The sequence below is a fragment of the Eschrichtius robustus genome, chromosome X (genome assembly GCF_028021215.1).
Source record: "Eschrichtius robustus isolate mEscRob2 chromosome X, mEscRob2.pri, whole genome shotgun sequence".
Classification (NCBI taxonomy): domain Eukaryota; kingdom Metazoa; phylum Chordata; class Mammalia; order Artiodactyla; family Eschrichtiidae; genus Eschrichtius; species Eschrichtius robustus.
Genome location: NC_090845.1, coordinates 102,032,350 through 102,146,013, shown reverse-complemented (window position 1 = coordinate 102,146,013; position 113,664 = coordinate 102,032,350). Strand labels below are relative to the sequence as shown.

Sequence of the window (113,664 nt, the reverse complement as noted above, 5' to 3'; positions counted from 1 at the left end):
GGTACTTGCCCAAGGCCACATAATTGTTAAGTGGTAGAGGGGTGGAAGCAGAAAAGCCAGTTAGGAGGCTACTGTAGTAGTCCAGAGAAAATAGTGACTTGAATTAAGGTTATGGCAGTGGAGACGATGCTAGTAGTCAAACAGTACGGTGTGTTTATATCTTTGGTTTTGCCAACTTATCAAAAGTCTATTGCCTATGACCAGTAGGAGAAGTCATAGCCAGCTAAGGAAATTTTAAAGTCCTCTGGAGCTTTATGTATATGTCCTGGAAAAAAAGGATTTCTTCTAAGTAGAGGTACGTATTTAAGATGAAGATTTTATTAAGGAGTGTTTAAGAAATACAAAATGGGAGAAGTGGATGAAGTTATCAAGGATAACCTAATTGTTTACTAATTAGTACCTTAGAATTATCTACTCCATTATTTAATGACTATGGTTAGCTGTTTTAATAAAGAGACTTTTAAAACCACAAAAGAGTGGCAAAGTATGTTAGTTTCCTACGTTAATACGCCTGTTAATTCCTGGAAGTGTGAAACATGAGGTCATCTCAACCAATATATTTTCTCCTACTTTGTGGAATCATACCATAATTGTAGACAAAGTGCTTTAGCAGATGTAAATATCTTCTTGAGGGTCAGCATTGCCAACCTAAACTTATAATGTAAGTGGATGTTGAAATTTCTGACTGCCTCACCAAAGCAAAACACATCTAAAATATCCTGCAATATTTGATCACACTCTCTTGTTTAGGGAACAGAGCTTTGACCCTTCCTTCTGACAACTCACAAATAGGCTAACTGGGGTCACGATCATGACCATGGTTAAGAAGATATAGTCTTGTTGCCACACAGAGAGAAGCATTGGATTTTAGGGTCACATGTGATCCAGTTATCACTTGAGAGCTTCAGGTTTACAGATTCAGTCTTTAAAAGAAATTTCATCATCAATCAAAAAAAGCCTTATAATCTGGGTACACTGCCACCAGGCTCAGAGTCATTTCAATCACAGTCCCACAGAGATTTATGTCATACGTTTATTTGATTGAGAGAAACAAAAAACCATAAACCTGTAACAACCACACTTTACCATGTATAGTGATGAAGATTTGAAGCAAAATTGAAGCAAAAATTAAGGTAAACAAATATAGACTTTGGTAGATGCCCAACTTGATTCTTTATCATTTCATTCCAACCTTCGTTTTAGACACAGATTTTGGTCCAAATGTTTCTATATTATTCTGTTTAAGGAAATACAGAATCTAAACCGTTTTGGAATTTATCTTTTCTCCTGGGGTTTTAATCTATCTTGATACTGTAATTCCTTTAACAGGCTTTACTGAAATGCCATTAACATTGTTTTGTTTTGTTTTTTTCTCTCTCACAGGTATAGCCTGCTTAGAGGTAACGCGATAGTTGCCTAGGTTTTCCTTTTAGGAATTTGGATTTTGCTTGAAAAGGCCCTATTTCATCATTTTCTCTCACATACTGCAAGAAGAGGAAAATAATTATTGTAAGACAAGCTTGCCCAAAAGGCGTATGGCATGTTTCCATGTTTACCTATAAAGAGGAGACTTTCCAATGTAATACTAAAGAAGACTAAAAACTCTTCCTCAACCTTATATTTTCTAACTGGACATAACAGGTTTAATAATTTTATGTGATGTTTTATTTACTTTCCTTTGGCCAAGGTAAACTAAGCAAAATTCAGCAATCTGTATCTTTTACATACTACTCTAATAAAAACTCTTCAGGACTTTTAACAGACCTGTGTTGCTTACACAAAGCAAAACATCTAAGATACATTCTTTAAGAAGGATTTGGAACAGATATTTAAATGGATTTCATGATATCAGGTAAACATACTAGAAACACAGAGGTCAAAAGCTGGGATTGCATTAGAGACAGTAAGCAAGAATTGGAATCAAGTTACTGGATCATATAGTGAAAACGCAAGAGTTAGGAGAGGCAGAAACATGGGTTGAGTCGATAAGGATGTAACTTCAAGAGCAGCACAGAGGAAAATGTTTATTAGTGCTGGTAGCATGATAGTACAGAGGAATTTAAGAACTGCTATGCTGATAATTCATGGTTCACTCAGCTCAGTGTTCTATTGGTAAAGTGAACCTAGAAAAAAAAAAACTGTTATAATATACTATGTGTTTTATGTAAATATCTCACGCGATCCTCACTACAATCTTATGCGATAGCTAATAATGTTATGGTCCCTTGTATATAGATGAGAAATCTGAGAATTTGAGGGCTTAAACGACTTGTCTATCTTGCATCTTGTAAGTATCATAGCAGGGATTCTAACCAAGATAGAACATAATAGTGCTTATTGTCACCAACATTGAAGATTAGGTATGTAATAGCTTCTTTTAAGTAATAGTGATCATTCATACATTTGTCCAAATCCCTCTTGAGTTAATAAATATTAACTTTGGGATTAATGAGTTTGTTAGGATTGGTTAAAGCAGTGCAAAGGGGGAATTCCCTGGTGGTCCAATAGTTAGGACTCCATGCTTCCACTGCCGGGGTCTGGGTTTGATCACTGGGTGTGGCCTAAAAAAAGAAAAAAGAAAAAAAAAGACAGGGGAAGGAGGATCAGGGATGTCATATATAGTGTGCTATAAATTATGCTAAAATAAGTTAATATATACTACTCTGAAGGTTCCATGCCAGCACAGGGATTTTGGAAGGGACTGAAGATCAAGTTACCAGAGAGATGAAGGCCAAGTAAATTTCTCCTTCCCTCATTTCTCTAATCATTTTAGGTGTACTTCTTAGGGCTTTCTCTAATTCAGGACTTGTGCTGAGAGTGCAGTGAGCAGAACTTCACATCACATTCCAGCAGCAGCTGTGGAACAGTTCAGTAAGATGTAAATTAATATTTTTCAGGGTTTCTGGTATATGTCTTGATGATACTCAACATTTCATTGTCCCCACCCCCCCCTCACCCCCGAGGTTAGTATTTAACTGATGTTAAATACTGATGTTTTCAGGAAACAAACTGCAGAGACTCCCATGGCTTTTTTCCTGGATCCTGATCAGGATTTTAAAAAAATTCATATCATAGTTCGATCTAGTTAATCCCCAAGTTCGTTGCCTTGTTCTAGATCCTGAGATAAAACATATCTCACTTTTTATTTATTTATAGGCTGGTAAGAACATCCTGTAGTCTATCCCAATAATCTTGATCTCTAATAGAAGAAATTGGAGCTTTGGACTGTGCCTTTCCTTCTCTATATTATTTTAAAATGTTGAGTAACTACCAATTTGCTTGGGATAGCGGTGACTATAAACTGACCTGGAATTTCAGAAGTCCCCTCTAGAGTTCTCTTGAATACAAATCACGCTTGTAGTTGGCCAGTGCTTTATTTAATAGAGGCTGCATATTTTGTTCAAAACCCCTTGTTTTCCTTCTATAATCTTTGATACATGTCATCTAGTCCTGGTGATTTGTCAACATTCAATTTGTAAGTTTGGCTTGGATAATTCTGAGTATTGTCTGTAATTTAACCAATTACCAACGTGTTCACATTGAGAATAACATCAAAGTGGTAATCACTGTAAAAATATCCTCTAGTATAGACAGAAACAAAAAATTTATGCAATATGTCAAATATTTCTTGCCCACAATTATCAAGGAATTAACTGATTTCTTCCTTGGCTTTCTCCATTTTGTATATTTTTTATTATTTTATTTTCTTTCATGAGGGATTCACGGGTGTAGTACAGAAATTAACATTTATTGAGCACCTAATGCTATACTATTACTTGCACAGAGAATAGTTCCTGGCACACAGTAATCACTCAAAAAATGTTTACTAAATGAATGAATGAATGAATGCCAGGTATTGCAGTGTCACTTTACGTATGTGATCTTATTTATTCTTACAACAATCCTATGTGAGGTATATGCTATTTTTCTTCATCCATAAAATGGAAGAATAATAGTACCTATTTTACAGGATTGTTATGAAGATTGAATGACTTAATATATATAAAGCAATTAGAACAGTTCCTGGTAAATAGTAAGCACTATTTATATATTATTATTATTATTATAAGTATGATCGTTATTTTCCAGTGTTCCCTATGAGGAAACTGAAGTACAGAGATTTTAGGTCACTTTTCTGAGTATTACACTGGCAGTTAAAGGGTTGGAACAAATTTCTAAATTTCATGCTCTTTCTTCTAAACCTTTTACCTCCTGCTAAATTAATTAAACAAGAAGACCATTAGACTGAGGTGGCTCTAGTGCCATGGCGGCCTACATAAGCAAACCAAAATCTAAGCCTATAAAAGCCTTAAGGTTAGGAAATCAAAATTCTAAGGACAACCAATCACAAACAGCCAACTAGGCTTTAAGCTACAGCCAATCAAATAATTTCTTTTTTTTGCTCCCTCACTTTCTCTATATAAGTCTTTCTTTCCCTTGGCTCCTGTTGGTGAGTACTCTTAACCACTTCCTGTTCGGCACTGCCCAATTCCAATAGATAAATGCTCAAACTCTTAAAATTTTAATATGCCTCAGTTTATCTTTTAACACTCCTTATGGCCTTGGTGTTCTTGTCAAAGAGCTCTAGAATGTGTTATTTTGTCAGATTTTCATGTATATCTACCCTATTTTGTAGGCTTCCTATTTTTCCTCCTTAGACTATCTTTTAAATTCTTTGAAAGATTACTTTCCTTCTTAAATTTGGTTGTACATGGCCTTTTTCACTCGACAGGTATCCTGATCCAGAGGACATACTTTTCCTGGAGTCCAACACGTTGTTTTAAATAATTGCTAAATTTTTTACTGGCTAGTTATTAAACATTCTTTTCCTAATCTTTTCTCTACCTAATGAATTTAGTTTCCCTTTCCACCCCTCTTGATTCTGGAAGTTCTCAATTAATACCTGATTTGATTTGCGATGTAAGAAAGATGAGATATAAGGCACAACTTTCTCTCTGACACCAGTGGGTTTAAATAATTTGATTTCACTTGCTAATTCATTGTGGAGGTCTGATTCTCAGTTCTGTTCCTTCTGTGGGTCATGCATCTGGCAAATGTAATTTCTTGCAACATAATTATCGTAGTTAACCTATATGGCCACAAAGCATTTTAGACAAGTTGTAATTCTTTCCCGTATTTTTTTTCCAAAGTAGAAATTTTTGTGGAGCTTTCTCCAAGAAAATGAGACTGTTGACAGATTGCTTAAACTGAAATGGATGTAAAAGAGATGCGCAGGATATTCAAATTAATGATAACTGAATATGACCAAGCATTCTGATAGTTTTCTTGTGTAACTTTTCTATTAGTGAAAAAGATTTGAATAACTCTGAGTGGGAGTGGAGGGATGGCAGTGGCCTGTGTGGTTGGGTTCATGTTCTAAGAATGAACTCCTAAAATCCAAGATTGATTAGCTTCATATCCACAGTGTTAAATCTTCAGAATTCTACCTAAAACCAAAACCTGTATTTCAAAAATAAACTTTAAGGTTGTTTGATGATCAAAGAGTTTTCCATCAGCCATGCTGACATGATGAGAAGAAACTCGAGATATTTTGGAGATCTTGGCACAACTTCAAAGACTTAGAGGACAAAATGCAGAGAACTTTTCCAAGTTTTGGAAGGCAGCAGTTTGGCTGAGACCCACACGCACTGAAACGAGAGCCTTCCTTGAAAACATTTTAAAAGTCTTTTCCTATTTTGGAATTCTAAATTATGGCAAAATTCATATAGGCTTAAAACTCAATTCTGCACCCATTTTCCTCCCCAAAGTTTCTCTCCGTGTTAACACTGCTAAAGGATTCCTGAGGCATTTGCGGTAAGCATTTCAGTCAGGTCCCTGATAGTCCTTCTAAACGCTGTTTCAAAATATTCTGAAACGAATCCCTTTCATCTCTATCTAATATATGCCTTTGTTTTGCAGACGCAAAAGGTGAAGCAACAAGGAGATTTGGGGGCATATTGCCAAATGACTTACAGTCAAGCTGGTGTCGCTTCGCAAGATTTTGGTACCCAAAGCAGCGGAACCGGGATTTAGCATCCTTCCTCTGATCACACGTTTCTTAAAGCAAGCATTCTGCGCGTTTGAACATCGCCTCTTCATACCCAACACCTCCTCCCAGCCCGCCCCCTAGTTCCTTCCCACCCTCTACCTCGCCCCCCCACCCCGCCCCCAGCCTGCGCATGCGTCCTAAGAACCCCCTACACTCGCGGCACAAGCTGAGAGTATTGTCGGGGGCTATTCTCTCTCCCAGGAACATGGCGGCGAGTCAGGGAGGTGGTGGTAACAGTGGGGGCGGCGGTTGTGGTGGAGGTGGAAGTAGCGGTGGCGGTGGCGCGGCCGGAGGGGGAGGTGGAGGAGCCGGAGTGGGAGGCGGCGGCGGCGGCGGCGGGACCCTGGTGGTGCCCATCCCGGTACCGACTCTTTTCGGTCAGCCGTTCCCCAACGGGCCGCAGTGGAACCCGGGGAGCCTACAGCCTCAACACACCGTGAGGAGCCTGGACCGGGCCCTGGAGGAGGCGGGCAACTCCGGCATCCTGAGCCTCAGTGGTAGGAAACTCCGAGACTTCCCGGGCAGCGGCTACGACCTGACGGACACCACCCAAGCAGGTGACAGGACGGGGAGGGGGAGGGGAAGCTGGGCTGAGAAGGAGGAGGTGGGGGGAGTGGGTGGCTGCGTGGCTGCGTTGTTGGACTCTGCTGGTCTGGGCGGGTGCGCGGGGGCGGCGAGACTGACAAAGTCAGAGCAGCCAGTTCTGAATGTGAGGGGAAGAGCAGGGAAAGGTGGGGGGGGCGGGAATGCTGACTGAAGGGTGTGTGGAAATCGGGTGGGATGTGAGGGGTGAAAGAGCATTATTGTTAAAGCGAGTTTCCCCAGTAAGGGGTGGGGAGGGAGGTATTGACACCTTCCTGAATGCGCTGCTAACTCTCGTGGATGTTCCCATCTTTCCCGGAGGAAAAAAAGGCAATACTCTAACATCATAATCTATACATATTCTTTAAAGCCATACGTGCCTGCAAGAATGGTATATCCCTTTTCCTAGTACAGCAGCAGTATTGCCATGGTTTTTCTGTGTTTTTATTTTGTGTGTGTTTTAATCATCCTAGAATATTCTTGCCTTCTTGTCACATATGCCTTTAAAGACTGAGATTTGTCATTTTCCTGGTGTTGAGATAGTGGTGGTTAAATTAGTATTTGCTGCAGTGGCAAATTAAATCATCAATCACTTATGTGTCTGGTTTACTAGGGGAAAGAGTCCTTGTTTTGAGTTATGTTGGAGTCTTAATTTTTATTGCAGATATAACCAAAAATTTTAAGGGCATTTTTGAGAAACAAAATTAACTCCATTCTTCTTGGAGTTGTGGGTTAATGGTTTATCATTTTGGACAAGAAATTGCCTATTGTAATGTTCTTCATATACTCTCTGGCACTCTTTGTTGTGGATGGCATTTTTTGTTATGAACACACTCTCATTCCCCTCTGCCTTATAAGCCAATGCCGCTTATTTTAGGTGTGTTTTGGTTTGATGAAGGATTTTTTACTTTTCACAGTCTTTAAATTTGTTATTTATGTGTCTGTTTTTATCTGCTTTGCTGAAAGAAATCATGGACAGATTTATTTTAATAGATTTAGTGATTTTGAAGCAATATAGTAAGTAAATTCACTCATAATGAGAAGTAATAAAAGACCTCTTATTTTCAGAATAACACTGTTTCATTGTATTACGTTTCTAGATATTAAATCAAGGTGTGTGTTTGGATGAGGGTGGGGAGAGGAGGAAAACCTAAAATTGAAGCCTTCTACCCAGTTATTCTCTTAGGAATTATCCTAAGAACTATGAATGTGTAATTGATCAGTGATTTTGTATTGTGGAAAGCATGTTTGAGTATTTACTCCTTCACTCTGAACAGACTTCCTAAACAATATGTTCACATATTCATGATATATTGGCAAGATATTATACTACTTGGTATGTTCTTCGAAGGCATGAAGAAAAATGGTTTCAGACTGCATCATTATAGAGATATGTTGTTTTGCTTGTTACCTATAAAAGATTTTTTTATCTATAGGACAAAGTTGAAGCATCCTCTCTTGGCATTCAGGGCTTTCACTGCCTGGCTCCAATTTATTATTGCAACCTTAACTCTTCAAATGCTCCTACATAGAACCCTCTGTTCCAGCTAGGTCAGCTCCCTGTCCCTCAAATATAGTTTATGAATTTTTGCCTCATCTTTGTAGAAGGTCATCCACATGCATGAGATTTCCTTCTTTTCTCCACCTATTTAATTTTGTTCAAGCTCCAGCTTTTCCAAGATGCTGTCTCCAACTCCCTTAGTCCACAGCAGTCTCCTGTTTCTTTGAATTCCTGTGGTACTTATTGTCTTTACCACTTACCTGCTGGCTTTATTTTCTTTTTATGTTTTGCTTTCCCTGAGAAGATGGAGAGCTCCTTAAAGGCAGGGGAAAAGTCATATACTTGTTCAGTTTTCTCATTATATATTGCTTATATTGTACTTAATATTTTTCATAAATATGAATATCATCTTATGTGGTTATAACCACTGGCTTTTAAGGCTTCAGTTTGTTTTCTGAGGCAAGTTTTAACACAAACCAGAACCATATTTGTTCTTGGTAAAATTCATTCATCATAAACTTTATCAGTGCCTACAGTAACAGAGGACTTTTTGAGATAATTCCACCTCATTTTACTTTTTTTAAAATTGAATATATGTTCCTTGTGGGAACACTTCAAAATTTAAATGAGAAATCTGTGGGTGACTCATTTGCCATTCATTTTTGACCAAATTCAGCCATGAACTAGTTAGGGACAATAATCTTACATGTAAAGAGACTAGTATCCATTATACATAAATGGAACTGAAGACAAACAGAGCATGTTTGAGATTATACATACATACCATACATACATACAAACATACAAATATGTATATACAATATATTCTCTGCTTGATGAAAACAGTTGTTTGTTGATATTGTTATACTTAAAATGACTCTCAGTGGGATACTGTTTCAGTACCAAATTGATTAGACAGCAGTGGTTTATTGGGTTGGGAAGAGATTGGAAGAAGGGAAAATAGGTAGGAAGCTATTTGGTAATCTAGGTGTGAGGTGGTGAGAATCTAGGTTGAGACAAAATTGGATTAGAAGGGGAAATTGATAAATTTCAAAGGAAGGGAGAGGGCTTTTCACATTATTTTGCTGTTCCTTACATATACATGAGATGAAATAGACCTGTGGTTTACCATCTTGCCTGCATGTTAAAATCACAAGGGAGTGTGTTTTTTTTTTTTAAAACCTATGCCTGGGCCCCACCCTAGACCAATTTAATCAGTCTCAGGGGCAAAGAGAGGGGTTTTTTTGTTTGTTGGTTTGTTTTGTTTTTTAAGAATTCCCAAGTGATTATTATGTGCAGTCAGGGTTGGGAAACTCTAAAATAGCTCATTTTTTAGGCACTCAAGATATATTTATTGTTTGAGTGAATGAGAACATTGAAAGTTTGGTGACTAACCTAAAGCTACTTGTCAAGAGGGTCAAAACCAAAGCTAGGAACCAAGTGTTCAAGTTCTAGTTCAGTATTCTTTTTGATAGACTTGAGTGAAGCAGACCCATTTTTTTCATCATATTATGTCTGTAGTGACTAGAAACTTACCAGGAAACTATAATTTCTCCAGTTCCCTACTGTTGGATAAATTTGCGTTAAGAAAATAATGCCCCTAGAATATGTAGCAGCAAAATCTTGTTTTGTCTATTTATAGTCTTCCTGTGAGGGAAAGTGGATAATAGGTTGTTGATGGCAAAGTTTATCTTTGGTATCTTTTTATTTCTCTTTGCATTTCTGGTGTCTGTTCTTCTTCACCTGTGCCCTCCCTCCTGCTGCCCTCCTTATTTCTTTTTCCCTCTTCAGCCTCACTCCTCTTCCTTTGCTGGGTTGGAGCTCAATGCTAAATAATTATGGCAGCCTTTCCAGGTGATTAACATTTAAAAGGGAGAGTTTGCCAATTACTTGAATCTCCATTTGGTGGTTTGTGCTCCCGACCTTTTTTGAATTGATATGCCTTGCAGGTACTTTTTTTTTTTTTTTTTTGGCCCCGCGGCATGTGGGATCTTAGTTCCCGTGGAGTCTTAACCACTGGACGGCCAGGGAAGTCCCTCCAGATACTTTGTGATTAAAATCCTCACCCATTTAAAAAAATAAAAATAAGGATCAGAAAGTTGGTTACCCATTTCAGGAAAGTGGCTAACTCTGGTTGTAATGTCTTATCTTTGCTGGTCTGTGGGTAGATTTGGCAAGACAAAGGGAAATTGCCTAGAACTTTAAAAAGTCTGTCTGGATACTGTGATAATTTGTTGACTTTAAGAGAGCTTGGAAATGATTTTAATGGCTACCCAAACAAATCCTGAAACTTTTCATATTTGACTTTGTCACCAGTGCTACAAATAAGTCTCAGTCTACTTGCAGCTGCTCCCTTTGCTTCTTCATACTTCTTTATGTCCATAAACAATAGGTCTGTGAAACAGATTTAGGAATTCTTTACATACATCAGATTGTGCTGTGTCCTGGTTAATCACGTGTTTTCCTGTAAACCTGGAGTCAACTCTAGTATTTCCTACATGTGCTGGTTCACCTCTTCAACTGTGGGGCATGGTGCATTGTATCGACTTGTAAAATGGAGCCAGTTAAACTGTGCAGCATCTGATTTTGTAACATAGGTGAAGGCCATCTTAGTGCATTCAGTGGAATAAGCTTGTGATTTTGTGGCCTGATTCAAATATCTGCCTTGCTGTATGTAATAAATATCTTACTGAAAAATTGAATGTGAAGGACACTTTTGATGGTTGACTCATATTTTAATTGCTTCAGATTGAATTTGAATTGCTGAACCTTGCAGTGATTTATTTTATTCAGTAATGAATTCTTCTATAGCATAAATAGTTGCCCCTTAATTTCTTTCTTTTGCAAGTTCACACTTTAAAATAAAATGTTATCTTAAATTGGAGGGTACGTTTATCATTAAAATAATACCGTTTATACAGCTCTTTATAAATTCTGAGCACTTTAATATATATTACCCTATTGTATCCTAATAATAACCCTTTGAGCTTTGTAGAGTGCATAGTAATTACTCTTTGTTGTTGAGAGAGGTTAAGTGATTTGCCGGAAGTTAAATGGCTAGTGTATGGCGGAGTGTGGGTCAGAGGCTAGGTTTACCAACTCTAGCACTATTCCAGTGTTATTTCCATTGCAACGCTTTCTCTTCTTATAACAAAGCTACTATTAAAATAAACACTGTGCTAATAAATAGGTTATTTAATCTGAAAGATGAATGCTTATTTAGTTTCATAGATTATATAGTTTTTGTTTGTGGTGCAGTGTGTTTTGTTTTGTGCATGGTATTTGCATAGCTTGCCTTCATGCCCCTCTGTTGGTTTTACAATAGATTCATTAAGCAAGCTTTTATTGAACTCTAACTTTGGAAACATGATCCTCGAAGGGTTTACAAACTAGGTGAATGTGTACAGTAATATATGTAACAATTAGAAAAGAGTTATAATATATAATGTTCAAAATTGTATGTTTTAATAAACTGTACAATTAAGTGATATGGAACTGGGGCATAAGGCTTAATTTTATTGGGGGTTAAGTTAGTTTGAGAAAGTTTCCTATAGAGTTAGGTATAGCTGAATCTTGAGGTAAATGATCTGTATGGGATCAAGTTATGATTAAGCAGGAGGGACAGTTGCAGACTGTCAGGGGAGAAATTGCACTGATACGGAGTTGAGAATGGCATTGCACGTTAAGGGCAGATGTTAACTGCAGGTTCACTCTATATTTTCTCAAACATACTTGGAGACTGAAAGGAGGGAACTAGTAGAGAGTTCAGTGTTAAAATGCAAGAGGGGGAGGGAGGATCTTCATGGAGTGGGTGGAGAGTTGTTAGCAATGGAAGGGAGGAGTTACCTGACTTTTGCTAAGGTGAAGGGGAAGGTAGATGTCTGGGGACATTATTGTCTTAAATTTTAATCTTAAGTGAGGCAGTGTCATCTGGGAGAACAAAGTTACAAGCATAGGAATAAGTACTCAATAGAGCAAAATGCTTTAAGGAGTCATTATGGAGAATAAGCCACAGTTTAGAATTAGGACTGTGTTAAGCAGCTAGATTAGTTGCTTTTGAACAATATGAGCTTACCATGTTTTCTGAAAAAAATTATACATACTGCATGACAGGTAAAAGAACAGAAGTGGTTGATTGGGATATTTTTGAATTAGGGTTATAGTGACACTTGCTTAAGTTTAAAATTTAATATTTTGATTTAGATTATTTGTAACATAAACTCTGAAGCATTTATTTATCATCAAAAGCATAAAGATGTACAAGATCCAGAACCTCATTGACAGCATGAGAGATGATGTTAAGGACACTTCACAAATAAAAGTAATTGAATACTTAGAGCATATTGATTTCCTGGGAGGTGGTATTTAAGTTCCAAGGCATACAGTGAAACTTTGCAAAAGGGCATATCACTCTCCTAGCCTATCCCAGCAGTACACTCTAAGGGATACTTAAATTGTATCATGCCCACCCCCATTGTACAGAGGCTGTTCATCATCATGATGTAGAAGGGGAAACCTTTTTCTTTTCTCTACACTTTGTGTGTATTTAGGTAGTTCTTGAAGCATTGTAACACTCTTATAATCAGTTTTCTGAAAAGTTTCAGAAAGTTTTCTCTGCTTCCCTTTTATAGGAAAAAATACCTTATACTCCAGGAAACCATTTAATGTAATAAAAGAAAACTGTACAAGTGAGTTTTATAACAATAATTTAAATTTGTGTTTAGTCTCACTTTAAACTAGTGTGTTCAGTCTGCTAAAGGTCTAACTTTTAATCTTTACATTTCTCCTGTTTCAAATAAATTATAAATTGATAGCATTCCACTTACAGAATACCAGTCAATGGACTGTAATGGATAATTAAACAATGGATATTGTCTCATATATTTTTTGACCCCAAAATTTAAAAAAATTTTTTTTTTCCAAATAGGAAAGTAAGTTCTTCCCTATTTGTGGACGTTGTTAATCTGTGTACTCTTATAATTTGTGACAGAGATTGTTGTCACTTTTAAATAATTGCTTAAGTTTCTTTCAGTGGAATTTTATGTATAATATTAGGGATTCAAGGTGACAAGAGACAGAAATAAAATAACTGTGCCATAAAATTTTATTTGAACTCTGTTGAGACTAACCAATTCTAGAGCATTTGTGAATCTGGATTTCATTCAAAAATGACTTCTCTAAATTATTATGTCCCTAAGAGACTCTAGAATGTGCAGCATAGAAATTTTCCCCTCTTAAAAAAGTAATTACAATATATAAATCCTTAATACTTTGAGCTAATTGGTTGGGGATGTCTGTGTCCATGAGAAATCAATTACTTTTTAAGATATTTATACATTAAAAATAGTAAATTGAACATAGCTGTCTCCTTAATTTACCTTGATTAGTATGTAAGAATGGACTTGTCATATCTATTTTATGTAAATGGACAGGGTGATAAAGTTGCTGCCTTTAAGGAACTTATGATTTCCTTGTGGTATAAAAGAAGTACTCATGTATCTATTATATAGGCTAGATCAAGGTTTGAAGGAGTGGGGGAACTTGCCCCCAGGAGATATTTGGTAATGTCCGGGGACATTTTTGACTGTCACAACTTGGGGATGCTACTGATATCTAGTGGGTAGAAGCCAGGGATACCGCTAAGTATCCTACAGTGAACAAGACTGCCCACACAACAAAGACTTACCTGGTCCAAAATGTCAGTGGTGATTGAGATTGAGCAGTGCTGGGCTAGAGTAAGATAAATGTCTTAAGTGAAAACAGAGTGATGTGCAAGTTTGAAGAGGGAGCGGTGACATGATTGTGTTGGTAGAACATCAGAGGGGGCTTTATAATGGAGATGGAGGATGGGCTTTGAAGGGGGAAGGATCAGATTTTATACTTAATCATAAAAAGAGGATACTATATGAATATTGACATTCTAGAGTCTCTTCAAACTCCAAATGTCAAAAAAAGACCAACTTTTGTTATTGACCCTAGGCCCCCTGATCTCCCAGACCAGAAACTTGGGAATTATTCTTGACTCTTCACTGTCTCTCACCCTCTATATCTGGTTAGGACCTAAGGCCTCTTGATCATAACTCTTTGAATAGCTTTCAGATCTGTTTTCTTCCTGTCTGTTCTCACTGCCATTGTTGTTGTTCAGGTCCTCCTCTCCTCACCTTTAACTGGACCTATCAACAGTTTTCCCAAAAGATCTCTCTGCAGCATGTTCAGTTTGCTTCAAGTCCAATTAGTCCTTCACACTGTAGCTGGAGCACTCTAATATGCAAATCTGATTGTCACTTGTTGCTACTAAAACACCTTCGATCCAGTAAGCCAGCTCCTTAATAATACATTGCTTATTCCTTGTTTTGAACTTTAAGAAAATGTGAAAAAGCTAATACATAACTCTGCTTTATATAACTGGTAATTTTTATATTATATTACTTAATATTAAGTTGCTCAGATTCATCCAAATTGTTGTATGAAGCTGTAGTTCATTCTTTTTTGTTTTAAAGTTATATATTTATTTATTTATTTTATTCATGGCTGCGTTGGGTCTTCGTTGCTGCACGCGGGCTTTTCTCTGGTTGTGGCGAGTGGGAGCTACTCTTCGTTGCGGTGCGCGGGCTTCTCATTGCGGTGGCTTCTCTTGTTGCGGAGCACGGTCTCTAGGCACGCAGGCTTCAGTAGTTGTGGCTCCCGGGCTCTAGAGCACAGGCTCAGTAGTTGTGGCGCACGGGCTTAAGTTGCTCCGCGGCATGTGGGATCTTCCCGGACCAGGGCTTGAACCTGTGTCCCCTGCATTGGCAGGTGGATTCTTAACCACTGCGCCACCAGGGAAGTCCCTGTAGTTCATTCTTTTTGGTGGCTCCATTATCTTTCATTGTGTGACTATAGCATAATTTATCCACTGTCTCACTGGTGGCCATTTGGGTTGTTAACATATTTTTGCTCTTGTGAACAGTGCTGCTATAAGCGTTATTATACATATCTCCTGTTGTGCATGTGCAAGAATTTCTCTTGTGTTTATTCTTGGGAGTGGAATAGCTGGATTGTATGGTATGTTAATGTTCAAATTAAGGAGATAATGCCAACTGATTTACAGTTTACCTTTCTATCAACCTCTGTAAGAGATCCTATGAATTCATATCTCCTCCAACACATAGTATTGTCAGATTTAAACATTTTGGCCAAACGAGTTTATTATTTTTTATTTTTTTGGCTGCACTGAGGCATGCGGGATCTTAGTTGCCCGACCAGGAATCAAACCCACACCCCCTGCAGTGGAAGCGCGGAATCCTAACCACTGGACCTCTAGGGAATTCCCCCAAACGAGTTTAAAATGGTAGTTCAATGAAGTCTTTTTTTTTTTTTTTTAAATTATTTATTTATTTATTTATTTATTTTTTGGCTGTGTTGGGTCTTCGTTTCTGTGCGAGGGCTTCCTCTAGCTGCGGCAAGCGGGGGCCACTCTTCATCGCGGTGCGCGGGCCTCTCACTATCGTGGCCTCTCTTGTAGCGGAGCACAGGCTCCAGACGCGCAGGCTCAGTAGTTGTGGCTCACGGGCCCAGTTGCTCCGCGGCATGTGGGATCTTCCCAGACCAGGGCTCGAACCCGTGTCCCCTGCATTGGCAGGCAGATTCTCAACCACTGTGCCACCAGGGAAGCCCCCAATGAAGTCTTTTTTTTTTTTGGAGTATGAAACTTTTTTTATTGAAGTGTAGTTGATTTACAATACTGTGTTAGTTTCAGGTGTACAGCAAAGTGACTCAGTTATTTATATATATATGTGTATGTGTGTGTATATATATATATTTTTCAGATTCTTTTCCATTATAGGTTATTACAAGATATTGAATATAGTTCCCAGTGCTATACAGTAAGTCCTTGTTGTTTATCTATTTTATATATGGTATCTGTTAATCCCAAACTCCTAATTTATCCCTCCCTCCCTCCTTTCTCCTTTGGTAACCGTAAATTTGTCTTCTATATCTGTGAGTCTGTTTCTGTTTTGTAAATAAGGTCATTTGTGTCATTTTTTAAAGATTCCACATATAAGTGATATCATGTAACATTTGTCTTTCTCTGTCTAATTTACTTCATCTAGTATGATAATCTAGGTCCATCCATGTGGCTGCAAATGGCATTATTTCATTCTTTTTTATGGCTGAGTAATATTCCATTGTGTATACATCTTCTTTATCCATTCATCTGTTGACGGACACTTAGGTTGCTTCCATGTCCTGGCTACTGTAAATAGAGCTGCAGTGAACATTGTGGTACATGACTCTTTTTGAATTATGGTTTTCTCAGGGTATATGCCCAGTAGTGGGATTGCTGGATCGTATGGTACTTCTGTTTTTAGTTTCTTAAGGAACCTCCATACTGTTCTCCATAGTGGCTGTATCAATTTACATTCCCACCAACAGTGCAAGAGGGTTCCATTTTCTCCACACCCTCTCCAGCATTTATTGCTTGTAGACTTTTTGATGATGGCCATTCTGACTGGTTCGAGGTGATACCTTTCTTGATTTATATTTCCCTGATCACCAATTTCATTAACATATCTTCAAATGTCTTACCTACTTGGCCATATGTGTTTCCTGTACTGTGAAATAATTTATTTTGCCCCAAATACTAATACTATACTAATCATTTGTCAGTTTTGTATATTGTATTTTCTCCTAGTTTATAACTTGTCTTTTTTGCTTTTTAAGGAGTCATTTGCTGAACAAGTGTTCTACATTTTAATACAGTTAAATTTATCAGTCTTTTATAGTCACTATTTTTTGTGTCTTGTTGAAGAATGTGTAAAATATATTCATGTATGTTTTTTACTAAAGGTTTGAAAGGTTTGTTTTGGGTGTTTAAGTTCCTCATCAATGTGGAATTGATTTTTATGTGTAGTGTGAATCCATTTGGTCTTATTGGTAGCTGCCAGTGTGCTGCTGTGTAGGAGCCACTTGAACATTTTGTGTTTTAGTACATGGATCATCTTTTTCCAGATACTTCTTTTCTTTTTAACATTTTACTGAGATATAATTCACATGCCAAAAATTCGCTCATTTAAAGTATATAGTTTATTGGTTGTTAGTTGTATACTCATCACTGCAGTCTAATTTTGGGATATTTTTATCACTTCAAAAAGAAACCCCATACCCATTAGCATATCCCCCCACCCCGCCACCAATCTAGACCTAGGCAACCTCTAACTTACTTTTTGTGTTTATAGATTTGTTGATTCTGAACATTTTATATAAATAGATTCGTACAACATGTGGCCCTTTGTGATAGTCTTCTTTCATTTATCATGTTTTAAAGTTCATTTATGTTGTAGCATATATCAGTACTTCATTCCTTTTTATATCTGAATAATATTCTATTGTACATTTTGTCCATTCATCAGTTGATGGACAGTTGGGTTGTTTCCATTCTTTGGCTATTATAAATAATATTGCTATGAACATTATGTAAAAGTTGTGTAGATGTATGTTTTCATTTCTCTTATATATGTAGGAGTAGAATTGCTGGATCATATGTTAATTCTATGTTTAACATTTTGAGGAAATGCTAAATTGTTTTCCGAAGCGGCTGCACCATATTACATTTCCAGTAGCAGTGTATGAGGATTCCAGTTTCTTCATATCTTCAACAACACTTGTTGCTATCTGTATTTTTGTTTATAGTCATCCTAGTAAGTGTGAAGTATAATCTCATTATGGTTTTGATTTGCATTTTTGCAAATGACTAATGATGTTGACCTCCTTTCATGTGTTTATTGTCCATTTGTATATTTTCCTGAGGAAATGTTTGTTTAGATTCTGTCCATTTTCTAATTGGGTTGTCTTTTCATTATTACTGAGTTATAAGAGTTTTTTTTTTCTTCTGTACATAAAACCCTTACCCAAGTATATAGCTTGCAAATGTTTCTTTCCTAGTCTGTGGGTCGTCTGCTTTGAAACACAAAATGTGAAAATTTTGATGAAGCCCATTTTATCTGTTTTTTTCTTATGTTGCTTGTGCTTTCTGTGTCATATCTAAGGAGCCATTGCCTAACCCAGGGTTATGAAGATTTACTCTTATGTTTTCTTTTGGTTTTATAGTTTTAGCACTTACATTAGACATATTATCCATCTTGAGTTCTTTTGTTTGTTTGTTTGTTTTTCAATTAAAACTTTTTTTTTTACCAGTAAATACTGTATTTTACCCCTCAGCTGTGTTGGTACTTTTTTTTAAATTACTTTTTTTATTGGAGTATAGTTGATTTACAACGTTGTGTTAGTTTCTGCTGTACAGCAAACTGAATCAGCCATGCATATACATATATCCACTCTCTTCTAGACTCCATTCCCATATAGGTCATTACAGAGCACCTAATAGAGTTCCCTGTGCTATACAGTAGGTTCTTATTAGTTATCTTTTATATATAGTAGTGTGTATATGTCAATCCCAATCCCCCAGTTTATCTCCCCCCTTTCCCCTTGGTAACCATAAGTTGGTTTTCTACATCTGTGACTCTTTCTGTTTTGTAAATAGTTTCATTTGTACCTTTTTTTTTAGATTCCACATATAAGCGATATCATATGATATTTGTCTTTCTCCGTCTGACTTAGTTCACTCAGTATAACAATCTCTAGGTCCCTCCATGTTGCTACAGATGGCATTATTTTGTTTCCAGGTATTCCATGGTATATATATACCACATCCATGGTATATATATACCACATGGTATAATATTATTCCATGGTATATATATTCCATGGTATATATATACCACATCTTCTTTATCCATTCCTCCATTGATGGACATTTAGGTTGCTTCCGTGTCCTGGCTATTGCAAGTAGTGCTGCAATGAACATTGGGATGCATGTATCCTTTCGAATTACGGTTTTCTCTGGATATATGCACAGGAGTGGGATTGCTGGGTCGTATGGTAATTCTATTTTTAGTTTTTTAATGAACCTCCATACTGTTATCCATAGTGGCTGTGCCAATTTACATTCCCACCAACAGTGCAAGAGGGTTCCCTTTTCTCCACACCCTCTCCAACATTTGTTGTTTATAGATTTTTTGATGATGGCCATTCTGACTGGTGTGAGGTGATACCTCATTATAGTTTTGATTTGCATTTCTCTAATAATTAGTGACGTTGAACATCTTTTCATGTGCCTCTTGGCTATCTGTCCATCTTGAGTTCTTTGTGTATGGTGTGAGATCAGGGTCCAACTTTGTTCTTTTGCATATGTATATCTAGTTGTCCCAGCACCATTTCCGGAAAATACCTTTCTTTCCTCATCCAGTTTTCTTGTTACTCTTGTCGAAAATCAACTGACCATAAATGTGAATGTTTATTTCTGGACTCTCAATTCTATTCCATTGATCTGTATATCTGTTCTTATCCTGGTACCACTGTATCTTGATTTCTGTAGCTCTGTATTAAGTTTTGTAATCAGGAGGTGTGAGTCTTCTTCCAACATTGTTCTTTTTCAAGATTGCTTTGGCTATTTTGGGACCAATATGAATTTTAGGATCAGCTTGTCAATTTCTTCAGAAAATGCAGTTTGGGATTTTGATAGGGGTCGTGTTGAATCTGTAGGTCAATTTGGGGAAATTTTACCATCTTAACAATATTAAGTTTTCCAGTCCATGAATATGGGATGTCTTTTGATTTATTTGTATCTTTAGTTTCTTTCAATAATATTTTGTAGTTTTCCTTCGTCTTTATTTTCTGACATACTATCATATATAGAAAAAAGTAGAATTTTTTCTTAATTTCATTTTTGGGATATTCATTGCTAGTTTATTGAAATACGGTTGTTGTTGTTTTTTTTTTTTTTTTTTTGTGGCTGCACCACGTGGCTTGTGGGATCTTAGTTCCCCGACCAGGGATTGAACCTGGGCCCTAGGCAGTGAAAGCACGGAGTCCTAACCACTGGACCCAAATATAATTGACTTTTTTTTTAGTAGACTTTATTTATTATTATTATTTTTAGTATTTATTTATTTATTTATCTATTTATTTAGTTGGCTGCGTCAGGTGTTCGTTGTGGCCTTTGGGATCTTCATTGCGGCACGTGGGATCTTTCATTGCAGTGCTTGTTGCGGTGCACGGGCTCTTTGTTGCGGCACACGGGCTTCTCTCTAGCTGTGGCATGTGGGTTTCCTCTTCTCTAGTTGTGTCGTGGGCTCCAGAATGCATGGGCTCTGTACTTTGCGGCATGCGGGCTCTCTAGTTAAGGCACGCAAGCTCAGTAGTTGTGGCACGCAGGCTTAGTTGCCCCACAGCATGTGGGATCTTAGTTCCCCGACCAGGGATTGAACCTGTGTCCCCTGCATTGGAAGGCGGATTCTTTACCACTGGACCACCAGGGAAGTCCCTATAATTGACTTTTACATAGTGGTCTTTTATCTTGCAACCTTGCTGAACTTGTTTCTTCATTCTAATAGTTTTTTAATGGATTCATTAGGATTTTCTGTATATACAATCATGTCATCTGCAAATAGAAATAGTTATACTTCTTCCTTTTGAATCTGGATGCCTTTTATTTCAGTTTCCTGCCTAATCATCCTGGCTAGAACTTCTAGTACAGTGTTGAGTAGATATGGTGAGAGTGGATATTCTTGTCTTATTCCTGAACTTAGGAGGAATGCATTCAGTCTTTCACCATTAAATATGATATTAGCTCTGGTTTTTTTCATAGATGCCCTTTTTCAGGTTGAAGAAATTCCTTTTTATATCTAGTTTTTTGTCTTTCATTGCATTAATATGGTATATTACATTGATAGGCTTTTAGATGTTATATCCTTCTTGCATTCCTGGCCTACCTGCTTTTCAGTTTAGTCTCATAGTGTCCCAAAACTCTACATTCCAGCCTGCCAAATTCCATGCTGTTCCTTGAAAGTATCATGCTATTCCATGTTTTCATGTTATTTTTGCCCTTACTGTTGATGTCCTTCTTCTCCCTCTTTTCTGCCTTGTGAACTCCTGTTGATCTTTTGTATCCAAGGTCAGGCCTTTCTTTATTACCTTTTCCCTTTCCCCCATCCTCTACATATAGGGATTACTCTATCCCTCTAATGTAGCTGCTGTGATCCTTTAGTGCAATTAATATATTTCCCCTATTGTAACATTCATCATCAATTTAATAACTTTTCCAGAAAAAAAGAAACACTACCACAATAAGCACATACATGGATTTTAGAAGTGCTAACATTAGACGAAAATGTGCATTGTAAAATCAAAGAAATATGGTATTTGTTTACATTTCTCTTTTTATTGATTTTAGAGGTTTTTGAGTGTAGTTGCTTTGTTGCCACTCCAGCATTTAGTATAGTGTGTGGTACACAGTAGATGTTTAGCACATTTGTTCAATTTAGCCTGCTTCTTACCCTGGGTGCCTTTTCAGGTCCCTCCACAGTTTGTCTCTTTCCTTTTCCACTGTGTTTTCCAAATACTTCTCATGTATGTACCTGTTCTTCAGTCAGATTGGACTTCTTACTGTCTCTCTGATTTTTGTTTTTATTGTTTTGTTATATTATTTAAAAAAAGAAAAGCTATCAGAAAGCAAAAAGAAATAACAGCTTATTAATTGCTTCATAAGCAGAGATATGATTATTAAACTTTAACAGTTGCAAATTAGCTATAGTTTTTATATATTGTTATATTGTATCACTGAATATGTTTTTATTTTAGAATAGTTGACTGCTTTTAAATATTTAGGTTAACTAATAAAATTGATTTGTAAGTAATGTTTATGACATTAAATAACATGTTTGGCATTAAAACTATTATAAAATGTTTTGAGGATTAATCTGTTGTTTTAACCAATCCCATCTTGAAAATCATATTTGTAGATGAAGTCCAGGAAAGATTGTGAGATGAATGCCTATTTTGTGCTTGGGTTTAGCAGTTTTTCCAGTAGTATAGCTCTAAATTGTTTAAAATTATTTTCATGTGCGTTGGTCTAGTTTTCTCTTCTTACATTGGTCTGCTGTCCTCCATTTGCCATAAGCTCTCAGAAATAATTGCTGTATATATGTTCACTGCTTCTCTTGTAAAAAACCTCATCAACTCATGACTGAATGTTTTCTCAACATTAATTTATGTAATGTTGTTGCCTTAAAAGTCTTTCCATTATAGTCTGTTGTATACTTTTCTTCCACATTGTTCTTTCTGAGAGTTTTGTTTATGCCACTGTTCCACTGAAGAAAAATGTTGTATAACATGATTTTTAACGACTGCCTAATAGTCTATTGTATGTATGCACCATATTTTATTTAATCATTCCTCTATTGTTAGTTGTTTAAGTTACTATTTAATATCAGTACATAGCCAGGTGCAATTGTGCTCTTAGCTTTACATTGCTTCCCTCAAGAGGAGTTTAAACTCTTTGAGGGCAGATAACACTTTCTATACAAAAATACCCTATAGTGTTTGGTTGACTGTGGTGTCTCTCTGCAACAGTTGATAGTAAATGCTTGTCAAATTTCTAAACTTAAAATTATGGGAATGAGCATGATAATGTTATGTACTGACTTCTTATTCTATTTGTGTGACTATAAACTAGAGGAATGGCTTTGCCATGGTATCTTGGTGATCTTGCACATCTCCACATAGTCCACATAGGCAAGGCTGAACCACAATCTGTCTCAAATCTTGGGGAAAGACTCTGTGATCCTCCCTGGTACATGGCAAGATAGATGACATAAGGTCATTTTGTGTGCACCTCCCTATCTTGTGGGAGGCTGCCTCAAGGCAGTTTATTATCTCCTTCCCTCATTCTGGTGAGACATGGGACATTCTTTCAGATACAGCTGTGAGTATAAAATTGCAAAGCTGCAGTCTAGAGTTGGCTCCTCCATGACAGAGCAACCCTCTGTGCATGTTGTCTGTTATTTGGTCCTTCCCTCCAGTTTGGTTTTGTCCTGTGGGACTAGGGACATGGGGAACTGACACCATACAGATCATGCTTTCTCTGTCTGTGTTAGTAATAAACTGTCTGAATCCATTTGGTCTTATTGGTAGCTGCCAGTGTGCTGCTGTGTAGGAGCCACTTGAACATTTAAGATAGACTAATGGGGTTTTCTTTGGCCTGGTTTGTGGAATTTGTCATTTCTTTGTAATTAGTTTACTGTAACTTGCTTTTAATTTCAGCATACAATATTTAGTGCCTTGTTAAATAGCTCAAGTAAGGATGATCCTTGCTCTGTAAATACAGTATTTTTTTAAGGGGCACAGTACACCGGCTGTAAAATTTGTCGTAATCTGGATACATCAAAGATGAAGCAGTTAGTTTTGTTTAGCGTAGTAGCTTGCACTTGGGGTTTTTTGTTTTGTTTTTTGTTTTTTTTTACCCTCCTCCAGGACTGCTTTTGTTTTGGAATCCAAAGCCTACTAGAGTTATCTTGGGAAGTCAGTTTGACATAGACTGTTCTTTATGTTACATTAGACTTTCCTTTCTCATGCAGTAGAAATGTACTAAGGTATCATAATTAATGCAAATAAAAAGTATACTGTGTGCTTGTCCCTCAGTATCCATGGGGGATTGGTTCTAGGACCCCAGCGAATACCAAAATCCATAGATGCTCAAGTCCCTTATGTAAAATGGCCTAGTACAATTGGCCCTCCATATCTGTGGGTTCCCCATCTGTAGATAAGGAGGGCCTACTGTATAAACAGATCCATTTGATTTTCAGTGACTAGTTGACATTGACCTAGGCAGAAAGTACATCAACGTTAGATTAATCATGCATCAGTTCAGATATCTTAGAGATGGTCAAGGTGACATGTTTTGTTATTGCTTACTTCATTATCAGACTAATTATAACAATTCAAATTGTATAGTTTTGGGGGTTTGCTTTATGAAAATAATTTACATGAAAGCATGATTTTCGACATTAAAACTTGCATACTTTCATAGTAATTTGCATTTTAAAAATTATGACATATAATATTGGAATAGCAATAAAACATGACAGCACAGTGATAGATGTTTGGTAGCAGACCAAGTTGTACCCCATAAAAACAAAATAATTGTATATAATACCAACTTATAATTAGCCTATAGCTGTCTGGATACATCATTCTTATGAATGAAATATATATGGTTGGAATTCAGTTTACATTCTGAAATATAATACTTTTAAAATAGTATAATATTAATAGTGTTTTCTTATAACAGAAGCATGCTTGCTTATTGTAGAAAATTTAGAATATTAAAAGCATAAAGAAGAAAATACGAAACACTCCTTATTCTACCAACCTTGAGTAAACATTAATATTTTGGTGTATTTCCTTCATACCCCCACACTCATCACCTTGTACATACCTGTAGGTCTTTGTATGTGTATATACTGAGTGTATAAAATGTACATTTTAAAAGGAAACAATTGGCTCATACTGTGTATATAGTTTAATATTTTGAGTGTTCTAGTTTTTACCCTCTGAGCATTCTTATTTCCATATTAAGGAATCAAGTCTATAATATCATTTTTAAAGGCTGTGGGATATTTCACTTTGAGGGTATACTGTATTTTATTTAGTCTTTACCTATTGTTGGACATTGAAGTTGTTTCTAATTTTCTACTCTATTAAATAACTGAAATGTACATAGTTTTTTATGCATCTTTATTTGGTTTTAAAAATTGCTAGAGATTGAATTCTTGGATCAATGGGTATGAACATTTTTAAGGCTCTTGATTCATATTGCCAAATTTCCTTCTAGACAGGTTACCTCATTTTGAATTTCCATCAGCGGTATATGGGGAAGTGCCCAATTCAAACTAGCCTTGCCAGCATTGAGTAATATCTTTGAAAACTTTTAAATTTGATGGGTGAATTATAGTGTCTTATTCTTTACATTTCTTTTGATTAACAATGAGGTTGAATATATTTTCATATACATCTTGGTCATTGATAATTTTCGTTTTTGAATCTGTTTATGTCCTTGGGCCAGGCTTTATCTATGAGTTGTTGTTATCATTTTGCTTTTTTGTTTTTGTTTTTGTTTTTAATTTTATTTATTTATTTATTTTTGGCTGTGTTGGGTCTTCGTTTCTGTGCGAGGGCTTTCTCCAGTTGTGGCAAGCGGGGCCCACTCTTCATCGCGGTGCGCGGGCCTCTCACTGTCGCGGCCTCTCTTGTCGCGGAGCACAGGCTCCAGACGCGCAGGCTCAGTAGTTGTGGCTCACAGGCCTAGTTGCTCCGCGGCATGTGGGATCTTCCCAGACCAGGGCTCGAACCCGTGTCCCCTGCATTGGCAGGCAGATTCTCAACCACTGTGCCACCAGGGAAGCCCCATTTTGCTTTTTGATAGACTGCAGTTTTCCTTTTTATGTAGCTAAATCTAGAAATCTTTTCATTTGTGAATTATTTCTTTATTTGATGCTTTGAAAGTCCATCCCTCATTCTAGAAGTGAGTGACTATTCACTAGAATGTTTTGCTAGTTTTTTATGATTCATTTTTCATGTTTATCTTTTTCTTCCATCTGGAATTTATTTTAGTAAAAGTTATGTGATGAGGCTCTAACATTTGTCTTTCGAAAATAAAAGTTTTTCAAGAACCACTTAATAAATAATACTACATGAATTCAAAATGCCAAATTTATAGTCTAATAAATTTTATAGGGGTTGAAGTATAGTGTCATTCTCAAACATCACTTTGATGTTTGAATGTCATTATACTGCATTATTTCTTGGTGAAATTGAAACACTTTGTAGAATTTCCTACAGACAACTGTGCATAGAGCTGCCCCTCCCCCCTTTAAAAAAAAATAAAGTCTTTTCCTTCCACGTGGCTTAATAGTTGTATGACTCACAGTCCTTTTCTCACTGAGCATGCATATAATCTACCCTCTGGTTAGCAGCTGTGGTTTCTCCTTGCAGCATCTGTTTTTGTTTGCCCCCTTGCTTCTCAAAGTGCCTGTGCTCAAAAGGAGCCTTCCATTATTGGTTGCTGCAGGTCACTAAGGTCTGCGTGTTATTGTTTCTCATAACTGTTGGCTTTAAAGCATTTTTTTCTTCACTTTTTCTAATATCTACTTCATACTTTTTTTCCTCTCCACTGTACTTATGGTTAATATTTTAACATCATGGAGTAGCTTAGAAATTCTTGAGCTGTACATCTTACTCATTCAACAAGGCTTTAATGTTATAGACTGAGTTTTCACTATCTTGTCCTGAATGACAGCGCAATACCCTTCTAGGGAATACTGAATCAAGAAATCACCTGTCTTTGCTGAGGGCATCTGTTGAAAGCAGATGCCAGAGCCATGGGGTTGTCATTTCCCATCAGGTTCCGACATCAGAGCCTAATACTTCAAAGACACTCTCCATTCTTGCATTGACAGACAGCTGTGGTGCCTCCTGTTTTCTTGTTGCTTTTGTTTCTAGTCCTAACACTTCTTTTAGATGGAAAAGTAGATAAGGAAGCATTAGTATTTGAGAGCGTATTAATCAGATTTTACGTGCTGTAACTGCTCACATTTGAATAATATCAGTTACTGAAGAGCACAGAAAATTTTTTTCATTTTCATGTTAGGAAATAAGTATTTTAGTTAGTTGATTTTATGCACTCTCCTAAAGACATAATTCTAGCATATATTTTCCATGTAATAAGAACTGAATATAATAGTCAATTTCCATCATTTTATTTTATATATTTATGAACATTATATATCATTAGGTACAAATTGATAATTTTCCTGTCGTTTCTTTTGCTTACTTCCTCTAAGGATTTTAGGTTGTTACAGAATGTTTACTCATTTCCAGTAGCTCTGAGATAATGAGGAGTAGTAATTAAGTGATTTTGGCAATCTTTTGTAGGTAATCATCAGTAGAATTAGAATATAGTTCAGATACAGTCTAGTGCTCATCTACTAAATAACAGTTATACCTCATTTTTCAGTCTGTAGGACTTCTGTAAACTGTGAGATACACCCCAAGGATTATGAAGTATTGGTCCCATCACAACAGCTTTGTAAAAAAATCACACTTTTAGTTGAACTAAGTGGGGGTGACTTTTTTTTTTTGCATAGTTCCTTTCACTGAAGTGTTAATATCTGAGCCAATAATATTTGGTGCTAGGGTGGAACAATAATTGGGATTGCTTAGAGTTGGTGTCCGACTGGCTTTTAACCTACCCTAACACGTAGTACCTAATTCATGGTGCTTAATGGAATTTTGAATGAGCGGCACAGCCTATGAGTCAAGTCAGAATGTTGCCTGGGAAATAAGAATGAGACTTGGAAGGTGAGAATCAGGATTTGCCTGCCTCTGTCCCAGACTCTAAGGGCAGAACCACAGAGAATTTGATGCTTATGATATTTAATTATTTTACCTTGTGTATGTTCTGTGGTGAGGCTGCAACTTCTGATCTGTGGTCAATAAGGAATGTACACCTTAGGAGATAATTTTCCATGGGTCTCATGTTTCTGCATATCTTGTGAGTGAGGCACTAACTGCCCTTTGTTCAGGACTATCTTTTGGAAGAAAGGACAGTCATGCTTATTATCCAGTAAAATAATGTCTCCCTTCGAACAAAGTGCAGGCATGTGTACTATCTATTATAAAAGATTTGGGTTCCCTCAGCTTAGACTTCCTCTCCTTTAATGTGATGTATTGTATGTGCAGGTATCCATCTATACCCATATATGTCACCCCTGTGAGATTTGGGGGGCAAGAGGAACTGATACAGACTTGCTGCTCATGCCACTTGCCGTGCTGTGAGTAATAAAGTCCTTTGACACACAGGAGTCTCATGCCTTCTGCCAGCCTCCATTCAACTGTGGTAGGCTAGCTTGTTGGCTGACAAGTAGGCTAAAGTCTCAGATCCTTTAGAGTTCTTGACAGGTACTCAGCCTATAAAATGTTACAGATCTTTTGAAGAAACTGCTTTACTTTTTAATTTTCTTTAATCTTTGTTTATTGAGTTGGTTAAAATATTGAAAAATTAATAAGGGTCCATTCTTTAAGGAGCCAAGAAAGCTATGTTTTGGCTCAGACTAAACAGTCCTGAAATGGTAAATTAGGAACAGCTGAGAGCTTTATAATGGTGTTCATTATTTTCTTAACTAAAAATTGGGACTTGAAGTAAGATATATGTTCTGCTTCTTATTGCAAGAAGAAATCTAGGATATGAATGTAGTTAGGAGATTTAGAATTTCTCTGGCCCTGCTTTGTGGTTCCAGTGGAACAGAATATTTGAAATCTGGGACAGGAAGTCACAATAGTGTGTTGGAGGAGTGGAAAAGCACACATAGAACATGGACTTTGAAGTCATATCTGAGTTTGGAACCCCTCTGCTGTCAGTTATTACTAGTTTTTTAACATTAGTCATGCCATTCAATATGTCTTTGATTCATATAATGAGGAATAGTGGCTACCTCATAAGGTTGTTATGAGAATTAGAAATGATTATGCAAAGCCCATAGCCTTCTGACCTAGCATATGTGGAGAGTGCGTGTGCGCACACGCGCACACATGAGACAGTTGCTTCAGTTCCACTTAGGTTATTGTTGATGTGAATTTAAAGTTCTGACTTCAAATTATTTCTCTACTTAACTGTCATGTTTCTTTAAGCAGAAAATTCTCTATCTCTGTTAATGATGAGTGTTTTCTAAAACACACATCATTGTTAGAAGTTTTTCCATAGGTGATAATGTGACAGATTTTCAAACATAATCTGGCATTTTTTTAAAATAAGAGGGACTATAGCAATCTATATTATTAATTATCACCCAGAGAAGACTCATGTATCTTAGTTCGTTTTAACAATATGTGACAAAGGACATGCAGCGTTTTGAACACTGAGTGAAATAAAACTATAATTAGTACAGTATAATAGTATACTTTCTGGAAGTCATTTTCTATATCTTGGCAGAAATGCTAGCCGGTGGGCCAAGAAATGCACTGGGTGACAGATGGACCCGTCTGTGGCTCTTGTGGCTGCAGCTTGGGAGGCAGCAAACAGACTTCCATTCCATCTGACTCCTCTCTTCCCTTCTCTAGCTTCTTTGACCTCTGAAGCTCAAGAGTGATACAGAACATAATTTAGATCAGATTATTTAAAATGATCTATTAATGTCTAACAGGCTCCCAGCAGTTTTACAAGGAGCGATTTGAAGGAGGCAGGAAACAGTACACAGCAGTCTGTCTACTGTTGAGTTATTGCCAATACTGCTTGATATGATTTTATAATAAAAACCAAGACAAAAGAAAAATAGTTCAGTGGTTATAAAGGAACTTATCCTCAAGGATACTAACTGAGATATCACCTTACTGTTTAAGAAAAAAAATGTACAACTATTTAATTAAAAATTTTTTTGCAGGCATTCTCTCATTAATTCTGATTTTTGAGAAATCTGTTTGTTTTCTGTGTCTGCTGTAACTAGTGACTACAAACTTGGTGGTTTGAAACAACAGAAATTTATTCTCTTATAGTTCTTGAGACCAGAAGTCCAAGATAAGTCTTCTGAAGCTAAAATCAAGGTTTCAACAGGACCGTAAATCCTCTGGAGGCTCTAGCAGAGAATCCATTCCTTGCCTCTTCCAGCTTCTGGTGACTGCTGGCATTCCTAAGCCACATCACTCCAATGTCTGCCTCCATCTTCACATGGCCTTTTCCTCAATGTGTCCGTCTCATTTCCCTCTGTCTTTCTCCTATAAAGATACATGTGATGGCATTTAGGGCCCAGCTGGGTGATGCAGGATAATCTCCATTTCAGGATACTTAATTATATCTGCAAAAATTTTTACCCTATAAGCCAACATTCACAGGTTCCAGGAATTAGGACCGGATATCTTTGAGGGCCACCATTCAGCTTACTGCAGGAAGATAAGGAGCAAATTTTAATTTCCTTTTTTTAGTGTGTGGGAAAGGTGAAACATCTTTATAATTGTCTTTTCCCAAGTCCTACTTGTCCCCTAAGAAGGCAGACTTTAAAGCTGTTGTGAAATGAATCTCCCCATAAGGAGTAAATTAACAGTTTGTTTTCCATCTTTAGATGGAACCATAATAAATAAAATACCAATTTTGCATGTACTTCTTGAGTATATGTTCTTTTTTAGTCATGTTATTCTAGTTGCCCCAGTGCACGTGTTCATTAAATGATTTTTAATGTTATAGAAACTTCCTTATGGTTTAATTGTACATCACAAGATAAAAAATTTAAATCAGAGTTTAAATTTTATCCATTATATCTATGTAAAAGTTAATTTTCACTTTTTTGAAGGAAAATATGAGATGCTGTTAGTGTGAGATCAAGAAATTAAAATACAGTTTTGTGTTATTGCCTATCTTTGCCTCTATGGTTGTATTTTTCTTTTGGCACTCTTTTTCTGTTTACCCAATTCTTAGAAAAGATGTTTATACATATTTAAAATCTGAAAAAGCCTAGAACAAGATTTCCTTAATTAGAGGCTTTGTAATGGCTTCAGTTTTAATTTTAACTTTATTATGCCTTACTTAATTAAATTAGAATAATAATTGTAATTTTAAGTGGTATTTACTAAATAAATATATTAGCTCATTCAGAAAATAGTTTATGAATTTAATTAAATTCCCTAAGGGAACTCATAATATTATTATTATTTTTTATTTTTTTATACAGTAGGTTCTTATTAGTTATCTATTTTATACATATTAGTGTATACATGTCAATCCCAATCTCCCAATTCATCACACCACCCCACCCCCCGCCACTTTCCCCCCTTGGTGTCCATACGTTTGCTCTCTACATCTTTGTCTCTATTTCTGCCCTGCAAACCGGTTCATCTGTACCATTTTTCTAGGTTCCACATATATGCGTTAATATACGATACTTGTTTTTCTCTTTCTGACTTACTTCACTCTGTATGACAGTCTCCAGATTCATCCATGTCTCTACAAATGACCCAATTTCATTCCTTTTTATGGCTGAGTAATATTCCATTGTATATATGTACCACATCTTCTTTATCAATTCGTCTGTCTATGGGCATTTAGATAGCTTCCATGTCCTGGCTATTGTAAATAGTGCTGCAATGAATATTGGGGTGCATGTGTCTTTTTGAATTATGGTTTTCTCTGGGTATATGCCCAGTAGTGGGATTGCTGGGTCATATGATAATTCTCTTTTTAGTTTTTTAAGGAACCTTCATACTGTTCTCCATAGTGGCTGTATCAATTTACATTCCCACCAACAGTGCAAGAGGGTTCCCTTTCCTCCACACCCTCTCCAGCATTTGTTGTTTATAGATTTTCTGATGATGCCCATTCTAACTGGTGTGAGGTGATATCTCATTGTAGTTTTGATTTGCATTTCTCTAATGATTAGTGATGTTGAGCAGCTTTTGATGTGCTTCTTGGCCATCTGTATGTCTTCTTTGGAGAAATGTCTATTTAGGTGTTCTGCCCATTTTTGGATTGGGTTGTTTGTTTTTTTAATACTGAGCTGTATGAGCTGTTTATATATTTTGGAGATTAATCCTTTGTCCGTTGATTCGTTTGCAACTATTTTCTCCCATTCTGAGGGTTGTCTTTTCATCTGGTTTGTAGTTTCCTATGCTGTGCAAAAGCTTTTAAGTTTCATTAGGTCCCATTTGTTTATTTTTGTTTTTATTTCCATTACTCTAGGAGCTGGATCAAAAAAGATCTTGCTATGATTTATGTCAAAGAGTGTTCTTCTTGTGTTTTCCTCTAAGAGTTTTATAGTGTCCGGTCTTACATTTAGGTCTCTAATCCATTTTGAGTTTATTTTTGTGTATGGTGTTAGGGAATGTTCTAATTTCATTCTTTTAGATGTAGCTGTCCAGTTTCCCCAGTACCACTTACTGAAGAGACTGTCTTTTCTCCATTGTATATCCTTGCCTCCTTTGTCATAGATTAGTTGACCATAGATGCGTGGGTTTATCCCTGGGCTTTCTATCCTGTTCCATTGATCTATGTTTCTGTTTTTGTGCCAGTACCATATTATCTTGATGACTATAGCTTTGTAGTGTAGTCTGAAGTCAGGGAGTCTGATTCCTCCAGCTCCGTTTTTTTCTCTCAAGGCCGCTTTGGCTCTTCGGGGTCTTTTGTGTCTCCATACAGATTTTAAGATTTTTTTTGTTCTAGTTCCATAAAAAATGCTATTGGTAACTTGATAGGGATTGCATTGAATCTGGAGATTGCTTTGTGTAGTAGAGTCATTTTCACAATATTGATTCTTCCAATCCAAGAACATGGTATATCTCTCCATTTGTTTGTATCATCTTTAATTTCTTTCATCAGTGTCTTATAGTTTTCTGCGTACAGATCTTTTATCTCCCTAGGTAGGTTTATTCCTAGGTATTTTATTCTTTTTGTTGCAATGGTAAATGGGAGTGTTTCCATAATTTCTCTTTCAGATTTTTCATCATTAGTGTATAGCAATGCAAGAGATTTCTGAGCATTAATTTTGTATCCTGCAACTTTACCAAATTCATTGATTAGCTCTAGTAGTGTTCTGGGGACATCTTTAGGATTCTCTATGTATAATATCATGTCATCTGCAAACAGTGACAGTTTTACTTCTTCTTTTCCAATTTGTATTCCTCTTATTTCTTTTTCTTCTCTGGTTGCCTTGGCTAGGACTTCCAAAACTATGTTGAATAATAGTGGTGAGAGTGGACATCCTTGCCTTGTTCCTGATCTTAGAGGAAATGCTTTCAGTTTTTCACCATTAAGAATGATGTTTGCTGTGGGTTTGTCATATATGGCTTTTATTATGTTGAGGTAGGTTCCCTCTATGCCTACTTTCTGAAGAGTTTTTATCATAAATGGGTGTTGAATTTTGTCAAAAGCTTTTTCTGCATCTATTGAGATGATCATATGGTTTTCCTTCTTCCATTTGTTAATATGGTGTATCACATTGATTGATTTGCATATATTGAAGAATCCTTGCATCCCTGGGATAAATCCCACTTGATCATGGTGTATGATCCTTTAAAGTGTTGTTGGATTCTGTTTGCTAGTATTTTGTTGAGGATTTTTGCATCTATATTCATCAGTGATATTGGTCTGTAATTTTCTTTTTTTGTAGTATCTTTGTCTGGTATTGGTATCAGGGTGATGGTGGCCTTGTAAAATGAGTTTGGGAGTGTTCCTTCCTCTGCAGTTTTTTGGAAGAGTTTGAGAAGGATGGGTGTTAGCTCTTCTCTAAATGTTTGATAGAATTCACCTGTGATGCCATCTGGTCCTGGACTTTTGTTTGTTGGAAGATTTTTAATCAGTTTCAATTTCATTACTTGTGATTGGTCTGTTCATAATTTCTATTTCTTCCTGGTTCAGTCTTGGAAGGCTATACCTTTCTAAGAATTTGTCCATTTCTTCCAGGTTGTCCATTTTCTTGGCATAGAGTTGCTTGTAGTAGTCTCTTAGGATGCTTTGTATTTCTGCGGTGTCTGTTGTAACTTCTCCTTTTTCAGCTCTAATTTTATTGATTTGCGTCCTCTCCCTCTTTTTCATGATGAGTCTGGCTAATGGTTTATCAATTTTGTTTATCTTCTCAGTGAACCAGTTTTTAGTTTTATTGATCTTTGCTATTGTTTTCTTTGTTTCTATTTCATTTATTTCTGCTCTGATCTTTATGATTTCTTTTCTTCTACTAACTTTGGGTTTTGTTTGTTTTTCTTTCTCTAGTTCCTTTAGGTGTAAGGTTAGATTGTTTATTTGAGATTTTTCTTGTTTCTTGACGTAGGATTGTATTGCTATAAACTTCCCTCTTAGAACTGCTTTTGCTGCATCCCGTAGGTTTTGGGTCATCGTGTTTTCATTGTCATTTGTCTCTAGGTATTTTTTGATTTCCTCTTTGATTTCTTCAGTGATCTCTTGGTTATTTAGTAACGTATTGTTTAGCCTCCATGTGTTTGTGTTTTTTACGTTTTTTTCCCTGTAATTGATTTCTAATCTCATAGCATTGTGGTCAGAAAAGATGGTTGATATGATTTCAATTTTCTTAAATTTACTGAGGCTTGATGTGTGACCCAAGATGTGATCTATCCTGGAGAATGTTCCATGTGCACTTCAGAAGAAAGTGTAATCTGCTGTTTTTGGATGGAATGTCCTATAAATATTAATTAAATCTATCTGGTCTATTGTGTCATTTAAAGCTTGTGTTTCCTTATTAATTTTCTGTTTGGATGATCTGCCCATTTGTGTAAGTGAGGTGTTAACATCTCCCCCTATTTTTGAGTTACTATTGATTTCCTCTTTTATAGCTGTTAGCATTTGCCTTATGTATTGAGGTGCTCCTATGTTGGGTGCATATATATTTATAATTGTTATATCTTCTTCTTGGATTGATCCCTTGATTGTTATTTAGTGTCCTTCCTTGTCTCTTGTAACATTCTTTATTTTAAAGTCTAATTTGTCTGATATGAGAATTGGTACTCCAGCTTTCTTTTGATTTCTATTTGCTGGGAATATCTTTTTCCATTCCCCTCACTTTCACTCTGTATGTGTCCTTATGTCTGAAGTGGGTCTCTTGTAGACAGCATATATATGGGTCTTGTTTTTGTATCCATTCAGCAAGCCTGTGTCTTTTGGTTGGAGCATTTAATCCATTCACGTTTAGGGTAATTATCGATATGTATGTTCCTATTACCAGTTTCTTAATTGTTTTGGGTTTGTTTTTGTAGGTCCCTTTCTTCTCTTGTGTTTCACACTTAGAGAATTTCCTTTAGCGTTTGTTGTAGAGCTGGTTTGGTGGTGCTGAATTCTCTTAGCTTTTGCTTATCTGTAAAGCTTTTGATTTCTCCATCCTTGCCCGGTAGAGTAATCTTGGTTGTAGGTTCTTCCCTTTCATCACTTTAAGTATATCATGCCACTCCCTTCTGGCTTGTAGAGTTTCTGCTGAGAAATCAGCTGTTAACCTTATGGGAGTTCCCTTGTATGTTATTTGTTATTTTTCCCTTGCTGCTTTCAGTAATTTTTCTTTGTCTTTAATTTTTGCCAATTTGATTACTATGTGTCTCGGTGTGTTTCTCCTTGGGTTTATCCTGTACGGGTCTCTCTGCACTTCCTGGAGTTGGGTGGCTATGTCCTTTCCCATGTTAGGGAAGTTTTCGACTATAATCTCTTCAAATATTTTCTTGGGTGCTTTCTCTCTCTCTTCTCCTTCTGGGACCCCTGTAATGCAAATGTTGCTGCGTTTAATGTTGTCCCAGAGGTCTCTTAGGCTGTCTTCATTTCTTTTCATTCTTTTTTCTTTATTCTGTTCCACAGCAGTGAATTCCACCATTGTGTCTTCCAGGTCACTTATCCGTTCTTCTGCCTCATTTATTCTGCTATTGATTCCTTCTAGTGTATTTTTTATTTCAGTTATTTTATTGTTCGTCTCTGTTTGTTTGTTCTTTAATTCTTCTAGGTCTTTGTTAAACATTTCTTGCATCTTCTCGTTCTTTGCCTCCATTCTTTTTCTGAGGTCCTGGATCATCTTCACTGTCATTATTATGAATTCTTTTTCTGGAAGGTTGCCTATCTCCACTTCATTTAGTTGTTTTTCTGGGGTTTTATCTTGTTCCTTCATCTGGTACATAGCCCTCTGCCTTTTCATCTTGTCTATCTTTCTGTGAATGTGGTTTTTGTTCCACAGGCTGCAGGATTGTAGCTATGTTGTAATTAAACTAAATAGTCTTGTTTTTGGAGGCGAAAGAACATGAAGCATCATACAATAATATATAAATTATTAAAATAATATCCTGATACTATTTAAATTATTAATACTGATATTTTGGCTTTTTCTCTGGTTACTTCTTTGAACATTCTCTTTATTACACTTCTTGTGTTTTCTCTTGACTATTATTTTCAGTCTTCTCTGCTTGCTGTTTTTTTTCTGCTCAACTTGTTAATCTTGTTCTTCTGGATGGCCCAGTCTTGAACTTTCTTTCTGACTCAATACTCTGATCTTAGGTGATGTCTTCCATTTCTATGATTTTAGAGTGCTAACCATATTCCCACAACTTTCAGTTTAACATATGCATCCCAGACCTCACGTCTGAGATCCAGAATGATCTGATTAACTGTCCATTTCACAGTCCCCTGTGGGATATCTTTCAGTTATCTCAGTTTATACAAATATAAAATTGAACCCTTGATTCTAACCTCTGTTTCAAAAAACAAAACAAAACCGTACGAGCGAAAACAAGAACAAAAATCCTGTTCCACTTCTCACTCTTCTATTAAGTAGCATCATTTAGTTGCCTAGGCCAGAATTCTGGGTGCCATCCTCGATTACTACCTCTTATTTATCCCACATAAACAATCACTTGCGCAATTCTTGGAAGTACCAATATCAAATATATTTCAAATTCTATCTACTTTTTTTTAATCCCTATTCTTGCAGTCTCAATGCAAGCTACCATCGTCTGTTCCTAGGACCAGTGTATTATCTATGAGTACTTACTAGATATACAGAATAAGAAACTGGGCATAATTTTGTTTTTAGTATTTCAAGTTAACTGTAATCAGTAATTTTCAACTCCCAACTCCCAGGATTCTTTTTTATTTTTATTTTTTTGGGGGTATGTTGGGTCTTCATTGCTGCACACGGGATTTCTCTCATTGCAGTGAGTGGGTGCTTCTCTTTGTTGCAGTGCGTGGGCTTATTGCGGTGGCTTCTCTTATTGTGGAGCACGGGCTCTAGGTGCGCGGGCTTCAGTAGTTGTGGCACGTGGGCTCAGTAGCTGTGGCTTGCGGGCTCTAGAGCGCAGGCTCAGTAGTTGTGGCACACGGGCTTAGTTGCTCCGCAGCATGTGGGATCTTCCCAGACCAGGGCTCAAACCTGTGTCCCCTGCATTGGCAGGCGGATTCTTAACCACTGCACCACCAGGGAAGCCCAACTCCCAGGATTCTGAAGTTACAAGAATAAGAGGTAAAAGTCAAATGTAAAAGAAACATTCTAAACTAAAATAAAAAATGACTTCATTTTTCCCCCTAAATAGAACTGTACGATGCTTGGGTGCTCAGAGGAGGTGAGCCAGGAAATTGAAAGTTCAGAATTTGGTTTCTAATAATTCTGTCTATCCTTTTATTTAGTTATTCAGAATCTTATGGTTGGAGGAAGAAGAATCCAAATTAATCTTTATATTATATAATCATAACTAAAATTTTCTTTAGCCAATTATGAAATTTTGCATTAGGTGAGTGTGTGTGTATACACACATACATAAAAACATATTAATGCATGTATATTAATATTCTGAATAGGGAATTTATTATACTGCTAAATATGTAGGTCTCATCCCTCAGAGTGAGGAAGTTGAGTGTTTGTAAGAAACTGTTCTTATGAGGGCATACCAGATGCTAAGTGAGGTACAGTGGGCTAAAATACACTATAGATGTTCTTCTTGACAGAGGTGAATGATAGTCTTATGTTTTTAACCAAATAACTATAATGAAGTTGTGTAAGCAAAGTATTTTCCTACTGTAAGATAGCTAATTTGATAGTTGTTCCGGCAGTGGTTCTCTACAGGGGTAGGAGGGTTTGTACTCCAGGGGACATATTTTGGCCTTCATGACTAGAGGGTGTTACTAGCATCTAGTAGGTAGTTGTCAGGGATGCTGCTAAATATCCTACCATGCCCAGGATAGCCTCATACAACAAACAGTTATACAGCCCAAAAGGTCAATAGTACTTTGGTTGAGAAACTCTTTTAGGGTATTTTTTTTCAACCTGCCACATGATATCCTAAATATTTTTCAAAATTTTATTTAACAAATAAACTGTCAATAGAGGTATAATAGTTATAATAATTCCATGATTTTATTTTTATGAAAACTTAAATGAATAGAAGTATATTTGTGTGTACCTGGAATAATTTAGGAGAGGAAGGAATCAAGGGCAAACATCAAGTTTCTGGTTTGAGCAGCTCGTGAGGAGGATGTTGGTGACATTATCTAAGATGAGAGAAACAGATATGTGGAAGAAGATCTTCAGTTCCGATTTTACACTTGGAGAGTTTGAGGTGCCTGAGAGCTATCCAGAGGAAGTCCTAAAGATTAGAACATAGGTGTTCAAACATATATTTAATTTGAAATTTGTCAATATATGAATACTAACCCCAGTTTTGGATAAAATCACCTAATAGAGTATATATCTTAAGTAAAGAGTACCTTATGTCACAGCCCTTAGGAACACTAACATTCACAGTATGGGTAGAGAAGAATCTAGCAAGAGACTAAGAAGTAGCCAGGGAGATAATAGGAAATGATCCAGAAATGTAGTCTTCCAAGCCAAGGGAAGAGAAATGTTTCCAGATGGATGACTGGTGGTTGATAATGGAGGCTGTTGGTGACCTTGGTGGGCATGAGAATGAATAGAAAGCAAATTACAGTGGGTTGAGACGTCCATGGTAAGTAAGACAGTTATGTTGTAGATTTATGTAAGTTTGGCTGTAAAGGAGGCAGAGGTGGATGGAGGTTGATGTGGGATCAGGGGAGGTTTTTTTCATGTTTTTAAATATCAGAGAGAATTCCTCACTGGTACTTTAAAAGATAATGTTTAAAGATAGTGATGTATATAAAGTACAGTTTGTTAATGAACAGACTTTCCATGAGGTCAATATTTAAAATAGTTGCTTGGATTCTAAGTGATTCAGCAAGTATGAAAATAGTTCTGTTAATTACCATAAATACAGGTGTATGTTTGACACTCAAACATTACTTTTATTTTTCAGATCTTTCAAGAAATCGTTTTACAGAAATTCCTTCTGATGTCTGGTTATTTGCACCTCTTGAAACGTTAAATTTATATCATAATTGCATCAAAACCATTCCTGAAGCCATTAAAAACCTACAGATGTTAACATACCTTAACATTAGGTAAGGAAACAATTTTGGGGGGGTAGATTTTGTTTTTTATTATAGTTCTGATTCTTTTTAGTTGAAAAGGAATGTATTTGGTTTGGCTATGTAGCCTATATCTCAGGAGTATCTTATTTGTATTTTTTATATATCCACATTATAGGCTTTTGGTCTTGTTCTTGACAGCAGTGTTTCTCAAACTTTACTGTGCACAGGAATCAGATGCAGATTCTGATTCCATAGGTCTGCAGTGGGGCCAGCATTTCTAACAGCTCCCTGGTAATGCCCATGCCTGCTGGTCCTTAGATCACTTTGAGTAGCAAGGCTTTAGATCAGAAATATTTTACTGAAATCATAGCACCACAACACAGATTTATTTACATGCATCCTCAGTTAAAGTGGAGCATTATAAAGAAACAGTTCTTGATTTATATTTTTCACTGTCATGGCTTCTTGTTGCTGCTTCAAGGATGGATAGATTGGCATGGGAGTATTGGAAGGTTAGGAAGTGGGTAATTGATGTTAATAATAAGTGCTTACTGTGTGCCAAGCAGTGTTACAAATACTTTACCTGTATTACCTCATTGCATCTTCACAACAGCATTTTGAGATATGTGGTTATTATCCCTGCACTGCAGATGAGGAAACTGAAGCACAGAGAGAGGTTAACTATTTGCCCAAAATTATATATATTGCAAGTGGTAGAGCCAAGATTCAAATCAAAGCAGCAGTATGGCTATAGAACTCTCATTCTTAGCTATTACCCTATATTTATAATAGAGTGAACATTGAATAAGTATAAGAAAAAATTACCCTATCAAATGAGTGACATTGAATGGAAACTGGTATATTGTGACTTAACTTTAGAATCTTTTTCTTGTTTTTCTTTTATGTTTCTAGTTATAAGGAATAATTTCTTCCCCCCTCCTTAACAAAGTTACTTGTCTAAATTCTCATATAGGGAAGTAGTAAATATAATTAATATACATAAATAATAGCATTTCTTTCTCTCTGTGATATATTATTTATTATGTATGTCTCCCCCAGTGGTGTAACCTGTCAGTACATACTATAACTGAATATAATACTTTAACTGAAACCATTTTACACCTTAAAATGTGTGAGAGGAATTTTCTTTCATAGAGGTTGGTCATTTGGGTTGTTCCTTTCTCTAATTGGGTACATAATCTCCTTGGCTTCGCTTGGGAAAGGTTTGAGGAAAGTGAGGTATTTTTAAGTTGTTTTGTCTTTGTTTTATTTTCTTCTTTTATGGAAAAAATGATTTGTCAAAATTGAATTGCATTTCTATATTAACATGTATGGTATATCTTAGAATAGTTTTGCTAAAACTTTCTGCGATTCTTTCCCGTTTTGATCTCTAAAAGTTGACTCCTGGTTTTCGTTTACAGTCAGAGAAATTTTTGAACACACTCTATTAAAATAACATTTGTTCTAGTGACTGACTTCCTTTGACTATCTCTAAAACATGTGGCAAAAAAGTGAAGATTGATGACTTATTAGCTATGTGTAAAGAAATGGAAAGCTGACTGCTAACTCGATAAACCTGCTTCTTAAGGGAAGAAAAGAAGCCAATTTTTAAACTTTCTTGGTCTGAGGGAGATTAGAATGAGTTTGTATGTGCCATTCTTTTTCCTGTTTAGTTTTTATTTTGGTGAAAAGATCTTGAGAAACTTGTAAGATAATTTTTTAGCTCTTTCTTTCTTCCTGGATTCTACTCTCCTTTTCAGTGGAATCCTCAGGAAGATCCCTGTGTGCTCTAGACAGACCACTTTCCCAAGGATCCTACTTGATCCTTAAAGTGCAAGGGTTGTGACAAGCACCTGGCATATTTGACATTCCACCAGTCTGGCTAGGATTGCTGGTCTTGGGGCATTATCCTTTTTTATTAAAGTCTGTGCCATGTGATTAAAGCTAGTCTAGTGTTTCTGGACGTCCTCTGCAGGCATAAAATGAGGTGAAAGGTCTTGAAGTCCCCCCAATGGGGTAACATTGGGCTTTTGTTGCTCTGCATGTTACACAAAATGCTAGGTACAAGTCTATAAATATCACTTTGAAAAGCAGGAAAAATAATAGCAAATTGCTAATGAATGCTTGGTAGTATGTAAATATAATGACACACTTTATATATTTTGGTAGTAGGATTGTCTTAGTCCGTTCTTGTGGTACTGTAACAGAATACCATAGACTAGGTGGCTTATAACAACAGAAATTTATTTTTCACAGTTCTGGGGGCTGGGAAGTTCAAGTTCTAAGTTCCAGCAGACTCGTGTCTGGAGAAGACTTGCTTCCTGGTTCATATAGATGGCTGGCTTCTAGCTGAGTCCTCACATGGCATAAAGAGCAAGGGAGCTCTCTGGGATCTCTTTTTAAGGCCACTGATCCACCTCCCTAAGGCCCCACCTCCAAATACCATCACATTGGGGATTAGGTTTCAACATTATAGTTTTCAATGGGGAGGACACAGTCTACAGCAGGGATTGTTTGGGTCAGTCTGCATTGGCATGTAAATTTGACCAAAATTAGTTTGAGGGTAAGGGACCCAGAGCCAAATTGCCTGGATTTGAATCCTGACTCTCCCACTTACCAGCTCTGTGACTTTAAGCAGTTTACTTAATCTCTTTTAGACTTTTTCTTCATCTGTAAAATGGGCATCATGATAGTGTCTGTCTTCCTAAAGTAGGTTGTTTTGAGGGTTAGTCAAGTTAATTCGTGTGAGGTGCTCTGAACATGGCCTGCCGCATAGTAAGCACTCAATAAATATTAGTTGTCCTTATATTTAAATGTATGCACAGAGACAGGAATGTTGTATCAACTTTTAGCTGAGATAAAGGTGCTAGTACACTGTTCTACCATAAACCCATAACAAAAGCGAATGGGTTAGGGTTACCACCTGTTTTTAAAGATATAATCCTATTCATTCTTTCATAAATTTGAACACAGCACATGCAAATTTATCCTTGGATCCTTTCCCTAGAGGTGTAGAGGTATTGAATATAGTGAAATTATGCCAGAGAGCAAGGTTCTAGCAATTTCTAGCTCAGAAAAATGATTCTAGGTTTTGAGGGCTGGTGGTGTGTAGGACAATATCATAGGTGACAGCACAGGCTTTGCAGTCTGTTGTGCCTGGGCAAGTCGCTTAAGCAATTTTAACCTTTATTTTTACTTGTATAATGGAGATAATAGTCTTGTGGGGTTACTATGAGGATTAAGTGAGATAGTGCATGTACAGATTTTAGCCTGTTACAAAGTAAGCACTCATTAAATGATAGTTACTATTTAGTGAAAATTTATTTACTTTTGAGGTGATTTGTTCTTTTTCAACATAACATGTCAAGTTTCAGACATATTTCTCATAATGAGACTTTCTTATTCTTTTCAGTCGAAATCTTTTATCAACATTGCCAAAATACCTATTTGATCTTCCCCTTAAAGTTTTGGTCCTCAGTAATAATAAACTGGTATCCATTCCAGAAGAAATCGGGAAGTTAAAAGATTTAATGGAATTGGTGAGTAAAATAGTTGCATCGATTGTATATAATATGCATAATACATACCTTTATATTTCCGAAGATTAATTCCTTTATGGAACTTCACTGTGATTAAAAAAAAATAACTTGGTATATGCCTAAGTTCACTTTAGTGAAATTTTGAGATACCATTGCTTATGTCTGATTTTAGCTCACAGCTACAATAAAAGCCTGTTTGTTCCTCAGTCCTAGTGAGGTTAGAAGGCTTGCTTACAAGTCTTAAATGCTTTCAAACAAATAAGCATTTGTCTATCCATCTTGTGGACCGTAAAGGTCTTAGACCAGGAAGAGATAAGGTGTTTTTTTTTTTTTAAGGTTTTACAGGGCTTCTATGAAAGCGTCAGAGAGAGGAGAGTACAATGCCTACAAACAGTAGAATTAATAAAATGACCTTCCTCTCCTGTATCCTTGTGTGATTTTATGACACCAAGATAAATGGAACCAAGATAAATGGAAAGAGGCCATTTATATAATTGATTATAGAAATTGATATAATTGATTATAGAAATATAGGAATAATTTAAAGTAATTACTTTGAACGTACCATTGTAGGTATTAAAGGACATTGAACTCTGAGAGAAACATAATCAAATCTTCAAAGCACTGAGCTGTTTTCACATTTTTCTGTTACTTCTATCTCATACAATATACCATGCTGTTTATTTTTATTTTCTGTTTTATCTTGAGTAATGCTTTCCCAATACATAGATTCTTTTCAAAAGTGTTCATAAATATGACTTTTTAACGTGTGGAGGGCCAGAAGTTTTCTTGAGGAATTTATGTACAGTTTTATAATAGGAAATTAATGTGCAAATAGAATGTAAGGAACAGAAATTTCAGGAATGTCTTTTTTTTTTTTTTTATTCATTAGAGAATACCTGCATGTGCAATTGTAATGCAAAGAAGCTTCCTTGAACTTAGTCTTGTTATGTTGTAGAACCACAGAATTTTAATATTGTAAGAGATCTTATAAGTGATCAGATATAACCGCTTCCTAATGCAGGAATCCCTGACACATCTAGTTGTATATTTTCAATGGTGGACAAATCTTCGTGTGTGTGTATCTGAGGCAGCCCTAATTCTCTTTTGCAGAACTTTGTTATCTTTCTTATTTTGAACTAAGATACAGCCCCTATGACTTTTATCCATTGGTCCTGGGACTGCCATGTGAAGAAGTATAGATAATGACAACTTTGCTTCCCTTCGGATATTTGTAATCTGTTGTATGTCTGCTCTCCATTTTACCAAACTCTAAGACCTGTTTTTCTGTAGCTTAAACATCTTTATTTTATTCCTTTTCATATTTTCTATATTTCTATTCTTTATTACTTTTTATTTTTAGCTATTTCTATACTGAAAATGCTCCCTTTTATTAAGGTCTCTTTTAATGTTACACTCACAAATGAACAGAAGATGCCAGATGTGATCTAACAAATTCATATTACAAGGGACCCATTACTTTCTTTGCCCTGCACACTGTTAATGTTTTTAAAGATTTTATATATATATTCTACTTTAAGATTCTGTGGCTCTGTAATTTCTTTTCCATTCAGTTTTTGGCCTTATGTTCTAAATTGTATTACATGAGATAGTTATTGGGTAAATGAAATTTCAAAAATATTTAGGATTTTTAGATTTAGTGTAGTATTTTTATTTAAATAGAATGTGAAAAAATATTAACCATTATTTTAGTAGGCACTATAAAATTATTGTGCTTTATTTTTTTTTAATTTTTTTAACCTCTTTATTGGAGTATAATTGCTTTACAATGGTGTGTTTCTGCTTTATAACAAAGTGAATCAGTTATACATATACATATGTTCCCATATCTCTTCCCTCTTGCGTCTCCCTCCCTCCTACCCTCCCTATCCCACCCCTCTAGGTGGTCACAAAGCACCGAGCTGATCTCCCTGTGCTATGCAGCTGCTTCCCACTAGCTATCTATTTAACGTCTGGTAGTGTATGTATGTCCATGCCACTCTCTCACTTCGTCCCAGCTTACCCTCCCCCCTCCCCATGTCCTCAAGTCCATTCTCTACGTCTGCGTCTTTATTCCCGTCTTGCCCCTAGATTCTTCATGACCTTTTTTTTTTTTTTTCTTAGATTCCATATATATGTGTTAGCATACGGTATTTGTTTTTCTCTTTCTGACTTACTTCACTCTGTATGACAGACTCTAGGTCCATCCGCCTCACTACAAATAACTCAATTTCGTTTCCTTTTATGGCTGAGTAATATTCCATTGTATACATGTGCCACATCTTTTTTATCCATTCATCTGTTGATGGACACTTAGGTTGCTTCCATGTCCTGGCTATTGTAAATAGAGCTGCAATGAACATTTTGGTACATGACTCTTTTTGAATTCTGGTTTTCTCAGGGTATATGCCCAATTTATTGTGCTTTAAACTCTCAAAATTAGTTATGGTGGGTAGGTTGCATTAGGCTGGCTAATTGACAGTTTTAAATCACACAATGAATTTGTGGGTATTACCTGTCATTGGAATGTTTTCCCAGGACACTATTCCATAAGAGTGTGGTAGCCAGCTATAGTGAAGTTCTGTCATTAGATCTAGGAAATACTCTCAGGCCTTCAATCCCCAGCAGAGTATTTTGTAGAGTACCCATTGGTGAGTGGGTCAGTATCCTGTGCCTGGGTTTATTTCTTCTGGGAAGTGGCAGCTACCTATCAAATTTTTATGGATTTTTTTGTATGGAAATCTTCAGTATTAGGCACCTTCGGGAGGAAGCCATAGTATTTGCTTTAATGGGCATTTTCCCAAAATTTTATTATCCATCGTTTGGACAATAACCTATCTTCAACACAACAGCTAAGGTGATCCTGTCAAAACATAAGTCAGATTATGTCATACCTCTGTTTAAAAGTTTCTGGTACCTGCCCATGTCTCTGAGTAAAAGCCGAAGTCTTGCCCCTCCCTCCATCCTAGCCTTCCCCTTGTCCACTTCCCTCTAGCTACATGGGATTCCTTGCTGTTCTTAGTACATGTCACACATGCTTTGCTTAAGAGCCTTTACATTTATTGTTCCTTCTGTATGGAATATTCCTTTCTTATGTATTGGCATGGCTCATACTCTCACCTCTGATAATATTGCTCAAATATCAGCTTCTTCATGAAACAATCTAAATTGCTAATATCCCTCCCCACTATTACTAGTACTGCCATTTTCCTTTACCCTGCTCTGTTTTTTTCTTCCATAGCACTTATCACCTTCTAGCATATTGTATAATCTACTCCCCTTGTTAGAATGCAAGTTCCATAAGGAGCTATGAAGGCAGGAATTTTTGTTTGTTTTATTCATTGATGTGTCCCCGGCACCTACAACAGTGCCTAACAAATAGTTTGTATTTGATAAATATTTGTTGTTGAATGAAGATGCCTTAGATATAGTTTGAAAGAAGTATGTAGGATACATTTTTAAAATCATCTGTGGGTTAGATGATTAGATATTATTTAATATGCTTTATCTTCTTTTGAATTTACCCTCCTGCCTTTTTTACTTTTGATAAAACAATATATGTATGTGCCACTCCTCTCTCTCCAAACTAATGTCAGTTCCAGAAAGTTGGCAATTGGGGGCAGTTGCAGTACAACATGAATTTCATTTGCAGTGTGTCTGGAATGACTGCTGCCTGAGATCTTGTTGCAGATTTTTCTTCCCTTTTTTTTGATGTGATAGTAAGAAAGGGGAGGGAGAGGGACCACAGGTAAATAAATTAAGCTGTGCCTTTATCCTCTTATTATGGAAATGTGGTATTGTTTACCTTTAAATTGGGGTTTGCATTTTAACTTAACCCTGGGACATTTCTGATTAGATCTCCTAGAATGCCTTTTGGTTACGACGTGAGCCACAAAATTTTGAGCTTATAATCCCTCATGTTTTGTATCCCTTTGAGAAATAGGTTTAGTTAAATCTATTCTGACCATGGTCTTTGGTTCTTCAGCTCACATCTGTAAATCCTTGACTTTCTCAGCTTCTGCCCAACCAAGTATCTCAAAACAACTACTATAATTGACAAATTATCACAATGATTGATAGTTGTCTTTCATTTTTACCTATGAATGAAGAGCACCTGGATCATCCTTACTTCTGTTTTTAGTTGGTAAGAGTGGTCTTTAGTTGAGATTTTCAAAAGGCTGACTTATGTAGTACTAAGTTGTAACCTTACATTTTTGCACAGAAAAATTTATGTTAACTGTGCTGGGTTGATTTCACGATGTAATATAAATGGAAGTCTGCCTGATAATCAATGTTTAGAGAAATGACATTAGAGGTGACTTTTACTAGCTATTAGCCATGTGCTTTAATTTAAAAGTTGAAATACATCTCTATTTCTCTGTTAGTTTGTTATAATTTTATTTTCTTGTTTTCCTTAGGATATTAGCTGCAATGAGATTCAGGTTCTTCCCCAACAAATGGGAAAATTACAATCACTTAGAGAGCTAAATATAAGAAGAAATAATCTTCATGTATTGCCAGATGGTAAGATGCTCACTGTTCTTACTCATGTGAATAAGAGAGTACCTATGTAGAATTTAATTTAATTATTTTTTATTCCTGAACAGAATTAGGAGATCTTCCCTTAGTCAAGCTGGATTTCTCTTGTAATAAAGTGACCGAAATTCCAGTTTGTTACAGGAAGCTGCATCATTTACAAGTAATAATTTTGGATAACAATCCATTGCAGGTACCACCAGCGCAGGTTTGTAATTTTAAAAAATGATACTTGTTTCTCCTATTTTTATTAAGAATTATATCTGTTACCGGTAAATCAAAACGCATCAGAATTAAGAGTCAATTTGTTTTTGAGGTATTGTCTCAAAGAGTTTTTCTGAGAAGTGACTTTTTCACTTTGGCAGGATGTTTAGCGTACTTTCTAGAGAATAGGATTTGGATCACCCAGATATCAGCTTTCTGCTTGTGAACTGATCATTCTGGTTGTCTATGTTATTTTAAAAGGATAGACTATGGAGTCTCTACCTCTGTCCTACTCAGGTATATATCTACTTGAGATTTGTTGTGTGATTGATTGGAATACAGTTTTAGCACTGATAGGTGGAATCATAACAGAAAGAAAAATATACAAGTGGAAAAGTTTTAATTCATACTTTTAGTTTGAGAATTAAATCCACGTGGAATCCACTAAAATGATAGCATAGGAATACACTAAGCTGTAAACCCACGAGGGCAAAGAATGAGACAGAAGAGGACAGCAGGGGAGAGATGGCAACAGAATTTTGGAAAATGGAAAATAAGTGACATAGTGGTAACTAGGATCTCTACTTACACTGCACAAGAGTATCTGGCTGAGGAGGCATATGGTAGTGAAATGCCAGCCTGCACTCTATTTCTAAGCTACGTGCCCTGGCACTGGGTTTGTATACATCCAGAAGACAGGTTGCCTTTTTCTTCCTACAAAGGTGCATTCCACTCATTGCAAAGGAGGTGCCTTTTTAGGCTGGCTGGGGTCCTGGTAGTAGCTGCCCTAGCAGGATGGGGAAAGCTGAAACTGTGTCTGCTGTGGGAGAAGGCAACAAGAAGCAAGTTGATTTTACTGTGTTAAACCTGGGAATGGCTTGAGTGTTTCTTTCGTGATTATTGAAGGAATCATGTAACTATAAATATAGGTATGAAAGACTGAAAACATGAAGGTCTGTAGAATATTTAAGGCTTTGATATCCAGTAAACTTTCTGAATGATTGGAGTGTTCTATAACATGTGATGTCTAATACCATAGCCACTTGCTATTGAGTACTTGAAATATGGCTAGTGCGACTAAGGAACCAAATTTTCAATTTAATTTCATTTTGATTAATTGAAATTTAAATAGGTTTACATGGCTAGTGGTTAACATATTTGATACTACAGGTCTAAGTTTACACTCTGATTCTTGTCCTTAGCTCCACAGCTACATGACTTCCCCTCCCTTGCCTTAGCAGAAGCCTAGCGTTTACTCTGAGGAGTAGGTGGATTCTCTCAGATTCTCCTCCTCAGCTCAGCAGCCAAAGGAGTATCGTTCCTTGCCTCAATATACGCCTGGAGTTTATTCTTTAGAGCAGCACTGTCTATTAGAACTTTCTGTGATGATGGAAATGTTCTAAACCTGCAGTGTGGTAGCCACAAGTGGCTAATGAGCACTTGAAAGTACATAGTGTGACTGAAGAATTGCATTTTTAATTTTATTTAGATTAAATTTAAATTTAAATTTAAATAGCCACATGTGGCTAGTGACTGCTGTATTGGACAGCACAGCTATAGAGAGACTCAACCAGAGTCAGGGGCTCCAGGTACAGCTGTGGGTAGGGGTGAGACCCCATACTGGAAACAGTGAATGCTTACATACTGAATGCTGGGACTCTCCAGTAGATGTCTCTTGCTTGGCTCCCAGAATACTTGCAGTCTCTCTTATATATCTCAGGCAGAGTTGGTGGATTTCTCTCTTAGTAAACTGATTGAACTAGGAGAGAAGACCTATAGATATACTGATCATTGGCAGGCCCCTGAAGAAGTGTGCAGTCACTGTCTGAAATCTAGACAGTGAGGCTCACCGTTGATAAACTTCTCCCTCATACATAGAGCTTCCATTTGGCTTCTTATTGTTTCACTTTTGAAAATGAACAGACAGCAGTGGATCACTAGATATTGCAGAAATAATTTCTAACATGAAAGACAGACCAAAAACACTGAAAGGCTTCCATTGAAACAAAATGGGTCACATTCATAGCGGTGGTAATCAGAATGACTTCTCAGCAGCAGCATGGGAAGCTAGAAGATGTTAGAATGATGCCTTCAAAGACTGAGGAAATATTTCCAACTTTATAAAGTCAAACTATCAGTTAAATGTAAGATAGAAAAAAGTTTCAAACATGAAAGATCTCAGAAATTTTAGCTGTCCTGCACCCTTTACTAGGAAGCTAGCAGAGGGTATACTGTATCAAAATGAGGGAGTAAATTGAGAAAGAATTCATGTCCAAGATAAACAGGTATGCATAGACCTAGAGAGCAACAAGTCAATTTGGAATAGGGGGGTTGTCTCCAAAAAGAAAATAGAAAAAGAAGAAAGAAATTGATAGCTGACTTGATGTGTTTGTCCGTATGGAGTGATGTTTTACAGTTATGTCAGAGTCAGGAATGAATTAGTAATAGGCATACAGAAAATTATGCAAAGGAAAAAAATGGGACAAGTAGTCATTTTAGGAAAAACAAAAACTTACAGGAGAAAGGAAGTGTAATCTAACTAACCTATGTAGTTCATCTGTGAATATTTTCTTGGTCATAATATTGTACATACTGGATTTTGATTTAATGAAAAATTGTGACATAGTTATAATAATAGCAAAGATTTATATGGCACTTACCATGCTCCAGACACTGTTGAAAATGCTTTACATCCATTAATTCATTTCTTATAGCAACCCTATAAAACAGGTACTGTCATTATACCTCATTTTATATGAGGAAACAGAGGCATAGATGTTTAGTGACTTGTCCAAGGTCACACGGCTAGCATATGGTGGAGCCTGGTTTCAGACCAAGGTAGTCTGACTCCAGAATCCATGGTCTAACCACTATGTTATGCTTCTGAAGAGGGAGGAAGTATGTTTATATGAGTTGGTAGGGATTGGGGATGGGAAGAAGGTGGTTTGATGATATATGATAGTGGTGGTGATCTCGTGGAGACAGCAGTGAGCGATGGCTTGAAGCGAGATCTTAATTCCCTGCCCAGGAATTGAACCTGGGTAGCCTGGGTGAAAACCAGGAATCCTAGCCACTAGACCACCAGGGGCTAGAGGCTAGAAACAAAGTTTCCCTGGCTCTTGCCACGTTTGAAAGCAAGAATGTTTCAAGGAGGCAAAAACTGTAAAAACAGGTACAAAGTTTAGAGACACAGCACAAGTGGGAGAGCACACAGAGAAACTGTTAAGACAGAAGCAAGGCTGAGATACACACCTGGAGAGAAAGGGTGTGGGCGTCCTCCCTAATGAGCAGGAGCGCACCAGAGAGGTGATTCAAGTCACTTATATAGGGCAGTTCTTCCGGGTTTCCTCTGGCCAATCATCTCGCTTTGCCTGGCTCTGAGTCCATATTTGGTTTAACTCAGGGTCCTCTCCTGTGTGCGCATGCCTCTTTCAGCCAGATGGATTCCAATGCAAGGATTTCTGGGAAGTTGACCAAACATATTATGGTCTGGCGCCCCCTCCCTTCTCTGACCTCTGAGGAACCTTTCTGCGCATGTGTAGTTGGGGAGGTCTCCTTGACCTCAAGAATGAGAAATACATGGTCTCTTTATCTTTCATCCAAGCAGGACTCAGCTCCTCCTTGCTCCTGCCATTATCTTTATCTTGGAGTATCTGTCCACAGGGGACAGGTTCCAGCTGCTCAGCCTGGGGCCCATCTATCTCATGCCTCAGTGGTAGTGGTAACATAAGGAATCTAAGTCCTCATCTTCCTTAGTAAGACCTCAATAAATAAAATATATAATTGAAAAATAAAAAAATAGCATTAGACCCATGTTATTTATAAATATGAAGGTAAAAAGCAGAAACCAACTGAAAGAGTTGAATGTGGGGACTGGGTCTTAGAGATTGAAAGGGGTGGAATGGGGGATTAATTTTTTGTTATCAGTTTTGTAATTCACTTTGATTTTTAAAACTGTACATGAATTATTATGATATAAATTAAATTTACAAAAGAAAGTAATTTGCCATCATTTAATTTGGAAATAAGAGATAATTTTTAAAAATAGTTTGGACAGATAATAGGATACATTTTAATTGGTAATGTATTTATATTCTAATAGCTCAGATGTTTTAAATTTTCCTTTTAAATGAAGTTTTTCAGTGGTCAGGTCAGATCTGGTATCTATTAGATTTATCCTTTCTACGTGGAATGATAATTACATTTTACTGTACTTTTCTTACTGTTTTCTTTGTTCATTGTTTTTGTGTGTTGCTAGGTTATGTGTGCCCATAAAACAAAACATTTTTTATTCTAATTTTTGAGAAATATTTATTCGATAACACTTATGGTGACTGTAGTTAACCTTTGTAAAGCTGACTTACTGTTTCCCTACTGTGCATTGTCTATCTTTTTTATATAGAATATTTTCTTTCACATAGTATTTTTCCCTTCGTTATTCCTTTTCTTTATCACCAATGTAAATAACTTTTCATGATATTATCTTAGTTGAATTGACCATTTAAAGCTTTATTTTATTCTAACTGGCCTACCATCATACCTTTCAACAAATTCATTTTTCCTATATTTACATTCTTTTGATTAGCTTCTTTGTTCCAATGTTTAGCCCAAATGACTTAGTGATTCTGATGAGATTACTTTAAAGAATTACATGGATTATTATTGTTTTCTGTTCTCACCACTACAATGAATATATTTCTTTTCATTTTTTTCGAATAAAGGCAACTTTCATGAATTATAAATTTTATATTGTTTAGTGGTTTGTACATTGTGCTTTTAACAAAAAAAACCAGTGAAATACAGAAAAATTAACTTATTTTTTCTAATAAGAACAGAGACCACAATAGAATTTTAGTTGGTATCAGTGTTGTCAGATTTTTTTCACCTAGTGTCAGAAGTACAAATTATTTAAATATGCAGAGTATCTCTCATGATTGTTATGTCTCTGAATAATTTGAGATTATTAAAATTTATCAATAAATTGGTAGATGACATTTATATTTGGACCTATATAATTAAATCTTTATTATTTATTGACAGATATGTTTAAAAGGTAAAGTACACATATTTAAATACTTAAATATCCAAGCATGTTGCAGAATGGATAAGAAACCAGATTCTCTGGATCTTCCATCATTGAGTAAAAGAATGCCCTCCCAACCTCTCACAGACAGGTAATGTAATATTTTGACAGTCTCATTTCATGATGATTGTGTCTTCTTTCTATATAAAAGATATTTATTAATCTCGAGTGTACTGAATATACTTAGACTGATTGGCCCAGTGTTAAATAATTGGCTGAAGTGAAATATCACCATCATAGAATGAACTTTTGGTATACTAGAATACATTCGGAATTTTCTCAAAAATTTATTATTAAAGCTTTTAGTAGTAAAATGTAAAAACTTGACATTATAGTACAGAAACACTAATTTCTCAGCACTTGACAACTGTTAATTTTCTCCTGTGATCACTGTTGTACGTTTCAAATAACAAGTAGAATTTGACTTTGAACTGAGGTTAGTGGAAGAGCAAGACATTTCGGGATACCTTTCACCTTCATATTCTTTATGTCTGGATCAAAGTTGAGTTATCATTGATGTTCTCTATGATATTGGTGTTTTTCTACTCATGAGATTTTGAAATGTTAGATTTGATATTTTGTTTTTAATTCATCCTTTGGAGATGTAGATTGGTCTGAACAATTTTATGAAAACATAATTCTGTCCAGTAGCATGGAAAATAATTTGGAGTTGGATGAGAGTATACTGTTGTTAACAGTGCAAGTTCTTGAATTCCCAAATAGGACTTTGTCTTGAATATTTTTGTTGCCTCAGTAGAATTAAATATCAGAACATTAAATTTAGTTCCGAAAGATTATTTTGTTTAATATTATAAATGATAGTAGACCAAACAATTCTATAAAAATTAGAATTAATTCATATACTAATCTCTATTAGTATGCTTTATATTTATTTAAAAATTACTTTAGTAACAGCATTCATTGTATTAGTCATTTATTTATTTTAAAAATATCAGTTGAATGCCTACCGGCAGGTTCAGAGTATGTTTTGTTGAATTATATACACATTGGCCTTGGCCCTCATGAAGCTCACATTCTAGTGGAGGATGTCAGTCAGTAAATAAAGCAAGAACTCACACACACACACACACACACACACAATTTCAAATTGTGGTGACTGCTTTGAAAGAAAGGAACAGGTTTCAGGAGTGTGGTCAGGGAATGTCTCTTTGAGAAGGTGAGGTTTTAAGTCAAGACCTGGAAGGAGAAAAGCTAGCTGTGGCAAGAGTGAGGGGAAGAGCATTTCAGGCAGAAATAATGCCATGTGCAAAGGCGTTAAGTTAGGAAGAAACTTGGTGTGTTAAAAAAACTGAAGGGAGGCCAGCATTGTGGTACAAGTTGATTTTGGAGAGGTAGTCAGGGCTGAAGTCATGTGGGGGCTTTGGAGGCTGTGGTAAGGAGTTTGAATTTTATTTAAAGTACAGTGGGAAGTCATTGGACAGTTATAAACAGGAGAATAACATGATCTGAATTATGTTTAAAAAAAACTACTTTGGCTCTTACAGAGAGAATACATTGGAAGTATACAAGAGTAGAAGTACAGGGACTAGTTAGGTTGTTGTGGTACTGTCAAGAGATCAAGGGGTCTTGAATAGGGTTATTGCAGTAGAGATTAAAAGGAGTGGACAGAATTGAGATATATTTTAGAGATGTTCTCTAGCAGTGCCATCCAATAGAAAGGCAATGTGAGCCACGTAAGTAATTTTAAATTTTCTTGTAGCCCACTTAAAAAAAGTAATAAGCAGGTGAAATTAATTTTAATAATGTATGTTACTTAACCCAATATATCAAAATGTCATTTCAACATATAATTAAATGTAAAAAATTAGTAAGTTATTTCACATTCTTTTTCTTCCTTTTAAATCTTTGAAATCTAGTATGTATTTTACATTTATAGCATGTCTCAATTTGGACTAGTCACATTTCAGATGCTCAATAGCCATATATGACTGGTGGCTACTGTATTGGACAGTGCAGGTCAATAGAGTTTATTTATGAGTTGGCTTTTGGGTGTGCTTATCTCTCACTCACAGCTGGTACTGAATTACTTAGGAAGTTCTCGTACTTTGAGTTTCACACTCATGTTCTTGGCTATGTGGTTCTTACTACTTTCTGTGCCTTGACTATTTTGTAAACTCTTTATTTTACATAGGCATTACAGTAGCTATACTTATCATCAGCTTTTGGAGTCAGACATAATATGCCTGTGAAGCTCTTCTCCGACCCTTAATAACTATATGTCCTTGTGTCATGATATCTCTGGTTCTCAGCTTTCTTATATGTGAAAAGGGATAATCATATGGATGCTGTCAGGATTAAATGAAATAATGTATATAGAGTACTTAACACAATGTCTTACCCATAATAATTCCTCAACAAATAGCTTATTATTATCATTATCGTCTATTACGAATACACCAATGTATTTTAGTATAGTACATGGATGTATTATTGTGCAGTGGAGTCAGATGGATTTCAGCTCTAATCATGGTTTAACCTCTCTCTTAATACCTCTGTGGGCTGTGTAAGTTATTTAATCTCTCTGAGCCTGTTTCTTTATTTAAAATGTTAGCAATACACACTTTATAAGCTTGTTGTGAGAATTAAATGTGCGCTTGGCAACTAGTTCAATGAATAATATTCAGTAAATGTCATAATTTTTCCCCTTGGGAAGTTAACTTTTATAAGCTGTATTATCTTCATTTGTAAAAAGAAATAATGCATAAATTGTATAATGTAAGGATTATAAATAAAATATGTGTACCTGGCATAGTATCTAACACAATGTAGACACTCAACAAATGCTAGCAATTGTTGCCTCTTTTCATCCTTCAAGATTCATGTCAAATGCCACTTTCTTGGATGAGGCCTTTCCTAACCTTACTAAGGAGAATTAGTTAATCTCTCTTTTCTCACAGCGCTTTATATTTACCTGTGTCATATTCTTCAAAACATATAAACATACTCCCTTCCCCTCTGGGCTGAGAGCCCTTTGAAGCCAAACATTTTAAAATTCATCTCATCTCAGGTGTTCAGCATAGTGCCTTGACACTTGGTAATTGCTTCCCTAAGTTTGTTGATATACTTTTGAAAAGTATAAAATCAGTATTTGGGGACGAAGTATAGCGTAGTGATTAAGATCAGGGACTTTAGTGTTAGATAATCTTGGGAACAAATTTAGACTGCCATTTGCAAGTTGCATGTCATTGGGCAATTTTTTCAACCCCTCTTGGCCTCACTTTCCTCTTCCGCAAAATGAGAAAGCACCAATAACCTGCTAGAGTTTTCACAAGGAATGTATAAGGTATTACCTTTAAAGCACCTAGCCCAATTCTTGGCACATAATCAGTGGTCAGTGTAGAGTGTATAGTAAATTTGCAAATTAAAGTGAAAAATATTTTGCAACCTGGGTGGTATAGTGTAATTCAGAAATTTGCAAGGACAGCTCTATCCTCACACCAAAACAATTGCTTATTCAATGCTTCACAGACTTTTTTTGCCTTTTTTCTCTTTTCTTAATTACTAAATGGGCCTTATTTACAAAGCTAAAATATATTTTTAAAGATAATGAAGAAAAAACTATGAATTAAAGTTAAAAAACATTTCAGCATTCTGTGGTGAAATTGTCAAACTGATAAAAATAGGTCTTTATCAAGATGATTTTCTAGCAGGGCTGTCTGCTTTTCTGAATCTCTCAGGAGAAATAATAAGCTATTGTTAAGTTTTTACAACAGAGCACATGAAAGAAAAATATTACATGAGGGACATGAATAAAGTGTTTTGTATGATCTGATATTTTTCTCCTCATGTCTTTAAGGATCTTACATATCAAAAATGTGTAAGACTGTATTATCTAGGGAAATTTTACGTCAATTATGTATTATCTATTTAAGAAGAAAACCCTAACTGCCCTTAGAATTTGTATTTCCATAGTATGGAAGATTTTTATCCAAATAAAAATCATGGCCCTGACTCTGGAATTGGAAGTGATAATGGAGAGAAACGATTGTCTACAACGGAAGTGAGTCTTCTCTATTGCTGAACTGTTTTATTTTAAAATTTTATTAGAGCTTTGAAATAGATAGACACTTGCACACACTTGATTTCTTTTGCTTAAAAATATGATCATCATTGCATTTTATGACTTCAAATGAAAAAAAGACAGGCACGTTTTAAAAAGCAGAACAGTAAACCTCATATTAATTTTTGGTTTGAAAACTGGAGAGTTAAATCAGATGTTCTATACTTAAAATGTGATATTAAAGCAACTTAATCCTTATCATATGTTTAAAACGCCTCATTTTTACTTTTTGCTTATTCTGTTCAGCCATCAGATGACGACACAATCAGCCTTCATTCTCAAGTCTCAGAATCAAATAGAGAGCAGACATCAAGAAATGACAGTCACTCAGTAGGAAGTAAACCTGACTCTCAGAAAGGTAATTCATATGGTGTCTGCTATTTTTATATCATGTACATAGCTCTTATTAAAAATGAATATTTTATTAAAAATGGCCTTTAAAAAATTATAGTATCTTTGGCCAACTCTTTTATTGGGAAAATATACTTTTTTCTAAGCACTGCAGTGTCAGAGAATACTGTTTACTATTCATGTTTTCTAATAAATATTAATCTCCACTTAGACCAGGAGGTGTATGATTTTACTGACCCCAACACAGATGATGTAGCAGTTCCTGAACAAGGAGATGCACCTGTTGGATCATTTGTTGCTTTCCTGAAGGTAAAGAAAACTTTGAACAAGTGTTAATAACATGTTCTCCTTAATCTCACAAAAGTGAACAATACAATTTAAAATGATAACTTTCTTTTATATAAGGGAAAAGAAAAAGGCCCTGAAAAATCTCAGAAAAATGAAGAATTGGGAGATGAAAAAAGGTAAGCACACACTAATTCTCAAATTGAAATGTTACTTACTAATACTTGAAATATTCTTTAGGTACTTCTACTTGAATGAATATTTTTTTTTGTTCATTTACCTGTGAAGTTCAGATAGTTAATTTGTGAATATTTCATCTGTCTGCATTCCTCAATTAAACTGAAAATTATACTGAACATATAAGTTGAGTGTAGTATATACACTGTTTTCCCCTATAAGTGTAATTATAATATCACCTATTATTATTACTGAAGAATACTGTACCTTCCCGTACATTGCCTCATTTGAGCTATCTAACAACTCTTTAAAACAGATGGTATTGGCATAATTTGACCAATTAGGATACTGAGGCTTAGAGTTTCAAATGTCTGGAACTCAGGTGTTCTGACTCTTGGTCTAATACACTTTCCGTTTCATCAGACTGGTTATGGTAATTTTAAGGGTATTTACTTCTCTATTTTATTAAAATAATTGTACTTTGGATCTTTTCTGTATCATTTATCTTATGAAATGATGGAATATGACCTACCACATTTTTCAGTCACTCCTTCAAGTTACTTCATAGCTGCAGGAAGGAAGGAGCATTTGTTGAATACCTACCATATACCAGGATCTGTGCTACGTGCTTTGCCATGTTTCTTAATCTTCACTAAATCCTGTAGGGTCGATATTGTCCACATTTTTACAGATGAGGAAGGTGAAGCTCAGAGACTAAAGTTTCTTGTCTAGAACTACTTAGCTAGTGTCCACTAGAACCTCGGGTGTGAACCTAGCTCTCTCTCTCTCTGATCCCCAAGTTTTTCTCTTTTCTATGCATTGTGCTTCCCCCAAATGACCTCATTGGTAACTTTTTAACAGTCATTAATTAATCATTTCTGGTACCCCATAAGGAGATACAGTGCTTTGTCTTGTACGCTATATTTCATTCTTCTCTTACTTTCTCACCTTATCTCATGAGGACAGTTGCCTATACTTGAGAGTCTCCAGTGGCATGCAAGATATGGTAAAGATACAGAGTCTTAGGCTTGGTACCATTTTTTAAATGAAATACCTTTGGGGTAAAACTACTAGAGTTTGGAGGACAATTTTAAAATTTCTTTGTTCTTTTTGAATGATAAAACTAGATAGTTTAATGAGTATTTTTGGCAAATTGCCAATCTGAATCTATTTTGCATTTCCACTACTTAAACATCTTACATAGAGATTTTGAAAATCAAAATGAATAAACTGATAAGAGTAGAGTGGCTTGATAAAATGAGAGATTTTCATAACATTTTCTGTCTCTAAAGATAGGCCAAATAGAGCTCTGTGGTCCTTATTACACTCAAGATGGAGAATATGCATTGTTAAACTACTATGGCCATTACACATTTCAGAAATTACAAAATGGTGGTGCAGTTTACCTTTTAGCCATTAATTATATTAATATAACCAGTATGCCACGTTTCCTATTGAGAGGATAGATATGTTTTTATATTCCTTAAATATTCTTTATTTCTTATTTTAACATTTTAAATACAAGGACGTTATAGGGTTTTAGCTTTCGCATGCTATTAAAAATAAAAAATGGTTTCTACGTTTGGAAGCTGGCATAAAATATCATCTGCCTTACTTTTTGGATAACCATGTTTGTGTCACCTTTCAGACTTGGGAAAGAGCAATTACTTGCCGAGGAAGAAGATGATGGTTTGAAAGAAGTAACTGATTTGAGGAAAATAGCTGCTCAGTTATTGCAGCAAGAGCAGAAGAACAGGTATTTTTTTCAATAATGAGATTTAAGTGGGCAACTTTTATAATCATTAAATCTGAGTATTTAAAGATTATCAAATAAACAGTAAACAATAGGACCATCTTAAGATCTATTTCAAGGGACTAACTACTAAAAGACAATAGGAAATACTTAGGAGAGAAATATAAAGTTACATATACAATTAACAGAATACTTTATACTCATCTAGTCATTATATTTAATTATTGCTTTGGTATCTCTTTTTTATTCCTGGTGCTAAATAATAATAATTGTTGATATTCACCTTAGCTCACAGTAGCATTAGATATGTTATGAGCATTTTTTTCCAAGTACGTGTCACAAGTATATAGTGTGCTTTTTATCAGATTTTGAGTTACTTGGGATATGTGTAAACTCCTTAAAATTGAACTGAATTATATAATCGTTGATTAAATCAGTGTGACGATTTGAGAGTCACAGGTTCACTTTAGTCTGTTTGTACTGTACAAACTACTTTGTACTGACAGTTTGGTCAAGGAGCATTTCTCCCTCTGGCTGGGCTTTCTCCAAATGCGTGTTATTGGCAATGAGGAGGACATTGTGTTAATGAGTGTAAAATCAGTGCAAGTCCATTTTTAATACAGAAAAAGTTCTATGTGCTGCTGAGGTTCAGCTTTATTGCCATCTTCATGTACTGAGAGTACCGCATTTATAGTTTTGAAATAATAAAGGAGATCTGAGATTTTTTTGTTTTGAGAAAGTTAAAAGAATAATTTTGGTGCACTTAACATGAATAACTACTAAGCATTTTACTTATTCAAAGCAATAAATGTTTATGGATCACATGACCATGTTTTGGGAAGCTTAAAAAAGTATACTGGCATTTCAAAGATGCTTTGAAAAATAATTACTATTAAAACTTATTCAATGACAGACGTGTGGTTTTAGGGGCCACTATTTTTTTAAAATAATCACTCAGTATCTTTTTTTGCACTGCTACTACATTTATAGAATTAAAAAACATACTAGAAAATATCACTCATCTTTATCCCTTCTATATCTAATGTATCCTCATTCTCAATTGACATTTTTCTTCTGCCATAACTTTCTGTCACCCTTTTCTGTGAATCTTATCTTCTAATCTTTTCCTATGATTCATTTTTAACTGGGCTTTTAAAAAATTGGCTACTTGTGAGGTTGTGTGTGTTTTCCCCCTTCAGTATAATTAAAGTATTGATCTCCCCATTGGTTTAAGAGGTTTGATGAACCAAGCCACCACCTGCTCTGTGTAGCTTAAAAAATAGTTGAGTTTCTACCTCCTCTACCTGGCAGGTGAAAAAATTGCATTTATCATTATGGACAGAGAATACTGATTTTATAAGAACCCACAACAACATCCATTTCTCTCATTGTGTTAAGAATAGCATTTGAGTGCATAATTTTAGATTTTAACATTGCCATATATAACATTTCTATATTTTCAATTTTCTCCTATTGTTGTATTAGTTTTTCATCTATCCCTCTGACAAATTATTCTTTCTAGCCTAGATACAACATCAAATGATGTTTCATAGGTCTTGTTTTTGTGATAGTTTTGTAATCAGTACAAAACAGTGCCTAGCACTGCCTTGTACATAGTAGGTACTCAGTAATACTGTTACTGGTTAATTAATTGCTTGAAAATGAGATCAACAAATTTAAAGCTAATAGGAACCATTAATTTAGTTAATTTGTTTTCTCTACATAATTTCTGTTATTTTTTGAGATTTATACAAAATTAATTCCTCTCTTTCTCTGAACTGTTTCTCTACTTCATCCTCCTTTTCAGATGTTAGTGCATACAAATATAAGAGCTTTATGGATTAAATATTAATATGGAGTGACATTAATGTTATAACTGTCTAATTTTTGAAGGCATTAAAATTTTATAATATTTGTTCATAAAGTAAGGAGTACATTTTACTTTTAAAATTTGTAATCTGTAGACAATTTAAATCAGATCCCAGAATTTTCTTATGCTGAACCTAGTGTTTTCTCCATTGAAGGATCGCATCCTTCCTTCTAAAATATGTTGCTATTGCTTATATGTCTTAGATGTAGATAATTAAAATTTTTTGTTTACTGTTAAAATACTAAAATTTGAGTGAGTCCAAAAAGTCAAGAGTAATCTTGTATAAGAATATATTCCTTAGAGGATTTGAGTTTTTATACCTTCTCTGGTTGTAGTTTTTCCCTTTCACACTGTATTGTTTTAGATTCCAACTTTATTAATGAAGAATCTGAAATGCTATTTAAAATTGCAAGTCAACCAGGAGTTGTAAAATTTCTTTTTAAGTTTTAACATAATCATTGTAATGTTTTTGTTTGTTTATTGTTAGTCTTGATTTAAAATAATTTATCTGGGGTAAGATTATCTTTGTATATCAGGAAGTACCACTTAAGACTCCTACTTTGACTGTATGCTTACTATTTAACTGTTCTTTGGCTAGCTACTAGTCAAAGGTAAATGCAGTGTTAACTCTCAGCTAAAAGAAGCCATGCATGTACTCCAAAATTAGAGGCAATTTAAAAATTGCTTATGTTGAGTTTAGTAATGATTTTCTTAGAGCAGCTTTGCCACTTGTTTAGTTCGTACTGTTTTTTAAAATATCTGTGATTCTTAAAGAAGGTTTATACTAGTACTTGGTGGATGAAACTATCCTAGGAAAGTAACAAGAAGATATCATACAGAATTAATAATCAAAAAGGGTGGGGAAAAGGATCACCAAATAAACCATCAAGTAGATAACTCATAAGTGTTCAAAGTCTGAAGCCTGGTTATTTAGAAGACTGCCCCTTCTTTGTCTGAGATGCATAGATTAAACTACTTTGTACTGACAGTTTATTGTCAAATTTTTAAAAGCTAATCTTCATCCCCTTTGTCAAACTATTGGATTATTTCTACTTGTATTTGAGTGTATTGAAGTCCCCCTGAATCAATGACTTTGTCTATATTAAAATAGCTGTTCCACAAGTCATAATTTTATCTCCACAAATCATAATTTTATCTTCACTATAATTTGGGAAGCTAAATAAAAAACTATTGTCTTAAAAAATCATTATTTTAAAATAATGTTGCTCTGTAAATTACTTAGCCAACTCTTCAAATTTCCACCAACTCTACTTATGTATGTTAATATTAGAGAAGTGGCTACTGCTCTTCTTATACTGATTTTCTTATTACATGGCTGATTAAGTAGATGTTTAACTGGCTTCTTAAAATTTGTTTGATTATCATCCTAAAGAAAGGATTATAATACATGCAAGCAATGGATAGCTTCAGTTGACTGGTTCCCATTGCATGTTCATTCCTGCTAACTTATTCTATAGTATTTTCTATTACGTCTTCTTAGTTTTAATAATTATTTTATTTGCTTTTAGGTGTGTCCTGAGAATTTTTACTTACTGTGCAAACATGTGCTTCTGAGTACTATGTGATATAGCTAAATTTAAAAAAGTAATTATGAAAAGTTATATTGAAGTATAATTAATTAAGGATCATGGAAAGCAAAATCAGATTTTGAACAGTTTATTATTTTGGTTTAGAATTACAGAAATTATGTACATTACCTTTTCATGTGATTTTTTTTTTTTCTGATCATGTGAACTCTAATTTGAGGAGTATCATGTTAATCTCTAGCTTGTTATAACTAATCAGGTAGTTCTCTCAACCCTTAAAATCTATCCATTCTTTCTTTTCTGCTTGCTTTACTAATGACTTCCCTATCCTCTCCCAAAACATCTTACTTCTTCCATCTTTTGGTTTGGTTGATGTACGTGAAATGTGAATACAGACGGAGGCCTTTATGTTATAGAGCATCATTCAGTGAAAAACTCTTCCAGAGGACCAGAGCAGCAGGACGTGCATCAAGGTATCTAGAGTTTGTGGACGCCTTAAGTATTAAGGGGCCAGGTTGATGCAGCTGAATTATATAGAATTATATAGAATTATATAGTCTTTTACTTAAAACTCAGTACTGGTACCTGGATTGGGGAAGTGTCTTAATAATCTAGAATAGGTATTTAGATAAAACAGACATTTATTTTATCTTTGAGTATCACAGAGTAAAATATTAAATATCAATTGTACACAAAATTTTTCATACGAGAATTTTCAAGTACATAAAATATATTTTATAGGTAAGTAGATCTCAACTTTTTTTTCTTTCTGCTCCAATATGACTTATACACATAAATAATCACAACACTAGTGAGTATGGTATGGGGAGAATTCAGAATTTACTGCAGTGAAGGGCACTGTAGTTTGACCTCCCCTTCCCAGGGAATAATTCTGACATTGCCCCCCAGGATACTTCACACTGCTATATCTCCTTTTCAAATTAAGATTTTTTTCTCTTTCAGTTTTATTGAGATACAGTTGACATACAGCATTGTATAAGTTTAAGGTGTTCAGTATAATGATTTGACTTACATACATCATGAATTGATTATCACAAGCAGTTTAGTGAACATCCATCATCTCATATAGATACAGAACTAAAGAAATAGAAAAAAAATTTTTCCTTGTGAAGAGAACTCTTAGGATTTACTTCCTTTTTTAAAAATCACTCTTTAATGATGTAATTTTTCCTCATAGTCTTAGATAATTTATTATCTAAATTCTTCTGCATTTGGGGATTCAGTACAATTTCAGTGCCTGCCCACACAAAGGTGTCAGTAATCTCGAAATTGTTTGGTACAAAGCTTCACTGCTTTGCTTGTGATAGTTGACCTTTGCCCCTCACTGAGACTTCTTCCTGGTGAGGCTCTACTAGATCTAAGCTAGTGAGGAAACTGGGGTAATGGAAATTGGTTTCTTTATGTTAACCATCTTTCTGGAATTACCCACTTATATTTATTTAATTATGTGTTTTAATAGTTAATATGTAGCTTTAATTTGGAATTTCTTTTCTCCTGTGTATTCTTTTGATAGTTGGCATCTGATGATATTATTTTGAATAAAAGGCAGATATTCTACTCCTTATAAAACTAAACTTAAAATTGAAAATTAAGATAACATTTATATCTATAGTAAATGGATAAATATTAAGAACTCTTAATTATGTTACTTATATTAAAGAAAGATAGTTAATAATTCATTACTTTTGACTTTGAGATGAACACTTAGAATTACATAAAATTATGGACAAATAGTTCTCTCATACAGTGGTTTATCATTCTTTATTTTTCTTTTTTTTTTGGTTTTCTTCGAATACTGTTTCATTTGGTTATTAAAAGCTTAATAAACTTGTGGAGTTTTTTTTAAAGAATTGAACTTTAGCACTGGCTTTGCATTTTGAATTAAGTTTTATTATTTGGCATTTGGCAAAATGATTATTTATTACATCAACATGATCCTGTCATTTGCTATCCTGGGAAAACTAAATCAGTTATGATGGTACCTAAACAATCTGCATCTCTTTATCTTCTGTCTCAGCCAAAAGTTAGATATGCACAGGGAAATAGCATGGCTAGAAGATATCCAAGCCTTGAGAAAGGGTTTATAAGAGAAGATGCATGGAAGAGTTGGTGAACTTCATTCCTTCATAATAGCCAGTGTGCTTATGAGCATCTGATCTAAATAACATTTAAATATTGTTTTCTAGCAAAGATCTTCATGGACCAGATGCAGTTATTTATGGACATCTTTTATATCATGTATATACACTATTCTCTTTAATATACTATGGAATTAATGTGTTGATTTACTTCTAGGATTCTTAATCATTCAACTTCTGTCACAAGAAACAAGCCAAAACAAACTGTGGAATGCGAAAAGAGGTATAAAAATATCTTAGTTCTTATAGTTAATATTTTATAATGAAAGTTGATCCTTTAACAGTAATGTTCCTATATGTGGGCTTTAATTGAATAATTGATATCAATTTAATATAACTAGATAATTTAGAGAAGAAATGTGCTTTTTTTTTTTTTTAAAGAAATGTGTTATACAGCACAGGTTTAATTGACTTTTGATGTAAACAAATCCAAAAATGCTGATTTGATCTTTTTGTACTCATACCTGCATTTTGTCTTGATGACAGATTCATTTATCCATTTAGCAAACGTATATCGTATTACTGTTACTGTCAAGAATAATGTGTTTCTTCATCATTGATTGCGTTTATTCTCTATGTATTGTTCACTTTTTTATTTCTTTTTTTAAATTAATTTTTATTGGAGTATGGCTGCTTTACACTGTTGTTTAACCTCCACTGCACAACAAAATGAATCAGCCATACACATACAGATATTCCCTACCTTTTGGACTTCCCATCCATTTAGGTTACCTCAGTGCATTAGGTAGAGTTCCCTGTGCTATACAGTATGTTCCCATCAGTTGTCTATTTTATACATAGTATCAATAATGTATATTTGTCAATCCCAGTCTCCCAATTCCTCCCACCCCACCCCTTTCCCCCTGGGTATCCATACATTTGTTCTCTACATCTGTGTCTCTATTTCTGCTTTGCAAATAAGATCATCTATACCATATTTCTAGATTCCACATATATGCGTTGCTATACTATATTTGCTTTTCTCTTTCTAGCTTACTTCACTCTGTATGACACTCTCTAGGTCCATCTATGTGTCTACAAATGACCCAATTTTATTCCTTTTTATGGCTGAGTAATATTCCATTGTATATATGTACGACATCTTTATTCATTCATCTGTCGATGGGCATTTAAGTTGCATCCATGACCTGGCTATTGTAAATACTGTTTCAATGAACATTGGGGTGCATGTGTCTTTTTGAATTATGGTTTTCTCTGGGTATGCCCAGGAGTGGGATTGCTGGATCATATGGTAGTTCTATTTTTAGTCTTTTAAGGAACATCCATACTGTTCTCCATAGTGGCTGTAACAATTGACATTCCCACCAACAGTGCAAGAGGGTTCCCTTTTCTCCACACCCTCTCCAGCATTTACTGTTTGTAGATTTTTTGATCATGGCCATTCTGACTGGTGTGAAGTGATACCTCATTGTAGTTTTGATTTGCATTTCTCTAATGATTAGTGATGTTGAGCATCCTTTCATGTGTTTGTTGGCAATCTGTATATCTTCTTTGGAGAAATGTCTATTTAGGTCTTCTGCCCATTTTTGGATTGGGTTGTTTGTTTTTTTGATATTGAGCTGCATGAGCTGCTTGTATATTTTGGAGATTAATCCTTTGTCAGTTGCTTCATTTGCAAATATTTTCTCCCATTCTGAGGGTTGTCTTTTCGTCTTGTTTATGGTTTCCTTTGCTGTGCAAAAGGTTTTAAGTTTCATTAGGTCCCATTTGTTTATTTTTGTTTTTATTTCCATTTCTCTAGGAGGTGGGTCAAAAAGGATCTTGCTGTGCTGTGATTTATGTCATAGAGTGTTCTGCCTAGGTTTTCCTCTAAGAGTTTTATAGTGTCTGGCCTTACATTTAGGACATTAATCCATTTTGAATTTATTTTTGTGTATGGTGTTAGGGAGTGTTCTAATTTCATTCTTTTACATGTAGCTGTCCAGTTTTCCCAGCACCACTTATTGAAGAGGCTGTCTTTTCTCCATTGTATATTCTTGCCTCCTTTATCAAAAATAAGGTGACCTATGTGCATGGGTTTATCTGTGGGCTTTCTATCCTGTTACATTGATCTATATTTCCGTTTTTGTGCCAGTACCATACTGTCTTGATTACTGTAGCTTTGTAGTATAGTCTGAAGTCCGGGCGCCTGATTCCTGCAGCTCCGTTTTTCTTTCTCGATATTGCTTTGCCTGTTCGGGGTCTTTTGTGTTTCCATACAAATTGTGAAATTTTTTGTTCTAGTTTTGTGAAAAATGCTGTTGGTAGTTTGATAGGGATTGCATTGAATCTGTAGATTGATTTGGGTAGTATAGTCATTTTCACAATGTTGATTCTTCCAGTCCAAGAACATGGTATATCTCTCCACCTGTTTGTGTCATCTTTGATTTCTTTCTGTCTTATAGTTTTCTGCATACACATCTTTTGTCTCCTTAGGTAGGTTTATTCCTAGGTATTTTATTCTTTTTGTTGCAGTGGTAAATGGGATTGTTTCCTTAATTTCTCTTTCTGTCCTTTGTTGTTAGTGTATAGGAATGCAAGAGATTTCTGTGTATTAATTTTGTATCCTGAAACTTTACCAAATTCATTGATTAACTCTAGTAGTTTTCTCGTGGCATCTTTAGGATTTTCTATGTATGGTATCATGTCATCTGCAGTGACAGTTTTACTTCTTCTTTTCCAATTTGGATTCCTTGTATTTCTTTTTCTCTGATTGCCATCGCTAGGACTTCCAAAACTATGTTGAATAACAGTGGGAAGAGTGGACATCCTTGCCTTGTTCCTCATCTTAGAGGAAATGCTTTCAGTTTTTCACCATTAAGAATAATGTTTGCTGTGGGTTTGTCATATATGGCCTTTATTATGTTGAGGTAGGTTCCCTCTATGCCCACTTTCTGGAGAGTTTTTATCAGAAATGGGTGTTGAATTTTGTCAAAAGCTTTTTCTGCATCTATTGAGATGATCATGTGGTTTTATTCTTTAATTTTTTAATATGGTGTATCACATTGATTGATTTTCATATGTTGAAGAATCCTTGCGTCCCTGGAATAAATCCCACTTGATCACGGTGTATGATCCTTTTAATGTGTTGTTGGATTCTGTTTGCTAGTGTTTTGTGGAGGATTTTTGCGCCTGTGTTCATCAGTGATATTGGCCTGTAGTTTTCTTTTTTGTGTGATATATTTGTCTGGTTTTGGTATCAGGGTGATGGTAGCCTTGTAGAATGAGTTTGGGAGTGTTCCACTCTCTGCAATTTTTGGAAGAGTTTGAGAAGGATAGGTGTTAACTCTTCTCTAGATGTTTGATAGAATTCACCTGTGAAACCATCTGGTCCTGGACTTTTGTTTGTTGGAAGATTTTTAACCACAGTTTCAATTTCATTAGTTGTGATTGGTCTGTTCATATTTTCTATTTATTCTTGGTTCAGTCTTGGAAGGTTGTACTTTTCTAAGAATTTGTCCATTTCCTCCAGGTTGTCCATTTTATTGGCATATAGTTGCTTGTAGTACTTTCTTACGATCATTTGTATTTCTGTGGTGTCAGTTGTAACTTCTCTGTTTTCATTTCCAATTTTACTGGTTTGAGTCCTCTCCCTTTTTTTCTTGATGAATCTGGCTAAAGATTTATCAATTTTGTTTAAAGAAGAACCAGCTCAAAGAACCAGCTTTTAGTTTTATTGATCTTTCCTATTATTTTCTTCATTTCTGTTTCATTTTTTTCTGCTCTCATGTTTATGATTTCTCTCCTTCTACTAACTTTGGGTTTTGTTTGTTCTTTCTATAGTTGCTTTTGGTGTAAGGTTAGGTTGTTTATTTGAGATTTTTCTCGTTTCTTGAGGTAGGATTGTATTGCTCTAAACTACCCTCTTAGAACTGCTTTTGTTGCATTCCATAGGTTTGGGGTCATTTTTATTTCCTTTCAATTGGGTTTTATTAAATTCTTCTATATGAATATGTAGTCTAAGTCCACATATATGAATTCCAGAGAACTAGAAGACCTTGAAAGTTTCTATTTATTCTTTTTGGTGGTTTGAAAATTTGCATCAGACTCAACTCCTGAATCATTCCTCTGGGAGTAAAAAAGTCCAAGGCTAGGGCATAGGTACAGAAGAACACACAGAGAGAATTAACATTTGTTGAATGCTTGTTATATGTATACTGTTCTTAGTGCTTTAGATGTATAATGTAGTTTAATCCTCATAATAACTCTATGAGTTATTGTTACTATTGTCATCCCCATTTTATAGGTGAGAAACTGAGGCTCAGAAATTACCTTAGCTTGTTCAAGGTCACACAGCTAGTAAATGGTACAGTGAGGATTTAAAACCAGGATGTCTGGCTCCAGAACCCCAAGTCTTAATATATGGCAACAAGAACACTTTGCTTGCTCCAGATGCGTACATTTCACTGATATGTTTTCCTAACTACCTCACAGTCTAAACTGAACTTACTTTTCCCATATCTGTTTCTTCTCCTGTATAGTTTGTCTGAGTGAATGTGCCACTATTTATATAGTCAACTTTGGAATAATTGGAAATTCCTTTCTCTTATGCACCCTTCCCAATCCATTCAGTCACAGAAAACTATAGTGTCTTAACATTATTTGCGTCTATCCCAGTCTCTCCATTCCTATTACAGTTGTGTTGGTTCAGGCCCCGTCTTTTCCACCTGGACCACTGCAACAGGCCCCAGACATATCTCCTTTCTTGAGTTTGGCCTACCTTTAAATCTGTTTTCCGTACTGATGGTGTAAGAGTGATGGTACTAAAACACAAGCCTGACTATGTGACTCCCATTTATTATCTTCTAATAGTTCTTTCTAACTTTTAGGATAAAGCTTAAAATGTTTGGCTTAACCCACAAGATTGAAGTGAATTTCTGCCAAGCTTGAGAGCCTCATCCCATGTACTCTTCCACTGGCACCTTTTCTGGCTAGGAACAGTAGTACTCCTTTCTTTATTACAAAATGGTTTCACATCTCTGTGTTCTGTATCCTGGTATCTCTGCTGGGATTACCCTTTCTTCTTCCATTTTTCACTTAGGCTTTTAGAATTCAGTTCAGGCATAAGATAACTTTTCATACCCAAGTCTAGAAACATTCATCTGTGTCAAATTTCATTTAACTGGATTTAACCCACTCTCTCCCTTTTTGAATACTGATTCTTTATCTTACATATTTTGTTGTCCTTGAACTTTCTGTTATTACCTTCTTTCTCAGTTCCTTTCATTTCTGTCTTAAGCTTTCTCACCAGGTTTATAACATTCTCTTGAGAAAGCCCCAGCTACCCAAACTTCAAAACTGTGATATTCAATCCTGGCCTTTTTTTTTTTTTTTTTTTTACAGAATTATTACTTCCACTTTTCTCATTTTCAGAACAATCACCAATTTCTTCTTTAAAAAAAATGAAAAATCTTTTAGTTTTTTACTGATTATAAGAGTAATGTAGCTTTATTGTTTAAAAAAATAGGAAAATTTTATCACAAAGAAAAAATAAATATCATCTATTATCCTACTCCCCAGAGATGAGAAGTCTTAGTATTTTGGTATTTTCCCCTTTAAACCAATTTTCTATATATGTGCATGAACATTTGCATGTACATGTGTGTATGTATGTACATACACATACACACTGCAGAGTTGTATTACCTGTTACCTACTCAGCACCTCCACTTGGATCTATAATAGGCATATGAAACTTAACTTTCCAAAATAACACTCTTAATCTTTCTCTTTGTACCTCTAAGCTCGTTCTTCCTGCCTTTTTCCCCATTTCAGAAAATGTCAACTCCATCTTTCTAGTTGCTCAGCTCAAAAACCTCAGAGTCATCCTTAACTTGTAATTTCCTTTCACACCCCATAACTAATCCTTTAGCAAATCTTGTTGACTCTGCCTTCAAAATATGCCCAGAATCTGATCATATCTTACCACCTCCATGCCTACCACCCTAGCCCAAGCAATCTCTTACTTGAGTTATAACAGCCTGGTAACAGGTCTCTTTTCTGCCCTTGCTTTCCTTTAGTCTGTTTTCAAAAAAAAAAATATCAGATTGGTATTTTTAAAATGTAAGTCAGATCATGTCATTCTTCAGAATTCTCTAATGACCTCCCATTTCATTCAGAATAAAAACTAGAGTCCTTTAAGGACTTGTGAACCTCTACATTATTTGGCTTCCTACTGTATTCCTCTTGCCTCGCTCTTCCTGCTGGTTAGTTCTTCTCTAGTTATGCTGGCCTCCTTGCTGACTCCCAATACTCCAGGCGTTTCCCACCCCTTCAAAGCTTTTGCCTCTGCCTGGAATGATTTCCTCTCAGATAACCATATGGCTAATTCCCCTGTCTTCACATTTCTGCTCAGATTTCATTTCATCAGCAAGGGATTACCTGAACAACTTATATAAAAGAGCATGTCTCCTCCACTCCTTTGTCCCTTTTCCCAGACCCTGCTTTATTTTTCTCCACAGAACTTAATTCCGTCTGACATTGTAAATGTATACTTTTTTACCATCTGACATTCTCAATATATACTTCTTTATTTGTTCGTATCTTGTCTTTACCACCCCACCACCACCTGGGCGCACTACAGTGTTGGTTTTATCAGTTATTAAGAGAAGACTATGTGAAATCTCCAACACTAATTACGGATTTGTCTTTCTCTTTAAAGTTCTTTCATTTTTCCTTCATATATTCTGAAGCTGTTATTAGATGCGTAAATGTATAGGATTGTAATGTCCTTTTGGTGAATTTACACCTTTGTCATTATAAAATGACTTTTTAAATATTCTTGGTTATATTCTTTGCTCTGAAGTATACTTTTCTGATATTATATAGTCACCTCAGCTTTCTTTTGATTAGTGTTAACATGATATATCTTTCTTCTTCCTTTTATTTTTAACCTATTTGTGTCTTTATGGAGAACGTAGGTCTCTTGTTGTTAGCATATGGTAGTATCTTCCTTTTCTATCAAATCTGACAATCTGACTTTTAATTGTGGTGTTAAGATTGTTAATATTTAATTGTAACTATTGGTATTCGTGGATTTAAATCTACTGTATTATTGTGTGTTTAATTTTTATCTTACCCATTCTTTGTAGCCATCTTTCCTCTTTTTCTCCTGTCTTTAGAATTATATTTTAAAATTCCTATTTATCTCCCTTGCGGGCTTATTTAGCTACAACTTGTTGTTATGTTAGTGATTGTTTTAGGGTTTAAAGTATAATATTTAACTTATCACAGTCTACCTTCAAGTGCTATTATGTCATTTTATATATCCTATAAGAACCTTACAAGAGTATACTTCTGTTTCTTCCCTCCTGGCCTTTGTGGTATTGTTGCCATACATTTTACTTCTGTGTTACATATTACATTGTTATTATTCTGGCTCTAAATAGTCAATTGTTCTTTAAAGAGAGTTAAATAATCCGAATAATGTCTTTTATCTTTACCCCTTTAGTTACCATCTCCAGTTCCCTTTGTTCCTTTGTATAGCTCTGTGTTTCCATGTATATCTTTTTCCTTCTACCTGAAAGAGATATTTTAACATTACTTTTACTGCTGGTCTGATGTTGAATCCTTTCAGTTTCTGTAATGTTTAAAAAAGTCTTGGGGGTTCCCTGGCGATCCAGCGGTTAGGACTTGGCGCTTTCACTGCTGTGGCCCTGGGTTCAATCCCTGGTCAGAGAACTCAGATCCCACAAGGTGTGCAGCACAGCCAAAATAAAAAAAAAGTCTTTATTTCACCTTCATTTTTGAAAGATATCTTTGCTAGTATAAAATTCTAGGTTGATATTTTTGTTTTCTTTTGGTACCTTAAAGAGGTTTTTCTACTGTCTTCTGGATTGCGTTGTTTCCTGTGAGAACTCTGTTGTCAGTATTCGTTTCACTGGACCTATTGTGTCTTTTTTCTCTGGCTGCTTTTTACATTTTCTCTTTATCATTTGCTTTTAATTTGATTATGATGTATATTGTTGTAGTTTTCTTCATATTTCTTTTGCTTGGAGTTCATTGAGCTTCTCAAGTTTGTGGGTTTATTGTTTTCATGAAATTTGAAAATTTGTGGTCTTTATTTATCTTTAAATATCTTCTCTGTCACCTGAGTTATATTCTTCTGGAACCCCAATTATATGTATATTAGGCCACTTGAAGTTTCATACAGATCATCTAAAGAAATTATTATTTTTTTTTTTTAGTTTTTGGTAATGATTTTAATATAATAAATATCCTATCTGTTTTTTGACTGTATGTCTTAAGATATACATATTAAGGCATCTTTAATTTTTTAGTGTCTCAGCAGATGAAGTTAATTCACCATTATCACCCCTCACATGGCAGGTAAGAAGAAATTAAATTACTGTTATATCTAATATTTTGTTCTCATTTATTTAGTTAAAAGAAATTATTTTATTACAGCCCTTAGAAAATCAAAAGGATCAAATAGATGAACAACAGTGGCCAGAATCTCAGCCTATAATCTGGCAGAGTGAAGAAAGGAGGCGGAGCAAACAGATTAGAAAAGAATATTTCAAGGTACTTTATTAAGTTTTAAAATTTACTGTGTAATTATTAGTTTTGATTTTATCCATTTTGTTTTACATTAATATGACAGAATATAACTCTCTAGTTAGATATAGTAGATGTGTTATTTTATCTTGATTTCTTACATGTATGTGGTATACACATATGAGCCAGTTATTTCCATAAAATTTCAGTAATTCAAAATAATTAAGAGTAGATCAGTGTGAATTGTGATTTGCCAGATACTTTACAAGAAACATGAATGTTTGCTACACTGCTAGTTGTAGCAATATGTAACAGTATTTTAAAAGAATTGCCCAAAAAAGGTCTTTCACTGGATCTGTTTCAGTAAAGAGTTGACACATTTTTACAGTTAGCATTTAACTGTTTCTATGTAAATAAATGCTATTTACATGATTCTAAAAATGCCTGAAAGCATTTCCCCACATTTTCTTTTCTTATTACCTTAATATATTTCTTAGGATGGCATTTTATCTTAGCTAAATTAAAAGCTCAGACCATCTGAATTATCTCAAATTTCTAGTTAGAAGGGTTTTAATGAAATTTCATTGTGTACACCTTTGTAAATATTGTAATATTGTCTAATTTGTGATTAAGGTCTGCTGTATTTGTAGTGGCCAGTCATTAGAACTGGAGTAATCTTCAGTACTAGTTAGAATTTGTTATTGGAATTTCTGACTCACATGAACAGTGCAACCAAGCTCCTGCTCTATGCATAGCAAATTTTATTGTTTTTGTGGACCTTTTCTATTTCCCAAAACCTAATTTTTATCTAATAATAAATACATAGTTCTAGGTTAAATTATAGGTAATTTGAAGTTTATATCACTAGTAAATAGGATTATATTTCATGCTTTTCTCAGTTTGGTAAAAGCGGGTCTCTATGCACATTGATCAGTTTCCTTATTATGGGATTGTAACATACATTTGGAAGTAGTATCATATGACCAAAACAAAAATGTTATATGTCTTAGTCTGTGATAAGTTTACTCTTTCAACAAATAATTACTGAATCCTTTTAATGAGCCTTATGTTACCTGGTCAATATGAGAGATAATGAAAAAATAAAAGACATAGGGAAAAAAGGAAAGATTCTTAGCAGAACCCTGGTCAGTACCCTTTACAAATCTTCAGTTATATTTGCATTCTGGCATTTATTAATTTGTAAGTCCCCTCTTTTAGTTTATGGCACTTGAACAAACTCACTAAAGAAAATTTGTTAACAGATAAAACTTGATGAATAACTGATGATGTGGTAGAAATTTTAGTATTTCTAACTAATAAAAGAGATTTGATATTTATTTGATCTATTAGTTTAGTAAAAGCATACAAATTCTGACTGTTTTTCAAAATACTTACATGGCACTACTAAGTAGAAGTAAGTGCATTTATTGTCATTCCTATTTTATAGATGGGGAAATTAAGGCACAGAGAGGCTAAGTAAAATTCTTCAAGCCACTTAGCTAGTAAACAGCTGAGTCAAGACTTGAACCGAGAACCTATGCTATGCTGCCTGTTGATCTGCTGTGGATAGCCTAATATCAAATGAACACACTTTCAGATAAATACAGTTTTATTGTCTTTTAAATATTTTATTGTAACTCAACTTCTCAGTAAAGTCTTAATGGAAGCCTCAGTGAACCTTTAAAAAATAGTTATTTGATTTAATAGTATCATTTGTTGATAAATATTTTATTTTTTATGGCTTAAGTATACCTTCCATAATATTGCTATTTTATAAGTTGCTAAGAGATCAAAGGAGATAATATTTGAAGAGTCCACAATCATCATTTAACAAATATTAATTTCTACTGTAGTTAATAAAGTAGGTGCAAAGATAAGCTTCAGTAACTGGGAAATGTTTTAAGGAGACATGTAGTTCTCCTCAATAGTCAGAAGATGTCAGTGTTAGGACACTGTAAAAAAATAAAGTCAACAATTTTTTCCAAAGGTGTTAAAAAAAAATTATAAAACTGAGATACTTCTCTCTAAGTGAAGTCAAAACGGTTATTCAGATTTGCCAGTATTTTCATGATTAAAATATTATCTATGAAGTGGCTTTCTTTCAAAAAGAAAATTTCTCTTAATCACTTTTCTCAAGAGTAAAAAGGCTTATTCATAAGATAATAGTATTGAACTTAATTTGGATTTATAGTTAAAGTATACTACTCTAGAGATATATATCAAATTATCACTAAGCTCACTCAGTGATGGCTCCTTTAGCTTTGCTTTGTTATGAAACATACAGACCTTTTGTGCAACTTTATCCTAACATGTATAAATGACTGAACCACAGGATTTCTTTGTTTGTGTCCCATGGTAAATTATTCATGATGCTGTTATTTAGAAGATTTATTGAAAGTGTGTTTGTGTGTGTGTGTGTGTGTGTGTGAAATCTAGCTCTCCAGTTTCATAGTTGCTAGGACTGATTTTGGGAGGTATGTTTTTCAGGTAAGCCCCTGAAACTAAATTTTAAAAAGTTTCAACGTAATTGGCCAGATTATGTGAGTAAGAAGATAATTTAGGTCAGATTATAAGTAAATCATTGTAGGAGAGTTATATTAACTCTTTTAGACTCCCGGCTGCTCTTGTGTAGATTACTATTCTAGTAAATAAAATTTAATGTCATTGTTGCTGAAGTAAAATCACTGCATTTCTCAAAGTAAAGGTATTCCAGAAAATACATTACTTTATTAAAAATCTTTTACAGAAATTTATTAATATCATTTGAATAAGATATACAACAAAGTATGAAAATCTAACCTTTTTTCGATAATGTTCAATGTAAATTAGTAGCTTTAATTTCTTGTAAGAATGACAACACAAATTTCTAAATGCATTTGATGATTCATTTCTAAATAAAAAAGTTAAAAAACATCAGAATAACTATACCAGATTAGTTTTAAGGATTATTTGATTTATTTAAATGCCATATATATTTGTCATCAAATGTATCTCACTACTTTTGTGATAAAACATTATAATGACTCTTAAAGTACATATCTGATTTCATAAATATAGTACAATATTTTAATTTAATGGCTAACCCCAAGGGAAATATTTTTGTATACTTTCTCTGACCATGGTTAATTTTATACTGGAATAGGGAAGCCAACTGGGCTTGTGAAATAACCTGATTTGTTCTGAGTCAGAGTTTGTGCACAAGTACTGTCCCTTCTGTGAAATTAATATAAGCTTCAGAGATGAACTGATCTTCGTGTTTCTGAACAGACCTTTATTGTAGTATTTGAATTTAGATATAATAAAACTTCAGTTTTTCAGACTAACGTTAACTGAGGACAGCTGAGTTGAGTTAGTAAGAAGTTGGACTTATAGAATATTTAAAAATCTATGTATATATTCAGATTTGGATTTTAAGACCTTTAAATATGTGCAGTAATGCAAAACTAAGTATCTTCCTAAGTTTTCATGTATAATGGATATTTTAAATTAGAATAGCAGTTGAGTAACAATAATACAAGTCTCATTATCTAAGTTCTCGACTGCATCATCCTCTGTTTCTTTCCTTTATCAATTATCCGTTCACTCTTCTATGTCCTTTCTCTTTACCTTCCATCTTATAAATGTGCTCAGACCTCTACCATTATCCCTCATTCCCCTTTCAGCTGTTGCCTTATCTCTTTGTTTTCTTCTAGGGCCAAACTTGCCATTTCTAGATCTGCAGTTTCTGATCACTCCTTAACCCACTGCAGTCTGTCTTTTACCTCCATTTCTCCATTGAAATAGCCCCTCACTAGAGCCTAACATGTACCTACTAACGGCAAAATCTACTGTGATGACCACATCTTTCTTCTCAAAACTCCTTGCTTGGTTTCTGCCTCATTTTCCTTCCCTGATTCTTCTTTTTTTCTTTTTGATGCTCCTGGCTAACTTTTCTTCTGATTTTTCTTCTGCTTGTTTTTAGGGGTCTCATCTTTTGTTACTCTCTATGAAGCTTTTATGATTCCAGATGTCTCATATTCTCCTGGGTCTAAAGTTACATCTCATAACTTTTTTTTCCTGTTCTCTGTACCTGTGTTTCTAATTGTCTGGATGCCATGTATTTCAAATCAATATGTCTCCCCCTCCTGCCCCGCCACCATGGAACTTGCTCCTCCTCTCTGTTCTTTATTTTAGTTAGTAGTGGTATTACCCACCCAGCTCTCTAAGCTCTATACCTCAGTCCTCCTTGATCTTGCTCTTTCTTTCTTCTTAACTTATTGGTCACCAGGATGCTAATTATGCATCTTTCTCCAATTCATTACCTCTTCTCCATATCTACTGCCCTTGCTTTTGTTGGAACCCTCATTCTTTCTTGTCTGGGCAATTGTAATAACTTCTTAATGGTCCCCCTTTCTCTAGTTTCACAGTCCTTAGAGAAATCCCTGGCCTAAAATTCTTTATTGGCTCCCCATTATCAATTACATAAAATTTGGACTTTTAAAAAACTTCACGGCCATCCTTACCTACTTCTCTAAGTTTTATTACCTGCCACAGTTCACTCGTTACTAGCTACTCTTTTTTACATAGGCTGAGCTTTTTTATTCCTTTGTGCTTTCCTTCTTCTGAGCATGCCCATTCTTTTATTCCTGAAAAATCCCTACTAATCATTTAGGATTTAGGGATGAGAGTATAGCATAGTGGTTAAGAGCTTTGACCTCAGAAATCAAACCACTTTGGTTCCAGTCCTTTCTTAGATATCTACTAACTGAGTGACTTTGGCAAATTATCTAATCTTGCTGAGCTTATTATTATTATTTTTTTTATCTTCAGATGACTCTAATAGTATCTTCCTTCATAGGATTATTGTAACTACTGAATTATTTAATAATACAAAGTGCTTAGAACAGCACTTGCCACAGAGTATACACTAATAAATATTAGCTTGTTATTCACTAAAATGTCACTTTTGTTTTGTTTTTTGTTTTTCTACCAGTCATCTTTTTTTTAAATAAATTTATTTTATTTATTTATTTTTGGCTGCGTTGGGTCTTCGTTGCTGTGCACGGGCTTTCTCTAGTTGCGGCGAGTGGGGGCTACTCACTGAGGTGGATTCTCATTGCGGAGCATGGGCTATTGGTGCCTGGGCTTCAGTAGTTGTGGCACACGGGCTCAGTAGTTGTGGCTCGCAGACTCTAGAGTGCAGGCTCAGTAGTTGTGGCGCACGGGCTTAGTTGCTCCATGGCATGTGGGATCTTCCCAGACCAGGGCTTGAACCCGTGTCCCCTGCACTGGCAGGCGAATTCTTAACCACTGCACCACCAGGGAAGTCCCTACCAGTCATCTTTTTTCAGATGTTAATTCTCAATTAGGATATGAAAGGATTCAGCAAAGATCAGGGCTGCTGGGCAAAGAAGGTCATGGTCAGGAATGAAGACTGCGTCCTCCTTTTCAGTGGTACTTGCATAACTGCTCATGTTTGAGTTCCTTGTAAGAAAGGCAGTAGTTGAAAAGCACATAAGCATGGAAACTCCAGTGACATACTTGTAATACTGGTAGTAACCTCTTTGAAACTCTCCAGCAGTGCCTTTAGGGGTGAAATCCTGCATCAGTATCAAGCTTGGGCAGCTCCCCTGTTTTGACATCCATGAGTTTCTTCTCCTTCACTAGTATGACTGATGCCATCTTGGGGTCCTGGTGTCCAACTGTCTAAATGTCACTCTTTTGTTGAAGTAGAACAAGAACAAGTGCCGTCAGTGACATCGTGCCTAAGGATGGCAAATAGGTTTATTCACACATGCCAACTCTATTCAGTGGCTATCTGGAACGTTGGATTGAAAGTATATTGAGGCTATGTCTGGAATCAGCTGGAAAGAGCACCTTGGTAGATAAGTGATAGTTGTCATAAGTCATAGGAGAGACAGTGGAGGAATTTAGGTCTTGTATTTGTCATCCCTAATGCTGCTCATCCTCCAGTTTGTGGTTGAGCTATCAGGTAGGTTATCTGTTTTTCCAAGAGTTATGGAAGATAATGCTGCATAAGTAAAGGGGGCCATTAACTAGAACCTTGAATGCCAGGCAGAGAAATTTGGGCATAATCTGAAAGTTAGGTTTTTTCAACGGAAGAGTCATGAGTTGCACGTAGTATTTTGAAAAGGTCAATCTGCCACTGATTTGCAGGATAATTACTGGCGAGGAGGAATCAGAAGAACTTTAGTGGTTGTCATAACTGTATTTCCTTGATTCCTGCTCCTAAAAACAAGCACTGTTTTACATTCTAGCATTTGTGATATTAAGCATATTACCTCTGTGCCTTAGTATAAAATGGAGATAATATTGGGTTGGCCAAAAAGTGCCTTCGGTTTTTAATTAAAAATAAAAGACACATTTTTCATTTTCACCAAGAACTTTATTGAACAACATATTCACTCTTTTGTTCCACTACTTTTTGCCATTTTTCAGGCAACTTCATAATTCCATCTTCCCAAAACTTTTTATCTTTTTGAACAAAGAACTGTTCCAGGTGCCTTTTACAGTCTTCCAGGGAATTGAAATTTTTTCCGTTAAGAGAATTTTTTAAAGACCTAAATAAATGGAAACCCAAAGGTGCAATGTCTGAATATGGCAGATCAATCAGAACTTCCCAGCCAAGCTGTAACAGTTTTCGCCTGGTCATCAAAGAAACATGCAGTCTTGCGTTATCCTGATGGAAGATTATGCGTTTTCTGTTGACTAATTCTGGACGCTTTTCATTGAGTGCTGCTTTCAGTTGGTCTAATTGGGAGCAGTACTTGTTGGACTTAATCGTTTGGTTTTCCGGAAGGAGCTCATAATAGAGGACTCCCTTCCAATCCCACCATATACACAACATCACCTTCTTTGGTTGAAGACCAGCCTTTGGCATGGTTGGTGGTGTTTCATTTCGCTTGCCCCACAATCTCTTCCATTCCACATTATTGTACAGTATCCACTTTTTATCTCCTGTCACAATTTGTTTTAAAAACGGAACGTTTTCATTACGTTTAAGTAGAGATTCACGTGCAGAAATACGGTCAAGAAGGTTTTTTTCACTTAACTTACGTGGAACCCAAACATCAAAGCGATCAACATAACCAAGTTGGTGCAAGTGATTTTCAACACTTGATTTGGATATTTTGAGTATGTCAGCTATCTCCTGCGTGGGATAACGTTGAGTGTTCTCAATTAATGTCTCAATTTGATCGCTGTCAACTCCAATTGGTCTACCCGACCGTGGAGCATCGTCCAGCGAGAAATCTCCAGCACGAAACTTCGCAAACCACTGTTGACACATTCGATCAGTCACAGCACCTTGTCCATACACTGCACAAACCTTTTTTTGCATTTTGGTTGCGTTTTTACCTTTCTTGAAATAATAAAGCATAATATGCTGAAAATGTTGCTTTTTTGTTCCATCTTTAATATTAAAATGGCTATACAAAAATTTACCAATTTTGATAAGTCTTTTTTAAAATGCAAGCTGATATGACAGCTGTCACATACAATCTAACAAAATTGTTTTGAATGAAGTTAAAGACAACTAAGTGCTGCTAGAGCCATCTTACGGAAAAAACTGAATGAACCTTTTGGCCAACCCAATACTATTTACCTCAGGGTTGTTAAGAATATTAAATGGGTTCATACATGTAACACACTTCAATCAGTGCCTGGTGTATAGTAACCACTAGTATAAGTGTTATTATCACTGTTACTGTTATTGTATAGTCAATATATACATTTAATGTAGTATTTTTTTAACCTAAAATCAGTAGGTTTCTTAAAAATGGATGACATTTTTGAATGGTGAGATTACAGGCTAGGCGTGAGATAGTGGGGCCTAGAATAGAATAATATTTGAGAGAATTCAGAAGAAGTAAGTCTGAGAGAGATTACAGAAAGAATTGACTTCTTGATGTTTTGTAAATAGTGGATTAAGAAAAAGGAGGATTTAAGACAACACTCAGATAGCAAACCTGAATGAATGGGAAATGGATTGGTTTAGGAAGGAAATGTTACTTGATGTATGTACTTAGAACAATGCCTTGCACATAGAAAGTACTGTTTTGTGTTAGCTATTAGTAAGTAGTAGGACTGTTTAAGCTGCTTATGTAATTAAACAGTTTATTTATCTTTACATATAATGTACATTTTATATATAATTTAGATAATTTAATAAAAGTACCAAAATGTGAATAAACCTCATATATAATTTACTAGTTAGAGAATTTATTTGTTCAAGGAAAAATAAAATAATGTGATTTAAATATTTTTCAGTATAAATCATCAAGGAAGAGTTCAAGTGGCAATGAAAACGATGAGGTGAGAAAAGAGGGTAATATTAGCAACTGTTTAAAATATTTACTTTTCAAATGTAGTTGGCTCAATCAGAGTAAAATGTAATTCATCTTTCAGTTTGTTATTGATTTAATGCACAAGTTTTCTCCAATAATAAAAACTGAGCATCGTTAGACAATTATTAATTTAATCATGTGATTTCCATCTGTGCTTTGTAGTTTAGCTTTGGAATTTTATTAACATTCATCTTGAAACTAATTAATTTAAAATTTTTACATTTTCCTATATTTTATCTTCTTAAATCAACCTGGTGGTCAATTGAGATTTTTCCTTTGGAATTTATTAATCTCTTTTCACAGCTCTGTATACTATTTCAACACTTAAAATTAGATTTCTACAGTTTGTGCATTACTATAAATTTTTCTACCTCATCATTTTAAGCTGTACAGCAGCCTGGCATTTTTGAAATGACACAGTCTCATCACCATGAATACTTAAGCTTTGTGTATTTTTGTTTGGAAGGATTGGTAATTCATTTGATGTTGGATACTTGGCAGGGCTTCTGAAAACTCCTTTAATTTTAGGAAATGGAATCACCAAAAAAACGTTTGTTGTACTCTGAGCTAGAAGTTCAGCTTGGATATTTTCCCTGTCCCTTTATAAATATTATATCCACTTTGGTCCTGCCTGCTTCAATATCTAATCAGTTACCAAAACCTTTTTTTTTTTTTTTTTGATACAGAAATATTTTGAATACATTCCCCGCCTGCATTTCTGCTATTTCTGCTCTGATACAGGCCCTCCTCATTTCTTGCCTGTATTACTGCAATAGCATCCTTGATCTTCTCCCTTTCTCCAGTCCATTCACCTCTCTGCTGCCAATGATTGTTTTAAAGAACACAGATATGATCAGGCCATTCCCTTGCTTAGAAACCTTCACTGTCTCCTCATCACTTAGAAGGTAAATTCAAGGTCCTTCTTCATTAAGCTCCTGCTTACCACATCAGCCTCAACTCACGATTTGCCTTCCTTTCACCATACTGTCCAAAAATGTGGAATTACAAGGTTTTCTGCACTCATCCTTACATTTATTGCTTCTTTTTTTTTAAGATCTTTATTGGAGTATAATTGCTTTACAGTGTTGTGTTAATTTCTGCTGTACAACAAAGTGAATCAGCTATATGTATACGTCTATCCCCATATCCCCTCCCTCTTGAGCCTCCCTCCCACCCTCCCTATCCCACCCCTCTAGGTCGTCACAAAGCACCGAGCTGATCTCCCTGTGCTATGTGGCTGCTTCCCACTAGCTACCTATTTTACATTTGGTAGTGTATATATGTCCATGCCACTCTCTCACTTCATCCCAGCTTACCCTTCCCCCTCCCCGTGTCCTCAAGTCCATTCTCTACGTCTGCGTCTTTATTCCCGTCCTGCCCCTAGGTTCTTCAGAACCGTTTTTGGTTTTTAGATTCCATATACATGTGTTAGCATACGGTATTTGTTTTTCTCTTTCTGACTTACTTCACTCTGTATGACAGACTCTAGGTCCATCCACCTCACTACAAATAACTCAATTTCATTTCTTTTTATGGCTGAGTAATATTCCATTGTATATATGTGCCACATCTTCTTTATCCATTCATCTGTCGATGGACATTTAGGTTGCTTCCATGTCCTGGCTGTTATTGCTTCTGTGCCTTTGTCCTTGTTGTTCTCTCATCTTGGAATATTGTTAAACATCTACTCAGTTTTTTAGTTTCTCAGGAAACTTGATTTTATCCACCACCCCCACCATTTCCCCAGGTGCCCCTTATCTGTGCCTCATAATATATCATGCATAGCTCTATCCTTATACTGAGAAAGTTGTACTACCCATGTAAATGAATCTATTTTCCCCCTAGACTGAGAGATCCTTGAGTGGATGATATTTTACTAAATTCCAGTGTTCCCAGTGTCTAGCACCAGTGTCTGATATATAGTAGATAGTAATCATTTGCTGATGATGAATACATGTCCTCTGTGGTATGCATATTCAAGATTAAATGTTAAGAATTTTGTATTTGTTTAGTAGTAGTCATTGAAAAAACATGGACCATTTAGTAGTATTTTATGCAATTCAATTAATTCTTTGTCATTATTTCTAAGCCTGTGTTAGATACACATAATTTTCCAGGTAAATGTTATTATTTGGCGTGATGGAATTTTTGCATGCTTCCATGTACCTGTCTCAGATTGTAACATATTGTTGCCATTTCCCATCAGGAATTAATCTTAACACATGGCTATTTTCTAAAAATATAGAAAGGTTTTTCATTTGTGATATTTAAAGGAAATACATTTATAAGAAAATATTTGATGTAAGTAGATACTACTTCTAAAACTTTAAAGTGCTTATGAATCACCTGGGGATGTTACTGAAATACAGATTCTGATTCAGTAGGTCTTGGGTGGGGCCTGAGATTCTGCATTTCTAACAAGCTCCCAGAGGATGCTACTGGTCCACAGACCACACTTTGGCAAGGTGGTAGATGGCATTTTCCAGATTCTTCCTTTAGTAGTTAATCAAAAAATTTTCAGTTTTCCTTTTATATGTCTAAATCATCATTCATATTTTAATTTCATCTTTCATCTTCTTGTTTTTATATTTTAGCAAGACAGTGATAATGCTAATATGTCACCACAATCTCCAGTATCATCTGAGGTACAAGTTCTGTTTTTAAATGTGTTTACATAGGTTTCTTTGTCTCTTCTCTCTAACCTCATCTTTCTTTTTTTTAAATGTAATTTATTCACCCATATTTAAAAATCCATAGTAGGTTAATTTATACAAACCTAGCCTATAAAAAATTCTAAGAACACCATATTTTTGAACAAATATTCATAATCAATATCACTTAAATTAGTTATTGAAAAATGCCTATAGATCACAGAAAATAATTCACTTTATAAATTTTTTATGTTTTATAATTCATCCATGTTTTGAAATCAATAAGAACAGCTTTCAGATTTTAAATCTGAAAAAAGTACTTCAGCATTGTGCAATGGCCTTTGGTTTTTCTCATAACCAATTAGGTCTGAAAGCAATGCAAGATAAACTTCCTTTTTCCACGAGAAACATCCCTGTAGTGGGTTGTTCCTATCGACAGGAGGGTACACCTTTCCTAGCATCTTAGACCTAAGGAGGAGCATGGGGAGAAGGGGTAGATGAAAGTTAGAGTTTCTGAGATCTTAACCAAATAACTCTGGTGGTTTGAATGATTAACTCTTCTAATTTAGTTAAACCTATTGCTTCACAATAAGAGATAAATTAAAAAAAATTCTAAACAGTATCTCTTCTACTTCAGGTTACTTTAGTATTCTAAAAGTGTATTGGCATTAGTAAATAGATGATTATGCGTTCATTTGGTGAATTCAGAACTTTGTCTAAATGTTTGGATGATCCAAATTCACCATATAACGTTGGTTAATTAGCCAGTATTTCATTTTATATAGGTGGTGTTAATTTTTTAAAAAGCCAGGATTCTTTGTCTATTGTTTTGGGTGAGTTGCATTATAAAACTTTTAAATGGACGTGGACATTAATTTTATAAACATGTTTCTAAATTATTTATATGGCAGGAAAATGGTTTGCATTCTTTTAGAAAATAATTTAAATTAGGATATCCTAAAATTAGTCTTTGTCACATGCTTTTTTGTAAATCCTTTTTTTACTTTCAGTTATAACAAATGTAAGTGCTGCCTTATTTAACTAGGTAATTTATGATTTTATGATCTATGCTCATGGGGAGAGTATCAGTGCCAGTTTTATCAAATAATTATACTGCTTTTATAATACATTTTTCCTTACATTTGGATAAGTGAAAATTTTGTCTGGAAATTCATAACACTTTAACCGAAGTAATCAAGACAAACTGAGGCTTGTAGATGGCTAGGGTGGTGAGCATGTATTTTAGTAGCTCAACTGACTTTCAACTGCTTATCGTATGTTAATCAGAAAATTAAGAGAGTCAACAGAATTCTGATTGTTTTAGTTTCATCTGTGAAAGGAAAATGATAAAAACAATTAGTATAGTGCTTTACTATTAACAAAGTGCTTGCCTATACATTTAAACCTAAGAGCAGTCCCATGAGCTGGGTAGTATCCTCATCATTTTACAGCTGCAGAGACTGATAACTTTTCCTGAAGACTCCAGTCAATAAATGATAGAGAAGTGACTGAAGCCCAAACTCTAGCTACTTCAGTTGTTGTACAGATTCAATAGGATGCTGGTAAAATTTCATTATCTTTCTATCTTATAATTTACAAAGTGCTTTCTTTTAGTTATCTCAGTTAATATTTACAACATCCCATTTTAAAGATGAAGGAACAGTTACAGAGAAATTAAATGTTTTGCTCAAGGCTTAGCCTAAACTTTCTGACTCTAAGTTCAGATTTTTAAAATATACCACAGTTCTTTCCAAAGCACACTACTGTGTGGAAGCACTTTGAAACAATGTGCATTCAGCTGGAAGAAATAATACTTTATTATCTATCACTCTACAGCCCCTATTAGTATGAATGTGTATATTTGCCTCAGATTATCCACTAAGGGTCAAGTCCATAGTAGGTACTGAGTAAGTTTTACTAATTTCACTTATCTTTTCATTGAAGCTTTTTTTCATTTTGGGGGAGACTTTAATCTGGTTCTTCATTCAGAAAATATCTGTTTTATATGCTTCAATAATTTTCTTTTTCATTTTCCTTATACTATGAGGGAGAAGTCAATCAGCAAATATTTATAGACCTTTTAAAAAGTGAAATATATCAATTTGAATTGAAATGCGTTTACCTTTCTCTGCTACACTAATCATGGAGAAAAATACTTCTCAAAATTGGAATGGATATGAATAACTACCTTGATTATTTTGAAAGAAAAGAGGTTTTATTTGTTTTTTGTTTTTAGGAGTATGATAGAACTGATGCTTTTTCACATGGTCCCTTTGGCTTGAAGCCTAGATCAGGTAAATACATATTCTGCAAATAAAATTTATTGGCTATATATGAAACTAGAGTTTCTCAGCTTAAATGGGATTGATTCCATAGTTTTAAGTACACATAGATTCTTTCCCCTCTCCTAAAAGTAATTTTCTCTTAACCTTATTTGTCTTTCCAATTCCCATTCCCCATTTCTTTCTTCCTCTTTACTTTCAAGCTCCTGAAACCTCAGCTTTTTGCCTTAGATATACTGCAGTCTTATTTCTACTCTACTGTGACTGCTATTAGAATGACCACTCTGCCAGCAGACCAAACACTGTTTGAAATTATAGCACTCCATTATATTGTGGTTTTAAAAAGGGATCTTTTCGCATTTGGCAAGCCCAAAAGAAAATGGATCCATGTTACTTGGCAAGGTATTGAATTATAGTTTTTATTCGTGAATAACTGTATTGACCTTCAAGAATAATTTCCTTTTTCTTTAAAGATAATAAAGGCTGATTTGTGTTCAGTAATAATTCTTAACCTGGATCATAAGTTTCTAATAATATATGTTTAAGTAAGAACATGTATAGGTGGTAGAAATTGTTACACTTGTCTTCCCTGTTGCTTTCAATTATGCAGATAAGCAGATTTCAGTTATATTCTGTAAAAAATATTTAGAATTTATTGATAATAATAGTGTTTTATGTCATTTTGTTCTGGTTCTTTTTATCATGTCTCTTTCCCCACCGATGGTTGATCCTTCCTGTTAGCTTTGTAATAAGCTAGGAAATTTCTGTTTTATAGCTTTTAGCCGCTCATCTCGTCAGGAATATGGGGCAGCAGATCCAGGTTTTACAATGAGAAGAAAGATGGAACATCTACGGGAAGAACGAGAGCAAATACGACAACTTCGCAATGTAAGTCATGTTGACCTTTCAGGTCTGCTTTATAGAAATGGGTTTAATGTGGAAAATTAACAAGGTATATTTTATTTTTAGTACTCTTTAATATTTTAGATTACATAATGATTAGTTGTATAAATATATAACATATATGTTTAGATAGAATATCTGTGATTTATACCCGTTTCTTTTGTAGAATCTCGAATCCAGGTTAAAAGTAATTTTGCCTGATGACATTGGAGCTGCACTGATGGATGGGGTTGTTCTTTGCCATTTAGCCAATCACATAAGGCCACGCTCTGTAGCTAGTATTCATGTGCCATCACCAGCAGTGGTAAGTTTTGTCTGCAATTTGTTAGTTCTCTAAAGGAAGATAGAGCTTCTTGAAACAATCTTTAAATAATATACTTCAATAAATTTAATTTTCAGTTTTTATTAATTTTGTATAAATATACCTGAAAATATACCTTTTTTTCTTACTTTACAGCCTAAACTTAGCATGGCAAAATGTCGAAGAAATGTAGAAAATTTTCTTGATGCTTGTAAAAAGTTGGGTGTCTCACAGGTAATTATTTTTCTAACAAAATGATCATTTAAATATTAATTTATTGCATGCAAACTGGATTCATCTTCACAATAGGAATGAGTAATGCTTTCTGAACATGAAAATGAATACCTTCCCTTGGTACCTTCTACTGAGTCCCAGCTTTAACTGTAACAGCTATCTAATGAATGATTTTAAGCTGCTTTTAAAGTAATTGTAGAAATGGTTTCAGTTTTTCACCATTAAGGGCGATGTTGGCTGTGGGTTTGTCATATATGGCCTTTATTATGTTGAGGAAAGTTCCCTCTATGCCTACTTTCTGGAGGGTTTTTACCATCAATGGGTGTTGAATTTTGTCGAAAGCTTTCTCTGCATCTATTGAGATGATCATATAGTTTTTCTCCTTCAATTTGTTAATATGGTGTATCACATTGATTGATTTGCGTATATTGAAGAATCCTTGCATTCCTGGGATAAACCCCACTTGATCATGGTGTATGATCCTTTTAATGTGCTGTTGGATTCTGTTTGCTAGTATTTTGTTGAGGATTTTGGCATCTATGTTCATCAGTGATATTGGCCTGTAGTTTTCTTTCTTTGTGACATCTTTGTCTGGTTTTGGTATCAGGGTGATGGTGGCCTCGTAGAATGAGTTTGGGAGTGTTCCTCCCTCTGCTATATCTTGGAAGAGTTTGAGAAGGATAGGTGTTAGCTCTTCTCTAAATGTTTGATAGAATTCACCTGTGAAGCCATCTGGTCCTGGGCTTTTGTTTGTTGGAAGATTTTTAATCACAGTTTCAATTTCAGTGCTTGTGATTGGTCTGTTCATATTTTCTATTTCTTCCTGGTTCAGTCTCAGAAGGTTGTGCATTTCTAAGAATTTGTCCATTTCTTCCAGGTTGTCCATTTTATTGGCATAGAGTTGCTTGTAGTAATCTCTCATGATCCTTTGTATTTCTGCACTGTCAGTTGTTACTTCCCCTTTTTCATTTATAATTCTATGGATTTGAGTCTTCTCCCTTTTTTTCTTGATGAGTCTGGCTAATGGTTTATCAATTTTGTTTATCTTCTCAAAGAACCAGCTTTTAGTTTCATTGATCTTTGCTATCGTTTCCTTCATTTCTTTTTCATTTATTTCTGATCTGATCTTTATGATTTCTTTCCTTCTGCTCACTTTGGGGTTTTTTTGTACTTCTTTCTCTGATTGCTTTAGGTGTAAGGTTAGGTTGTTTATTTGAGATGTTTCTTGATTCTTAAGTTAGGATTGTATTGCTCTAAACTTCCCTCTTAGAACTGCTTTTGCTGCATCCCATAGGTGTTGGGTCGTTGTGTTTCCATTGTCATTTGTTTCTAGGTATTTTTTGATTTCCTCTTTGATTTCTTCAGTGATCTCTTGGTTATTAAGTAGTGTATTGTTTAGCCTCCATGTGTTTGTATTTTTAACAGATTTTTTCCTGTAATTGATATCTAGTCTCATAGCGTTGTGGTCAGAAAAGATACTTGATATGATTTCAATTTTCTTAAATTTACCAAGGCTTGATTTGTGACCCAAGATATGATCTGTCCTGGAGAATGTTCCATGAGCACTTGAGAAGAATGTGTATTTTGTTGTTTTTGGATGGAATGTCCTATAAATATCAATTAAGTCCATCTTGTTTAATGTACCATTTAAAGCTTGTGTTTCCTTATTTATTTTCATTTTGGATGATCTGTCCATTGGTGAAAGTGGGGTGTTAAAGTCCCCCACTATGACTGTGTTACTGTCGATTTCCCCTTTTATGGCTGTTAGTGTTTGCCTTATGTATTGAGGTGCTCCTATGCTGGGTGCATAAATATTTACAATTGTTATATCTTCTTCTTGGATTGATCCCTTGATCATTATGTAGTGTCCTTCTTTGTCTCTTGTCTCTTTGTCTTTATTTTAAAGTCTATTTTGTCTGATATGAGAATTGCTACTCCAGCTTTCTTTTGATTTCCATTTGCATGGAGTATCTTTTTCCATCCCCTCACTTTCAGTCTGTATGTGTCCCTAGGTCTGAAGTGGGTCTCTTGTAGACAGCATATATATGGGTCTTGTTTTTGTATCCATTCAGCCAGTCTGTGTCTTTTGGTGGGAGCATTGAATCCATTTACATTAAAGGTAATTATCAATATGTATGTTCCTATTACCATTTTGTTAATTGTTTTGGGTTTGTTATTGTAGGGCTTTTCCTTCTCCTGTGTTTCCTGCCTAGAGAAGTTCCTTTAGCATTTGTTGTAAAGCTGGTTTGGTGGTGCTGAATTCTCTTAGCTTTTGCTTGTCTGTAAAGGTTTTAATTTCTCTGTCAAATCTGAATGAGTTCCTTGCTTGGTAGAGTAATCTTGGTTGTAGGTTTTTCTCCTTCATCACTTTAAATATGTCCTGCTACTCTCTTCTGGCTTGCAGAGTTTCTGCTGAAAGATCAGCTGTTAACCTTATGGGGATTCCCTTGTGTGTTATTTGTTGTTTTTCCCCTGCTGCTTTTAATATGTTTTCTTTGTATTTAATTTTTGATAGTTTGATTAATATGTGTCTTGGCATGTTTCTCCTTGGATTTGTCCTCTATGGGACTCTGTGTGCTTCCTCGACTTGATTAGCTATTTCCTTTCCCATATTAGGGAAGTTTTCAACTATAATCTCTTCAAAGATTTTCTCAGTCCCTTTCTTCTTCCCTTCTTCTTCTGGGACCCCTATAATTCGAATGTTGGTGCGTTTAATGTTGTCACAGAGGTCTCTGAGGCTGTCCTCAATTCTTTTCATTATTTTTTCTTTTTTCTGCTCTGTGCTAGTTATTTCCACTGTTTTATCTTCCCGGTCACTTATCCGTTCTTCTGCCTCAGTTATTCTGCTATTGATTCCTTCTAGAGAATTTTTAATTTCATTTATTGTGTTGTTCATCACTGTTTGTTTGCTCTTTAGTTCTTCTAGGTCCTTGTTAAACATTTCTTGTATTTTCTCCATTCTATTTCCAAGATTTTGGATCATCTTTACTATCATTATTCTGAATTCTTTTTCAGGTAGACTACCTATTTCCTCTTCATTTGTTAGGTCTGGTGGGTTTTTGCCTTGCTCCTTCATCTGCTGTGTGTTTCTCTGTCTTCTCATTTTGTTTAACTTACTTTGTTTGGGGTCTCCGTTTTGCAGGCTGCAGGTTATTAGTTCCTGTTGTTTTTGGTGTCTGTCCCCAGTGGCTAAGGTTGGTTCAGTGGGTTGTGTAGGCTTCCTGGTGGAGGGGACTAGTGCCTGTGTTCTGGTGGATGAGGCTGGATCTTGTCTTTCTGGTGGGCAGGTCCACGTCTGGTGGTGTGTTTTGGGGTGTCTGTGGCCTTATTATAATTTTAGGAAACCTCTCTGCTAATGGATGGGGTTGTGTTCCTGTCTTGCTAGTTGTTTGGCATAGGGTGTCCAGCACTGTAGCTTGCTGGTCGTTGGGTGGAGCTGGGTCTTGGTGTTGAGATGGAGATCTCTGGGAGATTTTCGCCAATTGATATTACGTGGAGCTGGGAGGTCTCTTGTGGACCAGTGTCCTGACCCTGGCTCTCCCACCTCAGAGGCACAGCCCTGATGCCTGGCTGGGGCACTAAGAGCCTGTCATCCACACGGCACGAAACTCCAGAACTCCACACTCTTGAGGCCCCTCTCTGGATGTGCCACCTCTCCCCTTCCGTGCAGGTCCAGTTAATTTTTATACATGTTGAAAAGTATGGATTGAAGTTATCTTTTTTTAGGCCTGGGATTGGGAACACACTTTGTTTTTTTTTTTTAACATTATTATTGAGATATAATTACCATACCATAAAATTCACCCATTTAAAGTGTATAATTCAATGGTTTTTAGTATAGTCACAGGGTCGGGCAGCAGTCTAAGTGTAGAATATTTTTATCACCCGAGAAAGAAACCTGTTACCTGTTAACAGTCCCTCTCCTGTTCTATCTCTATGAATTTTCCTATTCTGGACATCACATATTAATGACATCATATGTTATGGGGTCTTTTGTGTCTGGCTTCTTTCATTTAGCATAATACTCTCAAGGTTCATCCATGTTGTAGCATAAAGCAGTACAGACATACCCAGTTTTATTGCACTTCACTTTATTGTGCTTCACAGATACTGCATTTTTTACGAATTGAAGGTTTGTGGCAACCCTGCATTGTCAGATGATGATTAGCATTTTTTAGCAAGAAAGTATTTTTTAATTAAGGTTTTTTTTAAGACATAATGTTATTGCACACTAATAGACTACAGTATAATGTAAACATAACTTTTATATTCACTAGGAAACAAAAGTTCATGTGACTTACTTTATTGTAATATTTGCTTTATTTGGTGATCTAGAACTAGAGTCTCTCTCTCTGAAATATGGCTCTACTTCATTTTTTAGGGCTCTATGTATATACCACAGTTTGTTTACCATTCATCAGTTGATGGATATTAGGGCTGTTTTCACTCATTGTTTATTATGAATAATGCTGCTATGAACATTCATGAACACGTTTTTGTTTGAAAACATTTTAATTCTCTTAGTTAACTAGGTTATATGGTAGTTTATATGGTTGCTCTATGCTGGATTATATGGTAGCTCTGTTTATCTTTCTGAGGAACCGCTAAGTTATTTTCTGATTTACATTACCGCCAGCAATGTATGAGGGTTCTAATTTCTCTGCATACTCACCAACAATTATTATTGTCTACCTTTTTGATTCTAGTCATCCTAGTGGGTCTGAAGTGGTCTCATTGTGGGTTTGTTTTTTTTTTTTTTAATTTATTTATTTATTTGGCTGCGCCGGGTCTTAGTTGCAGCATGCCGGATCTAGTTCCCTGACCGGGGATCGAACCCGGGCCCCCTGCGTTGGGAGCACGGAGTCTTAACCGCTGGACCACCAGGGAAGTCCCATTGTGGTTTTTTTTTTTTAATAAATTTACTTATTTATTTATTTATTTATTTTTGGGTGTGTTGGGTCTTTGTTTCTGTGCGAGGGCTTTCTCTAGTTGCGGCAAGTGGGGGCCACTCTTCATCATGGGACGCGGGCCTCTCACTGTCGCGGCCTCTCTTGTTGCGGAGCACAGGCTCCAGATGCACAGGCTCATTAGTTGTGGCTCACGGGCCCAGTTGCTCCGCGGCATGTGGGATCTTCCCAGACCAGGGCTCAAACCCGTGTTCCCTGCATTGGCAGGCAGATTCTCAAGCACTGCGCCACCAGGGGAGCCCCCCATTGTGGTTTTGATTAGCAGTTCCTTAATGATTAATGATGTTGGGCATCTTTTTGTGTGCCTATTGACTGTTTGTATATATTCTTTGGAGAAATGTCTTTTCAAATACTGTGCTCATTTGTTAATTGAATTAGTCACCTTTTTATTATTAAGTTCTTTATGTATTCCAGATACAAATTCCTTATGAGATATGTGATTCTAGTTTGCTGAGAGTTCTTACCACAAATGGATGTTGAATTTTGTCAAGTGCTTTTTCTACATCTACTGAGTTAACATATTTTTTCTTTCACAGCATTGTGAATTACATTGGTTGATTTTCAGATATTAACTCAAACCTGGACTGCTGGGATAAACCCCACTTGGTCATGATGGATTTTGTTGTTTTTATTTTTATATTGTTGGATTCAATTTGCTAAAATTTTGTTTAGCCCTTTTGCATCTATGTTAGTGGGGTTATTAGTCTTCTGTTTTCTTTCTTTTAATGGTTTTGCCTGGTTTTGGTGTCAAGTAATGCTGACCTCATGGAACATGTTAGGAAGTATTCCCTGCTCTTTACTTTTCTTGAAGATTTTGGGTAGAATTGCTATTATTTCTTTATTAAATATTTAGTCAAATTCATTATTGAACCTTGAAGCCATCTAGGCAAGGGGTTTTCTTTGTGGGAAAGTTTTTAACTACAATTCAATTTCTTTAATAGATATAGGGCTATTCTAGTTTTCTATTTCTTCTTGTATGAGCTTTGGTATACTGTGTCTTTCAAAGAATTTGTCTGTTTCATCTGGTTTGTCAAACTTATTGTTATAATGTTGTTTATAATGTCCCCCTTATTATCATTTTAGTATTTGTAGACTCTCTTGTGGTGTCACTTCTTTTATTCCTGATATTGGTAATTATTGTATTTTCTCTCTTTTTTGTGATTAATCTAGCTAGGGATTTATGAATTTTAAAAAATTTTCTCAATGAACTAATGTTTGGTTTCATTGATTTTTTTTTGCTATTATTTTCTGTTTTTTAATTTTATTGTTTTCCTCTCTCATCTTCATTATTTCCTTCTTTATGCTTACCATTGGTTTAATTTGCTTTTCTTTTTCTGGTTTCTAAGATGAGAGCTGAGGTCATTGATTTGAAACCTGTTTTTCTTTTCTAATATATACTTTAGTGGTTTTTTGAATAAATAAGCAAAATATTAGGAGGGCAACAAATGTTGCAGTGAAAATGGAGTGAGAAGATAGTTTTTGAGAACTATTGATAAATGAGATATTATCAGTAGTATTTGGTGATTGACTTACGGGAGTAAGGAAGAAAGAGACTATTATGATTCCCAGGTTTATGTTGAGAGAGATTGAATAGTGTATTACTCAGTGAGGTATAGAATACAGAGGAGAAGTTAATTTAGTAAGAAGTAGTTCTGTTGTGGACATATTGATTTTGATATGTCTTTTGTATATCCATTTGGCTGTATCAAGTTGACATGTGTATCTGGAGCTCAATAGAGAGATCTTGGCAGGAAATAAAGATTTGAAAGTCATCAGGATGGAAAATATAGTTGTTACTATTTGGGAATAAGGGCCCTGTCTTGCCAAGGCTTCCAATGTTTCTAGAAACACTGAATTAAAAAAAAAAAAGTAATGTTTCTAGATTTGTAAAACACTGTGCTAGCTAACTAAAACAAATTATGGACCAGATGAGACCTGTAGATGGTCTGTTTGCCACCCAGTGTATCCATTACTAGCTTATTTTCCTGAGATGAGCGAGTGTCCCAACTGAAGCAGCAGACTTCATTGTTTCTTCAAAAATGCTACCAAATTTATTTGATGTTGTGCACATGCATGCAGACCTTCAGTTAAAACTCTTGTAGTTTTGATGAGGCTTTGAGAATACCAAGGAGAGGATATAGTTTGAAAAGAGAAGAGGGTGAAGACAGAACCCTTGGAAACATTAAGATTGTTAGAAGAGGATCAGTGAAGGCTAATGAAACCTAATGCAAAGTTGTCTCTGAACCCTCTTTCTCATAGAGTTGTGAAGATCAAATGACACACGTGATGACTTAGAAGAGCAGGCAGTTGTTATTTATTAAATTCTAGACTATTGGAACTAAGAAGCAACACATCACTAGAAGCTGGAGGGAAGTAACCTTAAGACAAAAAAAAGTACTGAAGTGCTGTATACATCACAGACCATGGAACCTCAGAACTGATAGAAAGAACCAGAGTGGCTAGTTTTGTATAGGACTGAACAGTTTACAAAGTGGTTCCGTATATAGACTGTTCTGTTTCTTTCTCACATAGTTCCATTTTCAGGATGAAAAAACAGAGTCTCAGGGAATTTTAGTACCTTTAGTACTTCATATGGCCCTTAGGTCCCTTGGCTGGAAATGTAGTGCTCTTTCTGCTGTAGCACGAAAGCTTAGGGAACATTTAGCACCACCGTCTCACTTTAAAATATTTGCTTATTGTGTGGATCAGATCAACTTCAGGTCAAAACACAACCTGTAAAATAGAATTCCATACCATAAAAATGTATTGAAACAGACATTTTAAAATTAGATTTTAATTTAATTAGAATTGTGTACTTTTTACTTGAAGTTTCATAAAAAGCATGTTTTAAAAACCCAGTTCTGACTTTTTCAGGTTTTGCTACACTATTAAAAAGCAAATGTTCAGATATCATTTGTTTTGTTTTTTCAGGAAAGACTCTGTTTGCCTCATCATATTTTGGAAGAAAGAGGTCTTGTGAAAGTTGGTGTCACAGTTCAGGCTCTTCTTGAATTACCTACAACCAAGGCATCTCAGCTTTCTACGGCTTGATATAACATTTAAAAATCATAAGTGTCTAGTTTCATTTATTTGAAGTGATTTCAAATATCTCAAATTTATGAATAAGGATGTCTAATCAAAAATAATTTTATTAGATCAAGCCTTAGGTTTAAGAAATATTATGTTAAAACATTAAAATTCAATTTTGCATTGCCCAAACTTCTTTTGGGGGAAAACTGGATCAACTTAATAAGAGTTTTTGATAAATTCAAATTCTCTTTTTACTAAGTCAGCTGATAACCTTGATTATTTTTCAATAATCAGATTAATACTAAATTTAAAATGTGGTTTCAATTCAATAATCACATTAGGTTTAATGTTTTTTTATCATAGCATACTGGTGAACATGTGGATAAGGTAATCATTTTTTACCAATTTAAAACAATTCTATATTTGAGTTATTTAATATGCTTGTAATTCTAGTTTATACATAATTTCTTCAATCTTTGGTCTTAGTTTTCTAGAAAAAAAGTGAGTAGAAATTATAGAACTCTGGCTTTATATTGAATTCTTTTAGGATTATAGGTTGGTGCCAAAATATTTTCAGTTGTACTGTAGATTGTTTACATGTGAAGTGCCTGTGTAATTGATGACTCATATAGTCTTAAGCATTTTTGCAATTTCTTTTTATGTATTAATGGAATCAATGGAATTTTAAAATATTTTAGTAGATTTTGTAAGTTCAGTAATATGTGAGGATAAATGTGCCTCACATTGTGACATTTGTGTTTTTTTATTTAGTCCATTGCAGTTTTCGTAAATTGGTTATTTCATGTTGTCAGAAAAACAATGTTAATATGCTTAATTTATGCTATTTAATTTTGCAAAACTTAATCATCTTTTAAAATGTATTATTTGAAGAGTATTTTATTTCTGTATTGAAAACGTTACACAAAGCAGTAAGGTTTTTGCGAATTAGCAGAGTACTTAATTGTCAAGGACATTTTGATAAAACTGCCAAAGTTTGGATTTATATCTTGACTTTCAGGAACGTTATTACATCAGTGTGCTGCCTTTGGTTACATTCAGATTCAGAGAGCAGCAATTGAGGAATAGGTTTTTATTAGAAAATATGTCCATTTGTGGATCCTGTAAATCTTAACTGATCCTCAACATGATGTTGAAATAAACACAAACCATTCTATAAATCTTTTCATAAGTATACTGTTACATAAAGTCCTTGTTTAATTTAGAGATGGATAAATTTGCATTGGTAGTAGTGCAGGAATTTTTCAAAACCATTACTGTGATGAATAACTCAGTTTGCTATAGAAAAACCTTAGTATAATTACTTTTGTAGTAGTCAAGCAAGTATCATATCTTAAATATGTGATTATTTGCACTTGTTACCTCTTAATATGGATGCAACTTATTAAAAATGTTGGCCTGGGTATTTCAAAGGTATATATAAAAGGTAAAAACTATTGTGCCAAATGGTATAGTAAGGGTTGGTTTAGGAACAACTCTACTTTTTTTGATCAGTCGGCATGAAGCCATATAATTAAGTTTTGGCTTTAGGATACAGATGTGTTCTTTACATTCCCCAAGGGTCAAATTGAAGCTTTTAAAGAATTAAAGCTTCTTATGACTAAAAGTTTTAAAAATTAAATTATTAGTAATTTATTACTTTAAATATTTGAGCTAATTAGTTATTATTTTTCAGTTGGATCTTAAAAAACGGCATTGACATAATCAATCTCTCTAGTGAAAACTTGGGTAATAAAGGTAAGAATTGACAAATACCTTAGTTGTTAGTTTTTAATGTAAAAATTTGACAGTGTTACAAATAAAGTGATCATTAAAAGCTACAGCAATCATTCATACTGCTTTCATAGTTATCATGCTGTAGGATTCCTCTTGTTAATCAATCTAGATGTTAATTATTTTACAAATATTTTCATGTTTCATATCATTGAAATATTAGTGAAATTATAGGCCATTTCCTTATTGCATTTCACTTACTTGTCAATTAATTATTACTTTAAAGAGAAAATACACCAGAACCTTTGTAGCATTCTTTACTGCAAAGCAAAATTCCATTTAAGATGGGTCTATCTGAGGTCCATACCATGGCAGTTTATTTACTGTAGTGGCAAAAGGCAACATCACCTCTATGGCAGTTTCACAGCATAGTCCCCAAGCACACATTATACCAAGGCTCTGATGTATTTCTTTTAGTATTTTTGAGTAAGTGTAAAATTTATTCTAAATGGTCTTTATGGTTATTATATATTTACTTCATCAGTTATTGAATTGAGAATAACTATCATTATTTGAATTGGATTTGTGATTTGAAGAAGGTTAAATAATCAAACTAAAATATTTTATTAGGACCTAAAACATGCAGTAGATAGCTGCTTCTGCTAAATTTTATTCCTGTATCGCACAAGAAAGAGGTGATGTCAGATATGTTAGAATTGAAATAAGGAGTAAAAATACATTACCGTTTGTTTAATAATTATCTTTACAGAATGCTAGTTTATTGACTTTTCTAACTGAATTTTTTGAAGAATTCAGAAATGTTTGTATTGGTCACAGATCTATCATGATTGATTTTCTGATGCATTTAAAAATAAATGGAACATTAAATGTATATTACTGATGCAAACTGTGGATAAAGTTGAACAAAAAAATTAAAGTCTGAGATTTCTTTTCTCCCTTTCTACCTCTTCTCTTAACATCACAGCATTCATTTTTTGTAGGTATTTGATAGCTTGTGTCTATGTTCTCTAGTATGGAAAAATAGACTTCGAGAGGATATTCAAAGTAAGTTGAGTCTAGATTTTCTTTACGTCATGATATTTTTAGTAGACAATGTTTTCTTTAAAAGAACAATGATTTCCTCAGATATCTTCACAAAATGATGTCACCTTAATTTAAGATAGACTGTATATAACATAAATGTCAGATAAACCTTTACATAAAATAAAAGGTAGGGCACTCCCTTCTGGCCTGCAGAGTTTCTGCTGAAAAATCAGCTGATAACCTTATGGGGATTCCTTTGTATGTTATTTGTTGCTTTTCCCTTGTTACTTTTCATGTTTTTTCTTTATCTTTAATTTTTGTCAATTTGATTACTTTGTGTCTCGGTGTGTTCCTCCTTGGGTTAATCCTGTATGGGAGTCTCTGCACTTCCTGTCATTTAAAGTTAGGAATAGATTGATTTTTACTGTGCCCCTTTAATATGCATCAAGTAGCTACCTAAGTAGATGAGAAATGCATTAGGTATGTACATAAAGAGAAATAGATTTTTCAGTTAGCAAATTGAATTTTCTAGACTTTGTTGTTCAGATATCTCAATCACTTCTATTGCAAAGAAATACGAAGTAATGCTGTATAATTTATAAAGTAGTAATTAAAATTATACCTTAGGGCAGTGATTCTTTTCTTTTATTGTATAAGTTTCAGGTATACAGCATTATAATTCGACATCTATATATATACACTACAAAGTGATCACCACCACAAGCCTAGTTACCATCTATCACCATACAGTTTACCCTCTTCACCTGTTTTGCCCTTCCCCAACCCCCTTCCCCTCTGGTAACCACTAGTCTGATCTCTGTATCAGTTTGTTTTTGTTTTATTTTCTTTGTTTGTTTGTCTGTTTTTTAGATTTCACTTAGCATAATACCTTCAAGGTCCATCCATGTTCTTGCAAATGGCAGAATTTCATTCTCTTTTACGCCTGAGTAGTATTTCATTGTGTATATAAACCATATCTTCTTTATCCATTCATCCATCATGGGTGCTTAGTTTATTTCCTTATCTTGGCTATTGTAAATAATGTTGCAATGAACATAGGGGTGCATATATATTTTCAAGTTAGTGTTTTTGTGTTCTTTAGATAAATACCCAGAAGTGGAATAGCTGGGTCATATGGTAGTTCTTTTCTTAATTTTTTGAGGAATTTCCATACTGTTTCCATAGTGGCTGCATCAATGTACTATCCCACCAACTGTACAAGGGTTCCCTTTTCTCCACATCCTCACCAACACTTGTTATTTCTTGTCTTTTCAATAATAGCCATTCTAACAGGGAGGTGATATCTCATTGTGGTTTTGATATGCATTTCCCTAATAATTAGTGATGTTGAACATTTTTTCATGTACTTGTTGGCCATTTGTATGTCTCCTTTGGAAAAATGCCTATTTAGATCCTCTGCACATTTTTAATTCAGTTTTGTTTTTGTTATTGTTGTTGAGTTATATGAGCTCTTTATATATTTTGGATATTAGCCCCTTATCAGATTTGTGATTTGCAAATATCTTCTCCCATTCAGCAGGTTGCCATTTTGTTTTGATTATGGTTTCCTTTGCTGTGTGGAAGCTTTTTAGTTTGATGTAGTCTCATTTGTTTATTTTTGCTTTTGTTTCCCTTACCTGGAGTCACATCCACAAAAACATCGCTAAGGCTGATGTCAATGAGGTTATCACCTATTAAAATTTATCGTTTTTCCTGCTCATATTTTGCAAGCTAATTTTTAAAATTTACCTCTCAGTACTACATTTGTCATTGAATATTCATTTCTGCTAGTTGGTCCCAACAATCATGTTTCTTTGAAAAGTAATTCTGTTTATTTTGAATGATTGTACATTACATTTGCATGGAGAAAGTTAATATATCCATTCCACAGAATTGCAAAATAGTCTATGTAGAAAATGGTATATTTCCTAAAATTTTATATTTTTCTGAAATAATTTATTTCAAAAGCAATTAACTTTGAAATCTTTCTCTGTGTTAAGTTGTAGAATAATTCATGTTAGTTTAAATGTAATGTTTTTATGTTTATGGTTCTATTGTAGATATAACATTAATATAACTCAGAAGTTCTGGTAATTTTGGCCTATGGAAATGTTAATCAAAAGTATTTTTTAAAACAAATTATAAAGTACTAGGAAATTTTTCACTATTTTCTATACTCATTTCTAGGTGCTTTTGATATTATTTGAAAATCTTATTGGTAATATTTATATCAGTAGGGATCTAATTCTTTAACTGATCTTTTACTTATTTGACTTGTCAGTTATTTCCAAATTGTTTTTTCTTTCTTTCTATGGCAAAGTTGCAAGTGATAAATGCAAATGGAAATGTTTTTCTTTCCGCTAGATCTTTTCATAAACCAAGGTGTCTCTTTAAAATTGCTTCTGTACTTTCAGCCTGGTTAATCTACAGGAATGAAAGAAGAGACTACCACAAATGATCCTGTTTTGCCCTTAGGCCTAGACCCACGTGTTTTCTAGCCAGACTTGATAAAATAAGGTTTTGTTGATAAAGGGATAAGGTAGGACTCTAAATAGTAAGATCTAATATTTAGTGAGTTCTTACTATGTGCATAGCATTGTACTGAATGCTTTCAAGCATTATGTAATGTAATTCTCAGAATAACCCTATGAGATGGGTACTGTAATTATCCTAGTTTTACAGATGAGGAAAATTAGACCAGAGGTTAAGTGATTTACCCAAGTTTACCCATTTCATAGGTGGAAAATCTAGGATTCTAATTCTATCCAACATCAAAGAAACTTTATTTTACCACATCACCTGCAGGAAATAAAGTTCTTTAGTCCTCCTAAGGAATTAATTGTTATGAATCCTTCACTTGCTTATTTTTGTAGTTTAGACTATATTTTTTCTGTGGCATATGTATATATCTTTTCTGTATAGGCCTACACAAAATATTAGTCCATATACATGTTTGCATTTTAATTATTTTTCTTGTATTGGAGAAATTTGATGAGAAATTTGAAATAATAACAGGCACCGTGGCATGTCTCAACACTTGAGTTTTAAATCACTCAGGAAATACTGAGTATCTATTACTTGCCAAGCATTGTGTCCTGGGTGCCAGGTATGCACTGGTGAATAAGACAGATACCTATACCTTGAAGGGGCTCACAATCACAGTATTCTATATAGAGTGCCTTAAGAGTTCTGTTTTCTAAGCCTTCTGTGACTCTTAGAAATATAAAGACAGAGTTTATCACTTACTATTTGATTTATACCTCAGCCTACTCTTAAAAATAATATGACAATTTGCAATAAAAGTAATCAATAAAAAACTCTCATGTATCCAGTTAATAGAGAATAAGAGCCAAGTAATGAATGGGATGGTAGAACAAATTATAGATAGAAAATCCAGACTCAAGTCAGTTACTACAGTTTTATTCAAAACTTAGCTCTGAGCCTCCTGCCAGATAAGAAAATACATGAATATATCAAGATTGTTGTTTCCTTAGGCTTTGGAGATCAGTCAACACTGCATTCACTGAACCTTAAGTGTAGTAATCTCTGTTATGTATTGAGCACAGGCTTTGCAGGACAGACCCTTTAATTCCCAGTTCCTTTAGTAGCTGTGGAACTTTGTATGTGCTAACTTCTCTTGTCTGTGTGGCTACTGCATAGAGTTGAGTAGATGAAATGGGAATTGTGTAGATTGCCTACCACAGCACCTCATGCAAAGTAGGTTTCCTCCATTTGGATATTAAACATGTAGATAAAGATTTTGTTGTGAAAATTATTATATCCTAATTCAGATGGAAACCTTATATTGGTTGGCCACAGGGTTACCTGTAGGTAGGTACCGAAATTCCTTTATGAATGAGTATCATCTATTTGAAAGTCTAACAATTGCTCAGTTGAAATTCCAGATACCCATCATAAAGCAGAAGAGATGGCTTTAAGCCAGGAGTTACTAATTATCTTCCTTAGCAACAAATTGGGTTTAATACAGTTCCTACAGATCACTTGAGTTTTGAGCTGGAATGCTATCTCAGTGAGCCAACCAGAAGTAATTTATATCCTTTCTTCAAATTTATTCCCACAGTCTCTCAGTTGATTAGTCTGTTTTATACTTCATTGAAAATACAAACCATCAACTGGGGACTCTATAATCTTTCCACTTGTAATCTTAGCTGCTCTTACACCTATTAGATTATTCAATACTGTTACAGTGGAAGATGTGTCTTTCTACTTATCAAAGACCACATATTCTCTGGGATAAAAAACCCTCTTTTGTACTTCACTTTTTTGGTTGATAATTCTTCGTGCATTTTTTATTTCTGCCTCTCTACCTTGATTATTACCATCGACATAAAAGCATATGCTAGTTTCATTTGAAAACAACCATAATACTCCCAGCAACTGACCTTTTTTCTGCTTGGTTACAAACCCAGATCTCTTAGAAGAGTACTCTATGCTGTCTCCACTTCCTCACCTTTCACTCATTTTTCAATCCACCCTGTTCTAGCTTCTTACCTGATCTCTTCACTGTCGTTGATTGCTCTTATCAAAATTACCATGATTTCCATATTGCAACATAACGTCAGTTCTTTGTTCCCATCTGTTTTGATCTTTCACCTGCTTTCATCATAGTTGGTCCCTCCCTCCTTGAAACATTGTCCTCTCTCACCTCTTTATAACATTATATTCTTCCAGTTTGCCTTCTATCCTCCTGGCTACTCCAGCCCTACTTCCAAATGAATGGTTCTCAAACTTTAGTGTACTTTAAAATAGCTTTGAAAGCTTGTTAAAATGCAGATTCTTGGACTTCATTCTCCCAAGTTCTTTTTTAACACCTCTGAATTAAGCCTAAGAATCTATAGCTTTAACCAGTACCCCAAAAGGTTATGATGTAGATGGCTCATGAATCTCAATTTTGAAAACCTTTGCTCCTTACGTCTCATTCCTGTGCCTCCCTTCTGTCTACACTTTCTCCTTTGGAGAGCTAATCCATTCCTATCTATATGTCAATGCTTCTCAGCCCTAACTGCATAAAGAATCACCTAGAGAGCTTTTGAAAAATGTTAATGCCCATTCCAGACCAATTAAATCAGAAATTCTGGAGATGGAACCTGGGCTTTAGTATTTTTAAAAGCTTCCCACGTTATTCCCATTTGTAGCCAGGGTTGAGAACTACTGTTCTACAGATGTATAACTTTTATCTTTAGCTCAACCCTTCCACAGAGTTTCATATGTATGTATTCAATTGCCTACTTAACTGTATCTCAGATGTCTCAATCCTAGAATGACCAATAAAGAACTATTTATTCTGCACCCTGGCCTCAAACACATTCATACCCATAGAAGTATAAATGTTAATATCATCGATTCAGTTGCTTATGACAGGAAAGATGGGGTCATCTTCAATTTTTTTAACCTTATTTTTCATGTTCAAGTCATTAATAAGACTTGTCACTTTTACTTTTTAGAATACATATCAACTTTGTCTCATGCTTTCCATCTCCACTGCCAGGATTGTAGCCCAAGCCACCATCATCCCTTGTCTGGACTGCTGCAGTAGACTCCTAACTGGCTTCCACACTTGCTTCTCCAGTTCACACTCCGTGTTGCAAACTCAAGTGACCCATTAAAGCCATAAATTATCATGTCATCCCCGTACTTAAAACATCTCACTTATAATAAACCCTGGGTTACCTCTCCAACATCAACTCCACTACCTCTCTTCTTACAACTCCCCATGCTCCAGCCACATGGGTCTCCTTTCTGTTTATTGATCTCACGAGTGTATCAGGGCCTTTGTATGCTGCCTGAAATGCAGTTTCCCCATGGCTGCTTCTTATTATTCAGCTTGAAAGTCTCCTCCTCAGAAAGTTCTCCCTTATTATTTTATAACATAACACCCTGTTTATTTCTTTCATAGTACTTCTCAATGTGACATTTTATTTTATGTGTTAATAATACTTCCCTATTAGACTGTAAGATTCATTAAAGCAGGGATCTCTTTAATATGTCTTGTTCATTACTGTATCTTTAGCTGGTAACACAGTGCCTGGCAGCTAGTAGGAACTCAATACAAACTTGAGTTATGAATAAATCAATTTAAATAATATCCCCAGATAACTAAATGAAATGACTCTGTGAACCTCTCCTCCCTACTCACTGAACTTGACAAATCCCAAGTCATCATTTAGGTGCCGGATTTCTTAGGGCTCCCTTTGTCAACTGCCCCCCCCCCCATTAGTTTAAGCTCCTTTTTACACATTCTCATACATGATGTCAAAAATTATTTCCCTAGTATTTGTTCAGTCAATGAATTATATATCAAAATAATCTAAGACTATATCAAGTTACTTAGAGATGGGGTCACTCTTACCTATTCCAATTTCAAGATAGTTTTACAATAAAGGCTGTGAAGAAATATTAAATCCTGGGAACTATATCTAGATCATATAGCATAGTTCATAGATGGCTCCAATCTATATATTCACAGGTCAAAAGTTTTTCATTAAATTATGTAAAATTCTTATGTAGTTAAGTCCTCAATTGCGTGAAAATAGGGAGTTAAGTAATAGTTAAAAGGAGGCCATTTGTGTTTTTTAAAGAGCATTTTTGAGAGACGGGGAGAGAAAGGAGGGAGGAGGAGAGGATAATTTTGAGGAGATATTTAGAAAATTGATGAATTGTAATCTTGGAGAGAGAAGGCTTTAAGAAATGGGATAAACGGTACTTTGATCCCATCCTGCCTAACTTATGTCTGAGAATTTAGAGTAAAATGTTTTCCAAAGATTGGAATTTCCAATGATTCAAATAATTCTTATGACAGATCTTCCTAGCGTTTTTAAACTTTAGCACAAAGTTTTAAAGGATTTCAACTTTAAACTTAAAGTAGTTAATAAAATAAACTGTAACTGGTAGAATGATTAGTTCTCTCATAGGGAGAATTCTGGAATCTGTAAAACATAGGGCTTATAAACCTAGGAGAAATAGCTCCCAGTCTCCATTAGGCACTGGTGTCTGTCACTGAATGAGATCAAGGGAAATGTAATCACAGTAATGATAAGTAGAAAAGGAATAATTACTAATAATTTTTGTCATTTGATTAAAAATGTGAGTGAGCTCCTGTCTTGACCTATCCGACAGATTATCCATCATATGACAAGATTAAGTTGTGATTAGATATATATGATCGAGCATGCATCTACATGTTTGTTTTTTTTTTAAATTTGGAAGCTTGGAAAGGCATCAAAGAAGTATCTTGTTCACTTCTCTTCATTAAAATAATACACTCTACAAGCAATTGACAATAGATACTCTATTCAAAAATATTAACCAATGGTAGTACATAGAGTTTGCAGGTGCTGTAATAAAAGTTGTGAGATTGTAAGGGGGCTGATTTGCTTATTGCAAATAGTAGTGCCAAAGCAGAAATATTACTTGGCCTTGTACTGTAGTTATGTTTAAAATGCCCTATATTTAACATGCTTTTTAAATGTGTTGTGATTGGGGACATATTATTATTATTATGTTTTTATAAAGACAATTTCTGTAGAAAAGGAAAGATTATTGGTCAGAGTAGATCTGTTTTGATTACAGGGACATACTTGAGAGGCAGAGACTTTAAGATTGCAACACAATGGCAATAGTCATTTATTTTTCTTCATATTGAGCATATGTTTTCACAACACCACCTTCTAAATAATCCATAATTTTTCCTTTGATTTGTGGTGCCACTTTTATCATATTTCAAATTCTCATATGTATGTGTATCTATCTCTGAGCTCTCTATTTTGTTCTATAGGTCTATTTGTTGAAACAATATTAGTTTTTTAAAAAGTAAAAATGGGTACTTAAAAATCACTTATACTCCCTGGATTCAGCACTCAAGCAGGCCATGCTAACAGAGCAATGCAATTAACCTTTCCTATAAATTAAATGTGCAAATGTTCTGTGGAGGACTTGCTTAGAATAATTTTCTATCATTTGCAGAATGTGGTAGAAAAATTTTCTACCAATGGCTAGGTGGTTTGAAGATTCATTACAGGAGGACCTTCAAGATGGTGGAGGAATAAGACGTGGAGATCACCTTCCTCCCCACACATACATCAAAAACACATCTACATGTGGAACAACTCCTACAGAACGCCTACTGAACGCTGGCAGAAGACCTCTGACTTCCCAAAAGGCAAGAAACTCCCCATGTACCTGGGTAGGGCAAAAGAAAAAAGAAAAAACAGAGACAAAAGAATAGGGATGGGATCTGCACGTCTGGGAGGGAGCTGTGAAAGAGGAAAAGTTTCCACACACTAGGAAGCCCCTTCAGTGGCAGAGACAGGGGGTGGGTGGGGGGAAGCTTCGGAGCCACGGAGGAGAGCACAGGAACAGGGGTGTAGAGGGCAAAGCGGAGAGATTCCCGCACAGAGGATCGGTGCCGACCAGCACTCACCAGGCCGAGAGGCTTGTCTGCTCACCCGTTGGTCTGGGTGGGGGCTGGGAGCTGACAATCGGACGTCAGAGGTCAGATCCCAGGGAGAGGACTGGGGTTGACTGCATGAACACAGCCTGAATGGGGCTAGTGCGCCACAGCTAACCGGGAGGGAATCCGGGAAAAAGTCTGGAACTGCCTAACAGTCAAGAGACCACTGTTTCGGGGTGCGCGAGGAGAGGGGATTCAGAGTACCGCCTAAACGGGCTGCAGAGATGGGCGTGAGCCGTGGCTATCAGCGTGGACATCAGAGACGGGCATGAAACGCTAACACTGCTGCTGCAGCCACCAAGAATCCTGTGTGCAAGCACTGGTTACTATCCACACCTCCCCTCCTGGGAGCCTGTGCAGCCCACCACTGCCAGGGTCCTGTGATCCAGGGACAACTTCCCTGGGAAAACACAGGGAATGCCTCAGGCTGTTGCAGTGTCATGCTGGCCTCTGCCACCGCAGGCTTGCCCTGCATTACGTACCCCTTCCTCCTCACCGGCCTGAGTGAGCCAGAGTCCCCTAATCAGCTGCTCCTTTAACCCCCTCCTGTCTGGGTGAAGAAAAGATGCCAGAGGGCAACCTACATGCAGAGGCGGGGCCAAATCCAAAGCTGAACCCCAGGAGCTGTGCAAACAAAGAAGAGAACGGGAAATTTCTCCATGCAGCCTCAGAAGCAGTGGATTAAAACTCCACAATCAACTTGATGTACCCTGCATCTGTGGTATAACTGAATAGACAATGAATCATCCCAAAATTGAGGTGGTGGACTTTGGGAGCAACTGTAGACTTGGGGTTTGCTGTATGCGACTGACTAGTTTCTGATCTTTATGGTTATCTTAGTTTAGATTTTACCGCTTGTTATCATTGGTGGATTTGTTTATTGGTTTGGTTGCTCTCTTTTTTTTTATTACTTTTTTATTTTAATAACTTTATTTTATTTTACTATTTTTTTCTTTCTATCTTTTTTATCTCCCGTTTCTTCTGAGCTGTGTGGCTGATAGGGTCTTGGTGCTCTGGCCGGGTGTCAGGCCTGAGCCTCTGAGTGGGAGAGCCGAGTTCAGGACATTGGACCACCAGAGACCTCCTGGCCCCGTGTAATATCAATTGGCGAGAGCTTTCCCAGAGGTCTCCGTCTCAACACTTAGACCCAGCTCCACTCAATGACCAAAAAGCTTCAGTGCTGGACAACTCATGACAAACAACTAGCAAGACAGGAACACAACCCCACCCATTAGCTGAGAGGCTGCCTAAAATCATACTAAGTACACAAACACCCCAAAACACACCACCAGACGCGGTCCTGCCCACCAGAAAGACAAGATCCAGCCTCATCCACCAGAACACAGGCACCAGTCCCCTCCACCAAGAAGCTTACACAACCCACTGAACCAAACTTACCCACTAGGGGCAAACACCAAAAACAACGGGAACTACGAACCTGCAGCCTGTGAAAAGGAGACCCCAAACACAGTAAGTGAAGCAAAATGAGAAGACAGAGAAATACACAGCAGATGAAGGAGCAAGGTAAAAACCCACCAGACCAAACAAATGAAGAGGAAATAGGCAGTCTACCTGAAAAAGAATTCAGAGTAATGATAGTAAAGATGATCCAAAATCTTGGAAACAGAATGGAGAGAATACAAGAAACATTTAACAAGGACCTAGAAGAAATAAAGAGCAAAAAAAAAAAAAAAAAATGATGAACAACACAATAAATGAAATTAAAAATTGTCTAGAAGGAATCAATAGCAGAATAACTGAGGCAGAAGAACAGATAAGTGACCTGGAAGATAAAATAGTGGAAATAACTACTACAGAGCAGAATAAAGAAAAAACAATGAAAAGAATTGAGGACAGTCTCAGAGACCACTGGGACAATATTAAAGGCACCAACATTCGAATTATAGGGGTCCCAGAAGAAGAAGAGAAAAAGAAAGGGACTGAGAAAATCTTTGAAGAGATTATAGTTGAAAACTTCCCTAATATGGGAAAGGAAATAGTTAATCAAGTCCAGGAAGCGTAGAGAGTCCCATTCAGGATAAATCCAAGGAGAAACACGCCAAGACACATACTAATCAAACTATCAAAAATTAAATACAAAGAAAACATATTAAAAGCAGCAAGGGAAAAGCAACAAATAACATACAAGGGAATCCCCATAAGGTGAACAGCTGATCTTTCAGCAGAAACTCTGCAAGCCAGAAGGGATTCGCAGGACATGGTTAAAGTGATGAAAGGGAAAAGCCGACAACAAAGATTGCTCTACCCAGCAAGGATCTCATTCAGATTTGATGGAGAAATTAAAACCTTTACGGACAAGCAAAAGCTAAGAGAATTCAGCACCACCAAACCAGCTTTACAACAAATGCTAAAGGAACTTCTCTAGGCAGGAAACACAGGAGAAGGAAAAGCCCTACAATAACAAACCCAAAACAATTAACAAAATGGTAATAGGAACATACATATTGATAATTACCTTTAATGTAAATGGATTCAATGCTCCCACCAAAAGACATAGACTGGCTGAATGGATACAAAAACAAGACCCATATATATGCTGTCTACAAGAGACCCACTTCAGACCTAGGGACACATACAGACTGAAAGTGAGGGGATGGAAAAAGATACTCCATGCAAATGGAAATCAAAAGAAAGCTGGAGTAGCAATTCTCATATCAGACAAAATAGACTTTAAAATAAAGACAAAGAGACAAGAGACAAAGAAGGACACTACATAATGATCAAGGGATCAATCCAAGAAGAAGATATAACAATTGTAAATATTTATGCACCCAACATAGGAGCACCTCAATACGTAAGGCAAATACTAACAGCCATAAAAGGGGAAATCGGCAGTAGCACAATCATAGTGGGGGACTTTAACACCCCACTTTCACCAATGGACAGATCATCCAAAATGAAAATAAATAAGGAAACACAAGCTTTAAATGGTACATTAAACAAGATGGACTTAATTGATATTTATAGGACATTCCATCCAAAAACAACAAAATACACATTCTTCTCAAGTGCTCATGGAACATTCTCCAGGACAGATCATATCTTGGGTCACAAATCAAGCCTTGGTAAATTTAAGAAAATTGAAATCGTATCAAGTATCTTTTCTGACCACAATGCTATGAGACTAGATATCAATTACAGGAAAAAAATCTGTAAAAAATACAAACATTTGGAGGCTAAACAATACACTACTTAATAACCAAGAGATCACTGAAGAAATCAAAGATGAAATCAAAAAATACCTAGAAACAAATGACAATGGAAACACGACAGTCCAAAACCTATGGGATGCAGCAAGAGCAGCTCTAAGAAGGAATTTTATAGCAATACAATCGTACCTCAGGAAACAAGAAACATCTCAAACAACCTAACCCTACACCTAAAGCAATTAGAGAAAGAAGAACAAAAAAACCCCAAAGTTAGCAGAAGGAAAGAAATCATAAAGATCAGATCAGAAATAAATGAAAAAGAGATGAAGGAAACGATAGCAAAGATCAATAAAACTAAAAGCTGGTTCTTTGAGAAGATAAACAAAATTGATAAACCATCAGCCAGACTCCAAGAAAAAAAGGGAGAAGACTCAAATCAATAGAATTAGAAATGAAAAAGGAGAAGTAACAACTGACACTGCAGAAATACAAAGGATCATGAGAGATTACTACACGCAACTATATGCCAATAAAATGGATGAACTGGAAGAAATGGGCAAATTCTTAGAAAAGCACAACCTTCCGAGACGGAACTGGGAAGAAATAGAAAATATAAACAGACCAATCACAAGCACTGAAATTGAAACTGTGATTTAAAATCTTCCAACAAACAAAAGCCCAGGACCAGATGGCTTCACAGGCGAATTCTATCAAACATTTAGAGGAGAGCTAACACCTATCCTTCTCAAACTCTTCCAAAATATAGCAGAGGGAGGAACACTCCCTAACTCATTCTATGAGGCCTCCATCACCCTGATACCAAAACCAGACAACGATGTCACAAAAAAAGAAAACCACAGGCCAATATCACTGATGAACATAGATGCAGCACATTCAAAGGATCATGCACCATGATCAAGGGGGGGTTATCCCAGGAATGCAAGGATTCTTCAATATAAGCAAATCAATCAGTGTGATACACACCATATTAACAAATTGAAGGATAAAAGCATATGATAATCTCAACAGATGCAGAAAGAGATTTTGACAAAATTCAACAGCCATTGATGGTAAAAACCCACCAGAAAGTAGGTATAGAGGGAACTTACCTCAACATAATAAAGGCCACATATGACAAACCCACAGCCAACATCATTCTCAATGGTGAAAAACTGAAACCATTTCCACTAAGATCAGGAATAAGACAAGGTTGCCCACTCTCAGCACTATTATTCAACATAGTTTTGGAAGTGTTAGCCACAGCAATCAGAGAAGACAAAGAAATAAAAGGAATCCAAATCGGAGAAGAAGAAGTAAAACTGTTACTGTTTGCAGATGACATGATACTATACATGGGGAATCCTAAAGATGCTACCAGAAAACTACTAGAGTTAATTAATGAATTTGGTAAAGTTGCAGGATACAAAATGAATGCACAGAAATCGCTTGCATTCCTATACACTAACAATGAAAGATCAGAAAGAGAAACTAAGGAAACAATCCCATTCACCATTGCAACAAAAAGAATAAAATACCTAGGAATAAACCTACATTTGGAGGTAAAAGACCTGTACTCAGAAAACTGTAAGACAGTGATGAAAGAAATCAAAGATGACACAAACAGATGGAGAGATATACCATGTTCTTGGGTTGGAAGAATCAACATTGTGAAAATGACTATACTACCCAAAGCAATCTATGGATTCAGTGCAATCCCTGTCAAACTACCAATGGCATTTTTCACAAAACTAGAACAAAAAATTTCACAATTTGTATGGAAACACAAAAGACCCCTCATAGCCAAAACAGTCTTGAGGAAGAAAAACGAAGCTGAAGGAATCAGGCTCCCTGACTTCAGACTATATTACAAAGCTACAGTAGTTAAGACAGTATGGTACTGGCACAAAAAAGGAAATATAGATCAATGGAACAGGATAGAAAGCCCTGAGATATACCCACGCACATATGATCACCTTATTTTTGATAAAGGAGGCCAGAATATTTGATGGAGAAAAGACAGCCTCTTCAATAAGTGGTGCTGGGAAAACTGGACAGCTACATGTAAAAGAATGAAATTAGAACACTCCTTAACACCATACACAGAAATAAATTCCAAATGGATTAAAGACCTAAATGTAAGGCCAGACACTATAAACTCTTAGAGGAAAACATAGGCAGGACACTCTATGACATAAATCACAGCAAGATCCTTTTTGACCCACCTCCTGGAGAAATGGAAATAAAAACAAAAATAAACAAATGGCACCTAGTGAAACTTAAAAGCTTTTGCACAGCAAAGGAAACCGTAAACAAGATGAAAAGACAACCCTCAGAATGGGAGAAAATATTTGCAAATGAAGCAACTGACAAAGGATTAATCTCCAAAATTTACAAGCAGCTCATGCAGCTCAATATCAAAAAAACAAACAACCCAATCCAAAAATGGGCAGAAGACCTAAATAGACATTTATCTAAAGAAGATACACAGACTGCCAACAAACACATGAAAGGATGCTCAACATCACTAACCATTAGAGAAATGCACATCAAAACTACAATGAGATATCACCTCACACCAGTCAGAATGGCCATCATCAAAAAAATCTACAAACAATAAATGCTGGAGAGGGTGTGGAGAAAAGGGAACCCTCTTGCACTGTTGGTGGGAATGTATATTGATACAGCCACTATGGAGAACAGTATGGAGGTTCCTTAAAAAACTAAAAATAGAACTACCATAGGAACCAGCAATCCCACTACTGGGCATATACCCTGAGAAACCCATAATTCAAAAAGAGTCACGTAGCACGATGTTCATTGCAGCTCTATTTACAATAGGCAGGACATGGAAGCAACCTAAGCATCCATCAACAGATGAATGGATAAAGAAGATGTGGCACATATATACAATGGAATATTACTCAGCCATAAAAAGAAACAAAATTGAGTTATTTGTAGTGAGGTGGATGGACCTAGAGTCTGTCATATAGAGTGAAGTAAGTCAGAAAGAGGAAAACAAATACCATATGCTGACACATATATATGGAATCTAAAAGAAAAAAACTATTTCTGAAGAACATAGGGGCAGGATAGGAATAAAGAGGCAGACGTAGAGAATGGAGTTGAGGACACGGGGAGGGGGAAGTGTAAGCTGGGACGATGTGAGAGAGTGGCATGGACATATATACACTACCAAATGTAAAATCAGTAGCTAGTGGGAAGCAGCTGCATAGCACAGGGAGATCAGCTCGGTGCTTTGTGACCACCTAGAGGGGTGGGATAGGGAGGATGGGAGGGAGACACAAGAGGGAGGAGATATGGGGATATATGTATATACATAGCTGATTCACTTTGCTATGAAGCAGAAACTAACACACCATTGTAAAGCAATTATACTACAATAAACATGTTTAAAAAAACAGATCAGAAATAAATGAAAAAGAAATGAAGGAAATGATAGCAAAGATCCATAAAACTAAAAACATAAGTCTCTTCTTTTCCTAATTGTTCCCCTCACTGCTGCCTCCAACTAACTTTTGCACCAGACT

At 35.4% G+C, this 113,664-nt stretch overlaps 1 protein-coding gene, 1 non-coding gene and 1 pseudogene across 2 annotated transcripts; 2 read left to right on the top strand and 1 right to left on the bottom strand.

The window, feature by feature from the left end:
* Positions 1–6,254: 6,254 nt before the first annotated feature.
* Positions 6,255–95,740, top strand: LRCH2 (leucine rich repeats and calponin homology domain containing 2). The gene is made up of 21 exons (XM_068533079.1): positions 6,255–6,606; positions 38,793–38,937; positions 42,320–42,446; positions 46,865–46,970; positions 47,054–47,190; positions 52,227–52,360; positions 56,203–56,290; positions 56,597–56,708; positions 56,913–57,010; positions 57,107–57,165; positions 58,812–58,919; positions 64,650–64,715; positions 72,772–72,820; positions 72,899–73,015; positions 81,257–81,301; positions 83,928–83,978; positions 86,221–86,278; positions 87,042–87,154; positions 87,336–87,473; positions 87,627–87,704; positions 95,603–95,740. Exons 1-21 carry the CDS (start codon positions 6,255–6,257, stop codon positions 95,720–95,722), a joined length of 2,301 nt encoding a protein of 766 aa, XP_068389180.1. The 3' UTR covers positions 95,723–95,740.
* Positions 78,416–78,649, bottom strand: LOC137756656 (ATP synthase subunit f, mitochondrial pseudogene; annotated as a pseudogene).
* LOC137757527 (small nucleolar RNA SNORA35) lies at positions 84,307–84,435 on the top strand. Its single transcript, XR_011072370.1, has one exon. It is a non-coding gene; the product is annotated as a small nucleolar RNA SNORA35 (small nucleolar RNA).
* Positions 95,741–113,664: the final 17,924 nt, after the last annotated feature.

Bases quoted from the DNA above. Each gene is read 5' to 3' on its own strand.
- LRCH2 (XM_068533079.1), top strand. From the start codon at position 6,255: ATGGCGGCGAGTCAGGGAGGTGGTGGTAACAGTGGGGGCGGCGGTTGT. The intron at 56,291-56,596 runs GTGAGTCTTCTC...TATTCTGTTCAG, and splicing joins AACGATTGTCTACAACGGAA to CCATCAGATGACGACACAAT. The intron at 87,474-87,626 runs GTAAGTTTTGTC...CTTACTTTACAG, and splicing joins ATGTGCCATCACCAGCAGTG to CCTAAACTTAGCATGGCAAA.